Source organism: Lagenorhynchus albirostris, chromosome 2, assembly GCF_949774975.1.
Source record: "Lagenorhynchus albirostris chromosome 2, mLagAlb1.1, whole genome shotgun sequence".
Lineage (NCBI taxonomy): Eukaryota > Metazoa > Chordata > Mammalia > Artiodactyla > Delphinidae > Lagenorhynchus > Lagenorhynchus albirostris.
The window spans coordinates 22589483-22716263 of NC_083096.1; the positions used below are offsets into that span (position 1 = coordinate 22589483).

The 126781-nt window shown below is 50.0% G+C and overlaps 4 protein-coding genes, 1 long non-coding RNA gene and 1 pseudogene across 19 annotated transcripts in view; 2 read left to right on the forward strand and 4 right to left on the reverse strand.

Annotated features, from left to right (window-relative positions):
* The window catches only part of SRP9 (signal recognition particle 9), a 15566-nt gene extending 12303 nt beyond the window's left edge, over positions 1 to 3263 (forward strand). Inside the window, exon 3 of the mRNA XM_060142054.1 lies at positions 2048 to 3263. Coding sequence (XP_059998037.1) covers positions 2048 to 2167 — 120 coding nt within the window. The 3' untranslated portion in view covers positions 2168 to 3263. The remainder of the gene's footprint in view (positions 1 to 2047) is intronic.
* Positions 3264 to 21425: 18162 nt separating this feature from the next.
* On the reverse strand, positions 21426 to 24096 carry LOC132508089 (uncharacterized). Its single transcript, XR_009536426.1, has 3 exons — positions 23433 to 24096; positions 22879 to 22977; positions 21426 to 22330 (listed from the first exon to the last, which is right to left on the reverse strand). It is a non-coding gene; the product is annotated as an uncharacterized LOC132508089 (long non-coding RNA).
* EPHX1 (epoxide hydrolase 1) lies at positions 23295 to 63799 on the forward strand. 3 transcript variants are annotated; one of them, XM_060127947.1, is made up of 10 exons: positions 40679 to 40793; positions 41364 to 41471; positions 43750 to 43937; positions 46618 to 46798; positions 54458 to 54685; positions 55265 to 55394; positions 55909 to 56114; positions 58445 to 58553; positions 62570 to 62686; positions 63299 to 63799. In XM_060127947.1, exons 3-10 carry the CDS (start codon positions 43755 to 43757, stop codon positions 63498 to 63500), a joined length of 1356 nt encoding a protein of 451 aa, XP_059983930.1. In that variant the 5' UTR covers positions 40679 to 40793; positions 41364 to 41471; positions 43750 to 43754; the 3' UTR covers positions 63501 to 63799. The 3 variants fall into 3 exon arrangements, with proteins under 3 accessions (XP_059983920.1, XP_059983938.1, XP_059983930.1); XM_060127937.1 differs by lacking the exons at positions 40679 to 40793; positions 41364 to 41471 and adding an exon at positions 23295 to 23470; XM_060127955.1 differs by lacking the exon at positions 41364 to 41471 and having other exon boundaries at positions 40650 to 40793.
* On the reverse strand, positions 31248 to 31738 carry LOC132515370 (small ribosomal subunit protein eS19-like; annotated as a pseudogene).
* Positions 60794 to 97352, reverse strand: TMEM63A (transmembrane protein 63A). 12 transcript variants are annotated; one of them, XR_009536409.1, is made up of 25 exons: positions 97204 to 97351; positions 91870 to 92069; positions 88846 to 88925; positions 86856 to 86919; positions 85871 to 85908; positions 82279 to 82421; positions 81499 to 81550; positions 80972 to 81080; positions 80123 to 80193; positions 78055 to 78135; positions 77745 to 77868; positions 77519 to 77652; positions 76102 to 76239; positions 74545 to 74698; positions 72294 to 72400; positions 72065 to 72151; positions 71544 to 71606; positions 70427 to 70589; positions 69374 to 69479; positions 67776 to 67943; positions 66939 to 67054; positions 66526 to 66588; positions 64890 to 65288; positions 62533 to 62647; positions 60794 to 61886 (listed from the first exon to the last, which is right to left on the reverse strand). XR_009536409.1 is itself a non-coding variant. In XM_060127865.1 (24 exons), the coding sequence occupies exons 3-24, from the start codon at positions 92053 to 92055 to the stop codon at positions 65115 to 65117; spliced, it is 2421 nt and encodes an 806-aa protein (XP_059983848.1). In that variant the 5' UTR covers positions 92056 to 92069; positions 93889 to 94065; positions 97204 to 97285; the 3' UTR covers positions 64324 to 65114. The 12 variants fall into 12 exon arrangements, 9 of the variants coding, with proteins under 9 accessions (XP_059983848.1, XP_059983853.1, XP_059983841.1 ...); XR_009536408.1 differs by having other exon boundaries at positions 60794 to 62647; XM_060127865.1 differs by lacking the exons at positions 60794 to 61886; positions 62533 to 62647 and adding an exon at positions 93889 to 94065 and having other exon boundaries at positions 64324 to 65288; positions 97204 to 97285.
* Positions 97353 to 99756: 2404 nt separating this feature from the next.
* Positions 99757 to 103152, reverse strand: LOC132508093 (left-right determination factor 2-like). Of its 2 annotated transcripts, XM_060127983.1 has the most exons (5): positions 102903 to 103152; positions 101577 to 101605; positions 101359 to 101474; positions 100876 to 101118; positions 99757 to 100545 (listed from the first exon to the last, which is right to left on the reverse strand). In XM_060127983.1, exons 1-5 carry the CDS (start codon positions 103150 to 103152, stop codon positions 100182 to 100184), a joined length of 1002 nt encoding a protein of 333 aa, XP_059983966.1. In that variant the 3' UTR covers positions 99757 to 100181. The 2 variants fall into 2 exon arrangements, with proteins under 2 accessions (XP_059983966.1, XP_059983960.1); XM_060127977.1 differs by having other exon boundaries at positions 101359 to 101605.
* Positions 103153 to 126781: the final 23629 nt, after the last annotated feature.

The following is a 126781-nucleotide window of genomic DNA, read 5'->3' on the forward strand; positions in this document are numbered from 1 at the left end:
ACACTTTTTTTTAATGGATTAATTCTTTAAAAAATTTAATAGTGACTTTAAAAATGACTTTTTGGTCATATATTTTACTATATTTTTGTTCAGGTTTCCATTGTGAGGTTGTATGAAGTCAGATCTTTTAATGATTACCATGTCTTCCAAGAACCAATTGAGTTTGGTGAAGTAACTGTGAAAATGTGGAAAAGGAAGAATAAATTGAGCTCTATTGTGCTAAACCTAGATTCAAGAGATCTGAATCCTAAGCTTAGCCATCTACCAGCATTTCATCCTGGGGAAAGTTCAGGCCAAAAGTTTTGGCTTTGGGGGCCATAATTTTCTTGTCTACGAAGTACCACAGTGATAGTCTGCTTACGCAGTTGGGTTGTTGTGGAGTGTAAATGAAATATGTGGAAGTGCCTAGCACTAGTGCCTGCACTTAGTAGATTCAGTAAATGTATACTTGAATCTTGAGCATTCACACTGAGAAAAATTTTACTTACGATTGTCGCAGAGTGAATAGATGTATCTACTGAAGAGAAATTGGTATATCCTGCTTTAAAAATAGAGGAAAATGCAGAATTGAATTCAATACAAGAGGCTTTATCTCCAGATGATGACTTTTTGCCTCTGGTAATGATTAAATATAGTTAAAGGATTCATGGTAAGCAGTATTGGAAAGAACTTTATTTAAAGTTGATGATTCCTGTGACAAGATCTAAATATGAAAAATACTTTTTGTCCCCTTTCTTAAAACTACTGTGAACTAGTCCATGTCTAGGAGGGACCAAAGATACAATCAAACCCATCCTCCTAAACAGTAAATATATGAATCAACTCCAACATAAAAATTTGTTTTCTAATGATTCTTAAAGAAAAGTTTGTATACTTCAGTAATTCATTTTAATGGCTAATAATTCCTTCACAAAACTCATCTTAGACTTCATTATTATCGTCATGGAGCTTTGACTTTTTTATAGTCCCATTTATGCATCATTTTTTTCCAGTGCCATGACTGATTTATAATATTGTCTTCTGTGGACCTAAAATCTTTCTGTGTATTTTAATGAGAAGGTGTTTGTTCTTCTCACTAAACTGTAGTGAGAAGGTATTTTTTCTTCTACAGAACATATACTAAAATTGGAACGGTGGAGATGATTATGGCCGCTTTACAAAATTGTTAGACAAATTTGTACAATGCGTGGATAAAATTTTTTAAGCAAGTGATTTAAAGGCTGTATGAATTCAGATCAGTTGGGCATGATGGGGTTGAACTCCAAAGTACTTAAGTTGATGAATATTACTGTAGGATCATGAAGTTCCCATTGTTTAAAACTCACGTGAATCTAAGATGGGCTAAAGAAAAATGAATCAGTGTTACAAGATGAAAAAAAGACTGCCAGCTTAAATTGGATAATTTTGAAGATTCTAGAACAAATGGTTTTATGGCCAACGATAAACAGATCTTAAGTATCTAATGAAGAATTGAATTTATAGCAAGGAAGAATTTGGTTTGGTTTAAAAATTATAAGTAATGTCAGAAAATCAAGGTTGAATAGATTTATCTCGTTTGATTTAGGTAGCAACCAGCAGTAAGCAAGGGATTCCAGATTTTTTTTAAATTATCATTAACCCTCCCCCCCTCCCATTTCACAAATAGAGAAAGGGATCCTAAGATTTATATGCTTTTCCCACTGTAACTCAATCATTTATGACCAGATCCCAGGGAGAAAATATCTAATTCCAATCTTGAAGTCTTCTCATCAGACCATGGCAGAATTTGAATATGTTATTCAACTGGTCATTTTTGAGAAGCTTCTAATAGAGTTGTTTGTTTTTTAACCACAGCAGTGGCATTTGAAATATTATAAATACTAAACTTAAGGAATGTAATTGTTGGGGACTTGGAAACTTGAATGTAATTTCTTTAGTATGACCTCCAGAGGAAGTAGAGCAAAACAGTGGTAGGAAAAGACTCAAAATTTTATCCAAGCATACGTTTGCTACGTCATTGATAATCTAGTTTTACATAGTTAATGTGTGCTTTTAAAATTTCTGACAGTGTCTGGTGTATAGAACAGACCAAGCTCAAGATGTAAAGAAGATTGAGAAATTCCACAGTCAACTAATGCGACTTATGGTGGCCAAGGAATCCCGCAGTGTTGCCATGGAAACAGACTGAATGGTTTGAAATGAAAACTATCATGTTCCTAGGAAGTAAATATCTTTTGAATTTGAGAAAGTGTTGGGACAGAAAATACTTCATGTAACTAAGTGGGCTATTCAGAAGCCAAGAGATCATTTTTTGTACTTTATTTTTTAATGTTTACTTTAGAGAGCTAGGACTGTAAATGCTTTCAGTTAGAAAACTTTTATTTATTTTTGGAAATGGAACAAGGAATGGCTCTATCTTGGAAACTTTTTGCAGATTGTTTGATGTTAGGCAAAATAAATAATTACTCTCTGGTAAGTTTGTATCAGTAATTTGGAAATGAGATATCAAGAAAAGCCAGTTCTTCCTTAAATTTAGTTAGTCTGTCTTTAAAAGAAAAATTAAATGGAACCATTTTGCTGGATTGATGTATTTCTTTTGGAGCATAAATTTTGTGCTGTTGATGACCAGCAAATATAAAATACGGTAACTGGAATTAACTGTGCACAGCAGTATAGCTGATTATATATGGTAGTGTAGTCTCAATTATATCTAAAGATAACTATGAAAACAAGTATGCTTTACCTTAAACTTTACAAATTTAAACTATATTTTTAAATATAAGGGATTCATAGTATCATTAACTTGTTGAGCAAAGACTAACTTTGAATCTAATTTTCATGCCCAGAAACATCTGCTGTTACTTTAAATGCATGAACAGAATGCTCACTAATGGATCAAAACCACCATATTACAGGAATATTTACCACATATTTGCCATCTATATTTTCTCAGAAGGGCTAAGGATTATTTGAACTCTTAAATTTTTGCATACCTCTCTGACACCCCAACCCATTTCTCTCATTACTTAACCAAGGTGTTAAGCATGACTCTCACAACTGTTCTCCATTAAATCAGAAGTATGATATTATTTGATATTTATCTTATATTTGTAACCTGAGTTTTACCACCTGAATATAATGTTCACATGTTGATTCTTACATTAAAATATTTTTTGTTAGGGATTTGTTGTGTTGACCAGCGTTTTAACATGGAAAGTTCCATTAGCCATATGAATTTTGGCATGTTTCAGAGAGATCAGTAAATAAAATATTACATGAAGATATATTGTTTCTCTTTAAGTTTTTAACTTCTCAAGAATTACTTATTTCTTGACTGGGATATTCTATATTTATTTAGACTAAAGTGAGCCTAATGATGCTATATATACATTTTTATTTATTTTGTTTCTTGGTACTTTTATTATATGACTTTCTCTGAGCTGTATGCTATGGCATTTTGTTTTCTTGATTAAGAAAAGTAACATTAGGGCTTCCCTGGTGGTGCAGTCGTTGAGAGTCCGCCTGCCGATGCAGGGGACGTGGGTTCGTGCCCCGGTCCGGGAAGATCCCGCATGCCGTGGAGCAGCTAGGCCCGTGAGGCATGGCCGCTGAGCCTGCGTGTCCGGAGCCTGTGCTCCGCAACGGGAGAGGCCACAACAGTGAGAGGCCTGTGTACCGCAAAAAAAAAAAAAAAAAAAAAAAGAAAAGTAACATCAAATATTACAGGGTTTTTTGGGTTTTGGTGTTTTCCCCCCATAGTAGGATAACCAGAGGTTTTTTTGGCCTTTTTCATTTACATCTTTCACTTTTTAACACTATTTTATGAAGATAACTGGGAATGGGGGGGACTTCTGTTTGAGTTCTTTGAGTCCTTGTAGCTTGCAGCAGTGATTAAGAGCAGGGGTTCCAAGGCAGACTGCCTGCGTTGTAGTCTTGGCTCCACTGTTCCCCAATTCTGTGGCTTTTGAGACAGTACTTCTCTAAGCCTCCATTTTCTTCTCTGGAAATTGGGCTGACAGTAGTATTCATAGGGCTTTGAGGATTAAATGGCATAATCCCCTTTAAGCCCTTAGCACAGTACCTGGAACACAGTAAAGCTCAATAAACGGTAGCTATTATTACTATTATTGTTATGATTGTTATTTTTCAGGGGACTGGGTATAAGTAGCCAGCTCTTAAGTTTTCTCATAATTGTAATTGAATAGTTACTTATAAGTAACGTTTGCCTTTTCTACCGAGCTATGTCTATTATCAAATGCCATTTTTGGCAGGTGAGGTAAAACAAGATTGTCCCCATGGAGAGTGTTCTTATGTGGTGGGGGAAACTGAAATCCTTAAATCTAAAACATGTTTATTTGTATCTACACAAAATAAAATTATTAAGAGAACTAATTGGTGGTGAAAGTAGTGAATCTCTTAAAGACCATATAAATAATAAAACACCAAATTATGTATTCTGAAAATCGCAATGCTGTATACTCTGATTTTTTTTCTTTTATTAGGAAGTATTTCTGGATACTATAATCACACTTTGATGGACTTTTTTTGGTGGGGGGGCTGCATGTCTGGCTTAGCGAGATCTTAGTGCCCCAACGAGGGATTGAGCCCCGGGCCCCAGCAGTGAGAGCCCCAAGTCCTAACCGCTGGACCGCCACGGAATTCCCCATGAACTAATTTTTAGCAAACTGTTTTGTGATGTATTTGATCAAATGCTGCTTATTCTAAGGTAATCCAAATGAAGTCATCATAGTAATTAAGATTCTAGGTACAGCTAGCGGTTTTGTTCTTCTCTTGGAAAGACCCACTCTCCTTGGAGCACAGAGCCCCTTAAGCGTTGTTGGCTACATATGTTCTCTGTTGAAAGGGCTGGCTTCTCCTTTCTCCCTAGCTTGCCAACTTTCTGTCTTAAAAATATAAAATCTCTTAGTCACAGCTCTAAGTCAGTGATTAGAGGCAGTGTTGGCAGCATTTTATAGTTGATATCTTCTGTTAGCCTTAGAAAAATCTAACACAACAATATGATGGTAATCGTCTTGAAAGTACAGTTGACCCTTGAACAACATGGGTTTGAACTGCACAGATCCACTTATATGCCAGTTTTTTTCAAAAATGCATAATACAGTAATACACAATCTGCAGTTGGTTGGAATTACAGTTATGGAGGGCTGGCTATAAAGTTAAATGTGGATTTTCTACTGCATAGAGCGTCAGCACTCCTAACCCCTGCGTTGTTCAAGGGTCAGCTGTATGTAAAACTAATTCAAAATGAGTGAAATGTGAAATTAATTGCCCAAGGACAGTAAGAGGTACTCCTTTCTGCCTACTAAAAATGAAACAAAACCAAATCCCTAGTTAATATTTATTGTTCCCCTTTTAGTAAAAAATACCTTGTTGTGGTAATGGCAATATCATAGTATTTAGTATTATTTCTGGTTTTTTTTTTTTGTTTTTTTTTTGCGGTACGCGGGCCTCTCACTGTTGTGGCCTCTCCTGCTGCGGAGCACAGGCTCCGGACGCGCAGGCTCAGCGGCCATGGCTCACGGGCCCAGCCTCTCCGTGGCATGTGGGATCTTCCCGGACTGGGGCACGAACCCGTGTCCCCTGCATCGGCAGGCAGACTCTCAACCACTGCGCCACCAGGGAAGCCCAGTATTATTTTTTTTTAAAACAGAAAATATTCCTCTAGTTCTACAGTTAAAATTTATGATAGCATGAGAAGAAAGTCAAAATATTTCATTCTTCTTTCTTACATTAAAAGTAGTGATTGGGCTGGTTCCAGATAAAGATGAAGAAGCATGCTCCACCATGGCTCTTCCACTGAGTACAGCTATGAATGCACAGAGCAGCTGTTTGAGGACTCTGAAAAGAAAATAGCAGGTGGGTTGGGCAAGAAGACTAGAATTTGAAGTACCACTGAACCAGTGATGAATGAGTCTTATCATTTTCCTCCCTCTCGTATCCCCCAGCCTGAATTCAACACATTGGAAACCTAGAAGTGAGTACTGGGGTGCAGACCAGGAGTGCCAGAAGCCTTCGGGTCTGACCCAAGAAGTAGAAGGGTAACTTCTAATATTTGGAGAGAGTGCAGAAATCCTTTTTCTTTCCCCCGCCTTTTCTGTGTTCTCTTACAGCCCACCCCCAAGCAATCCCATGGTGGTGACAGTGTCAGCTACTGGCAATGGGAGCCTGCAGGAGCCAAAACTCAGGGAGATAGCCCTACCTTTCCAGTATGGCTGTGTTTCCAAGAGGGTGGAACCAGCCTTCATTCTTTTCTCTCTGTTCTCTATCTGCTTGGCCCTGGATGCAAAAGATGGTGGCAGAAGTACACAGGGTAACTAAAGCCAGATTTCTTTTGGCCCGAGAACCAATAGAAGGAATCAGAAAGTACCAGCGAGATCATAGAAAGGAAGGAACTCAAAAAAGTGACCGTATAAAGCTGTTTGTGTAGTTCTGAGTCTGCCCCCAATCTGCTAATGTGTGTGGATCTGATTCTTTTCAGCATGGTAAAGACTTAGAAACTTAATAGGTAGACCACCACCCAAATCCCAGACCAGCAGTTGGGAGGCATTCACAGTAGGTCCAAAAGCACTGCAAAAGCACTGCAAAAATTTTGAAAGCTGCACCTGTCTTCTGTAGGCTATGATTCCAATGTCAGTTCACCTTTCAAAAACTGACTGGTGTTGAACACCTGAAAGTAACCAAAAGAAACAAAAACAAAAAGCCTTTGCCTGCAACCTTACCAGGTTGACTACCTCCTGAAACAAACAAAAGCTCTGAATTCTCCATAGGATTTAAACAAGGCCCAGAGTTGGTAACAATATTCAAAATGTCAAGGATACAATCAGAAATTTTCTGGCATAGAAAACTCCAAATTTGGTGAAAAACTTAAAACCTATAGATTCAAGAAGGCCAGAGAAATCCATATCATAATGGAAATCCAATCACAAACATAATGAAACTGGACAATGATCTGGAAAGCAGCCGGTGAAAAGCATTATCTATAGGGAAACAATTATTTGAATGACTGGATTTCTCATCAGAAATCATGGAGGCCAGCAGGAAGTGGCACAATATTTCTAAATTGCTGAAAGGAAAGAATTGTCAACTAGAATTCTATATACACAGAAAATATCCTTCAGGAACAAAAGTGATATAAAGCCATTCTTGGATGAAGGAAAAGGAAGAGAATCCATTGCCAGCAGACTTGGTGTAAAAAAGAATTACTAAAGGAAGTTCTTCAGTTAGAAGGGAAATGATACCATAAGGGAAACTGAAACATTTCAGGAGTGAAGGAAGAGCAATAGAAATGGTAATTATCGAGGTTAAAAGAATATTCTGTTGAGTTCTTAAAATACGTTTGATAGTAGAAATAAAATATAACATATATGGTGTTCTCACTGTGTGTAGATGTAATACATAAGATATCAGTAGCATAAAGGAGGAGCATAAAGAGACCCATATGATAGTAAACTTTCTACATTCCACTCAAAGTGAAAAAATATTTATTCTAAGTAGACTGAAAAGTATGGATATCCTCATCCCTCAAGCAATCACTGAAAGAACTATGCAAAGAAATATAATAACACAGTAGATAAAATGAAATACTAAAAAACATTTTTAAAAAGTGGGGGGCAAGAAAAGGGCATCAGGAGCAAAATATGGGAAACAAACACAAACCAAATAACAAAGTGGTAGGCCTAAATGCAGCATATTGGCACTTACATCAAATGCAAATAGTTAAAGCACACAGAGATTGTCAGAATCAAAACACAAAATACTAGAACCAGTTGTACTCTCTGCAAGAAGCTTACTTCAAATATAATGGTATTTGAAGGTAACAAGTAGGTTACAAGTAAGAGGATGGAAAAAACATGCAATGCAAACACTAATCAAAAGAAAGCTACCTGGACTGTGTTAATATTAAAAAGTAGACTTCAAAGGGGAAAGGTGGGGGGGTAGGGATAAATTGAGAGTTTGGGATTGACATAAACACACTACTATATTAAAACATAACCACCAAGGACCTACCATATAGCACAGGGAACTCTGCTCAGTGTTCTGTAACAACCAAAATGGGAAACGAATTTGAAAAAGAATAGATACATGTATATGTATAACTGAATCACTTTGTTGCACACCTGAAATTAACACAACATTAATCAACTATACTCCAATATAAAATAAAATTTTTTTAAAATTAGATTTCAGAGCAAAGAATATTTCCAAGCATAAAGAGGGACAATATATTGATAAAAGGGTCAATTCACCAAGACATAATAATCCTAAATGTGATTTCACATAAACAGCTTCAAAATGCATGAAGCAAAACCTGAACTGAACTGAAAGAAGAAACAAAAATCCACAATTATATTTGAAACCTACAATGCAACTCTGACATCATATATCCAGAGTTAGCACAGACTTCACTGGTTAAAAGCGAAGTCCTCCATGAGACTCCCTCACTTCAAACACAAGCTGCAAGCTCTGGGGTTCCCAGGCCACCTGCACTTCTGACCAACTGGCTACAAATTCAGGGGTACCCTCTATCCCCTCCGGTTTCATAATTTGCTAGAGTGACTCACAGAATTGCACAAAGCACTATACTTAGCAGTTTTATTATAAAAGGTATGTCAGGACCAGTCAAATGAAGAGACATAGGGTAAGAACTGAGAGGGTACCAAATGCAAAGCTGCCATGTTCTTAGGGCAAATTACTCTCCCAGCACATACATATATGATTACCAATCAGGGAAGCTCACCTGAGCTTTGGCTGTCCATTATGTTTCATCATGTAGGAATGATTGAATCATTGGCCACGTACTAGAACTCAATCTCCAACCTCACTGCATCTCCCCAAAGGATGGGCCAGACATCTGGCCTAAGATCACCAACCCTCTAATCATATGACTGGCCCTTCTGGCATGGCCAGGCCCCATCGCAAGTTATCTCATTAGTATAAACTCAAGACATGGTCCTAGGGCCCACCATGAATAACAAAGACTCTTCTATCACTCAGGAAATTCCTAAGATTTAGAGGTTAATTCCCAGGAACCAGGGACAAAGACTAAATAAATTCTTTATTATACAACAATTTACTCTAATAAAACTTGTAAGTAGAAAATTAGCAAGGATGTAGAAGAACACCACCACCATCAACCAGCTGGATCTAATTGACACACAGAACACTCAGTTCAACAGCAGAATACCTCTAGTGCACGTGAGACATTCATTAATGTCATACTGGAAACTAGCCAGTGCAATAAGGCAAGAAAAATAAAGGCATCCAAATTGGAAAGGAAGAAGTAACTATCCGTATTTATAGATAACATGACGGGACACATAGAGAATTCTATGGAATCTACAAAAAGGCTACTGAAACTAGTAAGTGAGTTTATCAAGGTTGCAGGTTACAAGATCAACATATATAATTTTATTTCTGTATACTGTATGCAATAAACAGGTATGGAAATTTAAAAGACAAATACATTTTTAATATCACAAAGCTCAATATCAAAAAAATAACTCAATCAAAAAATGAGCAGAAGATCTAAATAGACATTTCTCCAGAGAAGACATACAGATGGCCAACAGGCTCATGAAAAGATGCCCAATATTGCTAATTATTAGAGAAATATGAATTGAAACTACTATGAGGTATCACCTCACACCAGTCAGAATGGCCATCATCAAAAAGTCTACAAATAATAAATGCTGGAGACAGTGTGGAGAAAAGGGAACCCTCCTACACTGTTGGTAGTAATGTAAATTGGTACAGCCACTATGGAGAACAGTATGGAGGTTCCTTAAAAAACTAAAATCAGAGCTACCATATGATCCTGCAATCCCACTCGTAGGCATATATACAGAGAAAACCATAATTTGAAAAGATACATGCACCCTGATGTTCATAGCAGCACTATTTACAATAGCCAAGACATGAATGGATAGAGAAGATGTGGTATATATATATGTAAAACTACTCAGCCATAAAAAAGAATGAAATAGTGCCATTTGCAGCAACATGGATGGACCTAGAGATTATCATACTAAGTAAAGTCAGAGAAAGACAAATATATGATATCACTTATATGTGGAATCTAAAAAAAAAAACGATACAAATGAACTTATTTACAAAACAGAAACAGACTAACAGACATAGAAAATAAACATGGTTACCAAAGGGGAAAGGTAGGGGGAAGGGATAAACTAGGAATTTGGGAATAACATATACACACTACTATATATAAAATAGATAAATAATAAGAACCTACTTAAAAAAAAATTTAAATCATCACAAGATGTGTACTGGAAACTACGAAAGATTGCTGAGAGAAATTAAGAACAGTTAAAAAATAAGTAATATATCTTATTCATGGGTCAGAAGAATTGGTATTATTAAGATCTCATTTTTCCCTAAGTTGATTTATAGATTCAATGCAAAGTCAATTAAAATACCAGCAGGCTTTTTTTTTTTTTTGTAGAAATTGGTATGCTGATTCTAAAAATTTATATGGAAAGCAAAGGACCTAAAATAGCTTAAACAATTTTGCAAAAGAAGAATTAAAGTGAAAAGCTAGGTACTTCCCTGGTGGTGCAGTGGTTAGGAATCTGCCTGCCAATGCAGGGGACACGGGTTTGAGCCCCAGTCTGGGAAGATCCCACATGCTGCAGAGCAACTAAGCCTGTGCCCCACAACTACTGAACGTGTTGAACCATAAAACTTCCAGGAGAAAATCTTTTGGGTCCTTGGCTAGGCAGATACAATTTATAAAAGAAAAAAAAATGGACTTCAAAATTGAAATCTTATGTTCTTCCAAAGACTTAAGAGAACGAGAAGACAAGCCACATATCAGAAAAACATTATTTGCAAGCATATATCTGATAAATGACTTGTATCCATAATATATAAAGAACTACCAAAGCTCAGTAAAACTGGGCTTCCCTGGTGGCACAGCGGTTAAGAATCCGCCTGCTGATACAGGGCACACGGGTTCGAGCCCTGGTCCAGGAAGATCCCACATGCTGCAGAGCAGCTAAGCCCATGCACCACAACTACTGAACCTGCGCTCTAGAGCCCGTGAGCCACAACTACTGAGCCCACATACCACAACTACTGAAGCCCGTGTGCCTAGAGCCCCTGCTCCGCAACAAGAGAAGCCACTGCAATGAGAAGCCCGTGCACCACAATGAAGAGTAGCCCCTGTTCACCGCAACTAGAGAAAGCCTGCGCGCAGCAACAAAGACCTAACACAGCCAAAAATAAATAAAATTTTAAAAACCAAAACAAACAAAAAAACGAGTAAAACTGTCAAAACTCCCCTTGCCCCGCAACAAAAGTACACAAAAGATTTGAACAGACACTTAGCTGAAAAAGTTGGAAAGATGGCAAATAAGCACAAGATGTTCAACATCTTCAGTTTTTAAGGAAATGAAAATTAAAATCACAAAATACCACTACAGATCTATTACGATGGCTAAAATTAAAAAGACTGACCATACCAAGTGCTGACAAGGATGTGGGACAACCAAATCTCTCATACTGCTGGTAGGAATGTGAACTGTTACAACTATTTGGAAAACAGGCAGTTTCTTTAAAAGTTATACATACGTCTAATCATCCATTCAAAGACTTGTACCTGAATGTTCATAGCAGCTTTATTTATTAATAGCCAAAACACTATCAATAGACACAACTGAAAAGTCCATCAACAGGTTTTTGGATAGACAAATTGTGACACATCCATACATAGCAATACTATTCAGCAATAAAAAGGAATGAACTGTTTATACACACAACAAGGGAGATGAATCTCAAAATAATTATGCTGAGTCAAAGAAGCCAGACATGAAAGAGTACATACTAAATGACTTAACTTACATGAAATTCTAAAAAGTGCAAACTAGTGTATAGTGACTGCAGATCAGTGGTCTCCTTGGGGAAGAGGGGAGATGTGGATGGAAGGGATTATAATGAGACATGAGGAACCTTTGGAGGTGATGGATATATTCACTATGTTAATTATAGTGACAGTTTCATGGGTGTACACATATACAAAAATTTGCGAAATTGTATATTCTGAATATTGGCAGTTTATTGTATACCAGTTATACCTCAATATGGTGTTTTGAAGAAAAGAAGAGAACCTCCTGAAAAAAACTGCAGTTAGCTGGCAGCCTCCAATTGCCACATCTGTGAGATTTGCTGCAGGTTCACACTGATATGTCACTCTTCCTGGGCTGTTCCCAGCCAGTAACTGACCATGGCAGGGATACTAGCACTGGGCCAGTCCTGCCCCGTATAGCCTGGCCAAGACCGAGAGCTGCACTGCAGGCTGAGACTCTTCCTACCCAATCTTCCTTCCTCCCTGCTCTCCCTTCACAGGTGTCAGACCTGCACTGTGGTCTGAGGCTCTTTCCCTCTCCTGCTTCCTCTTCTGTTCACAGGCATTTCTGCCAATAGACCTTTACACTTATTCCATCTTGGTATATGCTTTCCAGAGGACTTGAGTTGATAACGGTATCTTCAAATGTGTTTTTGCTAATGTTCTGTTGGGTTGTTATTTCTTTAAGGGCTCTTGGAATGTTGGACAGGTTCTTTAACCTCTGTGCCTCAGTTTCCTCGGATGGCAGATAATAAGAACCTCATAGAGTTATTATGAAGATTAAGTGAATTAGCATTTGTAAAGCACTTAGGGCCTGGGACATAGTAATTTCTATGTGTTTATTAAATTAAAAAAACAGGAATCCTCTATGTTTTCAGAATGTCTTTTGTTAAATATGTCCCAAGCATTTTGCCCATTCTGTCATTCATATTTTATCTTTGTGTATGGATACTGTTTCGATCCCTTGGAAACTAATTTGTTTGTTATTGCTGCCATAACAGATTATCATAAATTTAGTGGCTTAAAAAACCCACACATTTATTCTCTTACAGGAACAGAAGTCTGAAGTGACTGAAAAAGGGCTAAAAGCAATCAGGATTCATTCCATCTGAGGGCTCCAGTGGAGAACCCGTTTTTTGCCTTTCCCAGGCTCCCAAGGCTGTTCTCATGGAGCTCATGGCTCCATACTGCATCTCCTTTCCTACCTGTACTCTGTCACCACATCTCCTTCTTCCTTTGACCTTCTTGACTCCCTCTTATAAGGACCCTGGTGATTACATTTAGTTCCCACCCAAATAACCCAGGATAATCTTCACATTTTAATGACATCTTCAAAGTCCCTTTTGCCATCTAAGGTAACTGTCACAGGTTCTGGGGGTTAGCTCAGGGATGTCTTTGGGGGAACCACTGTTCAGCCTACCACAGATACCTTTTGCCACGCAAAAGTTTCAGATTTTGATATAGTCACTTACTCTCCGAGTCCGTTCCTTTATGGTTTCAGTCTGACACTACTTTTCTTGGCATTCATGTACATGCAACCCAGAAATGCAGGGAATTCTAAGCCTGTGAGGTTCACCCTTGACCAGTGAGGGATGGCACTAATACTCCTACTTTTTGCTCCCTGTGTGGACAGTTCTGAGAATCATTTTATAAATCTTCTCAGAAGGTCCGATAGAATCAAGCACCAGTTACCCAGGGCAGTGGTGTAGTTGAAAACATCCTCGTATTGTCTTTTCCTCCTTTACATTTTCACCTCCCAGCCCTCACTCCTATCCCTGGAATGACTTCCCAAATAAGCTACTATAAGTAAGCCTTTGTCTCAGGCTCTGCTTTCAGGGGAACCTAGATTAAATGAACAGAAAAGACTCCTGGAAATTAAAAACATGACAGCTGAAGTGAAAAAGTAGAAGTGGGAAAAGAAAAAATTGCAGAAATACCTCAGAAAATGGAGCCAAAAAGACAGAAAAAAAGGCAAGAGTAGATAGGAAAAACAGTTCAAGATTTGGATATAGGAATTTCCTAAAAAAGAACATGGAGTGGAAGAAATCATCAACAAGATTATTTAAGAAATTTTTGCAAAATTAAAGGACATGAATTTCCAGACTGAAAGGGCCTGCCTAGTGCCTTGCATGAGGGTGAAAGTAGACCAAATATCAGGACCTGTGATCTCAGAATTTCAGTATAATGGTGATAAAGAGAAGCTCCTATAAGCTTCCAGAGGAAAAAGGTGGAGAGGTCTTTATTTTTAATTAATTAATTTATGTATTTTTTACTGCTACTCTTCATTGCTGTGTGTGGGCTTCTCAGTGCGGTGGCTTCTGTTGTGGAACAGAGGCTCTAGGCGCACGGGCTTCAGTAGTTGTGGCTCGTGGGCTCGGTAGTTGTGGCTCGCGGGCTCTAGAGCGCAGGCTTAGTAGTTGTGGCGCACGGGCTTAGTTGCTCCGCGGCATGTGGGATCTTCCCGGACCAGGGATCGAACCCGTGTCCCCTGCATTGGCAGGTGGATTTTTAACCAGTGCACCACCAGGGAAGTCCCGGGGGTGGGGGGTGGTTCTTTAAAAGGATCAGCACTTTTAAAAGGATCAGATGCCTTTAAAAGGCATCAGAGTGGCTTTGGACTTCTCATGGGCAATACTAGAAACTAGAATATGGTGGAGCAATGCCTTCAAAATTTGAAGGAAAACTGTTTCCATCCTGTTTAACTGTATTCATCCAAACAGTTAAAGGGAAATATTGAATAAAGACATTTCCCAGACACAATTAGATTGGGTTTTACTGAGGTGGCCCTCCAATCTCAGTATCTTGAAAAAAGTTTATTTTTTGCTCAAATTACAGACAGTTGTGGCTCCTCAGCAAATCGCCGGGGGCAGTAATCTACTCCACAGTGTCTCAGAAATTTACCTCCCACACAACCTTTTTCAGGAAGTCACTCAAGGAGGTGTTCCTCTAAAATGGAATGAATCAAGAAAGACGAAGACATGGGATATAGGAAGTGGATACCTAACATAGGAGACAGCAGGAAGGAATCCCCAGGATGGTGGTGAAGGGGGAACTCAGATGACAGCTGTGCCGCAGGGATGGAGCCACCAGACCAGATCAGAGGTAGGTCAGAGGGCTCCTGAGGCACTTCTTTAAGAAAAGGAAAAAAATCTGATGTGAATGAATTTGCTATGAAGGCATGTATTTAATTGATAGAGAGGTCGGTGGTGAAGTAGTGATCGGTACACAGAAAACCAAGCAAATTTTAAAAATATTAAGTCTAGGGAAAACATCATGCTACACAGGAAAAGAAAATCATAGTGATAATAGCTTGGCCCTGAGTTGCCTTCAAATAATGAAAACACTGAATATTAAAATATAACTAAAATTGGGGGGAAGGAATACGGGGCGGATAGAAGTTCCCTAGGGAAGTCAGTTGAAGAGCTAATTTCCTTATCTGTTGAAGTCTTCAACAGGTAGTGCCTAAGATGAGGTTAAAAAAGAAAAACACTTAAGTATACAAATGTAAAAAGAATCAGTTAAAAGGGTTAAACCTGGTTTTTGCTCTTCAAGGAGAACAGGGGATGGAGGTGGGGGAAAAGGGCTGAAACTGCTGTTGTCTTAAAACCGTGTAGAGCCACCTGAGGCTTCAAATGATTGACTCTGATTAAAATACTGAGTTTAAATAACAATCTCCCCATCCTGGGCAAAACAAGAACGAAATGATTCTCATACTCAGATAGGGCATCGTCATAATGCAGTGTCCAATGCAGGCCCATAGAGGGCTCAAGAGGGCCTTGACTTCCTTTGAACTTTGTGTATAAACTATGTTTACAACTGGCTTCTTTACTAAATTCTTCTGTTGACTTTTGATCTTCATGAGATAATATTGTTGACCTTGAAGTCCTGGGAATATAGTATAGTCAGTGATCTCAAGAAACGTGGGAGAAAGTGGTCAGTGTGAAGTAATTTAAAGGAAGGATTGTTGAGTAAGAATGTATCCTTCCGCCTTTCTGTGGACATAGGAAAAGTGCTTTAAAAAATCCAACATTTTGCATCTTTCCTCTTCGTTTGCATCTTTTTGTAAAACTATGAAATCTATTTAAAACTAAAATTTGGGCTCCCCTGGTGGCGCAGTGGTTGAGAGTCCGCCTGCCGATGCAGGGGACGCGGGTTCGTGTCCCGGTCCGGGAAGATCCCACATGCCGCGGCGCGGCTGGGCTCGTGAGCCATGGCCGCTGAGCCTGCGCGTCCAGAGCCTGTGCTCCGCAACGGGACAGGCCACGACAGTGAGAGACCCGTGTACCGCCAAAAAAAAAAAAACCCCAAAATTATTTTCTATTTGTGGTGACTCAGGACATATTACTTTATTTTGTCATTCTTGATACTCTCCCAAAAGATATCTTTGTAAATTATCTTGTCTATTGTACACAGGCAAGTTTCTAGAAACTGGGGGTTCCATTTGTGTTTCTTTATTGGTTGGTTGGTTGTGTTGACGGAAAAAATCAATAAACCAATCTACAATAGGAGTAGAAAAGAGTTTTATTTGAGCCAAACTGAAGATTACAGCCCAGGAGACACAGATTCAAGTAGCGCTTGAATTGTGTTCTGCCAGACTACAAAATGGAGGAGGCTTATGGAGGCAAAGACTGCAAAATTACAGGAGCTGTTTGTCAAGAATTATCATTGGAGCTGGCAAGAAGCAAGGTTGCCTGCCAAGGAAGGATTGGTTGTTGTCCCAAATGGTTGCATAGTTACAAGGGGAGACCTTGAGACCGTGAGGTTGCAGCTGGCAGCTATCAGATATTGTTTTGAGAACGGATGGTTGTGTCCTTGAGTCTGATACATTTCAGAAAATTTAATTCTTAGTAATCCAGGAACGTGTCGGAAACAGTGTCCAAAATGGCCACTCAGCTCCATTTTGAAGGCTTGAACCACAGTTACTCCATTTTGATTTTTTAAAATGCATTCTTTGTGTTAATGGTTAAAGCAGATGTACAATGCATGTTTAATAGGCCACAAACAAGCTGTCCTTGTTAGCCTAAAGTTCAAGTTAAATCATGTATAAGCCAGAATAAGTTCTTATACCTCACTATGTGAAAATCTCTTCCATTAGTTGGGGTAGCACCGTATGCTAACAGATGACTGTTAAATATACTTGATTATAAAAATGATGAGAAATACAGATATGAAATAATTCTGTGTAATTGATTTTCTTACAAAATGCTCTCTCTTTAGGGCATTTTGTAAAATAGCCATTTGGTATCCTCACCGCCACTCTAAAGTCCCAGGGGATCTGTAATCTGTTCATTTTGAGGTAGATAACACTTTTGTGACGAGTAGCAGGTGATATGAGAATCTAACTCTAATAAAATACATACAGGGTCTGATGCAATCAATAATCTTTCAATTGGCATCTGAAAAGGAACTTACTGGTAAGCATCCAGAGAGCAGAGAGTGCAAGGCAGGAGCCCCATGGTGAATAAATGCTAAGGAAAAGTTTGAGTGGAAGCAGAAGTAAACAGCAGTTTATTGGCACTGATATGAGCCTGGAATTGGGAAGAGTGCAAGTCATGCTTTAGAAATCTAGGGAGAAATGCAACGAATCTGGAGTGTCCGATGGCCTTAGAAAATAATATTTTTAAATGAATTTCTATTTTTATCTGTACATGGTTATTGAGAAATCAAATAATCAAGGCTTAGAATAAAATATAACAATCCCCTTCCCTCACTTTTCTCATTCTACTTTCAAGTCTTTTGGCATTTACCTCTGAATATCTAAATAATATGCCTATAATGCGTATTTCTTGGTTTGTCAATTTTAGACATGACCTATTGATTTTTTCTTATAATAAAGACTTAAGTATTATACACCTGCCTCTACTGCTCCCACTGCATCCTCCCAAGATAGTAACAATAACTTTGTGTTAAATCATTAGTGGTTACCTAATGATGACTATGTAAATATGCCCACTACCCAGCCAAGCAGTGTACCATGATTAGATTTGCTTTCTTGAACAACTTTCTGTTTTTCCTGTTGTTAATCATTTTCCTCCTTCACTTATTTTTCTATCTTCCTATCCTTAGTTTTTTTCCCCCTAAATAAGCCATCAGATCTGACAAATATCTGTTCATGTTATTTCCCAAAAAGTTAACTCAGTTAGTATATAATTTCATTTCTTCCCTGGAGACCTGCCTCCCAGCCATTTGTCTTCCTCTTTCAATCTGGACAGGTTGCTTTCTAAGCCTGCTGCACAGTTGTCAGCCCAGGACTCCTATTGCTGCTCCTTTATTAGATGCCCTGTTTCCCAAATACCATGTCTTCCCCTTTCATATTTGACCCCCTAGTTTTGCTGGAGCACATCCTCTAGTAATATCCCTAGAAATGGGTGCATGAGAAGTAAAAATATATTTAGTCCTTATATGTATGAGAATGTCCTTAATTTGCCCTCACACTTTATTATATAATTCTTCTTTGGAAATAATTTTCCCACAACTTTTGAAGGCCTGGCTTCACTATTTTATGGCATCCAGTGTTATTGCTAAGAAGTCTGAGGATATTCTGATTATTGAGTCTTCGTGTTGACTATTTTTGTTTTTTTGGGTCCCCCCCAACCAAAGCTTTTAGGATCTTCTCTTTTTCTTTAGTATTCTGAAATTTCACAATGACTTGCATTGGTGTGTTCTTCTGGCTTTTTATTGTGTCTTTTTAATCTGGAGACTCCTGTGCTTTGGTTTGGGAAATATTCTTGGATTATTTCTTTAATAATTTCCTTCTGTCTATATTCTCTTTTCTCTCTTATGGAGCTCTTATTAGTCTGGTGACTTCCTGGATCGATCTTCTGATTTTTCTTTTACTTTTTTTTTTTTTTCTTCCACTGTCTATCTCTTTGATTTGTGTTCTATTTTTCTGGGAGAATTCCTCAACTCTATCTTCTGACCTTTCTCTTAAATTTTTAATTTCAAAAAGTGCATTCTAATTCTCTGCATGCTTCTTTTTTAATTGTGTCCTGTTCCTGCTTCAATTCATTTTTTATCTCTTTGAGGATATTATAGTTTCTTCTGTTACCTGTGAGCACTTTCTCTCTCTAGTTTGGACTCTGCCTTTTATGTGGGAGACTTTTGCCAGTGTCTGGTGATCTTTTAACGTTTAGGAGTGAGGCACTAAAACACCATTTGGAAGTTCTGTGTGCGTGGGGGGCAGTAGCCTGATTGACCTCAATGGAGGGTGGTCAGATGGGGAGCCAGCTGTTTTGTTATGAGGCCCCCAGATGTCACTATCTGTGGCTCTTTCTATCTGCGGCTATTTTCTCCAGGACGGCTCATTTAGTTCAAAGGCAGATCCTCTGCTTCCTGCCTTGGGATTATTACTTGGAGACAGTGTTCTGTGAACTCGAGTGGGAAGGGGCTGAGGAGGGACTCACAGGTTAATGGGAAGACTTTCACTTGGTTCTACTGTTTTCAGTCGGTGCCTCATCCCTGTTCTACTTGGGCCTAGTGCCCCTGGGGTGGAAGCCTTTCAGTTCAGTTTCCAGAAAATAAACCCCTGGTCAGCCACAATGAGGGAGGACTGGTCGCTGGCTTAGACTATGAACAAGGGACAGGAGATATAAATTCTCCTTATACAAACTTTAAATTAATCCTCCTAGGGTTTTTTTTCCCCCCAATATGTGTGTGTGTGTGTGTGTGTGGTAAAATACACATAATATAAAATTTATCATCTTAACCATTTTTAAGTGTACAGTTAAGTAGCATTAAGGACATTCATTTATATTGTCATGCAACCATCACCACTACCCATTTCCAGAACTCTTTTCATCTTGCAGAACTGAACTTCTATACCCATTAAACAGCAATGCTCCACTATTGAGTCTTTGCCTTGCGTTCTTGGCACACCCAGCAGGAACATGCAGGGACACTCAAGGTCTATGGCAGATGACCATTTCCCACACCATCACACCCCTGCCTTCAGAGACTCCCCATACCTCTAGCTCCTAAGACTTTGCAGGGCTCTAAGGCAGGGATTGGCAAATGTTTTCTGTATAAGGGTCAGATAATAAATATTTTAGGCTTTACAGGTAACTACTCAACTCAGCTATTGTATGAAATCAGCCATAGACAGTATGCAAACAAATGAGTATGACTGTACTCCAATAAAACTTTATTTACAAAAACAATTTACAAAAATAAGTTGTGGGTCCTATGTGGCCCATGGGCTATAGCTGAATGATCTCTGCAAGACTAGGGCAGGAATCTGCTTGCTTCTGGTTGTAAAAAGCTTTTTAGCTTTATCTGTTCTGCTAAGTCAATCATCTGACTTTTCATCTTACAAAAATCTGTTGCCATTTCTCCTCTGCTGTTATCTTTTCTCCCAATCACTTTCTCCTGGTGGAATTTATAGCTTTTCTACCCCTCTGTAGTTATTTTCACGGCGTTTTCAGTAGGGAACTGAGATAAATGTATATGTTTATTTAACCCACATTTTTTAAAACTTTTAATTTCAAAATAATTTCAAACTTACAGCAAAGTTGTTGCAAGAATAGTATAAGGAATTCCCATATATGCTTTACCCAGAGTTACTAGTTGTTAACATTTTGTTGCATTTGCTTTGTAACTCTCTCTCTCCATATATATATATATATATATATATATATATATATATGTATGTAGAGTATCTATAGTGTATGAAATGAAAGGACATTTCAGCCATGACTCCTTAAATAATTCAGTGTGTATTTTCTGAGATCAAGGATATTCACTTAGAAAGAATTCATTCTCAAAATCAAGATATTTAACATTAATATAATACTATTATTTAATTTATAGATTTTCTTCAAGTGTCCCCAGTAGTCCCAATAATATTCTTCATAGAAATGGTGTCTGGTCCAGGATCCAGTCTAGGATAGAGCGTTGTGATTTGTTTTTATGACTCTTTAGTCTCCTTTCATCATGAACGTTTTTATCTGCCTTTCCTTTCCTTTCATGACATTGACTTTTCTGACATTGACATCTTTGAAAAGTACAGGCCAGTTATTTTGTAGAATGTTACTTAATCTGGTGTGGTTTTTTTTCCCGATGTTTCCTCATGATTAGATTTATATTATGCATTTTTGGCATAAAAGATGTTTCCTTCCAGTGAATCAGGAATTGATCTACAATTTTTAGCCAAGATTGTTCCCCCCAACACGTTATTCTTCATTCTCCCTGATGTACCTGGAAACTCTCCAGAAGTTTGTACAGAAGAACAGCCTTTGTTCTGACTTTTAAAAATACATAATTTATTCTAGAGATCACTTTATACCCATTCTTTCACTCCATAAACCTTTCAACAGCTTTTGACCAAAAGCTGAAATCTGATTGCCTAGATTTTGCCCTGCTGAGTTGGACTCAGTGCCTTATTTATTTACTGACTGTGTATATATAGACTGTACTTTGAAATATCTTGCACTGTCCTGGATTCCATATTCTAATACTGGAGGAATATCTAACCAAGGAGGAGGATATTAAGATACAGGAGTGAGGAGTGAGGTTACAACCTCAGTGCAGTTTTTTTATATAAAAACAACAGTTTTCTTGAGATATAATTCACATACCATAAAATTCATCCTTTTAAAGTGAACAGTTCAGGGCTTCCCCGGTGGCGCTGTGCTTAAGAATCTGCCTGCCAATGAAGGGGACACGGGTTCGAGCTCGGGAAGATCCCACATGCCACGGAGCAACTAAGCCCATGAGCCTGCGAGCCACAACTACTGAAGTCTGCCCACCTTGAGCCGGTGCTCCGCAACAAGAGAAGCCACCGCAATGAGAAGCCCGCGCCCCGCAAGGAAGAGTAGCCCCCGCCTTCCGCAACTAGAGAAAGCCCGTGCGCAGCAACAAAGACCCAACGCAGCCAAAAATAAATTTTTAAATTTATATAAAAAACTAAAGTGTACAATTCAGTAGTTTTTAGTATATTACCAGAGTTATGGTGATACACCATCACCAATATCTAATTTTAGAATGTTTTCATCAGCACTGCAGTTTGAAGAGTAACAAATTTGAGTCCCTTGGTAAAATGGCCAGAGGCAGAGCAGCTTCTGTCTGAAAGATGTGGGGGAGGGATGGAGGGATCTCACAGGCTGCACGTTTTCAAGGAGCACAGAGATGCCAGACACTGCAGGGATGAGAGAAGGCTTTTGTAGGAGGGTGTGGAATTAAAGAACAGTAGAATTTCATGTTTGGATGCAGGAGAGCATCCTTTCCAGGCATGCTGCACGAGCAAAGGTTGGAGATGTGATTGAATTGAGTGTGTTTGTTAGCCAGGAACAGCCTCTCTTCACTGAAATGGAGAGTTCTTGGGCCAGGGTGAGCAGTAAGTTTGGAGGCCAAGGGGGTGAACTTTATCCTGAAGTTGTATACAGGGTGACAGTAAGAAGTTTAATATCCCTGTAACAGGCCCTGGTTCTGGTCTGCTGGCTGTGATCTTGAGGACGCCGGGTGTTGAAACTGCATCTGTGAGCACATAAAAACAGTGTCGGAGGAGTTGTGAGGCGGTGACGAGGAGCGATGACAGAGGTGACAGGGTAGGTTTTCTAAGGATGAAGGTCTGGGGATTAACGCTTGTTGCAGAAGTCAAGAGCCAAGCATCCACTGGCCTGAGCGCCCAGCTTCTGCTGAACGGAAGTGGATTGATTAAGCGCTACTGTCCAGGGGTTGAACTACCCGTTGTAGACCTAATCCTCACCACGAAGACCTCTTTGGGTTTTGTTTGTTTGTTTGTTTTTGGTTTTGTTTTTACATCTTTATTGGAGTATAATGGCTTTACAATGTTGTGTTAGTTTCTGCTGCACAACAAAGTGAATCAGCTATATGTATACATGTATCCCCATATCCCCTCCCTCTTGAACCTCCCTCCCACCCTCCCTATCCCACCCCTCTAGGTGCTCACAAAGCACCGAGCTGATCTCCCTGTGCTATAAGGCTGCTTCCCACTAGCCATCCATTTTACATTTGGTAGTGTATATATGCCCATGTTACTCTCTCACTTCGTCCCAGCTTACCCTTCGCCCCATCCGTGCCCTCACGTCCGTTCTCTACGAGTGCGATGAAGACCACTTTGAATGGGTCGTACTTTCACCCAGACTAATGCTTCTCAGACTCTGTGTGTTGAAAGACAAATTTGTTTGTTTTTAAATTTCCCAATCTGTCCTGGACCAATACATGTGTAAAATATAATAGCAATGAACGGCTAGAAATATGAAACAAGTCATACAACGTGCATCCTTCGGGTTTGTTTTTTGATTCAGTGGACAAAGTTACTGCCTGAGTTACTAAACACTTCGGCTTCGTTTCTGTCCTCGGGTCCGCGGGCAGCGCTTTGAGAGCCCTCTTCCAAAGCAGAGGCGGAGCTTAGGCAGGTGCAGAGATTCGCCCGGGTCGCTCAGGTTACAGGGGCGGAGCGCGACTGAACCCGGGTAGCCTCGCCGCCCTGGGCCCGGCCCCGGCCCGCCCCTCTGGGAGGCCGAGCCGGGGCGGGGTCAGCGTGGGGTTGGCAGGGGACGCGCGGATAGGGAGCCGGGGAACCCGGGGAGCCAGAGCCGGAGGGACCGCGTACCTGCTGCCGCCGAGCCCGGGAGCCAGGAGCAGACGACCGTAAGCGCCCGGGGGCGTCGTGCGCAGTTTCCGGGGCCGGGCGGCCGTGACCGCGCTCCCGGGGTGCAGGGGCGGATCGCGATCCCGCGGGCTTGGGGACGCTGTCGGCCGGCGCCGTCCGGCCAGGGCTCCAGGGAGACTTCCAGACAGGCCTCCGCTCCCGCCCGCTTCCCCGCAGCCCGCAGCTCCGTCGAGACCTAGGCTCCGAGCGCGCCGCTCGGCCCCCGCCCCCTCTGGCCCGCAAGCGCTCCGGGCTCCGGGAGAGGCCCGCGTGAGCCCTGCGAGCGGGCTCGGGCCAGCGGGGGAGAGCAGCGGGGCCCCGTTGCTTGGCTTTCCTGGAGAGTACTGCTTCCACGTTGCGTCTGGGTCACGCAGTGCAACTGCACTTGTTTGTCACCGGAGTCCTAAAACCGATCTCAGGTCTCTTAGCTGAGACGTGCTCTCTCGCCATCTCCGTGCGCCGCTCCAGTGTTTCTCTCCCTCCCCTTGCTCTTCTTTCGGGAGAGAAGGCCAACCTGCTCAGCTCAGCGCACGGGAGAGGAAACCTGGGCCCCGGGTTAAGAGTTCACCATGTAGCAGGAGCCCAGGGATGTGATCAGTGTAAGCGCAGCAGAGACCCGAGACTCCTTTAGCCTCCCTCCCCGCAGGAAGCTGGGGAATTTAAGTCTCCGGCCCCTCACTTGCCCGGCCCTTCTGACGCCTAAGGGGTGGAGGCGCGGTCAGACTCTAACAATGTTGTGATCCTAGTTTTGACTTATTTTGAAGCTTCGTCCCCCACCCTCTTCACTCTCCTCCACTATGTAAACTTCAGGCTCCACAAAGCCTGGGTGGGCCCCTGGCGCCCGGATGCGCAGACAGCCTTCTCTCTGCCCTGCCCCACCTCCCCGCGCTGTAGCTCCGTGCCGGCTCCGCCGTGGAGTAGGGGGGGACTTCTGCATTCGGCACCTCAGCACCCAGTACATCGGATTTACGAGCTGTTGCGGGAAATTGCTGAGAGCATTGGGATTTATGCCTGTCTCAGTGCCGCTCCGCAGACTCCTCTGAATTCAGCGTTAAAAATAAACTTCGGGGGCTTCCCTGGTGGCGCAGTGGTTGAGAGTCCGCCTGCTGATGCAGGGGACGCGGGTTCGTGCCCTGGTCCGGGAGGATCCCACATGCCGCGGAGCGGCTGGGCCCGTGAGCCATGGCCACTGAGCCTGCGCGTCCGGAGCCTGTGCTCCGCAACGGGAGAGGCCACAACAGTGAGAGGCCCGTGTACCACAAAAAAATAAAAAATAAAAAATAAACTTCGGCAAGAAGCGGCACCGCTCCGGGAAGTAGCATTGTCTTCTGGCATGGTGGTTGCTTCCTTCAGGGAGTGGGGGCTTGGGGACGTTGTAGGAGCCTTTCACTAGCCCCAGCAGGTCTGATTTAGCAAAAAGCAGTTTTTCCTTCCCACATGGCCACACCTAGGCGTGGGCAGTGCGAGCGTGCTGACCACTGTGTGTAGGCTCTGCCCCTGCACCGGGGCTCAGCAGGGAGCATGCCTTCACGGAGTCTACCGTTCTGCTGGGGGAAAGATGGACGATACGCACAATAAATTTGTAAAATATAAACTATGTTAGAAAGCGATGTGGGAGCAAAATACAGCACTGAAAAGAGAAGTGGGGGGGCGGGTAAAAGAAGGCCCCCCTGAGAGGGGATATTTGAATAATACTGAGGAGTAAGGGGGTGGCAGACTGCTATCTGGAGTGATGGTGCACAGGTCAAGCAAGTGCAAAGGCCCCATGGCAGGCATGTGGCTGGCATGGATGAACTTTATATCTGTGTTTGCTGAGTGTGGGCCAAGCTGCCACCAGGGTCCTTTGGTGTGAGTGGGCTACTGGATAAACTTAACTGGCTCAGCCTGAGAACAAGAGACTCCCCCCACCTCCAGTTCCAGGAAAGGAAAGTCTTGCATGGGAAATAACTGCTCAGCAAGGCCGCCAGGGTGAACTTCAACACCACCTGCTCCAACCACATGCTCCCTGTGTAATCCCACCTGCCTCCCGGCTATCCCTTAAGTGCATGGGCTGGTACAGACTTATGGGAGTGGGATGTCCATGGTAAGAGACTGAATGGGGCCTCTTTGGGCAGAGGGACCTTTAGAGAAAGGGCATCGGATCACTGGAGGAAGTGGAGTGCCTCCCCCAGCCCCCTCCTGTAGTGTCCTCGTTCATGTCTGAGGTCTAAATCCAGCACCAGCTGGAGGGCACAGGGGGCCCCCATGTTATCAATACACGGTGACCCTCCCATCGACGTAACCTAACATGCCCAGGCTTAGTGATTGCTGACTTGCACCTTGACTTTCCTTCCAGCATCCTGGCCTAGCCCAGACATGGGAAGGCAGGGGCTGCCCAGATTCCAGTTCTCCATCCTTGAGCTGAGTTACTCAAAGACATGGAACCCAGCTGGGCTTACAAAATAAGGCAGGGCTCAGTGTGAACTGCTCACTACTGCCGAAGAAGGAGCCCAGAGCATACCCACTCAGGCTGGAGTGGACACAGACAGAACAGGCCTGTGGTGACTTGAGGGGTCTCTAGGATCCCATGCTCAAAACCCACCTCTGATAGGACCCTACATCCCATCATAGTGATTCATTCCTTTGAGAGGTGATACAGTGATGTGGAAAGAGAATTGGCATAGGAAGACTATCTGGCTGGTGTCCCAGCTCTGCCAGTAAGTTCCCCTCTGGGGACCTCATCCATGAAATGAGGTTGGGCTATATAATCTGCAAGGCTTCTTACAGATCTAATATGTGATGATTCTGTGGTTAAGAATCCAAAGGGATCTTCAGAAAAGGAAAGAGGTTACTGGGAAGCTGTCAGTTTTGATGGGGCCTAGGTGGTCCTGCAGCCTACGCCGGGTTCGCTGCGGGTCGCATCAAATAAGAGTGAAGGGCCTGGCCAGGGTGTGGGAGGCAAGACCCCAGGCAGAGGTCGAGGGCCCAGGGTGGAGGCAGAAGAGTCACTACCCAGGCCAGCTGGCCCCACGGGTCACCTGTGGGCTGCTGGTGGGTGGTTCTTGGCCCGAGCCTAGTGGTTTAGGAGCAGAGGCTCCAGGGGCCATACGGTCAGGTGGGGAGGTTGCAGCAGGGAGATGGCACCCCAGCATTTCCCCCAAGAGGGAACCAAAGCTTTGCCAAGGATCCAGCCCCCACCCCCACCCCCTTCCCTGAGGAGGGAGTGCTGGACACTCTCTTATCAAGGAGAGAACGGCACGATCCTGCCCTTGGTTGCCTAAGTGAACACGCCATTGTGCAAACCAGGTTCAAACCGAAACTGCCTCTTCTGCCATCAGGGTTATAGTTGGCCCTCCGTATGCCTAGGCTTTAAGGCCGTGGATGTGGAACCCAGCCGTACGGAGGGCAGACTGCACTCTGCCATTTTATATAAGGGACCCGAGCATCCACCGATTTTGGTATCCGGAGGGTGCTGGGACCAATCCCCCACGGATACTGAGGAATGACTCTATGTTTACTTCCTGAGGGAGGTCATCGTTCATCCTTTGTCACCAGAGAGCAGCTATTTTCACTGTCTGAAGTCTAGCCTGTGAACATTCCTTTAGACAGGGCCAAGGACCTGGAGTGGAGTCTTCCTGTCCACTGGACCCCATGGTCTGTCTTGGCTTTGCTGTCAGGCAGCGGGTACCGTTCTCATGAGGAGCCATTTGAATGCACAGTCCAACTACTGCTAAGCCACACCTGTTAGGCTCAACTGAAAGTGCTTGCAGTAGGAAAAAAAAATGCTCTTCTACTTGGGGATTTCAAGGACTTTCTGGAGGAATCTATAGCTAACCCACAAATGGGAACCATGGGTCTTGTCCCGAGTCAAGAGCAGGAGTTTTTACTACCTTTAGCGTTTGGGAAGATTGATAAACAGACTGAATCAAAATATCTTCTTGGCCCTTGCAAGCTGGGTTAACTTGGGCAAACTGTTTAGCCTCGTGGAGCTTCATTTTTCAATCTCTTTAAAACAGAAAACAATTACGCCTTACTTCTTAGGGTTATCGTAGCACGGGAGATGCTGTGCTTATGGAGTCTTCCCACCACCATGTCCAAGTCCAGGGCTTCTTTGGGCTTCCTCAGAGGAGGTGGTGCTGCCCAGACGCGTCCTCATGTTCTGGAAGGGTTCTGAGCGTCCCCGCCGTGGGCCTATCGGGCTGGCTGTAGCCAGGCTGTGGCCTGCGCTGTGAGCCGTGAGGGCTGCAGGAGGCCAGTGACCAGCAGCGGGAGGCCAGGTGCCTCTGAGTCAGAGACGCGTGTGGTGCTTCTCAGTGGCTGGGCGTGGGCCTTCCCCGAGGACCACCATCTCAGGGTGTCCCCCGGCGGCTCAGCCTGCGACTTGGCTTTCCAGGTGGCATGAGTGGCCTTTGCGATACTGGGTGCGACTTTCTGATTGTACTACCCTTCTTGTTAGAACTGGAGAGACTTGGACCTTTTGGAAAGTAAGAGAAACACTGATTCCAGCACCAAGCTCCATGATTAACCCCTGAGTGCCAAGGGCTCAGGGAAATCTGACGCTCTTACCAACTCTTTAGGAGAAAATGGATGTATTTTCCTGCTTTCCGGGTTTTCTGCCTGTGAACCAAGTTGTCGCTGTGAGGACGCAGGAGCCGGCAGGCTGGCCACCAGGTGGGGGAAGGCGGCCCCCTGCCCTCGGCCGGGTCTGTGCCCCCTTCCCACAGGTGGGTCTCAGGGTCACAGTGATACTGTCAAGATGGAACACCTTAATTTCAGAGTTGCCCCCTGGACCTTTGGTTGAACTTCAGAAGTACTTTTAGCCTTTTTTGACTTTTTATTTCTTTTTGCAACCTAGACATTTCCACAAGCAAACTGACCTCACCAAGACACCAGCAACCCAGAATATTCCTCTGAGCTCAGACTCTAGTCCTTAGGGCTGCAGTACGTGAGGCACAGGGACCCTTTCAGTGCGTTTCAGACAATAAAGCCAGCTCAAATGACTGTGCTGTGGCCCAGCTCGCAGTGCTATCCTGTTACACACTATTGAGGAAGCTTCCAGACCGGGAGCACGTCGCTGACGAAAAGCAGACTTGGGGAGGGGAGGGAGGAGAGAGAGTGTGGTTAGTGGTGGAAAGGAAATCAAATCGGTGTATTATACACCTATATAATAGGCCCACGCCTATTATCTCCTGAAATGGGAGTCTTTCTCTCCTCAAATAGAGAATGTCACGTATTGAAATTCCAGGAAGGTAATGTTTTTTCCTCATAGGCAGTGAACTGTGTTCCACTTGGGTTTTTTCTCTGGTAATTTAAACCAGTGGACAACTTGACAGAATGCGAGATGGAAAGGATTCAAATGAAACTCCCAGAGCATGAGTGTGTGAACCCTGCAGGGTGGAGAGAGTCTGCTCCCCACTTGTGTTGTTTAACTAAAAGTCTGCATGGCAGCTTGTGTAAATGAGTTTGTGGTGGCCCCTGCTCCCCCAGCTCAGGGGCGTTTAAAATCTGTGGAGGTCAGCATCCCCTCTCTGAAGGTGCTCTGGGCCAGGCAGCCCACCCATATGATTCCCCCCCTTCACCCATCCAGACCCTCCTGGCAGGTGCTGAGGCTGCCTTCACTCAGGCCCCAGAGCCGAGAGCCCCCTCCTTATCCTAGGCCGTGCTTCCCTCACTTTCTGCCTTCCAGCCACACTGGCCTTCAGGCAGCCTATCCGCCCTGGAACCCTCTGCCTTTCTGTCTTTCAAGGATCTCTCCTAACTTCCCTTCTTGGTTCAGATAACACTTCCTCAGGGAAGGTTCCCTCAGCTTCAGGGTAGACCTCTCTCCCCGACCTTTAGTGTCCTCAGGATTTAAAAACAAAAAGCGAATGCCTGTGACAGCTGTTCCCTGTGCGGCCACTTTCCCTGAGTTCATTCAGTAAGGGATGTACTTTATTCCACCCATTTTGCAGGTGTGGAGACTGAGGCTCGGAAAAATGAAGACACTGGCCTAAGTTTACCTAGGCTATGGCTGGTAAGGGATAGGGCCAGGATTCAAAGCAGGCCCTGAGTGCCTGACCACCAGCCAAGCTGGCTCCTGAGTCCATAAAGATTTTCATCAGATCAGATCAGCAGTCAGTAATTGTATTCTTTCTGTCTGTCTATACAGGTGTGTGTGTGTGTGTGTGTGTGTGTGTGTGTGTGTGTGTGTGTGTGTGTGTGTGTGTGTGTGTGTGTGTGTGTGTATGTATATATTATCGTTGGGGGCATGGGGATGGGGGCAGGGGGCGGGGGTGACCCTCCAGGGCATACAGTGATGTGCCTTCACTCAGGCCCCAGAACAGGGTTCCCCATAATAAGGCTGCCCCCCACACTGTTTTTACTTTTTTACTTCCCCTTGTTTTTGCCTACAAACGACGTGTTTCTTTTCCTGCCAGGCTGCTCTCCCGGGGCTTGGTTCCAGATCTTTCAGGGAGATAAACATGGCCCTTGTCCCAAGTGCGGAGCATTCTAATCTGTCCAGCCCAGCTGACCTTGCCCATGGGCCTGGCCCACCCCAGCACCGCTGGCCACTGGGGTTCCGAGAAGAGCCTGTGGGTGGAGAGGCTGGTCACGTGCTGGGCTGTGCAGAGTTGGGGAGGCCCTTCACCCAGGGTATTCCCCCATCTATCCTGGGCCAGAGCGGTCTCCGCTACAGTGAGCTTGCCTGGGAGTTTCGGGAATCGCTGTTGGGGAGCTCCTGGGAGCCCCAGGCTTTGGCCAGCCTTCGGTGCACGTTGCTTGGAGGGACGTTCCTGGTCTGGGTGGCCTTCCTTGACATGCCCACCTGGAGCGGAAGGGAAGCCATCTGTTTTCCCCTTTCTGCTGGATATGCCTCTCCCCAGGGAGGAGCAGCAAGGCTGGGTAGGGCGGCGAGGGGCCGAGGCCGAGGAAGCACACAGACCCCCAGCCCCGCCTTTCTCTGGCCTGGAGTCTGGGGGCACACAGTGTACCCCTCTGCCCCGCGCTTGTGGACCACTGGCCGACTACTTCCCCAGAAGGAACACAAGGTTATTACGCTCCTGAGTCTGAATCCCTGTCAGGAAGACATCAGACAACAGGCTGGAGGGAGGAATCCCCCGTGCAGGCCACAGCTGGGCCTTCTCCTGGGGCTCAGGTCTGTGTCCACCCTCTCGGCCTCTTCTCTCTCTCTTTTTTTTTTTGCTGTATGCGGGCCTCTCACTGTTGTGGCCTCTCCCGTTGCGGAGCACAGGCTCCGGACGCGCAGGCTCAGCGGCCATGGCTCACGGGCCCAGCCGCCCCGCAGCATGTGGTATCTTCCCGGACCGGGGCACGAACCCGCGTCCCCTGCATCGGCAGGCGGACTCTCAACCACTGCGCCACCAGGGAAGCCCTCGGCCTCTTCTCTTGAAGGACATTTGGGCATCCAGCCCAAGGCCAGGTACATGGTAAGAGTTGGAGTTAGCTAGTAGCTTTCTATGACTTGGGGAGCATTTTCAGATTGTGAGTTTCTCACCACCTGCCTGGGTCCGAGGGAGAAGACTCTCCGAGGGCAGGCTGGCTGGCCCACCCCTCCCCGCATTGTGGTCAGCAGGATCCTGAGGCTGAGCCTCATCTTTCTAGATCCCAAACCCTGACATTTACAGTGCGCCTGGGATACCGGCCCATCTCTACAAACTAGGCTCAGAAGTAGGTCGTCTATAATTCCTCAGGAGAATTCAGCCACTTTTTGCTCAAAAGGTCTGATCATTTTCAACGCTGTCATTCAAAGAACTTTTAAATTCATTCATTCAACAAATTTTTTTTTATCACAAATTGTCAACAGCACTTCATTTTGTTCGAATGCTTCTTGTTGGCAGCTGCCACCCGTCCAGCGATTCTGTCCAGATCTCTCTGTCCCTGAGATGTCAGTTTGTAGCCCCCATCTTGGTCCTTTCCCACCTTTTTCAGCCCCTCCAGGGCTTGGAGAACCCGACAGACCACGCTCTTGGAGCCTCTGCCGAAGTGGCTGGGCATGACACCGTTTCCCTGACACCCACCATAGATCTGGGTCACGGAGCCCCCGCCCCAGCCCCGGGGCTGCCCCAGAGATACAGGTGCCTTGCTGTGGAAGCAACTCGTGTGTAGAGCCCGTTCTTATCGTAGGGAGTGAGCTCTTTATGCTTGGCTGGCTTGACAGTGTCCACCCATTCAGGGGCTTTCAACTTCCTGGACTTTCGGAGGAAGGCTGCCAGCGCTCTGACGAACTCCCGCTGGTTCACGTCTTTTACAGTAACTCCAGGCATCGTGCAGCCTCCGAGCTGCCAGCCAGGGGAAAAGGCCATTCAACAAATATTTACCGAGCATCCAGTAAGTGCCAGGCACTGGGGACACAGGGGAGCCAAAGCAGCCCTAGTCTCTACCCTCAAAGAGCTTCCTTCCATTGGGGAGACCCCTACCAGTCACATAACGTCATGGACAAACGTGACAGTGACGAGGGGTAGGAAGGAGAGGTGCGTGGTGCTGAAATAGGCTTGGAGGAGGGACACGATCTGAAATCGGAAGGATGAACGCAAGTTAAGGAGCTGAGAAGGGACGGGAAGAGCATTGCAGACAGAGGGAACCAGCATTTCCGCGAAGCCCTGCAGCCTGAGGGAGCAGGTGAGCACACACGCCTGAAAGGACATGGGGGTCAGGGCTGGAGCCTGGGAGGGGTGTGGGCAGGTCAGACCACATAGGCCTTGAAGGTCACCTTAACCAGCGTTGCTTTGTCCCCAAAGTAGCAGGAAGCTATTTAAGAATTTTAGCAGGGGGTGCGACAGAGTCAGATTTGCATTGCCAAAAGATCGCTCTGGCTACAGAGTGTATTGCGGGCGGCAGAGCAGGGGTGAGTGGACCGGCTGTAGTCCAGGGAGAGACGGGCACCTGGGCACCTGGGCGGGGTGGTGGTGGTGGAGAAGGATTGGGGATATAAGTTGGGAGGTAGAGCTGCCGGAACTTGCCGAGAGATTGGATGTGGATGAAATGGAGGAGGGGGCTTTCAAGGACATCGCCTGGGTTTTTGGCTTGGCAGATGGAAGGTGGCTACGGCCAGCTACAGTGAGAGGGAACCCCAGAGGAAGACAAAGTTTAGGGAGACAAGTGCAACTTCAGATGCACTGGAGGAGGTTTTGAGACATTGAGGAACTATCAACTTGGCAGGTGGGTGCCTGGGTCTGGAGCTCAGAGGGGGTCTGGGTTAGAGATGCTCACGTCTGTCATCTGTCCAGAGGTGGCAGTGGGAGCCATGTGCACAGAAAGGACAGCCCCGTTTGGACACCAGTTCTTCGGCAGCCAGTGTTTCTCCCACAGCCCAGCCAGCTTTCTTTACCCAGTTTCACATGTTCGCCAGGCCCCCGGCCCTCAGATGCCCATGGGTTTCTGAGTTTCCGGATTCACCTTTGTCTCCAGGGCTTCTTGGCCACTGGGAAGTCACACCTCAGCTGCTGAGTGCGTTTGCGCAGTTCTGGTGCTACGAGGTGTCTGACTCACTGTTGGAGCTGGATTACAGGGAAGACTCACTCTTGTGGTTGTCCATATTTTTTAAATGTATAATTATTTTGTTTTGGGGTAGATAGTACATGCATTTGGTAAAAAGAATTTTTTTTTTCAACATGCAAAAGCATATTCAGTGAAAGTTTGTTTCCTCTTTGCTGTCTTTTGAGAACATACCTTTATGTGATTGGGGCAGCAGGAAAATGTTTATTTATCATATAAATGTTCCAGAGATGGAACAGTAATAGAGCACTGAAAATTTTGAAGACTGGGCATTTGTTCTTAAGAGTGTGCGCCCTGGGGGAACTTGATATATTTTCTTTCCGCCCTGACTTTCTCAATTAGTTGGGATTATGTTAGGCTTTATATAATAGAAAACTCAAAATAACAATGGATTAAACAATATAGAAGTTTATTTTCCTGTCATACAAAGGAAGTTTGGGAGTAAGCAGTCCAGGCCTGGGCTGGTGGCTCCATGGTGAATGCAAGATCCTTCCATCATCTCTGATTTCCATCCTCAAGATCACTTCATGGTCCAAAATGGCTACCAGAGTCCAGCCATCATGTCTGAGTCCCAGGAGGCATGAAAAGAAAGGGGAAGGGCAAAAGGGTGTGCTTCCCAGCTGAGTCAGGGCTCTCTACATAGTCTTCCACACACATGCAGGACCCATGTACTCTTGTGTAGGTTGTTCACTGGACAAGGATGCCATTCATATCATCAACATCATGGATTTATATTTTATTTACAAGTGCTTTCTAGCATATGGCAAAGCAGTATATTAGGTTCATCTTGTGATGGTATTTTGAGGAATGGATGCCTTTTCCTAATTCACACAAAGGTACTGTCTGGATCACAGATGGCTCTGCCTCAAATACACTTCCAGCTCTTTGTCAGCACCTAATCACCCTGTCATACTGAGCTGCAAAGAGGGCCAAGAAATGTAGTGTTTAGCTGCGCTTCTCCAACTAAAATAAAAATTCCAGTGCTGAGAACGAAGAGGAAAACATAGCTGGCAGTCTGCCACACTATCAGTCTCAGGGCATATTTGCTGAAGCAGCCCAATCACTAAGGGCAGCTGGGGTGGAATGTTGGTTTTGAGTAATCTCTTGCCCTGGCCACCTTTTTCTCATGCAACCATGAAATACCTCCCAAGTATATTTCCTTTCCTCACTCCCCTTGGCATCTAATTTACAGAAGGGTCATCTGAATTGCAAACACAATTTCTAAGTTAAACTCCTGAGTCAGCTTCAACATGATGAAGTAACAATTCATAAAAGAGATAAAGTAGGGACTCCTTTCAGCTAATATAGAAATTAAATGACTGCACTCCAAAGTTTGTAATCGTCAGCTCTACACTGAACATGGATGTAGATTCTTGTGGTTCTTTGCTTACACCATGCACTTTCTTACTTCCATGCCTTTACACATGCTCTCTTTTCTCCCTAGATTTATCCCCATTCCACCATTATTTTCTGCCTGGTAAACTCCTATTCATCCTTAAAAACCCTACTCAGTGACCCCCTCCTCTGTGAAACCTTTGTGGCAGACTTACCACTCTAACTTTGCACACTTTTCTTCCATCTGTGCAGATATATTGTATCTATCATTAGAAAGGTGTTATTTGTTCATCTGTTTGTCTGTCCTACTAGAGCATGCACTTCAGCAGGTACAGGACTGTGTCTTGTTCCTTGTGCCTGCAAAGACCCCAGCTCATAGTCATAGGTAGCATCTACTAAACCGCCCTTTGATCCAAAAGCAAGTTTATACTTCCTTTTCCAGCACCAATACAAATCTCTTATTTACTTTAAAAGAACAAAATGACTTCTTGATACTTTATATATTCAAATTACAAGAAAAGAGTTTTCACTTCAACTTTCAGTATCAATCTAAAAGTGAATTGTGGGCTTCCCTGGTGGCGCAGTGGTTAAGAATCCGCCTGCCAATGCAGGGGACACAGGTTCGAGCCCTGGTCCGGGAAGATCCCACATGCCACAGAACAGCTAAGCCCATGCGCCACAACTACTGATCCTCCACTCTAGAGCCCACGTGCCACAGCTGTTGAGCCCGTGCGCCTAGAGCCCATGCTCCGCAACAAGAGTAGCCCCTGCTCGTCGCAATTAGAGAAAGCCTGTGCACAGCAACAAAGACCCAACACAGCCAAAAATAAATAAGATAAAGGAATCGTATGTTTCTCTTTTTAATTCCATCGGTATTTTTATTTATTTATTATTTTTGGCTGTGTTGGGTCTTCGTTGCTGCAGGCGGGCTTTCTCTAGTTGCGGCAAGCGGGGGCTACTCTTCGTTTTGGTGTGCGGGCTTCTCACTGCAGTGGCTTCTCTTGTTGTGGAGCATGGGCTCTAGGTGTGTGGGCTTCAGTAGTCGTGGCATGTGAGCTCAGTAGTTGTGGCTCGTGGGCTCTGGAGCACAGGCTCAGTAGTTGTGGTGCACGGGCTTGGACCAGGGCTCGAACCCATGTTCCCTGCATTGGCAGGTGGATTCTTAACCACTGTGCCACCAGGGAAGTCCCAATCGTATGCTTTAAAACTTGTGTTTTTGCCCCAAGCATAACAGAAATACTATACATTCAGTGAAATTATTAGACTGGGTTTCCTTTTAGCAATCCTAGAGAACTAAGCACCCTTTTTACTTGATCTCCTGTAGTTAAAATTGTCCTTTTCGAGTAAGACCCAGAAAGACAAAAGAAAAGTAAAATAATAAATTGCTCTATTTGCCTCTTTTAAGGGTAAAGGTCACCATATTGCACAACTGACTTCTTCAACTTGAACTAATTCCTAATTGTTTCCCAAGTTTCAGAAGCGCATGCTCAAAGCTTCAGTATAGAATGTGGGGACTTAAACTTCATATAATCCCATTTCTTATGAGTAGTCAACTGCTGCTCAGATTTACTTTTCAGCTCAACATTTTAGAACTAAATGACCACTGTCCTCCAGTTACTGTGTCTTTAAAAAAATTAGGCTAGTTTACAACAAAAGCTGCATTTTCCTTACTAGACAAACTAATCATTTTTTAAGGAAGGGCACTGTGGCTCCAAGAAAAAAATTGCTTTCATTCTGAAAGGCTACCACCCGCTCTCCCATTCTCTCAGCAAAGCATTTTGCCAGTATTCTGGAAAAGTGCATTACAAACAAAACAAAACAACAACTTAATCAGATAAAAGATATTTTCTGAACTTCTGGAGTAGATGAATTACCTTCCAGTTTCGGGTGCTAGCATAATAAAGCAGGCACTCTCGTTTTGCATTGTATTACTTCTGAATTTTTCATGGTGTCTCCTAAATATTGATGTTTTGAAGTAGATAGAATATTTTCTACACCAGCAGGAGCTGACCACACAGAAGAGATAAATATAGCTTTCCTTGGAAACGGGGAGGCTTAGTAAACAGAATTCTGCTCCCTTACACTGAGAATGTAACTTCTCAGAAGAGTGGGGACTACCCAGGTGCACGGACTGCAAAACACTGGTAGCCAAGATGTACGTGACCTTGTGCTTTCCTTATCCTTCAAGTCCGTCCTTGGTGAGGGCACATGGGGAGGCCAGCAGATGCCCACGCCATGCACTTTCCTGCTCCCAGCCTGCTTATCCCTAAGTCATCTCATAGGGATAGGGGTCCTCTGGGGTCTCTTCCTGCATGAAGATTCGGCACAGTAATAAGGGCTTTGGGGGAAGGGGAAGGAACACACATCGGTAGAGTACCTGTTTTGAGCCTATGAGATCGGCGTTATCCCCATTTTAGAGAGGAGGCCACAGATGCTCAGAGCAGTTTGGTAACTTGTCCAAAGCCCCTCAGCTGGTAAAATGGCAGAGCTGGGCTTTGAACTACTCAAACAGGGAAGCAAGCTAGAAGATCCTTTACTGTAAACTCCAGAATGTTCCCGGTTCTTAAAGTCAAAGGTAGTCCGAGTTGCTGTTGGTGGGGCGATGTCTCATGGAACAGGGGTTCTACCAGGAAAGCCAGGCTGGCTCTTCAAATGGGAACACCCAAGTGGGCCACCAGGCTTCCCCAAACTCACAGGGTGTTCACATTTCCTCGATGTATGGCAGGACGGGGTGACACCTTGTTCCCAGGGACCCAGTGACTAGGTCTGCCCTCTAATGTCCCACCCTCCTCCAGGAATCAGGCTTACCCGCGGCTGACTTCTGAGTCCGTAGTTCTCACTGAGTAGAGAATCAGAGCCCGGGTGGGGTGCCACAGTGGAGGGGCAGCACACAGGCTTATAGGGAGGCCTGCGACCGTGGTCACCCCACACTCGTGACTGCTCAGCGCACCCCTGCATTGTTAAGTCACACGCCCCAGTCTCGCTCTTGAGGCCTCTCTTTTCTGGGCTGCATGCGGACCTGTCCCCTGTCTGCACACTGTATTCACTGGGGAGTTGACAACATAGCGCTTGGGCTCCAGCCCCCATACCAAAGGAAAGCGCTGTCCTCAAGTCTCTTACTACAGATTCGGTTTGCTTGTCTATGTCCTTTCTATAAGTGGAGTCATGCGGTGTGTGCTCTTTTGTGTCTGGCATCTTTGGCCCAGCACTGTTTGTGGGATTGATCCCTGTCACTGTGTGTAGTTACAGATCGTCTGTTCTCATTGTATGGTGTTCCCTTGTGTCAAGAGACCATCATCTGTGGTGGAAGGACATCTGGATTGTTTCTAGTTTTTGGCTTCTACAGATCGGATCGGATCGTGCTGTTACGGACATTTCTCATTTGTGACTTTTGGTAAACACGTGGACACATCTCGGTTCGATCTATACCTAGGAATGAATTGCTGAGTCATAGCGTTTGTGTCTGCCCAGTTTTAGGAGATTCTGTCAAACAGTCTTCCAGAGGGATTTTACGAAAGTCTCCTGTTACATTTTGATTCATCCTAGTTTCTCTCTAGCACTGTTACCTCAATTCCAGTTTTGAGGGGACCCTCCACAGACCCTTCCATCTTAAAGGTCAGCGTCTTACCTGAGTCCAGTGGTAGGACTGAGGCCCACCAGCCAGAGGTGGGCCTGAAACCCCAGCCCTGCAGCTTCAAGTGTGCGCCTGCACTGACACTGAGCACCTCCGTGGGCAGAGCCCCGTGCTTGGAGCCACGGGGAAGACAGAAGAAACAGAAGATCGCAGTCTAGCTGGAGGGGGCGGAGGGGTTGGGGCAAGATAGGAAAGACGCCTGCAAGGAAGGTGACTTGGACGGCGTCTCCCCAGCTTCCTTCCAAGCTCTCAGCAGTCCCCCTGCCCCAAGCAGGCCTGAGCTAGCTCATAACCCCTGGTGACCTTGAGCAGAGCCATGTGGTCTCCCTGAGCCTCCGCCAGCTCTCTCTGTCACGACGGGCTTGGCTATTACAGTATTCAGTTCTGTAATATTACAGTATTCAGTTCGGCCACCTGTTACAAACAAGGCATGGTGGGTGGGGATTTGGGGCTGAAAAGGACAGAAGCCTTTGAGAAGCACACAGTTTCATCGTACAGAAAAATCCTCCCCAAGTAACAAAGCATAAGGAATAGAGGTGGTCTGGGGAAGGGGGGGTTGTGGGTCTGGCTGTCATTATTAGAATCCTGCCACATTTCCTCTCCAACCCCACCCCCTTCACTGGCTGTGATCTCAGACGAGTTACACAACCTTGGTTTTCTCATCTGTAAAGCGGGACTGTTGTGAGGATTAATGGGTCCAATGATACAAAGTGCTCACAGCAGTGTCCGAGGAAGCCCTCCCTAAGATGCCTGTTACCCTCAGGCCTTGAGCCCACTGGGGTGAGAGTTCAGGGGCGAACATAAATACACACTGCCATGGGGTCAAGGGCGGCTCACGGACAAGAGATTTTGCGGGCTCCTGAGGGAGGAAGAGCAGGGTTCTGATGGGGGAAATGGAGGGTTGTCCCAGGATTTGGAGGTCTGTTTGTGGGGGACAGAGAAACTGCCTTGTATGGCTTCAGGCTCCAGAGTCGGGGTGCCTCCTGGGGCTGGCTAGGAGTTTAGCCTGTAGCTTGCAGGCTGTGAGAAGGACAGATTATGGAATTTCTCCTCCCTAGGAAAAGAGGGTTGGTAAAATGTGATAGTTAGGCTGCTGAGACTTTCACAGGCCTGGCTGTGGGGGCAGCAGGCCCCCCTGGAACTGTAGCATTTTCTTCAAATTTCTAACTGGGATCTTGGACACCATGGATGTGGAGTCATGGGTCCACCCTTCCCCCTGAGAGTTACAACCAGGAGGGCAGCTTGGGGAATCCAGCTTTCTGCACGGGACCAACTTACCAGTCTGTGTGCAGAGAGAGGCTCTGGGATTGTCTGCTCACCTTGGAGATAGCATTTTCTCTTTGCTTCTTGATCCTATAGAAGGGCCACAGTCCCTCCCACCTCGGTCAGGCCCAAGTGTTTATTCAACAACTGTTGGTGAGATTCCTGCATCTGCCAGAACTGGGCTCGGTGCTCACTGGGATACCTTGGGGAGCAAGACAGATAGCCAGCCTTCTTAGAGTTTATAATTCAGTCTAGAGCAAAGGTTCTCAGAGTGTGGTCCCCGGACCACCAGCAGCAGCATTACCTGGGAACTAGTTAGAAATGCAGATTCTCCGGCCATACCCCAGATCCCTTGAATCGTTTAACAGCTTCTCAGGTGATTCTAACACATCCTGAAGTTGGAACCGCTGATCTGCAGCATGGGTTCTGCACTGAGGGCAATTTCCCTCCCAGGGAACATTCGGCCATATCTGGAGATATGTTTGGTTGTCACACGGGGCGTGGTGGGGTGGGGGTGGGGGTAGGGGAGGAGGTGGAGCTGGTATTACTGGGTAGAGGCCAGGGATGCTGTTAAACACCCTACAATGCACAGGACAGGCCTCATAACAAAGAACTATCTGGTCCAAAATGTCAGTTGTGCTGAGGTTGAGAAGCCCTGCCCTAGAGCAGTTACAGTAGAGGGCAGCGAGGGCAGTGGTCCTTTTCTCCCTTTGTTCCAGATGTGTTGCTCCCTGGCCACATGACCTGGGGTGAGTCACGGCCACCCCTGGCCTCAGTTTCCCCAGCTATGAAGTGAGGGGGGTGAACTCACGTTGCTGAGTTCCTCTTTAGCTTGGAGGTTCAGTGGTTCCAACCTAGCAACTGGCCGACCCAGGGAGGTTGGGCTGATGCAGCCCTACTCTTCGTCTCAGGTGCCAACTGGCCTAGAGAGGCCTTGGGGGAGGGGAGGCAGGTAAGGGCTCTGTCATCTGCCTAGTGCTACCGCCTTCGCAACCCAGGCTGCGGCAGCCAGAGTCCAGCTGGCCTTGGGTTTCCCGGTGAACGGTGCTTCTCCCCACTGGGGGAGATGGGGAGTCCAACCCCAAGGAGCCCGCCCTGGGGAGGAGAGTCACCAGCTGGCTCCACGCCCTGGCCTGCACTGTGCAGGGAGCTGGGCAGGCAGATCGGCGCCTTCCCTCCTGAGCCTCAAACTTCCACTTTCCTCATACTCTAAGTAAACCAGCAGTCCTGGCCAAGGAGGGCCGGAGGCCTAAGGGCAGCCGCGGCACCCGGGTAGCCGTCCCGCCGGCGCCCGGCACGCCCAGACTCTTCACGCCCCGGGGGTGGGCGTCTCGGCTCTCCCTCCCTACCAGGGAGCGTGGGGGCGGAGTTAAACCTGAGGACGCAGGGGGCCCCTGAACTCTGATTGGTCGGACTCTGAGGCCCCGCCTCTTCTCGGAGCTCGCTGACCTCCTTCCTCATGGACCCCCAGCTCCTGTGCACCAGCAAGGGGAAGGTCTTGTTTATTATTTAATTTTTCGGAAAAAAAATGTGCAGGCCTGAGAGACCCACTCGGGTAGACGGCCGCGGCCCGCGTGCAGTCGTGGCTCCTGTGCTCTGAGGGTCCCAAAGAGCAGGTATGAAGGCTTGAGGCTGAAAACATGCTGAAGGGAGACAAGATGGGATGGGGGCGGGGTTGGCAGGAGCAACATGCCCAATGACAGACAGGGAATGAATGCTTTGACTACAAATTCTAATCCTCACAAGTGCGATGCGATTTGGGGCAAGTCCCTTGCCTGCTCTGACTCTTACCTTAAGTGAAAAGGAAAGTCAAGTTCAATGAATTTTGACTCCTTAGTGGGTGGATTTGTATGGGCCATGGTTTATCACATCCCTGGAAAACCCACCTGCAGACAGTCAATACCTGTTACACCTGGCTAACCTAGAGCGCCTTACTTCGTGTGCGTTAGTACCCACCATTAAATAAAGGGCGGTTAATAGGTGGCAGATTAACACACTGCAGTAAAGCTCGCTTTGTAATCCGAGATCAGTGGCTCTAAAGCGCCCTCCTTGAACCAAGGACTAATATTCTTATTATCTTAATTAGGATGCAAGAGAAAGGGCTTTAAACTTTCTCCTTGAATCTGTTATGTTGCCCTGGGCTGTGGCCCATCATGGTGACCCTTGTCCTGGTTCCCTGAATTTAGATGCAGTGCTTGAACACTGATCATTTCAACATTCTCTCTCGTGGTTCTGTTTGCTGTCGAAGTCCGGGGACATAACTACGCTGCACACACATCAGATCTGCTAAGTTGGTAGGACCCAGTAATTGTTAAAAGGCAGTGGGGGGGCTTCCCTGGTGGTGCAGTGGTTAAGAATCTGCCTGCCAATGCAGGGAACATGGGTTCGATCCCTGGTCCGGGAAGATCCCACATGCCGCAGAGCAACTAAGCCCGTGTGCCACAACTACTGAGCCTGTGCTCTAGAGCCCGCGAGCCACAACTACTGAGCCCACATGCCACAACTACTGAAGCCCGCATGCCTAGAGCCCGTGCTCCGCATCAAGAGAAGCCACCTCAATGAGAAGCCCACGCACCGCAACAAAGTGTAGCCCCCGCTCACTGCAACTAGATAAAACCCACGCGCAGCAACGAAGATCCAATGCAGCCAAAAAAAAACCTAAAAAACAAATAAATTAAAAATTAAAAAAAGGCAGTGGGGAGTGAGGGTGGCGCCTGCAGCCGCCCCACCTCTCCTGCAGGCCCCTAACTCCACAGCTCTGCTTCCCTGGCTGCTTCCCAAGTAGCTGATCAAAGGGTGAGAACTCAGAGCTCATGTGGACAAGTGAAAGCACTGGGATAATTCTATGCAGAAAAGGGAAAGTTGGGCATTTATATCCCAGCAGCAAGTGACAACTGTGCTCTTGGCCTCTCTGTGCTTGACAACATCCTGCAAAATTTATCTTATTTGCTTTTACCGTGTATGCTGATTTCACAGATATTGGCAAAGTGCCTTTCTGGGCAGGCATTATGCTGGGCACTGGGGTCAGGGCAGGGACCAGGATAGACACAGTCCTTGCCTTCCCAGCTCCAGACTATTGTGTCGTGACCCTCCCACTGCGTGAACTGTGTCCATCTGCTCCTGCTGCTGGGGGCAGCTGTGCTCTCTGCCTTCTGCCTTTTCCCACATGCTCCTCAGTGCCCCACAATCCCTAAGCCTAGTCCTGCCTTCGAATACCACAGAGACTAGCAGCTGGCTTTTCTCCCTGTTCTCAAAGGGTAGGATTTCCTGGGAGGGACAGAGCGTCTCTCTGTGGGAGGCGGGAGAAGCCTGTGCATGTTTTCTTTTCTTGGCAGGAGCAAACCTCAGAGCCTCAGCAAGCCCCCAGCAGAGTCCTGTGGCAGATAGAGGTCACCCTAGGGTGGGTTTGCTAGCAGCGTCCTCCTCCTGCCCCAGTTTTCCAAGGGAGAGTCCGGATGGGCCTGGGAAGTGGATCTGCTGAGGCCTCACCTGAGATCCATGCTTTCTCCTCCGGTGGGGTCCTGACTGCCCTGCATCCAGCAGACCCTCTGCTGGCTCAGGCCCGAGGACGGTGCCCGTATTCACGCACATTTCTCTGAATGTGAACCTTCGGGGGGTTACTTACCCTGGGAATGTGCAAGATGAGGAGCTAGATAATAATGCTGGGCCAATGTCAGCCTGGTATTGGTTTGCAGGAACTAAGTTCTTTCTTCCCCTTCTGAGAAAAAAGCAGGGGAATCAGACTAATGAGGGTTAAAAGAGCTGAGTTGATATGAAATGTAATAGGCAAGTCTGTAGAGGCAGAAGGTAGATTAGTGGTTGCTTGGGGCCTTGGGTGGTATGAGGGGCAAAGAAGGGTGATAGCTAAAGGGTACAGGGTTCCCCTTTGTGGTGGTGAAAATGTTCTAAAATTGTGGTCATGGTTGCACATATCTGTGAATATACTAAAAACCACCGGGTTGTACACCTTAAACAAGTGAATTACATGGTATATGAATTATATCTCAATAAAGCTGTTGACAACCAACTGAGATATGTAGCCATGTTTGGGCCACTGAACACTCCCCCACCCCGAATGAACTTAACTTCCCAGCTCTTCACACCTCCCCTCTTACTCCTATGGGTACCCTGAGGACAGACCCCCCCTCAGAGAGAGATAGCAAGGGGCAAGCATGGCTCTATCTCCTCTCCTGAGCCCACCACTCAGAGAAGTCCCTGCGCCTCCCGTTGGGGAGGGTGTCACGAGGGTGGAGAGAAGCTTCTCTGAAGCGTCTGGAGCCAGAGGCCCCTCAGAGAACCATGAGGCCTCAGAAGTGCAGGCCCACCACCCAGGGCTGTGCGGAAGCCAACACAGCTTCACCTTTTCCAAATTTGACTCATGAATTTCATAGCTCAGTAGGATTATGGGTGATTTTTGTGTCTTTTTCTGTTGTTTTCCAATTTTTCCATACTATGCTTATAATATTATTTTTTTCAGGTCAAAAGTACCTAAAGTCGAAGGTTGGGTGGGAAAGAAGTCAGGGATCTGGCGTTTCCGGCCAGAGGTCAAGGTGGATTCTATCCCCCTTGCAGGAGTCATGTGGCTGGAAATACTCCTCGCCTCAGTGCTGGGCTTTGTCATCTACTGGTTCGTCTCCAAGGACAAGGAGGAAACTTTGCCACTTGAAGATGGATGGTGGGGACCCGGGGTGAGGCCCACAGCTGGGGAGGACGAGAGCATCCGCCCATTCAAGGTGGAAACGTCAGATGAGGAGATCAATGTAAGGCACCTCTTTCCAGATGAGGGAGCAGTGGGGAGGGCGGGGAGGTCCCTTCTGGGGCTTCGCCTCAGGCTGGGGCTGGGATGGGGAGGGGCTTGGGAAGTGCTCCTCTGGGGGGGGGTGTTTTTTCACCTACTCTTCTCCCACTGGGCTCTCCCGCTCTGCTCACCCATCCCTTCTGCTCCTTCCCTCCCCGTTTCCGCCTTCCCCTTCCCAAGGCCCCAGCAGTACCCAGGCCGGCAAGTGGGTGCCAGCCGGACCCAAGGGTCACAGCAAGCAGCTGGTTTTGCCTCCTTGGTGCCCCACCTGAAACCCTGGGAGTGAGCTTGTCGGCTCAGGGCCTGGGTGGAGATCGTGAGTGAAAAGCAAGGCCGTGGTGACATTAATGCTGCTGCACAGAGAACCTGGCACAGGGCCAGCCGTGGCCAGGCACCTACTGTGTGTCAGCCCCCTTGTAGTCACATGCAGTCCCTGCGGTCATGCAGAAAGTGAAGCTCAGAGAGGCAAAGCAACTGACCCAAGGCGACCGAGATAATAAGCAGAGGGTTTAAACTCAGATCTGTCTAACTCCAAAGCCTAGGCCCGTCCTCTGCACGGGGCTGGAATCAGGATGGATGGACATGATCGTGGGGTGGGCTGATCTGAGAGCGAGGCTTGAGCAGGGCCAGGAGGGTGGGTGGGACCTGCGATGTCCCTACTCATCCTTTTTTCATTTTGTGGGTGTGGGAGCACCTACTGTGTGCAGGCCCTGTGCTGGGTGCTTAGAAGAAGAGGGAGAGCCTTCCCTCAAAGAGCTCCTAGTCCAGCAGTTGAGAAATGTGGACAGAGAAACGTTAATGATTAATAGAGATAAATGCGGTAAGAGGTGCCGATAAAACGTCATGGGAGCGCTCAGGAGGATGGGATTAAAGAGCGGAGACAGCTGTACCCAAGAGAAGCCAGACTGAGGCTCCCTTGGTAGCACTTGACGAGGTGTTGCTATTGAGGACAGAGGCTGAGCCCTGTCGATACCTCCTTTAGTGGGTTCCTAGGCTCAGCGTCTGACATTCCTAAAATCTGTGTGGAGGTTACTGCAGTGCTTGGGAGGACACTCTGGGAAGGGTAACACTTGAGAGGCTCCGTGGACCAACTTGAACTTCCCCAGCTGGAGCTGCTCTTTCAGCTTGATGCACGCCTGCCCGTGAGACTTGTACCTTCTCTCCGGGTCTGTCATTTTTATCCTAACTGAGTTAGGATGTACTGTATCGTTCAGTGCTGCGTATCAGAGTCAGCAAATCCATCCTGCCACATTTTTTTTAATTAATTAGTTAATTTATTTATTTATGGCTGTGTTGGGTCTTCGTTTCCGTGCGAGGGCTTTCTCTAGTTGTGGCAAGCGGGGGCCACTCTTCATCGCGGTGCGCGGGCCTCTTACTATCGCGGCCTCTGTTGTTGCAGAGCACAGGCTCCAGATGCGCAGGCTCAGTAGCTGTGGCTCACGGGCCCAGTTGCTCCGTGGCATGTGGGATCCTCCCAGACCAGGGCTCGAACCCGTGTCCCCTGCATTAGCAGGCAGATTCTCAACCACTGTGCCACCAGGGAAGCCCCACCTGTTTTTTTTTTTTAATTTAATTTTTATTTTATATCGGAGTATAGTTGATTTACAAGGTTGTGTTAGTTTCAGGTGTACAGCAAAGTGATTCAGTTATACAGACATATATCCTTTTTTTTTTCAGATTTTTTTCCCATATAGGTTATTGCTGAATATTGAGTAGAGTTCCCTGTGCTATACAGTAGATCCTTGTTGATTATCTGTTTTATATGTAGTCTGCCACCTGCTTTTGTACAGCTCCCATGCTAAGAATAGTTTTTGCATCTTTAAATGGTTGGAAAAAAATCAAAAGAAGAATAATACTTTGCGACATGTGGAAATTACGTGACATCGAATTTCAGTGTCCATAAATAAAGTTTTTTTGGAACACAGCCACGCCCATTTGTCCGTGTACCATCCACGGCTGTCTCCACACTACAAGGGCAGAGTGGAGTAGCTGCAGCTCAAAAAGCCTAAGATATTTATGATCTGGCCCTTTACAGAAAAGTTTGCCAACCCTTGCTGTATATAAGCCTCGGTAAATTAAAGATCTGTATTGTTCATACATTTAAAAACTGAAAGATGAGAAGTCAACCTGAAGTCGAAAGTGAAGAACATATGTTTGGGAACAGCCACCGCTGTGGGAAGCCAGGAGGTTTCTTCTGGGATAAACCTAACAACCCAGAGCACAAGTGTGCAGACCAGGAGTATCCTCACCTTGTCTGGTGAAACCTTGCTTTGCCTCTGCTATACATATTATATATAATATATATTAATATAATTATATATAATACATATTATATATCATATATTATCATATATATTAACTATATTAATATATAATTAATATATTATATATTATATATAATATCTAGGATATAATAATATAAAATATATATAATATAAAATAAATATAAATAAATTATAAATATATAAATAAAATATAATAATATAAAATATATATTATACATTTTATGTAATATAATAATGTTATAAAATATATAATATTGGGGTCTTGTGGCTGCAGGGTTTGGAACTGTCTTCTGGAAACAAACTTTCTCTTGTGCTCTGCCTCATTCACCTTCTCTACTTGCTCTCATTTTGCTCCAGGATTTACACCAGAGGATTGACAAGGTCCGTTTAACCCCACCTTTGGAGGACAGCCGCTTCCACTACGGTTTCAACTCCAACTATCTGAAGAAAGTCATCTCCTACTGGCGGAATGAATTTGACTGGAGGAAGCAGGTGGAGAGTCTTAACAGATATCCTCACTTCAAGACTAAGATTGAAGGTATGTTTCCAGAACACCAGCTGGAGGGGGATGTATATCACAGGAACGGCCTTCTTAGGTACTGGGACTTCCCTGGTGATCCAGTGGTTAAGACTCTTAGGGACTTCCCTGGTGACTTCCCTGGTGATCCAGTGGTTAGGGACTTCCCTGGTGATCCAGTGGTTAAGACGCTGCACTTCCACCGCAGGGGCATGGGTTCCATCCGTAGTCAGGGAACTAAGATCCCGCATGCCTCCCAGTGCGGCAGAAGAAGAAAGAACCACCTTCCTTAGATACTGGACATGACTTAGATAAAGCCCAGAGACCCAGAATTCAATTATTGGTCACTGAGATGTATTTGGAAGGTATAACGCCACGAGGATGCAAAAATAATGCAGAACCCCTACAAATCCAATGGTCTTTAGAGCTAAACAGGAAAACATATAAATAAATTAAAAACCAAAGAAATGCACAGTCCACTTCAGTGATAGAACAATCTCTGAGAGGATGGAGATAAGATTTAGATCTGGGCGTGGCCTCGGTCAGTCAGCCCCTCCTTGAAGCTTTGGAGTCCATGATGCTGTGACTGTTCAAGGGTGCTCAGCCTGTCAGTCAAGGTCCGAATAAAAACTGTCCTGTCTCTGCAGCTCTAGATCTCCCGTCCCAACAGTATCACAGGTTGTCACCCAACTTCATCTGGAAGGGAAGGTATCTCTCAAAATGTTCTTGGGAAAGTAACCTAAGATCATTTGGGATGAGATAATAGTTTCCTAAGTGGAAAAACATTTTTTTAGCCCCAGAAAGATTTAGAATCAAATATAGAAATGCTTAAGAAAATCAAACTCATGCTGTTAATTTTTACAAATTTATGTGTTTTTAATTATAGTAAAATACACATAACATAAAGTTGACCATTTAAACCATTAAGGGTACATTGTTATGTGTAACGCCACAGTGGAGTAAGTACTTTTATATTGTTATCCAGCCAGCACAGCCATCTATCTTCAGAACTTTTTTTATTTTGCAAAACTGAAACTCTGGGGACTTCCCTAGTGGCACAGTGGTTAAGAATCCGCCTGCCAGTGCAGGGGACTCGGGTTTGAGCCCTGGCACGGGAAGATCCCACATGCCGCGGAGCAACTAAGCCCGGGTGCCACAACTACTGAGCCTGCGCTCTAGAGCCCGGGAGCCACAACTACTGAGCCTGCGTGCCACAACTACTGAAGTCCGCGTGCCTAGAGCCTGTGCTCCGCAACAAGAGAAGCCTCTGCAGTGAGAAGCCTGTGCACCGCAACGAAGAGTAGCCCTCGTTCGCCGCAACTAGAGAAAGCCCGAGCACAGCAATGAAGGCCCAACGCAGCCAAAAGTAAATAAATAAATAATAAATAAATAAATAAACTGAAACTCTGTACTCATTAAGCAATAATTCCTCATTCCCTCCCTCTCCCTAGCCTCTGGAAACCACCATTCTGCTTTCTGTCTCTATGAATTTAAATATGATTCTGAATCTAAGTATCTCATATGAATGAAATCATACAGTATTTGTCCTTTTGACTTGCTTATTGCACTTAGCATAATGTCCTCAAGGTTCATCCATGTTGTAACGTGTCAGAATTTCCTTTCTAAGGCTGAATAATACCCCATGGTATAGATATGGCACATTTTGCTTATCCATTCATCCGTCAGTGGACACTTGGGTTGCTTCTGCCTTTAGCTATTGTGAAAAATATTGCTATGATTATCAGTGTACAAATATCTGTTTATGTTTCTGCTTTCTGTTCTTTGGATATATACCCAGAAGTGAAATTGCTGAGTCAAATAGTAATTCTATGCTGATTTTTGGGGGGAACTTTAATACTGTTTTTCCTAGCAGTTGCACCATTTTAAATTCATCTTCTTAAAAAATGTTCAGAGAGGTTGTATTTACCTTCCCAAGGCTGAAAAGTGTGGGAATTGCCCAGTTTCCTAATTTTCCACCAGAGGAATATGTAAGTAGAAAAGTCCTAACTGCTTACATATATTGTGTGTGAGTATGTATAAAACTGCGTGTGAAAGAGCTGCATACTGATTTTCATATGAGAATGTTTTGTACTGTAAATGTAATAAATACTACATTATAGGCAAGGACCTCCCTGCATTTGAAGAGTAGGTTTTCATTTATATATATTTGGGGATGAAAAAATAATAAAATGAGTAAATATTTTTTGACGTGTACAAGGTTCCCAGTTTCTCCACATTCTTGCCAATACTTGTTATTTTCTGTTTTTGTTTTTGCAACAGCCATCCTAACAGGTGTGAAGTGGTAGTATCTCATTGTGGGTTTGATTTACATTTCTCTAATGATTAGTGACGTTGAGCACGTTTTCATGTGCTTGTTGGCCATTTGTTTTTCTTCTTTGGAGAAATGTCTACTCAAGTCCTTTGTTCATTTTTGAATCGAGTTCTTTGTTTTTTGTTGTTGTTGTTGAGTTTTAGGAGTTCTCTATATAGTCTGGATATTAATCCCCTATGAGATAATGTGATTTGAAAATATTTTCTCCCATTCTGTGGGTCGCTCTACCAATAATTTTTCATGTTGAAGAAATTGCGCGTGTTTGGAATTTTAGATATTTGTAATGTTTAAGAGAATTTGGCCTTTGCAAGTAACAGATACGACTTTTCAGTACTAATTTAAAGTGGGTAATTGAGTCATGGATTTAGACCTGTGATTTTATATGAAAATCTTCCTGAGTTTATATGCAATATTGGAAGATTTAAGCCTCACCATATTTATAAATTTAATTTATTAAAATTCTGAGAGTTAAAAAAAAAATTCTGAGAGTTACTTAAAGTTTGTGGAAGATATACTGGTTAGTCAAATCAAGTAAAGTTCTTATAAAGGAAATTGAAATTATACAGTGTTTAAGGGAGTGTCATAAAGCAAGTATAGACATGCAGCCCCATTAATCAAAGGTTCCTGGAGAATGATTGTCAACATTTGCTAGATTAAGAAATATATAGAATAATATCTGTAAGTTGAACTCACATGCTTAATGAAGAGCTTTAAATTTGAAATTTGTAACTTCAGAAAGTTGAAGAATAATTTTTAAATCTGTAACTTCAATAAGTAGGAGAATAATTCTAAATATAAACCAGTTGTTGCTGTGCACTTTAGAGGACTTTGATACCTTCTGTCATGAGCCTAACAAGAGGCTCTAAACCATTTTATCTAAGCCAAAGTACCTACAGGTCCTTGTATGTAATTTACGATGGTTGCCTTTTGTTTTTTGTGGGGTTTTTTGCGGTACGCGGGTCTCTCACTGTTGTGGCCTCTCCCGTTGCGGAGCACAGGCTCCGGACACGCAGGCTCAGCGGCCATGGCTCACGGGCCCAGCCGCTCTGCGGCATGTGGGATCTTCCCGGACCGGGGCACGAACCCGTGTCCCCTGCATCGGCAGGCGGACTCTCAACCACTGCGCCACCAGGGAAGCCCCGAAGGTTGCCTTTTGGATCCCTGGTGCCAGAGGCCTGGCTCCCTTGGGTTTGACTCAGCTCCTTCTGTTACCCCAGCTCTTCCATGTCCATCCGGCAGCTATTGACAGGGCACCTCCTGTACCGAAGCATTCTGCTTGTGACACACAGAGAAGACAAGGTCCCTGCCTTCCCAGCTCACAGGCTCTCGGGGGTGATTATAGCATGTCGTAAGGGGTGCTATGAGGGGAGAGGCTCCGGGAACTTTGTGAGCCCCACATGCCACCTGGGAGTGTAAGGGAAGGCTTCCTGGAAGAGGAGGCATCTAGGCTGAAACTTAAAGGATGGATGGGAGTTTGCCAGGTGTGTGGGGAAGGTTGTCCAGAGGAGGGAACAGCATGTTTCAAAACCCAGAGGCAAGAGGCATTAAAGGGCTGTTTCTTTCCTGGAGGCTTGCAAGCTTGAGAAAGCCTTACCCCACTGGACCGTCTCAGGGCTCCTCACGACATCACAGGATATCAAGTGTTTATAGCACAAAACCTTCTCAGGGTACAAGTGCTCCAAAGGGGGTAGTTTCTTGCGTGGAGTTTATCACGGAAGCAGCCCACTGTGACTGAACCCGTGTGCAGTTCAGTCACTTCCCTAGGCCTGCAGCTTGGCCTTGGCCCTGGGCCCTGCAGTGTGGGTCCTCCTGCTGGACCCGGCTTCACGTGCCATCTGCCCCTGCCCCCCCTGCCACAGTGCTGAGCTGGCCACCTCCCAGCCCTGGGCCCAGCACGCCTTCAACGTGCCTCTTTTCCTGGCTCCCCAGCCCAAGGAAAAGCCTTCTTGGCCCAAGAAGGCTCCCTCGTCACTCTCTCTGCTGCTATCCTCCTCCCTCACTTTTGGACCTTTTCGGGGTCCTTTCTGTCTCTGCACTGACCCCTGTGCTCCAGGCTGCTCAAGGCTCAACCTCTGACCCCTCCCCGATGTTCTGTCCTCATCTCCACTAGCCTCCTTATTCGGCCTCCCTGTTCCTGCCACTTCCTTGTTCTGTGATGAGCTTCTGGCTCCAGCCCCTGTCCTGGGCCTCCTGCCACAGACCAGTCTCTGTTCTCAGAGAGTCTGAGACATTCAGGGGCTTCAGAGGCCTCCGGGGAATGCAGCCCATCACCTCCAGACGGGAGGGGGGAATCGCCCGAGTCGCAGGGAAGTGGAGGTTCAGGGCCAGAACCCAGCTCTCCAGCCTCCCAGCCTGTCTGTTCTTCCTTCACCTGTGGCCACGGTTTCAGCTCGGGCCCTAGGCTGTGACCACCGCCTCCCCTCACCCCCTGGCCAGGCCCAGTGCTACCCTCTGAGCCCAGTTTGGCTTCTCGATTCTGACCCAGCAGCTTGGGCACAGAGAACCTACCGGTACCACGTAAGGCAACCGAGAGAGTGTTTCCTCCCCAAAGGGAAGGGGGGCCCATAGGGCATATTTTAACATTTTTTTTAATTTTAAAAATTTACGTATTTAAAATTCAAAAAGTACAGAAGGAGACAGAGCTAAAAGGAGGTCTCCCTCTTGTCCCTCCCCAGGGACAGTGTCTGCTTCCGTTAAACATATGCTTCCAGGGGTTTCCCTGGTGGCGCAGTGGTTAAGCATCTGCCTGCCACTGCAGGGGACACAGGTTCGAGCCCTGGTCAGGGAAGATCCCACGTGCCGCGGAGCAACTAAGCCCGTGCACCACAACTACCGAGCCTGTGCTCTAGAGCCCGCGAGCCACAACTACTGAGCCCACGTGCCACAACTACTGAATCCTGCACGCCTAGAGCCCATGCTCCGCTACAAGAGAAGCCACTGCAATGAAAGCCCGTGCACCGCAATGAAGAGTAGCCCCCGCTCACCGTGACTAGAGAAGCCTGTGTGCAGCAACGAAGACCCAACACAGCCAAAAATAAATAAATAAATAATGAATAAATAAATAAATAAATTTATTCAACAAAAACATACGCTTCCAGGGATAGCCCATGCATACACAAGAATGGATGTATGTGTGTGTTTTTTCTAACTTTAAACTCAAATGATAATGTGATTGATAGAATTCGAATCAAAAATAATCTCACATCATGCTCTGTGTTCCAAAGGAGATAAAATTACCTACTAAAATAAACTTTAGGAGTAAATTTAGCAGCATAGAAGGACACCCAGGATATATTGTTAAGTGAAAAAAATGAGGTTCCAAAATAGAATGTATGTAGGGTTCTATTTTTGTTAAAAGAAAGTTATGTTCTCTCTTTTTAAAAAAGTCTGAACTGTCTGAACGGCCAAAGAGGAGCCTAAGGAGACATGACAGATAAATGTAATGTGTCCTGGATGGGATCCTGGAACAGAAAAAGGACATTGGGTAAAAACTAAGGAAATCTGAGTAATATTCCATTGTTTGTATGTACCGATATTATTCAGCCTTTAAAAAGAAGGAAATCCTGCAATATGTGACAACATGGATGAACTTTGAGAACATTATGCTCAGTGTTATAAGCCAATCACCGAAGGCTTATATTCCACTCATATGAGGTATCTAAAATTGTCAAAGAGAGTAGAATGGTGGTTGCCAGGGGCTGGGAGGTGGGCGAACTGGAGAGCTGCTAATTACTGGGTACAAAGTTTCAGTTACAGGAGGTAAGTTCTAAGGATCCGCTGAAGGACATTGCGCCTGTAGATAATGATAGCGTACTATATATACACTTAAAACTTTGTGAAGACAGTAGGTCTCATGTTAGATGTTCTTACCACCATAAAATTAAAAAAATTAAAACTTAAAAATAAATAAGGACATCTGCATACTTAAAGTATGGACTTCAGTTATTAATGTATCAGTACTGGTTCATGCATTGTAACAAATGTACCACCCTAACATGAGATATTAATAGCAGGGGAAATTGAGTAGTGGTATATGGGAACTTCCTGTACTAGCTTCACTATTTTTCTATAAATATAAAATTGTTCCCCAAAAAAATTTGTTGCAAAAAGTTGGACAGGCAACACAATGTTCTCTTCAGCTCATGGGGTTACAATGTGATTTTCCCCCCTTTTGATTTACTTTGTTTCCTGTTTTCTATAGAAAACATGTATTGTTTGTATAATGAATAAACAACAGACCTTGCTATCGGTGCCAGCCCTCATGGTGGAGGGCTCCAGGTGTGCCAGCAGCCCTGGCTGTGTTTGCCTTGGACACCCAGGCGCAATCCAGGCCACTTGCCTGGGAAGGGGCTGCTATCAAAGGGACTCTAGTGGGGCCTGGGATCCATTCACCTGCCCTTGGCCAGGTTGGTGTTCCAGTGCCCAGCACTCTACCTTAGGAAAATTTTCTCCACTTAAAAAAAAAATAGTTATGCATATGTCCATTGTAGAAACATTTAGAAGTTCACATAACACAACAATTTACTTGAAATTCTATTGCTCAGAGAGGACTACTTCTTATATTCTTGTAGTTTATCTCTTCAGACTTTAAAATTCCTATGCACACGGTGCAAACATGCATACATGTGACTGTTTATGAAAATCGGTCATACGATGGATATGGCTTGGTAGTTTGCTTTTACCACTTAGCAGTGTATACGGAGCTGATTTCCATATTCAGTACACGTCGACACTGTCATTTTATTTTATTTATTTACTTTTTGGCTGCACCGCCCGGCATGTGGAATCTTAGTTCCCCGACCAGGGATTGAACTTGTGCCCCCTGCAGTGGAAGTGCGGAGTCCTAAGCACTGGACCGCCCGGGGAGTCCTGACCGCCAGGAAGTCATTTTAGATGACTGTGTTATATTACAGTATACTGTTAAACTATAATCTATTTCATTCTCTACTGCTGGATATATAGGGCTTTTCCCCCTCGCAATTTGTAAATTATTAAACAAGTATTCATTGAGTGCTGCCACGAGCCAGGACCTATTCTGGCCTCTGGGAATCCAGCCGTGCGTGAGCAGCCTGGCCTCGGCCTTACAGACAGAGCTCACGTTCTCACGTGAGAGGGGCACGCTGCAGGTGGCCGTGAGGCCGAGCGAGCTACCCGGGTATCTGGAGCTCCGTGTAAGCACTCAGCCAGCACTAGCGGTGGCGACTGTAGTCAATACCATGGGGGCGCCGAGGGTGGCAGCCCTGCTGTGGCGGTGCAGAGCCTGATTGGCTACCCTGAGAGCTGGGACTGTGGCGTCCACAGCCTCAGGGCCCTCTCCTCCTGATCCTGACTGTGCTCTGTCTCCCTAGGCCTGGACATCCACTTCATCCACGTGAAGCCCCCCCAGCTGCCCTCTGGCCAGACCCCAAAGCCCTTGCTGATGGTGCATGGCTGGCCTGGCTCCTTCTACGAGTTTTATAAGATCATCCCGTTGCTGACTGACCCCAAGAACCATGGCCTGAGCGATGAGCATGTTTTTGAAGTCATCTGTCCATCCATTCCTGGCTACGGCTTCTCAGAGGCGTCTTCCAAGAAGGGTACGGGCTGCTGCAGGCTGTGTCACTGCCCCAGGGTGGGGAGTCGGCTGGGACAGCTTCCTTCAGAGCCTAAGAAGGCTGAGGAAGGAGGGGTCTGAGACCAGAGGGAAGAGAAGCAATCGGGGCGATTTTATTGCCAGAGGGCCAGTGCATCTTCTCAGGATGTGAGGGGCGTGGCAGGCGGGGGACCAGGCCGAGTCACGACTGTCCAGAGCTGGCTCAGGGCCTGGACTCTCGTGTCCTCAGGAGCTGCCCACTCAGGGCAGGTCCACGTGTGGGCCCTGCACTTTACGGGCCAGCGAGACCGACTAAGCCCCGCACGCAGCATGGGCCCACGGACGCTCAGCCGGACCGGCCTGAGCCCATCACACGCGCTCACTGTCTCCTGCACCAAGGCCAGCACCAGGGGCACTGCCTTCTGGGCACTGGGCACCCCACCCTTGGGCTCCAGGATTCCTTCTCACCCCCTGTGAGCTGCTCTCCCCTCAGCCTGGGGCGGGGGCGCTGAGGAATCTCAGAGGGCCTGGGAGGACCCAAGGCGTGACCCCCACACGGTTCTTCTTTCCCCTTTACAACCAGGCTTCGACTCAGTGGCCACTGCCAGGATCTTTTATAAGCTGATGCTGCGGCTGGGCTTCCAGCAATTCTATATTCAAGGCGGAGACTGGGGAGCCCTGATCTGCACCAACATGGCCCAGCTGGTGCCCAGGTGAGGGTGGCTGTCAGGCGTGTGTGTACGTGTGCAGGTGTGTGTGCACAGCCCATGTGCGGTGGATGTGCAGGGAGGCGGGTTATGCACGCCAGGCCCTGCCTGGGAGTAGTGTCTGAGCCTTGGAGCAGGGCCCACACAGGCAGGAAATGTGTGGGCCCAGGGGAGACAAGGGAGGGTCCCCGTCATTCAGCTCTGCCTGGGGCACTTCGACGTGGATCTTCCCTCCACTTGATGTCACACAGGATTGGTGACTCTGGGCCAGGTTCCCAGGCAGAGAGGGCCAGTTAGAGGAGGGGAAAGTCGGGGAGTAGACCTTTCTGATGGACCAAGTCCCGGGAGAGGCCTGACCGGGACCTGCCCTTCCACCATGTGGTCACCCCAGGGGGCAGAGGCCGAAGAAGGCTGGCCCTGTGCTCTTCAGCCCTGTGGCCTCTTTCTCCTCCATCTCTGCCCCTGTCGCTTCCCCATCCTTGATGCCACCCAGCCTCCCCTGGCCCTTCTCTGCCCTCAGCCACGTGAAAGGCCTGCACTTGAACATGGCATTCATTTTAAGAAATTTCTACACCCTGACCCTTCTCCTGGGACGGCGTTTTGGGAGGCTTTTTGGCTACACCAAGAGGGATATGGAGCTGATGTACTCCTTAAAGAAGATCTTCTTCAACTTATTGAGGGAGAGCGGCTACCTGCACATCCAGAGTACCAAGCCGGACACCGTAGGTGAGTGGGCAGGCGGAGGGAAGCCTGGCTCAGTGGTTCGGGTCGGGTGGGCTTACATCCATTCCATTCAGCAAGGCTCCCAACCGGGGGGAAGCCTCACCCACCCCAGGAACACGGTTCACGGGGTGAAAACCTCTTGTGAGAGACTCAGAGCTCCTTCCAGCCTTACACGGCATTTCTCCACAGACACGAGTGATGCGTGGTCATAAAATTCCCAAACAACTCCATTGAGCGGCATCAGTGTTCCTGTTGGCTTTGACCCCTGGTCCCTCCACCCCTGAGCCCAAGTCCTACAGTGAGAAGCAGAGGGATGGACAGGGATGGGGGGAGGACGAAGCCTAGGGCTCTTTAGGCCTGGGGCTTTGGGGGCAGGAGGGTGCCCCAGGGCCTCGGGGGAGTGTCCCCAAGACACTGAGGAGGGCCCAGCAACCGTTTCTGCCATCAGGGCCCTGTTAAGGAATAATATTTTTTTTTTTTTGCGGTACGCGGGCCTCTCACTGTTGTGGCCTCTCCCGTTGCGGAGCACAGGCTCCGGACGCGCAGGCTCAGCGGCCATGGCTCACGGGCCCAGCCGCTCCGCGGCATGTGGGATCTTCCCGGACCGGGGCACAAACCCGTGTCCCCTGCATCGGCAGGTGGACTCTCAACCATTGCGCCACCAGGGAAGCCCAGGAATAATATTTTTTTTAAGATATTAATCACACAGCTATACTTTGTGTGTGTGGGGGGTGTACTATATATTTTGTCAATAAAGTAATTTACAAATGTACATTAAAACCCCCCAAATATTTAAAAAGATAAAATCATACAAATAAAAAATGAACACGTGTCAAAGATTTTATCTAACTCTTTAATTAATAAAGGAACTAGTAAAATGTAAAACAGAACAGTTCGAAGGCAACTGGGAACACTAAAGTAAATTTGCTAATAGATGCAAAACTTGTCAAAATCCACAGGGTAAAACTCAAGTAAATCTCCACGGGACAAATTTATTTTTCTTTTAGTTTTTTTGAGATATAACTGACATACAGCACTGTATACATGTAAGGTGTACAGCATAATGACTTGACTTACATCTGTTGCAAAATGATTAGCACGATAAGTTTAGTTAACATCCAACATCTCATAGATACAAAAAAAAGAGAAAAAAATGTTGTTTACTATGTGATGAGAACCTTTAGGATCTACTTTGCTTCTCTGTGAACAAGAATCATTTGCATTCCTATCAGTTTTCAACAATTTACAGAGCTGTAAAAATAGCTCTAAGACAAGGGAAGAGGGATCCCCTTGACAATCACATGACCCCAGAAGGGTCCACTAGAAACTCTTCGAATTCCACTCAGAGGATACCCAGAAATTGTTTTGCCCATTTCCAAGTCTTTTAGAGTTTCCATGACAGTCTCCTGCTCACACACGTTAGGCAGCTCATGATAATAATAACAGTGTTTTATAAAACCAGTTTTTTTCCTCTGATTATAAAAGTAATCCATGTTCATTGTCAAAAAATTGAAAGATGCAGAAAAGCACAAAATAGAAAAGACAGTCGCCTGAAACCTCTCGTCCTTCCCTACCTCTCCTCTCCCAGACCTGCAGAAGAACTTGCTAACATTTTGGTTGATGAATTTTCGCAAATGGGACCTGTCCATATAACCAGCACGCACTCAAGAAACAAAGCATGACCCACCAGCCCAGAAGCCACCTGTACCCTCTTCTGGACACTACCCATCACGCCCAGGGCAGCCAGCCTCCTGACCTCTGACAGATAGATTGCTTTTGTCTGTTTTTATACTTTATATGCACTGGAATCCTCAGATAGGTGCTCTTTTGAGTCTGGCTTCTTTTGCTGAATATTTTGTTTGTGAGATCCATCCATGCCATTTTTAATGCTTGCTCAGTCTTTGAGCTTATGAGTGGATCAATATTATCTGTAACTGGTTCCCTATTTTGGACTTTTAGGTTGTTTCTAATTTTTCACTAATCATAGAATAGAAACCAAAAAAAGCCCACTTTTTAAAAACAGCATTCCTATGTATTTCTCATTGGGATCCCACAAAACCTGGAGTCGTAGACTCTTCAGTTTGAAGAAAGTTGCCCGTGTAGCGTATGGATCCCTAAGAGGTAGTGGCAGAGGTGTTACCCCTTTTGCCATGAAGGATTCCAAGGCCAAGGGTCAAGGAAGTGAGGTGCTCCTAGAGTTAGGGCAGGGCTGTGCTCGGACGCGGGCTTCCTGCCCACGGTGCCGCTCTGGGGGACTGGCACCGCACCTCTGTCCTGCTGGCCAGCTCCCTGGCCCCAGGCCTGAGCCGCTCGCTTGCTTCTTCCCGTGTCAGGCTGTGCTCTGAATGACTCTCCCGTGGGACTGGCTGCCTATATTCTAGAGAAGTTTTCTACCTGGACCAATCCAGAGTTCCGAGACCTGGAGGATGGAGGCCTGGAGAGGTGAGACCCCGTCCACCCCTGCTGCTGACACCGCCTTCCTTACCCACTCCCTTCTCGCCATCTTCATCCCTGCCTGCTTTATCTGGGTGGGATGGTCAGCAAGTTCCATCTGTTGCTGGATGTCCCACAAATCCTCACCCTGTGGCCAGCCTAACCCTGATTTTTGGATGAGGAAGCTGAGGCCCAGAAAGGTCTAGCCTCACAGTGGAGGGGTCAAGAATAGGATGCAGGGCTCAAGACTGTTCTGGTTGCTAAGCAGCCTCCTCCTGGGACCGGGGCGTCCAGAGGGCAGCAAGAGCCTCTTATTGGCCAAGACGTGGGAGCAGCCCACGGCCCCTGCCCCCGAACCCCGGAAGAGCCAGGCCTCATGGCCGTAGGAATGCATGCTCTGTGGAAGCTGGTCCTGCAGGGTGGCTGCAGAAAGAGTGGGGAGGCCGTCCTGTCTCCCGAAGCCTTGGAGGCTGCAGCCTCGACAGCGCAAGATTCCTGGGTCCCTGGTCTGACCTAAGCTTCATCAAGGTTGGTCTTGACCCACCTTCTCCAGGGCCCATCCCTTTTGTTATTGCTTCAGAGACACAGAGAGTGCCCAATACAGTGCTAAGATGTGGAAAAGAGTGAATGGATCTGGCCCTGGAAGTAGGGACTTTGTCTAAGCCATGCCCTAGCCCCAGCACCTGGAACAGCACTGGGCATATAGTTGGTGCTCAATAAATACTTGTCTAATGAAATGAGCTCTAAAGATACATGCCAAGAACTGTGGGGCATAGAGAAAGGAGGATTCACTCTGTTTAAGGGACAGGGAGGGGTAATGACTGGGAGAATCTATTTGATCTGGGCCTTAAAGGATGAGTAGGAGTTTGCCAGGTGGAAAGGGCGAAGAAGGGAATTTAGGCAAAGAGAAGAGCAGAAGCAAAGGTTGGAGTGATTAAAATGCATGGTGTACTTGGAAGGGGTAACTTGTCCAGAGGCTGGAGCAGGTACAGTGGAGCCAGACCACAAACTCATTCCTACAGGCGGGTCCTCCAAGAGCCTCACCCTGGGATCTGTCTCCCCCACCCCACACTGGGCAGCACCCAAAGGTCAATGGAGTGCCACCGGGAGCACCTTGGCGAGGGGTCCGGCCCTGCTTCTTGCACACAAGTACCTGGAGCCAGATGTGAGGCCGGCCCGACCGCCCGCGGGCTTCCCCCTTCAGCTTCTGCTTGGCTGCATACCAGAGCACCAAAGCTTTGAGCAGGGGACAGACGTGATCAGATCTGTGTTCTATAAGGGACACAGATCTTTTTGCAGGAGGGTGGAAATGGTTGCTGTGGTGGTTTTCAAGCTGTGGTCAGAGCTGTAGGGGTGATGGAAGCACTTGGCCAACTTGCCAAAAGCCAGTTCACCAGTTTATTTATTTTTTAAAATTTATATATTTATTTTTGGCTGTGCTGGGTCTTCGTTGCTGCGTGCGGGCTTTCTCTAGTTGTGGAGAGCGGGGGCTACTCTTTATTGCGGTGCACAGGCTTCTCATTGCGGTGGCTTCTCTTGTTGTGGAGCATGGGCTCTAGGCACGCAGGCTGCAGTAGTTGTGGCGTACGGGCTCAGTAGTTGTGGCACGCGGGCTCTAGAGCGCAGGCTCAGTAGCTGTGGCGCACAGGCTTAGTTGTTCTGCGGCATGTGGGATCCTCCTGGACCAGGGCTCGAACCCATGTCCCCTGCATTGGCAGGTGGATTCTTAACCACTGCGCCACCAGGGAAGTCCCAGTTCACAAGTTTAAATGCTTCTTTTAACTGTTCAGTTTCCATTGACTGGTTTTCATTTTGTTATCAAAATTGCATTTAAAAAGATGTTCAGGACTTCCCTGGTGGCGCAAAATGTGGTTCTAAGGATAAAAATGTAATTGACCAACTGCATCTAAATAGCTGAAGCAAACAAGTAAATTAAGCAAACTGACCATTTTGGGCCAATTGGCTTCTGATGAATCAACGAAGCTAACTGCATACAGCTGAGGAGCCTGGCAGGCGGAGCAGCAAATGTTCTTTTTTATTTTATTTTATTTATTTATTTATTTTGCGGTACACGGGCCTCTCACTGTTGTGGCCTCTCCTGTTGCGGAGCACAGGCTCCGGATGCTCAGGCTCAGTGGCCATGGCTCACGGGCCCAGCCGCTCCGCGGCATGTGGGATCTTCCTGGACCGGGGCACGAACCCGTGTCCCCTGCATCGGCAGGCGGACTCTCAACCACTGCGCCACCAGGGAAGCCCGCAAATGTTCTTTAATCCTGGCAGCAAGGATGGGGTGGGAATGCAGGAGTGAGGGCAGCAGGGCTTGGCGGGGACACAGACAGGCTGAGCTCATTTTCGTCACAGACATGCCGAGGGGGAGATGCTGGCAGGATGCCCGGGCGCAGGTGTCCACTTGGTAACTGGGCTCACAGATCTGGAGCTCAGGGGAGGGGTCGAATTGGAAGGAGGTATTTCCACTGCCCTCTTGGTGAGTTCGTAGATGGAGCCACAGGGTAGATCTCCTCAGACAGAGCGCAGCAGGGCGGCATCCAGGGATGCTGGGAGGAGCCTTATTGGCTGCTGCAGGACCAGAAGTGAGAGAGTCTGGGAGGACAGACCTGGTGAGAGGGCCCTACCTGCGAGGCCTGGGCAGCAGGGACAGTTCCAGTGTGCAGGGTCAGGAGGCATGGGAGAGATGGCAGGGGCGGGAGAGAGGGGACAGGGGTATGGAGCGAGGGGAAGGCCTGAGGGCATCCGGGGTTGGGGGGGCGGGTGACGGACGTTTGGGCCTGAAGAGGCAGATGGAGGCATTTAGGGCCCAGGACAAGGGGCGACAGCTCTCCTAAGCCCCAAATCTGGACTCAAGCAGGGAAGGGTATGGGGGGTGGGAGCTGCTGCCCCATGAACTTGGATTTCCTCAGAGGCAGGCAGGGCAGGCGGGAGGCTGTGGGTGAGCACACGGCCGTCAGGACCTGCTGAGGAGGTGGCAGCTGAGGTTGGAGAGCGTGGCGTCAGTAGTGCTGGAGTCCCCTCACGTCTGTGGACTGTCAGGTGGGCTCAGGGTGGCAGAAGGCCCCCAGGGTGAGGGTACTGAAGGGGTGAGTGATGGCAGGGGAGCGAGAGGGCAGGGGAGGCCATATGGAGGGCTCCGGGGGCTCTGGACGCAGGCCGGGCTGAGGGAGCCCAGCAGCAGGAGAGAGAGAGGGCCGGGTGGGCCCAGGAGGAAGTGGGGCTTCCAGAGTCTACAGGCCACGTGCTCCAACATTAGGTACCAAATGATTATTTCCTTCCAGAGTGTGGGGCTCTGCAGTCTGGGTGGGGTTCACCTGCTCAGCAGTTCCCAGGCTGGAGAAGAAAAGGGGTGTCCCCTGCTGAGTTGGTGTGGCGGGTCTCTGCAGGAGCCCATGGCTCCCTCCTGGGGTGACACAGGTTTGGCGGGAGGCAAGCTGGGGGCTAGTGAATAAAAATGCCCCAGGAGCTGCTGACCCTGCCCTGCTTCTCCTGGTGTCCGGTCAGGGCAGGATCGGGGCTTCTGAAGCCTGCCTGGAGATCAGGTTTGGCTCAGGGCCTGGCAGGGTGGGCCCCCCTGAGGATGGTCTGAAGGTGGCCTGCACTGAGGTCCCAGGAGTGGGCACCACCTCTGAGCAGGGTTTGCAGCATCCTACCCACCGACCTCCTGGCTACCCAGCGGTGACCAGCCAAAGCCTCTGGGTTCAGTTGACCTCACCTGCTTCACCCCTTCTGGCCTGAGCCGTTAGGCAGGTCAGGGAGGGGGCTGGCTGACACCACCCAAGATGACAGCCTGCCTTGTACATGGCCATCACTCTGCATTACCTATCGTCACGGTTATGGTGACGCTGGGCCAGGCCTGCCTGTGGCACGGGGATAAGATCGCCAAGCTGGCAGTGAGGCCTGAGGAGGGAAGCCAGGAGGGCATAGCGCCTGGCGTACAGCTTGAAAGTGGCGGCCCTTGTTTGTCATACAACTGCACCTGGCACTGAGAGGGGCCTTCCGGTCTGCTTTCCCAGGAAGTTCTCCCTGGACGATCTGCTGACGGGCGTGATGCTCTACTGGACGACAGGCACCATCACCTCCTCCCAGCGCTTCTACAAAGAGAACATGAGGCTGGACAATAGGCACGAGGGGTAAGTCCGGCTGAGCCCGGAGCGGGGCTTCTGAGGAGGGTGGCTCCGAGGCAGGGAGCAGGGGAATGGCCTGGCCTTGGACCCGAGGGAGGACGTTTGATGCGGTAAAGTACAGCCTAGCCTTAGGTGCGCACCGGGAGTGTAAGATGAGAACACAATTTAAAGGCCAGGGGCATTCGGAGAGATTCCTGTCATTAGAAGTAGCTCATGGAGGGAACACCAGGCCTGGCCCCCAGACATCCCGAGGGGCTCCCGCAGGGCCGGGAGGCTGTCCTAGGGTGGCGGTGATGGCTCTGGGACTTCCCCGGAACCCTTTCCTGATCTCACAGGGAGACTCTCAGGCAGCAGCAGAGGGAAGGGGGGGGACAAAGGTGGGAGTTAGAGGCTGTCCCACCCCACCTCGGTGACGCTGTCCAGCTGGGGCAGCCCTTCCAGAAAAGAGGGCCCCAGAGAGGGGCTGGAATTGAGGTGGGCGGTTAAAACCCTGGGTCTGTCCTTCTATGGCTCCACGTGGGCGAGCGAACTGAACCCCCAGCCCCCTGAAGCCCTGCCTTGGGGGAGAGGGGGACCAGGACACAGCTTCCCCCTCAGTGGGATCTCTGTCTCTTCCAGGATAAAGGTCCACGTGCCCATGGGCTTTGCTGCCTTCCCTTGTGAGGTAATACACGTCCCAGAAAAGTGGGTGAAGTCCAAATACCCGAAACTCATCTCTTATTCCTACATGCCCCGTGGGGGCCACTTTGCTGCCTTTGAGGAGCCAGAGCTGCTCGCCCAGGACATCCACAAGTTCGTGGGGCTGCTGGAGCGGCAGTGACCCCGGCGGGGACCGGCTGTCACCTCGCAGGCAGCCCCTGCCCTGGCATGGCAGGCTTCCTCCCGACACCCGCCGTTTTCCCCGGAAGCCCCCGGTCTCCCAGCCCAGCTCCCAGTAGAAGTGAGGCTGGCAGGGAGGCCCCCTCCCAGTCCTCTGTTGGTGGAGTTGCCCCTTTCCCCAGGAATGTGCTTGCTTCCATCCCCTGCCCGTGCTGGGACCCCGTGCTCACCCCTCCACACACACTCCCCACACACTTTGTTAAGCAACATGGCTTTGATGATAAATGATTTTCCTTCTAAGAGCGGCTGGAACAAGTGACATGTCGAGCCCCTACCCCACGTGGGGTGCCCCTTCCAGCAGAGCTACCAGGTCTGCACTGGGGCCCTTGCTCCAGCCTGGCCAGGAGAGGCAGGACGGGCCGCTGGGGCCGGCGGGAGGCCACTCTGTCTTCCCAGGTGCCGCCCGAGGCAGCTCTGAGCAGAGGCAGTGAGGCCGAGTGACTGCCGGGGACCTGCCCGCCTCGCCTGAGCGGGGATGGAAGCGGCCTCCCAGCTCTGCCCACCGGCACCCATCACACCAGCTTTTGCCTCTGGCAGTAGGGAGGCAGCTTCTCTGGCAAGTGCCCAAAGGTGCGTCCCAAGCCGTGGGATCCCGTGGGGCGAGAAAAAGCAAGAGGCGGCGCCCCTCCTTCTGTGGCCATAGATCTCCCTTGGCTTCAAGGAGGCCCTGAGCACTGCTCCCTTTGGAGGGAACAGACAGATGGAATCAAGGGCTGGAGGCTGAGCCCCACGCACTGGGCCCCGAAGAGGCGGCATCTCACCAGTCTGGCTGAATGGGCATTTTATTAGTGGTCCTCATTGTCTCTGCCAGCTGCAGGGGACCCTGACCCAGCCACAGTGTCACTGGCAACGTGACAGAAAAACACAGAACCATGGCAGGGACGTAGAGGAGACTGGGGCAGCCCAGCACCGGCCTGCTCCCGTCCTGCGCCCTGCGGCTCGCTCCTGGGGGCCGGGGGCAGGGGTGTGACGGGCCTGATAGCCAGAAGGGGAAGCTGGGATGGACCTGGACCATCATCTGGCACCCATCTCAGGCCTGTGGTTGCTGCAGACTCTTTGGTTATCAGCTGCGTGTGTGCCCGGGGGAGGGGGGCAGTGTCTGAATGCTCAGAGGGAGAAGGTCTTCCACATGGTACCTCCCCCTCTTGCTTGATACAGTCACCACACTAATGGGTTGGAGGAACACAGTGCCAACACACGATCCTGCTGAAAACCATCAGGGGCACCATCCCGGCCACAGAGCTGAGCACTTATGCAGAAGGGGGACTCGGAAATAAACAGAGCCTCGGGCAAGCAAGGGAGAGTCCAGAGCTGCACATCCTGCCCTTACCACTGCTAGGACTGGAAAAGACCACCACCTGATGGCAGTCCCGCACTTCCGCCTCAGCCAGGGGCCAGAGCCCCTTTCTGCTCCCATCTTGTTAGAGCTGTTGTGCTTAAAACAGGTGGAAAGAAGTCCTGACTTGGTTGAGGTTGGAGTCAAGCCACTTCTCCACCTGTGTCTCTTCCCCTCCCCACTCCCCGGGTCTGGACCAGCCCGGCAGCTCCCCGGCCCTCAGGCCTCCTGGCGGGCGGCCGCCACGCTGTCCGCAGGGCTCTGATCCAGGCACTGCCGTGGGACGGTCCCACTGATGTTGTGGATGGCGATGGCACCGTAGGTCTGCTGCTGCTGCGGGGACAGGGCTGTTTTCTCCGAGGACAAGCTGTTCAGAATCCGGGGCACGTAGGACTGCCAACAAATGGGGGTGTTAGTGCTTGGGTGGGGTGGGCACGAGAGTCCCTATCCCGTTCCTCCCCTACCGCCCCGCCTCCCTCCAGCCGGAAGACACACAGAATGCTCGTGAAGGACACATAAAGAAATAACATCAACCTAGGACATCAGGACCTAAACTATGCCAACTGCAGATTTTCCTAACAGCCAGAGCAAATCAGAACACACAGTCACAGTTCTCCTGGTCATAGAGAAGAAAGCGCACACACCAATTTCTCAGAGGAAACAAAACTCTTCCTGGCACTGGATTCTAGAAGAACTTCTCACTCTATGTAGGAAACAGCTCTGTCTACACAGGGCAGGCTTAGGATGCTGTCAGCGGGACTTCTGAGCAGCTGACCGACTCTGTGCAGGTTCTGTTTCCCCTCAATCCCAGACTCCAGCCGACCTGAACCAGGATGGGAACGAGGGATCTGCATCGTCCCCCTGCCCTGTCTGGCAGGCACAGTCACAGGTGTGCCTCTGGGTAATGAAGCTTCCTGAAACCTCCTCTGGGGCTGGTCCAGAGACAGACACTGACACCCGAGAGGGGGCCACTGGAAAGAATGCCGCTGCTGATCTAGATCGGCGCTGTCCCAGCCCTGTCTGTCAGGCTGGGCGGTCACAGCTCCGGGAGCCTGTGGCTCCACCCTCCTTTCCCAACCCCACCCTAGGAGCGGGACCCTGGAGGCCGGAAGCAGGGAGAACCAGGAAGGAAAGGAGTCCTGGTGTCTCTCTAACACTGTGCCTCCCCTCCATAGCAGGTAAAATGTTCATTTGTTGAATTCAGAGGGGAGTTAGTGTGACACCCTCTAGGTGCCTAGCAAAGGACCTCACACAGGCAGGTGCTGGCGAAATGCTCTGATAAAGCTTCATCAAACCGCAGGGCCTTGCCATATGGCTTCGCTAAAGGCCCAAGCTCACCAAGCATTAAATATGCAGAGAAGGAAAGTGAGCAGGCAACTGAAACCGAGGGAGATGGGTATACATCAAGGCAAAACTAATTATCTTCTGGTGATGGGTGTGGCTTCACACATGCAAGAGAAAACATCCGGAGGGACCAGGGATCCCTTCTCAAATGACGTTAATTCAGAAACCCGCCTGGCACGTGATCAAGGGACTTCTGTCTTAACAGGAGAGGATCAGAGCAGGTCTGCAGGGCCCATCTGGTCGGGGCCGGTGCAGATGCTCACGCTTGGCTAAGAACCGCACTTACTGTGAACGGTGATGGCACGTGGGCCCCTGCCTCACTTCCTTTGTCACTTGCCGATTCTTCCGTCTGCAGACAACAGCAAAAACTTGCGATGATAAACAAAACCGATCTTCCTGAACTAACACCCTCTAAACAAACAGACTATTAACACCCAGAATAATAGTACCAGCTGGCACAAAGCTCCCCGCGGCAGCCCAAGAGAGGATGGTGTGGGCAGTGCAGGGAGCAGGGAAGGGGGCAGGGAGGGAAGCTACACATCACACCCAGCTACCCACGCCTTGCCCGTGGATAAATAAAATCTGGAGAGGGCCGTTGACCTGTTGATCTGGGAAAAGGTGGAGACGGGATGGAGAATGAAGCCACCATCTTCTCCTCCCAGACCCTGGCTGGGCAGCAGGGGGGGAGGGGCCCTTTACCTTGTAGTTCAGAGGGCTGAGGTGCTTGAAGCATCCAAAGCAGGTGTAGGCCAGGCAGACCAGGATGGTAAGCAGAAGCACCAGGAAGGTGAACACGGTGAGGGGAGCCTTCAGACCTGCGGACAGAGAGATGCCAGCCTTGGCGGGGGGGGGAGGTCACACCTGGTGCAGGAACCGTGTGTGGCTTCTCCCTCAGGCCGAAGACGAAGAGAAGGCATCAGCCACCCCCTTCCCACCATCTCCAGCAGCTGGGATGGCATCTTCACAGGCAGGGGCACAAAGGGTGACCCACTGAACAGCTGGCGTTATCCCTGGTCGGATTTCAGGTACTGGGGCACCGGGTCAAAGGCAAGTTGCCAGCTTCCTTGCCGGGTCAGTTCCCTCCAGTCTCCAGTGCCCTCGGCAGAGTCACACATCTCTTCTGCCTCTTCCTTTTTCTCAAGAGTGGCAGTTCTCCCTCCTGCGTGTCCCCACTGCCTCCACACCGTGAAGTGTGAGGACCTGGGCCCATCCACACCCGCAAAGAGCATCGCGGACGAGCTTCCCCCTCTCTGGTTCAGCCCCTTCATAGCTGGTAAAGGGACCATCTTCTCTGTCAGGCTGTCTGGGGCAATCGCCCTGGCCTTCACCAGGTTACACCTGACCTCAGGATAGCTTGGAACTGGGCTGTCGGCGCTGTACCCAACCAGCCCTCACCCTTGGGGTACCACCTTCTGATTGGACACCGAGTTGATGCTCTTAAAACAGGAAGGGATTTGAGTGGCTGGTGTGGATGCGGGAATAGGAGGCTGGGTGTTGCCTCCTGCCCTCCACCCCCGCCCTAGTCAGGCCACTCACCCAGGCGCAGGAAGGAAAAGAAGTAGAGCCAGAAGAGGCACAGGATGGGAGCGGCCAAGGCCTGGTTCACAGCTGCGAAGTGGATTCTCTTCTCCAGCTTTGCCGGGAGGTAGGCAAAGTAGAGGTTGTGCCGGTCGACCATGTGCTTGAGCAGGATGTAGATGAGGCCTGCAGGGCCAGGGCTGTGAGCTGGACGGTGGCTGGGCCACAGGGGCCACTCGACGCCCTTCCTCCTGGAGGTGGCTACTTGTGCCGGGAGCTGGGCTGGGGCTGCGGCTGGGCTACGTGCACACGTGCACGTCCTGGCTCCTACTGCTTTTTCTCCTTCTCTTTCTCTCCCCGCCCCGCCCCGCCCTGTCCACCTCTCCCCCTCTCTCCTTTCCCCACCTCCCCTCCCTCCCTCCCAGCCTCTTTCTGACCCAGGGAGTAGAGGTGTCTGTGCTGCTGTCCCCACGGAACATTGAAATTCTAGGACCATTTTGGGGAAAGAAGCGATTTTACACCCAGAGGCCTGGCCTCAACTTCCTCCCACGCTGAGCCCCCCTCCTCTTATCCCTCAGTGCTCCCATGCTCCTTTCCTTCTCCCACCCAAGCTGACCCCCTGTACCGTCACTGCCAACAGATGCCCAAGCGTCTAAACCCAGGGATGGCACAGGAGGTGGGTGGGTGCTGCCTTTTCTATCATGTCAGGTTCTTTAAAAACATTTTTTGTTGTTGTTTTGAAGGAGTAATACTATCGTAGATCTTTAAAAATAGTACGAGGGCTTCCCTGGTGGCGCAGTGGTTGAGAGTCCGCCTGCCGATGGCAGGGGACGCGGGTTCGTGCCCCGGTCCGGGAGGATCCCACATGCTGCAGAGCGGCTGGGCCCGTGAGCCATGGCCGCTGAGCCTGCGCGCCCGGAGCCTGTGCTCCGCAACAGGAGAGGCCACAGCAGTGAGAGGCCCGCGTACCGCAAAAAAAAAAAAAAAGTACAAGAGTATACAGGGAAAACTAAAACTTCCTCCTTTCCCTAAACCACAGCTATCACTGCCAACAGTCTCCAGGGTGTTCTGTTTCCCTCCAGACGCTTCCATTTGTCTGCCAGCTCCTGATGGTGTATTTTAATTGCAAGACCTTGACCTTGTAAGTCAAACAGTCCTAAGTTCATATCTGGGCTCTACTCCTCACTAACAAAGCGTTAAGTGCTTCATCTGTGAAAAGGGGACAGAAACAAGACCTGCCTTGAAGGATCGTGAGAGAATTAAGTGTGACAGTCCACGTGGAGAGTGACAGTGGCTGCTAGAGCCAGGACACAACACGAGAGCCTCCACCAGTGCTGCTGGCACTGTGCTAGCCGCTGCCGGAGGGTCAGCCAGGAACGAAGTGGTCAGCCGGCAGAGGCGCTCAGACCAGGAGGGGTACTAAGAGAGCGCGCGGTTTGGAAGGCCCGCGGAAGGAATCCACGGGAAGTGAAATTAAATGTGGCGTCCCCTGTGGCTCCCTGGCAGCTTCTGGTTCCTGTGGCCACAAGAGGCCCTCTGTTTGTGGGGCTCCAGGACGCCCTGCTGATGGCTGTCAGCCATCCGCCTACCCGGGGACCGGCCCCAGGGCCACTCACCGAACGGCACGATGATGGGGCAGGTGATGCTGTAGGCCATGATGACGGTGAAGACGCAGAGCATCCACGCGTACATGGCTCCAAACTCGTACTCGAAGGCCTGGTTCTGGGAGGGGGAGGTGGTGAGGGGCTTAGGGGCTTGGTCCACACCAACCCGCCTCTGTGCACTCCAAGTGGGCGGGGAGAACACAGTGCGGGAGGACTTTGGAAGTGGGAGGCTCACCGCGCCCCTCACCTCTCAAGGCCCCTTCTGTCCCTCCACAAGCCTCCTCCAGCTTCACCTGGCTCACGCCCAGACCTCGAAAGGCACAATGACTCGTGTTTTCGTACTGTTTCTCTTGTTCTAATCCTGTCTACACAACAGGCCTGTGAGCCCCCAAAGGGCAGAGGGGCTACATCTGACTGTAGAATGATACTCCACAGACTCTGTCAGACCCAACATCACTCCGCCCCTTCTAGCCGTGTGTCCCGGGCCAAGCACTTGACCTCCAGGTGGCTTAGTCTGTGCGTCCGCAAAGCAAACTCCAGTAGCGCCCATCTCACGGCGGGCTCTGAGGATTAAATGACAGGATGCAGGGCTTCTCCTCTTATGGTTCCCACAGTGGCAAAGGAGAATAAAAGAGAACCCCACACACCCAATTTAGAGAGTCCTGGAACAAATGCCACCAGCCCAAAATGCCTTGACCTCTGTAGTAATCTAAGAATTTATGCAAATGAAGGTCCATGGGAAAGATGTGTGTGTGTGTGTGTGTGTGTGTGTGTGTGTGTGTGTGTGTGTGTGTGTGTGTGTGTGTGTGTGTGTGTGTGTGTGTGTGTGTGTGTGATCAGCCCGGTTAAAATGCAAAAATCCCCACTCTCTCCTCCAGCCCGAGTCAGTATGGAGGATGACCTAGCCAGGCCCTCACCCAGGCTCCTTACACCTCCTCTCCTCACAGCCCTTGGCCCAGTTGAGAGGCCCTGAGCAGAGTGCCCGGCACTTAGCAGGCGGCTGGGTGAACGCGGGCGGCGGGGAGGCTCTGGGACGAAGGCGGCGCCCACCCCCAGCCTCTGTACCTGCTTGATGTTCCTGCGGTCGGCTGCAGTCTTGGCCATGACCATGCGGAAGGTGTAGAGGATGAGGCCGGGCAGCCGCAGCAGCTCCATGCCGTTGCCAATGAAGGCCGAGGCGATGACATAGTTCACAAAGAAGGCGCCCTGGTCGGGCAGGAAGACGCACCTGGGGAACCACCGGGTGTGCGAGCTGAGCGCCCCGAGAGGGAGAGGGGCCCGTGACTGAGCAGAGACGGGACTCAGAACTGACCACGGATTTGGCCATCTGGAAGTCACTGTCAACCTAGACCCGAGCTGGTTGGGTATGGGTGTGTCTGTCTGTGGCTGCCAGCTCCCAAGTCCTCAGTTTACCCAGCGAGAACCCATTTAAGAAAATTCACTCTATCCTTTCAGATAGGCACGGCCAGGCTTCCCTGTGAGCAGTCCTTTGGAAAAGTCTATCTTGGACATTCGGGCCTACATTAGGACTTAAAGTATAGTACAGTAGGGGCTGGGGATGAATCCCAGCTCTGTCTCTTAACTAGCTGGGTAGCCTTTTTTTCTTCAGCATGTCTGGGCCTCAGTCTCATCTGTAAAATGGAAATAGTCAAATTTCTGACTCATAGCTTGTTTAAAGATTAAATGAAAGAAAGAATCAAGCATTTAGCATAGCATCTTCTTAAATAACAGCTATTACTATTAAGTGGGTTCGGTACAAGTTGAAAATACTAATGAGGACACACATTAGAAATAAGTTCAACTCCTCTCTCCTAGCAAAAATAATCCTGGACCAGACAGTCATTCTGGTTGCAGTGTTAATTATTATTCTCCTTCCCCCTTCCCTGGCACCACTGAGACCCAGCAGTTCCTTCTCCCCAGGCGGTTCTGTTCTCAGTAAGTAAGTTTCAAAGAATGAATGAGAACGCCACTAATTGAGTTTCAACCTAAAAGATTAACCACATTTCTGCACTTGTAGCACAAAGTGGGTCAGTTCCCCCGGTGCAGCCCCGCCAGGAACCTGTAGTGGTGCGGGGAGTCCACAGGCCCTGAAGGACAGACAACCCTCCCCCCACTGCAGCCCCAGCCCCAGCCCCAGCCCCTGGGGGACGTGGCTCCAAAACTCAGCGTGGCCGATACTTACTCCAACCTGACAGAGGCCTCCGAGGAAGTTTTATCAAAGAGCCACCGGAAGAAAAAATCCAAACTGAAAGAAAAATGAATCCCGTGAGAACTTATTTCCAACAGTCCATGTGATCACTGCATATGTTTTCATTTTCCTCTGCTTTTTTTTTTTTTAAAAAAAAGGCCAAATCTCAAGATCTACCCTGGTTCTCTAAGATGCTACTTATACCATAACTCATCAGGGCCTGCTTTGACAGAAACTTCCTTCCTCAAAATAACCAAAGCCATGATGAGACCCTCTCCCTAAGTGGAAGGTCCATGGTAAGTTTCATTTTCAAGCTTTTTTTTTTTTTTAAGGCAGAAAGATCATATCTCTGGAAGAATCAGTGGGCCGGCACAATTGCATGCCAAGTGAGTGTGACAGGTTCAAATGTCCTCAGGAATTTGCAACCACTCCCAAAGCATCTGCATTTTCTTGAGGACAGTGTTCTCTGTTGTGACCCTGGTTCTGAATTTAGAGCAGGAGGTGGTAATATGTACCTGGTGAGGCCCAGGGAGGGCAGAATCAGCACCATGAAGATCAAGAATATGTAGACCTTGGTCATCATGATTCGGTTCTCCCCTGACCTGCAGGAAGTCAGAGGTGAGCCGTCACAGTCCCTCAGGTGCACCGGGCGTCCCCAGTAAGGCCCCGGCTGTATGCCCATCGCGCTGGCGGGGAGGGGGCATCAGAGACACCCACCTCAGGGGCGAGCCCCAGGGAACTCACTTGGTCCAGTGAGACTCCAGCACCGTAGAGTAGTAAACGACGGTGGGCAGCAGGGCTGAGAAGGACCACAGGAGGAGGGTTGGGAAGAACTGGCTGATGATGGGGTCCTAGAAAACAGTCCACAGCAGAGAGAGCTGTGAGCCCTGGGGGCTTTGGGCCATGACCTGTTGGCATGGTGACTCAGTGACCTCTGGGATTTTGGTCACTTTTGTCCCCCAGAAGCAACATTGTACCTGGTACAGGGTAGATAATGTTGGCTGAACAGACAATAACAGCACCTGACATTGTACAGTGCTTTCTTTTTCTTTTTCTTTTTTTTTTTTTTGCGGTACACGGGCCTCTCACTGCTGTGGCCTCTCCCGTTGAGGAGCACAGGCTCCGGACACGCAGGCCCAGAGGCCATGGCTCATGGGCCCAGCCGCTCCGCGGCATGTGGGATCTTCCCGGACCGGGGCACGAACCCGCGTCCCCTGCATCGGCAGGCGGACTCTCAACCACTGCGCCACCAGGGAAGCCCCAGTGCTTTATTTTTCTTATTTTTATTTAAAGAAGATTTTTGGCCATGCTATGTGACATTTGGGATTTTAGTTCCCCCACCAGGGATCGAACCTGTACCCCCTGCAGTGGAAGCACAGAGTCTTAACCACTGAACCTCCAGGGAAGTCCCTTTATAGCTCTTTAGAGTGAAGAATGCAACTTCACATACAACTGAACTCCACTTGTCTTACTGACCAGAGAGAGAACCTCCTCCATTCCCTATAGAAAGCCAATGACGGACGCCAAAGGAAGACAGAGCACTGACGGCCAGGGCCCTTCCCCAGCCACCTGGCCCAGTCGTAGCTTCCCAGAACTGCTTCGTGATTGTTCCCAATCTCATCTATGCCTGTTGTACTTGTTATTGCAATTACATGGTTCGATTAACTTATTACCTTCTCTGATAAAATGAGCATAGCAATAGAGAGATTTCTTTGAAAACTAAGTTGGGTACATTGGAAAGACTTGATAAAGGCCAATTTCTCAAAAACGCTGCTGAATTAGATGAGAGTGAATTAACTGTAAAAGACCAAGGGAAATGAAATCTAGGAGGGTTCTATACTTTGAACGGCTTTGCAAGTATATCTTTAAGTTCTTGCTTGACTGTGACAAAGCAAAACTAGAATCACAAACAATGAAATAAGCGTGTGTTTTATATAAAATACACAAAGGGGAAATCCAGTCAGCAGATCCTTCCTCAAAAGAACAGGCCTTGACCATACATCAAAAGACTGGCAAAGGAATAAACATGTAGATGCTTTAAATCTAAACAAAACTTACATATTTTTTATTATCTATTGAGTCATTCGATCATCACAACGGCCCCATGGGTGTAACGTAGCAGAGTGTTATAGAGGACAAAGCCAGTTTTTAGAGGAAAAACCAAGGCTCAGAATTCCTCAGCTAGGGAATGGCAGAGCGAGGACCAGGCCCTCAGGCCCCCCAGCCCACTGTGCTCTCCCAGAGTGTGATTAACCAAATGCCAAGTGGAACTGAAGAAAAAAGAAAGGATATGGAGTGATATTTCAGCAAAGCCAATTGTGGGAAACCAAGTAGATGCCATTTTAGGGAGTGTTCAGCGGTTATCAATTCATCTAAGGTCCTTAAAAATCATCCATTACCTATCTAGAATAAGGACCTTTACAACAGGATTATCAGAAACTGAAATATAAAAAGAAAACTTGATTCATGGCCCTGCCACCCCAACCAGAGAAGCGCTTTGCATCCTTTGCTACCCACTCCCCGTAGCAGCCATCCTGCACACACATCACTGGCACGCCACTCTAACCACTGCTAAGAGATAACTTCATATTCTGCTTTTATCATAAAACCCCATGTCTGCCACAAAGTCTATACAATTTTTTAATGGATGCTTAACAGTCTGTCAGACTGAATATACCTCATTCAACTCCTAATTTTACCCCTACTGGTGAACATTTAGATTGATTCCACTGTATCTATGTCTCTATAGTTAACACATATACACACACATATACATACACTTACATGTATACGTAAAGTATATACACACATGTATATCTACATAACGTTACTATAAAGACATTGTAATAAATGTGGCCATGCCTGCTCAGGGGCTTCAAAGCACATGAGCCGAGTGACACGGCCTCTGGCTTCAGTGGCCCCCACGGCTCTTGGTCTCATTCCTCCCGCACCCGCCGTGCCCTCTTGGCACAGGCCCTGCGGAGTGGTCACTCACATTTAGCGCATGGATGGGTTTGGTGACGTTGAACTTGTCCATGGTGGACAGGATGATGGAGGGCGTGGTCAGGAAAAACAGCCCCAAGAAGAGAGTGAAGTTGATGCCCAGCCATTGGAACCACCAGCGGAGGCCCTGGATAGAGAGGTTCTTCCTGCAGAGGGGAGGACACAGGCCTTGGAGGTTTATCTCTCAGGCTCTGGCCACCTATGACACCTACAGTGCCCACGGCTTGGGTGAGTCAGAAGGTCAAATTTAGGCAAGGCAAGAGACTAGACTGAGGGCTCTGGCTGAGGGCCCATCTTGACCTTGGGAGCACAGGCAAGTGTCCTGCACTGACCTTCAGCTATAGGAAGGTCGAATTTGGGGTCCCTATGAGCTCAGAGGGAAAACAGGTTATCTGCAGCTAGAGTCTGGGAGCCAGAACCTACTCGAAGAGATGCCATGAGCCCCCCAGCAGACCAAACAAGGCTGCAACGTGGCATTTTTCAGACACACTAAAGACACGTGACTCCCCACGGGGCCGTGAGCTGCGGTGTGAGCTGGAGGGGGGCGGGGGACGAAAGCAAAAGGCGCAGCTGGAACCCGCCCTGGCTTCTCACCCCACCAGGAGCAGACCGACAAACCAGTCCCAAGTTTAGAAAGCTCAGTGAACCAAAGAGCAGAACTGCCAGGGGCTGAAGTACAGCCCGGTGGAGATGAGCGCCCAAACCCTGCTCTGGACCAGGAACTGAGGCCAGGCCGGAGGGCGAGCCATGCTGGGGCCTCTGCGGGGCTGTCCTCACCCTCGGCATCGTGCTTAAGGCTCCTGTGGACACAGCTCGGCTCACCAGCTTGTGGCCCGGGCTAGAGAGGCGGCTGGCACCTAACCCAGGGCTGCACTGTCTGTTACAGCAGCCTCGAGCCACAGCAGGCTACTGCGTGTTGAAATGTGGCTGGTCCAAACAGAGATGGGCCAGAAGTGGCACATACACGCTGGATCTCAAAGACGCTACGTGTGAAAAGGAGACTGCAAAACATCTCAATTAAAAAAAACTGATTACATATTAAAATGATAATATTTTAGATACAGAGGGAGAACTCTTATTAAAGTTAATTTTAACAGTTTCTTTTTTTTTAAGACCTGTTTTTTTGTTGTGGTTTTTTTGGTGTTTTTTGGCCTCACCGTGCACCTTGCAGGATCTCAGTTCCCTGACCGGGGACTGAACCTGGGCCATGGCCGTGAAAGCCTGAAATCCTAACCACCAGGCAACCAGGGAACTCCCCAGTTTCTTTTACTTTTCTTAATGTGGCTAAAAGGAAACTTAAAATTACATACATTGCTCCCATTATAATCCTACCAGACACTGCTGATACCGGGGAGAAACAATGGAGTGAAGTCCTGGCTGTGGACACACCACCCACCCCCATCACACCTCCCACCCCCTGCCCAGAGGGGTGCAGGAGAGTCTGAGTGTCTCTCTGAGTGCCAGGTCACACCTGTGCTTCCAGGTGACTTGGGCAGCCCTGCAGGGCTCCCAGGCCCCATTCCCACCCCTTGCCGGCCTGGGGGCTCACCAGCAGATGTCTTCGGGGTAAGCGGCGAAGCTGACCGTCCACTTGGAGATGCAGAGCTCTCTGCTGTGGGGGGATGGCTGCGGGTCACTTTTGCACTGAAGGCCCTGACACTTGCAGGCGTTGAAGTCCTTCAGGATGCTGCCAGGAAATGTAGAAATGGCCAGGGTCCAGACCCCTCGGGGTACCATGTACCCACACAGCAAACAGGACCGTGTGAGAGTGGGAGCCCCATGGCACAGGACCTTTGCTTTATTATTAGTTTATTATACTTATGCTATAATTAGTGCTATGAAAGAGATGCCATTCTTAGCACATTATGTGCAGAATTTTGCTGAATCCTCAGGACAACCCTCTAAGCCGGGGATTACCATTCATTCCTATTTTACAGATGAGGAAACTGAGGCTCTCAGAGTTAGGTTTTGCACCCTGTCTGTCTGACCCCAGCTCCCACGCTGTTGGCATTGCCCCAACATAGGGTTCCTCCTTGCGGCCTCCCTCTGCCCTGCCCATGAAGCTGGACATCCCGCTGCCAGGCCCGGGGCCTCACTTTTCCACTCCCTCACCTCTTCCCAGGCCCCATAGCAGCATTAGACTGCAACACCTACGACCCCAAGATGCCCCTCCCTAGGACTCCCACCCCCACCCTCTCCACTCCTTCCCTCTTTAGTCTCCCACAAAGAACCCACCAGCACCCCTACTCCTGTCTCAGAACACTCTTCCTCTTTCCACTGGCCTCGTCCCCACCCCAGCCTCACTTGAGAGTCTGCAAGGCACAGCCAGGAGTCTGTTCCCAGGGTTCACGATGCACAAAGCAGGGAAGGCAGGGGAAGGAGCATTTGCTGGGCCAACTCCTTTCCGTCTCCCTCTACCGACCCCATCCCCTGCTGCCCCCGAGGCGAGACGACATGGAGATCCCAGGCATGAGAGCGTTTTAGGAGCTAGAGCTCATGCCAAGGTGCACTAGGAAAACCCACTCCCTTGGGCCAGGCTCTCAGCAGCAGTGAGCATCCTGGAGTGCCCAGAGGTATTCCCCCACAGCAGTGCATCTGTAGGGAGATGGGAAGGCCACGCACAGAAGGAAGATCTGTGGTTCCAGAGTGGGTACATGAAAGAGGGTGGCATCCACCCCACCTGGTGAAATGCTGGCTCATAGAGGCAATGGGATCCCTGGGGCAGCTGGTGAGAGCCCGGCAGTGGGTAAGGCCATATCAACCCAAGAGGGGCTCAGCTGGAATCACAAACATCGGCCAGGCTCCCCAAGGGAGTGGGTGTGGATGGCTGCCCCCAATCCCAGCCACACCGGCAGAAGGAGATGGAAATGCTACAAATCCCAGCGGTGGCGGTCCAGCAGTACCGTCTCTATCCAAGAGGGACAGCAATTTAGCTGGAGGCAGACAAGGAACGTGCCCACACTCACTAGGTGGCCATGGACTTTTCCTGGAAGGTGACGAAGGCCATTCCCAGGGGCTGGTCCTGGACCCTGCATTCCTCTTCTGTGATCCTCTCCGTCAGCCTGTCCTTCATGCGCGTGTAGTAGGCGATGGCGTCCTCCTACCAGAGGACACATCCCCTTGTGATGACACGGCCCTGTGCAGGTCTCGGGGGACCCAGCGCCCACGTTCCCGGGGGGTGTGGGCCCTCACCCACTCACACCCCTTCACTTCACAGCAGCAGAACTGGCCGCAGGGCTTGGGGTTGATGAGGGTCTGCTGGCCTGTCTTCATCTGCAGGTTTGTGTAATAGGTCAGGCTCTTCTCTGTCTTTTTTCTGCAGTGGGAGGGACAAACTTCAGACTCGCGATCCTGTGGTGTGACTCACAGAGCCACTCCCCTCCTTTCCTCCCTAGCGGATCCGAGGCCAGCAAGGAAGGAGGATGGCATCTCAGAGGGAAGGAGTCAGAAAGGTGCAGGCCAGCTCGGCCCATGCCCGCCCACCCTGCCAGCCCTCCCTTACCTCTCCCTGCACAGGTAAATCAGCTTGGCCACGTTGTAGCACAGCTGGACCTCCACCACTTCACACGTGGGATACGCGTCCCTGTGCCCAGGGCAGATCAGAAGCAAAAGATAGCCATTGGAAAAGAGAACCCCCCAGGCAGGAGAGACCCCCAAGACTCCAGGGGTGGCAGAGCAATTACACTGCTCATTTCTGTGCCAGGGGAGACCTCTTTCCTCTTTGTCTTTTACCAAAGGGGGAAATTTTGAAATGTAATACAAAGAGGTCCTTTTAAATAGCGTGAAAGTAACTGCCTGAAACTGACAAGTTTATACCCACTTGGCTTTAAATCAGTCAGTACTTCTCCTGAAGAAAAAAAATAACACTATTCATTACCTCCTCTACCCATGCAAAGGAGTAAATTTATTGTTTGCTCTAGGTCATTTCTACTCTGGACCTTCACTGAAATCCTATTCCGTTTGTGACCCTTTTGAAGATCACAGACCTTTTTGGTCTCATGAAAGCAAAGGACCCTCAGCCCAGTAAATGCATTAACTTATTTGATCCTCGCCATAACCTGTGAGGTTTGTGTCCCCATTTTACAGATGAGGACGATATGTGTCGGAGAGGTAAAACGACTTGTGCCCAAGATCACACAGCTAGTGAGTGTCTGAGCCAGGAAGTGAATCCAGGTGGCCCAGCTCCAGGGCCCATGCCTGTACCCAGCGTACGATGCTCCCTCACCATATACGCAAAATCCTATGTGCAACTCCTGGGCATTCCTGAACCGTGTACATCCCCACCTACTACTTGCTAGGCACTGGGATGGAGCCTGGATAAGTTTACATTTTAGTGAGAGAGAGAGACACAGCCCATAGACATGTCAGGCAGACAATTTCAGGTCCCATTACGAGCTTTGCGGAAGAGAACAATGGCGTAAGCATCCCTTCTACAAGGCAAGTTCACACATCAATCCCCATGGATTGCAGCAGTGTTCACTAAAAGGGCTGCCTGAAATAGGAGAAGGTGTGATTCAGTGTTTGTAATGGGAATGAGAGGACTTTTTTTTCTCTTTAAGGTAATATATTAAGTGGAGCTACTGTTTCCAAATGTTGCCTAACAGGAAACTTTGGGGAGCTGTTTCAAGGAATAGAGAAAAATGATTCCAGTACCCAATGTTTATATATAGAAAAATATTTCTAAAATACTTAGAGTTTCTAAAAGAGAGGTTCGTCAATACATTTTAAACATTCATTTTGCAATTCTGTTTATACTAATAATTTGCTTAGCAAGTGTTCTTCATAAATAGTGCCAAGCCACGCCAACCCCTAATCCATACTACAAATTAATGACTGCTGATGAGGAATGAATACAGACTGAAACCCCAGCTCCCTAGCCCAGGTGCAAGTCCTCCAGCCCAGGGTCCTGGGAGCCTTCCCGGCCTGCTCTCCCCCGACCATCCCCTTTCCTGAAGCTCCATGAGGTGCCCTGCATTCATCGCACCGTACACACAATTTCCTTCTCACAGGAAGGCCCTTCCTCTAGGCTCCACCTGCAGGTATCCCCGGTGCAGGTGCTCAGAGGAGGCTGCTGGAAAGGAGGTTCTGCTGGGAGAGCTGTGAGAGAGCTCTGTGAGGACAGGGCTCCGGACCCGGAGTGCTCACTCAAGAGACACGTGCTGAGCAGAAGACGGAACCACGAAATGCAGAGCGGGGCCCAGGTCCCTCCCCGCCTCCGAGACTGCTGTCTCTCCGGCATCTCTTACTCTGCAAAGCTGACGCTGAGAAGCCCAGGGTGAATCCTTTTCTTTTTTTTGTTTGCGGGGAATGTGTGGGCGTGTTGTTTCTATGAATCTTTTTCTCTGCCCCTGAGCTCTCAAGATGTTTATCTGCCCCACACCCTGGCCTGTATTCTGGCTACTGCGTTCACGTGGGCAGCCGTGGCTGCCGGCAGAGGACGTGCCGCCCCAGCCCAGGCCCTCACAGCCCCAGGAGAGCCTGCCCAGAGCCGCATCCGCGGCTCTGTGGCTGGGCCAAGTCCTCCTAGGGCGTCTCTCCCCTTCCCTCCCAGTGGAAGCGGCCCTGCTCACCGGAAGTGGCTCTCCACAGTCTCCTTCTTCGCGTCTCTGGAGAGTCCTGTGATGAACAGGGTCCGTCTCACCTGCGGGAGAAACACACCAGGGAGAAAAGTCACCAGGGCAAGCCAGTCTGCCAGGGGGACACACCCTGTTCAAGCCTCCTCAAGGAAGACGATGGGGACTCAGAGGCTCAGGTGCTTGCCTTCCTGCTTGCCTCTTCTTTACATAGCCTCTTCTTCTAGGCAGTCAAGAATAAATTTCCAGGGAATTCCCTGGTGGTCCAGTGGTTAGAGCTCTGCGCTTCCACTGCACGGGGCACGGGTTCGATCCCTGGTCAGGGAACTAAGATCCCGCATGCCACGCAGTGTGGCCAAAAAAAAAAAAAAAAAAAAATTTCCAAAGCAATTTCGATGAGCCTCCTTTGCATGACAAGAGACTGAGAAAGAACCCAGAAAGGGGAAGTGACTCAAATGAGGTCACACAGCAGATCAGAGGAGGACCCAGGCCTGGAACCAAGTAATAGAAACTCCCTCTCCCCCCATCAAGTTATGGGCTGCAACGAGAGAGGGAGCTGCTCTCAATTCAAACTTCTTGGAAGTTACTTAGAATCCGTAACTACACGCCCAAACCCCACAAACCTAAAGGCTAGTTGGCAAAATGGGGGGAAATAGCCAAATCCTAAAACAATCTACCAGAAAAAAATTGTAATGCCGATTCTGAGCACACATTTGCAAGCCTGAGGCCCCTCCTTACCCTCACTGCCATCGTGGTGCTGGGGAATGAGCCTGGTGCCACGCCTCCCCAGCTCCCACCTGAGACCCTCCCCAGCACGTGTCCAGCCCCCCACCGCCCCTCACTCACCAGGTTCTCCTCTTTGTACTTGATGGACCGGGTATGGTGCCGCATGAAGCCCACAGTGAGGATGAGGTAAAGGATAGCGAAGACGGTGTGCAGCCAAAGGAGGTCATTGCTGCGGGGGAGGGGAGGGACACCACCTGCCCTCAGGGCTGGGCTCCCAGGCAGGGAGTGAGGGTGCAGGGCTGGGCTTGGCTACCCTCATGGCACTGAGCTGAGGGCCAAAGGCTTCATCACAACAGATTCCTCCAAAAGAGGTTGAGCGGCCAGTGCCCTTTATAGAGAGGGCACTGTCCTGACTAATGAAGCCCAGCTCCACGGGGCCCTCTGTGTTTCCTAAAACCCGCTGCAAAACAACGGCGGCCTGGGGCGTGTCCATGCCCATAGCCCAGCAGCGGGCACCAACGGCAAAGAGGCTTTCAGACATTCACTCGCTCACTTTGGACGACCTCTGGCCTATCCCGGGCTCCAGAATCCGCCCTCTCCTTGGTCTCACCCATCAGCACCCTCACGCCCCCCAACTTCGAACTCACTCCGTCTGTAGGTTTGCGATGGTCGTCCTCCCAAAGCTGTAAGGGTCTTTGTCTGCAGAGAAGCACAGATACTCAGTGGCAGGGTCACACTAGGGAAGTGGGAGGGGGGCAGCACAGCCTTGGTCTGTGGAGCTCTGAGAAGCAGCAGCATAAGATGTCCGAGAAGTCAGAGGACTGTATCCGGTCTTTTCAGAGCTACACCAACCAAGGCCTCTGCTTTACTCCAAGATGCTTCTGGCAACTTCTCAACCTACCAGGTGGGTAAAGTCAAAATCTGAATTCATCTTGCTTTGAGAGTCTTGTGGCATTCCTTGAGAAATCTAGAAACACCCTAAGCTGTTCCCAAAGCCAAGGCTGGGAATCACTGGGCGTAAGAAGTGGATTCGTGATGGGGACGCCGGATTCCTGTGGGCGTTTGGAAATAGAACGCCACGCTCTGATTTTCACTTTGAGCAACACAGACATCTTCTGGATCCACGACTTGTGGCCTCCTGATTTGGGTGGGGGCAGGAAACTACAAAACACACTCTGAAAGCCCCTGATCAGTCTTGGGGTCTTCCTCCTACTTAGATATTAGGGGCCCCAGCTCTTGGCCCAGGTTTGGGGTGGCTTCTTCTCCAGATCTTTAAGCAGATGGAAGAGTTCAGAAAGTCACCCTGAGACCTTCTCACATCTGAATTTGAGCATGAATCCTGGGGTTCTGATCCACCACAATGAGGCCCTTTCCCCAGGGCTGCTGCTCTGCCTGGGCCCAACTCAGGCAAGATGAGGAGTCCTTACCCAGCAAGCTCCCCGAGAGGTTGACGGGCAGGATGACACACAGAGACAAGAAGCTGACCACCACCAGCAGGAAGATGATGTGTCTCTGGAACGACAGGTAGTGGATGGCGTCCTCCCCACACCACTCCAGGATCTGGTCATCTCTGGCCAAGACACACATGGAATCCTAGTGAGTAGTGGTAACAGGCTGGGATGATCTCATTTAACCCTCATGACCGTCCGTGAGGTAGGTCCCAATTTGAGCTCCACTTTTTTAAATATGAGGAAACAGGTACAGAAACAGCACGTTAACTTTTACAAACATCCAGCCTGTAACAGCAGAGCTATGACGTGAACTCCAGAGCCTGGAGCTCTCAGCCCTCGCCCCACACTCCTGGACGAAGGAACCTGCCACTGCTCCACTTTGGGTCTCTAGAAACAGCTGTGCCCACGTTTGTGTGTAAATACAATTATCCCTCATCCCTTTCCTGCACCCGTGGACAAGCAAAGCCACTGATAAGAGGGCTGCTGAGAATCTCCTGAGCAAAGCTGTGTGTGTCCAGGCTCACGGCTCCCACCCTTCCTCCCGTCTCCTCCTCAGGGAAACTGGGAGACAGAGGTGGAGCCACTGCCTTATTTTACTTATCTTTGAATATTTATCTATTTATTTGGCTGTGCCGGTCTTCGTTGAGGCGTGCGGGATCTTCGTGACCGCGTGCGGACCTTCATTGCGGCACGCGGGATCTCTAGTTGCCGCGTGTGGGATCTTTTAGTTGTGGCACGCGGGATCTAGTTCCCTGACCAGGGATTGAACCCGGGCCCCCTGCATTGGGAGCGCAGAGTTTTAACCACTGGGCCACCAGGGAAGTCCCTGGAGCTACTGCTTTAAACATTGTAAGGCTCAGTCCATCCCGCTGGCCCTGCCTCTTCCCTGTGTCCCTGCTGTGGCCCAGAGGCGGGGGGGCGACCTGCTCCACCCTTTCCCACCCTCAGTGCTGTATTTGGAGGCTCCAGGTCATTTGGGGACCCAGAAGATTCTGGGTTCTGACAGCCAGACTTCCATGCTACAGAGGGAGAAGGGGAGGGGGGTGTCTCCTGTTTTCCTATTCTCCTGACAGGGAGCTACCCTGAGGATCCTGCTTCCAGAAGACAGGGAAAGCCCTGCACTGGGAAGAAAGAGCTCAGGGAAGCAAGGGCCACAGCATAAAAAGGCAGGTGTGAAAGGTGTGGCGCGAGGGCTCTGCAGCCAGCCAGCCAGACCACGGTGGACTCCAGCTCAGCTGCCTCCAGAGAGGGTCACAGCACCCACCTGAGGCTGGGACCTAAAGCAGGGAGGCTACGACCCGCTAGCTAGCTGGTCACTCAGCAGGTGCACAGGAGGCAGTGAGGATCCAGGCCCAACGCCGTGCCTGGTGCCGGGTGGACGCTCGCAGTACGCTTGCTAATGTTACCCCTTTTTACTGCTTACCTGGAGGACAAAGTTCTGCCACTGACTACACTGTTTTCACTTCTAAATACACTACCAAAATGCATATACTTTGCCACAATACGTGCTTACTAAACAAACATTGGTGAAGATTAAAACCCATAAGTGGGACTTCCCTGGTGGGCCAGTGGGTAAGACTCCACGTTCCCAATGCAGGGGGCCGGGGTTCGATCCCCGGTCGGGGAACTAGATCCCACGTGCACGCCGCAACTAAAAAGATCCCGCATGCCGCAACTAAGAAATAAATAAATATTTTTAAAAAATAAAAGCAATAAGTGAGTAATTTTCATCAACAATTTTTTCTTGAGATACACCTCGAATTTCCCTATCTTGCTGGGAAAGGCAATCTGGAAGGAAACTGAGAGGCCTCTTTAAATGTCAGTTGTAACGCTGGGCGTGAGCAGCTGTTAAAATTTAATTGCAGGGCTTCGCTGGTGGCGCAGTGGTTGAGAGTCCGCCTGCCGAGGCAGGGGACACGGGTTCGTGCCCCGGTCCTGGAAGATCCCACATGCCGCGGAGCGGCTGGGCCCGTGAGCCATGGCCGCTGAGCCTGCGCGTCCGGAGCCTGTGCTACGCAACGGGAGAGGCCACAACAGTGAGAGGCCCGCGTACCGCGAAATAAAAAAAAAAAAAATTTAATTGCAGCCTTAAAAACAGTCAAAGGGTAGTCCTTTCTGTGGCAGGAACAGAAGAGAAAAAACCGTGGGAGTTGAAATGGAAAAATATGTCTGATACAGCATTAAAATGACAAAGCAGAATACGCAACTGTACGGGTATGGCCTCACTCAATGAGAAGTGAGGTCCTCGCAGAGAGGGCTGGAAGGGGACATGGAGTGATAGAAACAGTGGGTATGCACTGCGGTGCAAACCGTCAGCAGCCTTTGCTAGTTAACGTGAAGATGATGAGTCCAAGTTTCTGGCTTTGCCCCACCCGATCGAGGCAGAGAGTGGGGGGCACAGCCCAGGGTAGGGGAATGGCCTAAGTCCCAACCAGCGGTGCCATGGGCAGTGGCCGAGCAGAGGGAAACATGCCGAGGGCATCTTTCAGAGGTAGGGGTAGGGGTGACTTAAAATTTCTTCCTATGAATTCTGTTCTGTACGTGATGGATTTTCGCACAGAATATGCATGACTTCCGACACCCGGAGGAAACGCTGACATGACTTTGGAGTGGGCAGGGAAGGGCGAGGCTGGCAAACCTACCTCTCCCACCTCTGTCCCCTCCTCCCTCCCAGAAACCTCCCCTCCTACTCCAGACCAGAGTTCACTGGTTTCTTCTGCACAACATGCCTTCTGCCAGTTCCCCTGGGAACACTCTCACCAGCCTGGACTCTTCACAACACGCTCGCGCGTGTGAATGCATTTGAACTAGACAGAGCAGGTGTTATTCTCAGCCTGCTTTTATAGTTGGGGAAACTGAAGCCCAGAGAGAGGGACTTACCCAATGTCCTAGAACTGTCACATTTCATCACTTCTAAGATGGCATTTCCATATTTCAACACCTCTGAAATGGGGGGCACCCTGGGATCATAGCCAATCACAGCACAATAGGAAGCATTTTCTCATTCTCGGTGCTGTGCGTCTTACAACGGCGGTTTCTCAGATAGGATGCAATACGGCCGCAGGCAGCGGAGCTGAGACTCGCAGCTTGGCTCTCCCACCACATGCAAGGGGACTAACTGGCTTATAATCACCAAGCGCCTCTTTCAGGATTTCTCTCCAAGGGGCCCAAGTTTTAAGAAAAAAAAGAAAACTTCTAACCACATGAGCTGAATATATTAAGCAATCATTATTTCTCCACTTTTCACTAATTCAAAGACATGACACTGCCTAGGAGAGCTTCCATCCAAATATATCCGTGTTAAATAGTATGCAGATATAATTCCTGCCTAAAGCAAAAAATTAGCTTTAATTAGCTTGCACAGGGGCTCCCTGGGCCACCTTTATTCTCAGCCCCCAAGTATAGCTTTGGGTCTGAACTGAAAAGTATCTGAGGGACTCCAGCTCAGGATCAGGCAGCTTGGCTCTCTCCTGCTTGGCTCTCTCCTGGCTCTCTCCTGCTGACGGGCCGAACACCCAAACAAACCCACCCAGACAAAGACACCTCCAGCCACGCGCGCTGTACTCACTGCAGGCGGAAGACCGCAGTCAGCCAGGGGCAGCATCCCTGGAAACGGAGAACAGGGGTTAGCTTCCAACAATCTCTGTTTTTCGGAGGCAGACATAATAATCATCTTTGACTTTAAACAACCACCTAACCTCCCGTTTTATAAAAAGCAGTGCTTTTGTCCCAAATTCAGCAAAGCAACCCTCTTGTCCAAAGGCGACAGAGTCGGTGTGTTCCCAGTCCTCTGTCACATGCATCCTGTGCCTGGAGATCTAGTGAACGTCTCTCAAGTTTCGACAATTTGAGGAATTATACAGGCTCCTGCGTCAAATGGTGCAACTTGAATGGAGAGCTGATGAAAGTTCAGGCCGCTCTGGAGAAGCTGACGGGGGCTTCTGTTTGTTTCAAGATGACTGAATGAGATGCAAGACAAAAGCAAGGAACCAAGCCCACTCAACTGGACAGTTCCCTGGGGCGGGGTTTAGAGAGGGAAAGGGTTTCATGGGTTTTAGTGTCCGTCGTATCTCTTCAACTTGATACCCCTGAAAGCTGGCCTACCAGCTGGGAAAAACAAATATTTGCTCGTCATTCATTTGACAGTCACTTAGCACCTACTGGGTGTCAGGAGGTGGGGAACAGGGCTGGATAAGATTCGGTTCCTGCCCACAGCTGGCTCATAAGCTAGCAAGCAAGTCAATAATTAACTGTCACACAAAGCCGTTAAGTATGATAACACAGACAAGAGCTGTAGCCAGGTGCCCGAGAATTAATCAAAGTCTCCGATCCTGGATCACCCAGCTGCCACCTTTGCTGTGGTATTTCCCAAGTTCAGGTGTCTTTGTCAAAGCAGAGAAGAGCTCTCACCAGCATGTGCCACTCAAGGTCAAGGGTATAGAGTTAGCGGCTCAGCAGGAGTACAACTGCCCTCTCCCTGCCAATTCTTTACTGCCCATCCTTGCAAGCCCCCAACCCGCAGCCACAACCATACCTGCCCCTTAAATACCAACCAGCTCGCTTTCAAAGTCCTGCTGCCCTGAGGAGGAAGATGACAGTCTCTGGAACCTGGACTCACTAGAAACACAAAAGGGAAAAATGGCAGATAATCCTTTTAAAAGGTCTCAAAACTTATGTCTAGTATCCCGCTGCCTCTTAGAGCTCAGGACCAAAGCTACTGGTGCTCGGTGGCTGGAACAAAACATAACTCACCCTGTGAAAAATACAGGCAAGGGCATCGACCATTCCAAGGTTTGGTGAGACGTCAAACTCTATGTTACGTGGGATGAATAACAGGGGGTCAGGGTATCAGTGGACCATCCTGTGCTCCACACCCTTGAACCTCAGCCCTGTGACTGGTCTACGTAGAGTGACTTCAAAGTGTTGCCTGTTTACGATATATTTCCCAATAGAGCAAATAAAACTTGGAATAAATACTGTATTTTATCAAATCTAAGACACCACTGGTTGTAAAGGGCACAATTATTTTTTGAACCACTAAGGAGTAAAGGATGCTGTCAATTAACCAGGATCACCATCGATAATAAGTTGCACCCAATTTCATAGACGAGAAAATGCCAAAGATGAGCATTTTAGACTTGATGAACTGGGGCATTTCACATTGCTAATTTGGGCAGATCCTTTCTTCTGAGTAACCCATAAAAACACCCCGTGCGCTGTGAATTTGAGGTGTTTGCAATATGCTACGTTTTGCTTTTCTCTCTGTTTTCCTACTCCTGGCTTCACCATCCCACTTCTCATGGCATAAGGCCTGGTGAAGCTCAACTTTCAAAGCCTTTCCAGAGAACTGCCTCAGTTGACCTTCATGGTAACCCTACGGGCAAGAAGAGGCAAGAGGAAACAACCCAACGAGCTCAGCGTCCTGACCGAGATGACACAGCCACGGAAGTGTGGAGGCCCCTGATTTCCAGGTGCTCTAGCCTCTTGTAGTACTCAGCCCTCCTAGGAGTGAATGTGCCAAAAATGCACCAGGTGTTTCAAACGTTTCCCCCCAAACAGTCCAAGGCTGGCGCACAGCTGAAGCAGAGGCCCCAGCACCTTACCCCAAGGTTAATACCCTTGGGCTTCCGCAAACACCAGGGTGGAGACCGTGGGGAAAGGAGGTGCATTTACAGACACCCCCATCGCCCTCCTGCACAGACCGCCTGCCAACACGGGAACCCCTTGAGGAACAAGGGTGGGGGTCTGCCTGCGGAGCCCCCGGGGAGGCTTGGGCGGGGCAGCGCGGGCCAGTCTCTGTTTCCCCAGTCGCCTCCTGTTGCTGCATCTGGCCCAGGATCCTGGGGTGTGGGGCAGCTAGCTGGAGCTGGAAATTCCAGTTGTGCAGACCTGGAACTCATTCTCCCCCTTCAGGTGACATGCGCAGAGAGCCCAGGGTGGAGGTGGAAGGACGTGAGTCCCGGCCAAGGCAGTCTGTGCTGTGTGACAGGGCGTCCGAAGCGGGCGGATTAGGGCCACTGGCTGACCCTGACCCAGAGGAGAGGAGCAGCTCACCTACGGCCCTGCTGCCCTTCTCAATCCAGCTCGCCTCATCCCCAGCCCCGAACTAATTAATCTCAAAGGAGATACACTTGAAAATGTCCAAGGCGAGAAAGCAAGCTGGCGTCCTCCTCAGCTGATGATGAAAGCCTTAAGTATCTAAGGCAACTAGATTTCTTCCATAGCCCGAAGCAGCTGGTTCACAGTGGGCCAGCTCCAAGCCCCGGGGGAAAGCTGGGTATGTGGGCAATGGTTTTCTTACCGCCACCAAGAAGGTACCAAGGCTAATCTCACAGGTCTGTGGTGAAGAGCAGAGAGAACAGTTTCTGGTACAGGCCTGGCAGACACACTAATGAACACAGTCTAATACGAGCATCATGTGTGGGCTGTGCCTGGTGGGCCTCACAAGCCCCCAGCCCCATCCCAGCCTCTGTCTCTGTCTCTGTCTCTCTCTCTCTCTCTCACACACACACACAGACGCTTGACATCATGAGTCTTTTTTACCTGTTTGCTTCTGACACCAGGGCAATGCGGCCATAATCCCAGAAGTTTCTTCTTATGATGGAAAATACCAATACTAAAAACTAAAAGTAGAAAAGAAATCAGGTCTTGTAAAAGCATATTGGATGGCTTCTAATTAGGGGCAATTGTCTTAGGGGCAAAGCCCACCCCTCCCCCAACACCCCCGCCCCCCGGACTCAGGAGGGCTAAAAGGGCCAGAGAAGGCACGGAGCTGCCCAAGGCCACACAGCTCAAGGGCTCAATGCTGTGCTCACCCCCTTCACCAGCTCCTGTCCCCTGTGCCCAAGCCACAGAGGCTGTCAACGCTGACACGGAGCTTGCCCCAGCAGCCCCCTAGTCAAGCACTCAGGTCCTGCTCTTTTAGTCTCAAGGCAGCCCTGACAGCCACGGCCTTCCTCAGCCCTGGTTTGCCTGCAGGGTCTCCTGAGCAGGAAGGCCCTCACAGCAGCACTGGGGACCAGCTCCCTCCTTCACTTTACATAGAGCTGCATTTTTCATTACAGAACAGAGGTAGCAGAGCTCCTGGAAGCTGAGCCAGAAGTGGTCAGATCTTTATCTTGAGTTTGGTTCTCCTGGAGGCAAGCCGTGGGGACGCCTGGCGCAGAGCACGCGGGGCCCTCGGCAGGCCTGTGCGCCCAACAGCAACGCCAGGCGCTGGACTCAATTCTAACCCCCTTTCCACTCTAAGTCTGTCGATTCTAGACTGTCTCCTCGCTCCCTCCGTGTCCACCTTTGCAGGTCCTCTGTCTTGCTCCTGCCTGTCTCCCCTCCCTGGACAGGCTCCCTCCCTTCAGGGCTCAGCGTTTTAATCAGTATATCCCTGCCTGCCCTAGTCAGGAACTGTGGTTTTAAATGTGGGTTTTGCGTAAAATAGCTAGTGGGAAGCAGCCGCATAGCACAGGGAGATCAGCTCAGTGGTTTGTGACCACCTAGGGGGTGGGATGGGGGGGTGGGATAGGGAGGGTGGGAGGGAGGGAGACGCAAGAGGGAGGAGATATGGGAACATATGTGTATGTATAACTGATTCACTTTGTTATACAGCAGAAACTAACACACCATTGTAAAGCTATTATACTCCAATAAAGATGTTAAAAAAATTAATGAATGAATTGGCTAAATGGAATTTATAATAAAGAACATTGTATATTTAAAAAAAAAGAAAGAAAGAAAAAGAAAGAAAGGTTGTTGAAGTTAATGAGCACCCAAAGCTGTAGTGAATCAGGGTCTCCTAAACTGAGTTGCACATGCAGAAAGGAAACATGGAAACTGGCATTTTCTCCGTCCTATTTGTCCGTGTTGGACATTCCCTTTATTCACGTCATGATACTCTTTCTGGTATTCCTTCATGTTTAAGCACAAATAAAATTGCTCTGTTTCTCAAGATATAAAAAAAAAAAAAAAATGTGGGTTTTGGACCCCAGAGGGGCTGAGTTCCAGCAGAATTTTCTCAAGGTGAATCTGGAAGTTGGTGATGTATTTTCAAAGGCAGGTGAGTCCTGCTGTCGGATAAACATGAAGGCGGCTTGGCAAGCGCCTGCCCTCTGCCCTGGCTGCTGCTCCCTTGGCTCGAGCGGTGTGGACATTTCCCACGCATCTCTCTCCTCCAGGCCCCTCTGGCTCTTTGGTGGGTCCCTTCCTCCACCCCACCCCCAATCCCCGTAACTTCCTGCAATACAAATCCACCCCCACCAGCACACTCCACCGGAGAGCTACTCTCTCTTCTCAACCAAGACATACCCACCCCAGCCTCCCTCTCTGGACTTCTCTCCTTGGCCCAGACCCTCCCCTCCCTGGAGACGCTGGATGGATCACAGCTCTAGGGCCACCCTCCTCCATGAATCCCACCCACCCGCAAATCCATCACCACTCTCCTGCCTACTCCCTCCTCCCAACCAAGGCTGGTAGATATGACTGTTCTCAACCTACAAATGGGTTTTGGCTCCAAGACGTGGGTTATTCGGCACTTAAAGAACCCTTTTTCGTAAAAGCAACATGAGTAGCACACGGGTTCCCACATCTGCCCTTAGAGGACCAACAAATGTAGCAAAAGTCTAAGGCAACAATTTAGACTTTAACCCTAGGGAGGAAAATGCAAAGAGGAGTTAGGACTCCCTTTCCCTCTTCCTATGAACATTTTCCCCCCAAGCAAACTTGGGTTGGATACCCGCCTCCTTCAGGGACGGGGGCCCTCGGGCTACCCTGAACCCCCTCCCCCAGGCCCCCACCTAACCTCTGGCCCAAAGCAGTCCAAGGGGTCTACTCCCTCCGTCCCCTCTTACCCTGTTTAATCAGATGGCCTCCACTACATGGGAGGAGAAGGTGACAAGAGGGACCAACCATCCCATGGGCACTTGTCAAAAGAAGGTGCCCCTGAGCCCCAGTAAATCTCACCTAGCATGTCTGAGCCAGTCTGGGGGAGAATACGGCATATTTCAGATTGGGTTGGGGGGGCGGTCTTTGGGAACAAGGAGGTCTGAACTAAAGAAAGGCCACCTGTGAGGGTCGGCACTGATCTCGCCTTTCCCCAGTTTTCTCCTTTTCTCGTCTGATCCTCTAAAGGCCCAGGGACCCCAGTGGGGAACAGGGGGGTGACATTTATAAATTGGGAATTGCAGCTGCTCTAATGTTCATTCACATCTCTCATCCCTGTGGACTGACCCTTCCCAGGGGCCTTAGACACGTGACGGGCTGATAACTCGGTAACAATGGTAATAATCAAAAGAATCGTAATGTGTATTCTTTACATATATTGCCTTATTTAATCTTGTCCCAGAATCTTCGAGGTAAAAATTATTACCTCCATTTACAGAGCAAAAACCTGAGGCCTAAACAAGCTACGTAACACGCCCAAGGTTACAGAGCTGCGAAGTAGCGGAGCTAGGACTTCAACCCAGGGATGTCTGCTGGCTCCTCACCTGAGTTTCCCAGAAAGCCCTGGGGTGGCAGGGAGTTGGGGGATGGAGGTTAAACAAACAAATAACTGACACGATTCCCAAGGAGTCTCACCAGGAAGCAGCTGACGTCTATGAACAGGACAGTGGGGATGCCACCGAAGGTGACCCCCTGGAGCACGGTGCTGTTTTTGGCCGAGTTGTAGCAGTAGGAGTCATTGGGCTGGTCCCCGATGCCCAGCCGCTGGCGGATGGCCACCGCCCTGGATTGCCACAGCTCCAGGAATGGGGAGTCAGTCATCGTGCTGGTCCTCCCTGGAGAATGGGACCCGGCGGAGGGTCAGGGCTCCAACTCTCCCGTGGTTTCCCCAGCCGGCGCTGGCAGAGCCAAGGGCGGGTGTCTCCTCCAGGGGCTGGTGGGGCACAGGGATCGGGGAGAGGCAGACACTGGCCCCGAGCGCCCAGCAGAGGCTACAGAGAATAGCTCCATTGTGGGAACAGCCCGGAGGGTCAGATGGACCGGGCGGATGGCTCACCCAGGACACAGCTGGCTGCCTCCCCAGCGGGGGTGAACAGGAGGACAGGGGAGGACAGGAGCTGCTGTGGTGCCTGCCTAAGGGATGCCAAGTTCCTCCAGCCTCAGGGATGACTGCCGGGAAGTCATTCCTGCAGCGGGACCCTGGGCGGTCCGGAGGGCAGGCAGGGGAGACCAGGCAGGGCACAGGAATCAACAGAGGAGGAGGAAGAGTGTCCAAGTGCAACAACTCTTTTTTTTTTTGTTTTTTTTTGATTTTGCGGTACACGGGCCTCTCACTGTTGTGGCCTCTCCCGTTGCGGAGCACAGGCTCCGGACACGCAGGCTCAGCGGCCATGGCTCACAGGCCCAGCCGCTCCGCGGCATGTGGGATCCTCCCGGACCGGGGCACGAACCCGTGTCCCCTGCATCGGCAGGCGGACTCTCAGCCACTGCGCCACCAGGGAAGCCCAACAACTCTTGAACATCTGAGCCACAGACAAGAGTTCATAGGATGTCAGGCCGGGGCCTCAGAGACAGGCCCACTCAATACACTTGGAAACTGAGGCTCAGAGATTAAGATTAAGGAGCTGGTCGGGGCAGAACTGGGTCTCAGACCCAGCCTCCTGGGTCCCAGACACCAGCTCTCTTTCCACTACACCACACTCCCTCTGCAGCCGGCTACACACATGGGTTAGTTTAGTGAGAGATTAAAAGCCAGGAAAGGGGTAGCGGAGAGGAGACAGAGAAGGCAAAAGGGGGTGGTCTAGGGTGAGGAGGATGGGATCCCAGGCCTCCTCAGGGACCCCTGAGTCGCCCACCGTGCACCGCTGGAGCACTCCCCAGGCTCTGCCCTCTCATTCCTACACCCCTAGCCTTACTGGAAGGTCCAGCATTTCCAAAGCAAATATTGCTCCAGGCTGGGTGTTGACTTTTCCTTCGAGGGGTCTGGTAACCCAGGTGAAACTAATGGAAATCTCCAAACACCAAAGGCCCCAGAGTTAGTAGCCAGGTTCTGGCCTGCTTTTCACACTGTCTGCGGCTGAAGAGCCTGGAGAAATGCTCAGCAACACCTTCCTCTCAAGGTCCCACCTCCTTAAATCTGGTTAACCTAGATTCCCAGGGGACTTCGGCTAAGTCTGGTCTCTCTACCTGTTAGAGGAACAAAATCTTGGGGACAAGAAGAGGAGGTACAGAGAACAGACAGATATTTGGACTACCCGGTAATACTGGCAGGATGTGTGTTGGGGGAAGGTGATTCCCAATTCTGGCCCCTGGGACGGCTGGGTTGGGGACAGTCTCTCTCACACATACACACACACACACACACACACACACACACACACACACACACGACAGGAAGTGCAGGGTGGGTGGGGGGAGGTGGCAGGTCAAGGGCATGGGAGGACTCCTCAGAAGGCCAAGTCACTCTCTCATCCCTATAAGAGACTGGGCAGTGGCCGGAGGACGTGATGGCAGAGCCACAAAAGCTGCCTCGGGCAGACAGATGGTCTTAGCTTCCCTCCTTTAAACCCCACCCCCTGGCACCACCCCAGCGGAACGCCCAGCCTGACACTGATTGGCAAAGGCCTGCCCCTCCTTCCTGTCCCCCGCACTTACCAGATGCCAGGGGAAGGAAGTGTGGATGAACTCCTTGGAGAGGACCTCAGTTGATGCAGGCTCTAGCAAAGGCAGTGGCAGCCCTGGCCACCCTCCCAAGCTGCCTCAGGTCCGCCACTCATTTCCTGCAGGGCTTTCCTGACTGGGGTCATGGGCCACCAGCCTTTACAGACTTCCCTGAAGGAACACAGACCGTCAGAGGCACGTGGGAGCTGCCCTCTTCCAGTTCAGGGCTTCTGGTCTGAAACCCTGCAGCACACTTCCCCTGCACTCACACGTGCCCCAACGTGTCGGAACTCAAACGCTCGTGCGGAGCCTGTGGTTCTTTCCAATGCACTCCCTCCTGCCCTGGCTCTCTCCCCAGACTCCTAGCACTACGGAGGGTCCACGCTCCTCTGTGCTGCCCTGCTCCTCTCTCCTCTCTCTTCCCCAGCATGACCTGAGGGTCCAGCCTGCCCCCTCTTGTCCAACAGCTCAAGGCCCTGCTGAAGCCAGGGCAGTGGACCTCCCCCCACAGAAGTACTGGCAGCTGTAGGCTCCAGGAAGACTGAGTCCAGGCCCCAAGAGGTTCCCCAGGGCCCCCAAAGGCTAGAATCAGGAAAAAGGAATGCAGCAGAACAAACAAGGAAGGCTTGAAAAGTGAAGTGGGAAGAAAAAAACCACCCCCATAAAATGGTCACAGAGGGAGCATTGTCCCTGGAAAGGGGCAGCTACTGCAGTGGTGCTGGGGCAGGATGAGCCTCACCAATGCTGCTTTGTGTTGAGCTTTGGGAGAGCAGAGGCCCCGCGGGAAGCAGGTACCTAGGCTCCTCTCCCCCCTTCAGCCCCAGTCACGCCTCTAAGTCAAACAGGCTCCCCTGGGTGGTTTGACAAGGTTTGATAAGAAGGACTCAGTGAGATCAGCCATCAGGTCCCAGCAGCCTGGGATGGAACCTCAGGGCTCCCCAGAGGTGGCCTGTCTTGCCTTCCCCCTCCAGGTGAGGGCACGGCTTTGGGGGCCCGCGTTCTCTCTCAGAACTTCCTACTTCGTCGTAGTCTGTTACCCATGGAAAGTCCAGATTCTGCTGAACCATGACGGTCCCTCCAGGGCCAGCCCCCTGCATCCTCCCAAACGGGCACGCTCTGAGACGGCAGCTGGAAACACACGCACCACAGGGTGGCCCCGCCAGGCTCAGAAGGAACGGGACGAGGAGAGAAGGGAACTCAGCTGGTGGTGACCGGGAGAGAGCTAGCTCAGTGGGCAAAAGACTGGTAGTGCTGGGCAGGGGCCAAACCACCAAGTAGGCCCTGTGGCCAAAGGCGCCCTGCCTGGCAATGTTCACTCATCCCATATTTGTCAGATATGCATGTGTGAATGCCTAGTCTTATCCATGCCTTTCAGAGAGCTCTCTGCTCATCACCTCATTCAGGAAAGGCAAGATATACTGCTGAGGCCCAGGCGCCAGGTGAGCAGCAGGTGACTCAGGCCCCAACGCAAAGTTCAGCCCACATACACTGTACAGTCTGGTTGTGGCCAGTGAGACTGAGAGCTCAATGCCATGGCTGGTCCTGAAATTGCCAAAGAAGCCAGCCGCCAATGCTAACCCCCTGCCCACCTGAGCTGGTAGCTGCTGGCCCCTGTAGCACACCTGAAGATCTCTACGCCTCCGCTGCCAGGAGTGGCAACGCAACGCTGCAGGAAGCGTGCGAGCATCGTCAGCTCTTGCAAATTCAGGGTATTTTTATCATCACCAAATTTTCCGACCTTGTTAGGATGACAAGCAGCTCCAGGCCTTCTGCCACAGGAGGTGACTCTGATGTTCTAGACGGCTGGTTGCAAACCTCTCCTTAAAGCCCCACCAAACAGGGCCCAGGAACCTGGACAACCCTTTACCTCCACAGACACGAGCCCTGGAGCACCAAGGAAACGGCACAGGGTCTGGCTGCAGTGGGAGGCGGGGCAGCCAGTAGTCACCTGAGCAGGCTCTGGAGTTAGGGTCTCAGCACCACGTGCCTTTAGACAAGTGGCTTAAGCGCTCTGCGATCTGGCTTCCTTCTGCATAAAACGGGCACAATGACGTCTCTCCTGCAGGGCTGGTGAGAGGCAATGTCCATAAAGCACTGAGCCTTCGTGGGCACTCAAAACCTCCTCTCATTTTGTCACCTCTCCAGACAGTGCGAAAGACAACATGAGGGATAGCAGGACCCCATCTGATAATTTTCCTGTTACAGCCCAGTGAACAGCCAAGGGAGACCTTTGCCCCCAAACTAAACAAACAAGAGGTGAATGAAGGCAAAAGGAGGCCTCTGCTTCTGTACACATCCACCTCAATGCAGAAGCAGACTCAGGACTACCTGACAGCTGTCAGAGGAGGGGAGAAGGTAGAAAGACAATGGGCGTGCAGAAGGGAGAAGGGAAATATGGGTCATTTCTCCAATAAGCGACGACCTGGAGTCTTTCCTTCTCCCCAGTGACTGTCCACAGCCCTGCAGGAGCCAGGGCCTGAGAAAGACCCCAGGAGGCCGCCTTGTACGCACTGGGCCTGGACTGGTGAGCACAGTCCACTGGCTTAACCTCAAACCCTGCACGCTGTGGGGCTGGGACACAGCCACACAACTTCAGCGTGGAAGGAAGCTGGCGGGTCATTCTGTGTACCGCTGTGGCCTGCTGCCCTTCAGGACACCGCCTGAGCTGAAAGACAGAGGCCACGCCAGAGTCTCAGGTGGCCGGGCTTATCAGGTACTGGCACCTCTGCGTTTTGGGTTTCCTGGCAGAGCTCTCCTCGCCCTCCCCACCCCTCCCCAAACCCCCAGCTTCCCTCCTCAGGACTCCACCAGGGCTGCAGGGAGCGGTCACCGGGGAGCAGCCCCAAGGCGCTTTCTACCTTCCCAGCAGCAGGTGACTCAGATGCCTGGCCCCCTCCCAGGCCCACCTCGCAGAGTTGGAGAAGGAAGGGCCCCCAGCCTGCGCTCCGGGTTAGGCTGGGAGGTCGACACCAGCTGAGAAAACCCCAAAGAGAGGGGTGGGAAGGGAAAGGGATCAGCCATAAAAGCGAAAAGTTGGAGCCTTGGAGGGGGAAATCCCGAAAAGTCGTTAGGAAAGCGGAGAGGCGCGGCGCTGGAAGAGGGGCGCGCGGTCTGCGGGGCCCAGGGACGGATCTTCTCCTCCCACCCACCCGGTCACCCCCTGCTCCGGAGTCGGGGCTGCGGAGGCCGGAGGGCCGCACCCCGGAACCGGACACTAGACATGGCACCCTGACGTAGACCCCAGGTCCTGCACGTCCCGGGAAAGGCGGAGGGCAACATTCCCCCCTCCCAACGCTTCTTCCCCTTTACCTGCGGCGGCGGCGCTGCGGCCCGGCGCGGCCCGGGGAGGTTGTCTGGCTCCACCTGGCCGGGCGGGGCGGCGTCCAGACTACTTACAAGTTACAAAGTGAAACTCCGGCACTCGTGCACATGCGCAGACCCGCGCCCACTGCTTGCTCAATTTGCAGCTTCGGCGGGACAGGCGTCTGCGCTGCCGCCGGCTCCCGCGCCCCGGACCGTGCGCCCCTCGGCGATCCTCCGCCCTGGCTTGGCCCCGGGGCGGCTGCTCAGCCCGCGTAGCTCCTCCTAATGTTCTGCAGACCCCGGCCGGGCCGGCTCGCATCCTGGGACCGAGGAGGGCGCCGCCACGGCTAATTCCTCTCCCCAGTCCCCGGCGCGTCCCCCTTGCCCCGGCACCTCGGGGAACCCCGGGCCTAGCACAGGGGGAGGCGCGGGGAGAGCATCAGCAAATGTTCTTGGTTGTCCTGTATTGCACTGAATTTCCGCGACCGGCTCCTCGGCCCGCCAGGGGGAGTGGGAGGATGGGAAGCTCGGCTGGGCTCAGCCCGCACCTCGGCTCCACGCAGTCCGCGGTCACCCGGCTCCCAGTGTGAAAGGCCGCGGCTCCCCCACCGCTCTGGGCAGCCGGACAGGGAACGCCCTGTGGAGGGTGGGTGGGTCCTACGTTTGGCCCCAAACGGAGGTCGCAGTATTTTCAGCGGTCCCCTGGAGCCAAAGCGGGTACTGGCAGGACCAGGCCGCCGGATGCCACCCATCTAGCCCAGCTGTTTCCTATGAGCCAGCGGCCTCCGCAACTGGACTGTAAGCTCCCCGGGGGCGCCGGGGTGTGCGCTGGGCCACACGCAGGACGGGGTTCAGTGAGGACTCCGCACCCTGTGAAGCCGAAGACCACCGCCTGCCTGCGGCACCAAACTGCCCTCTTCTGCAGGCCTCGGTTTCCTCGTCTGCAACACGAGGGGGTGGGACCGAAGCTTCCCCTCAGGTCCCTTCCTGCACTAGAAATCAGTAAATCCTGAACAGGCCTTCACTCCGCACGCACGTGTGCGGCTTTGCAGGGCCTCTGACCTGTCTTCCATTTCTGGGCCTTCCTCTTTCCTGGAAATGGTCAAAGAGTTCTCCTTCCCTCCCTGCCCACACCTCCAACACCAGCCTGGGGCTCTCTGGAGTGGGGTGGGGTAGGGGATGTCTCCTGCTTCTCTAACAGCTCCTTTTGTCCCATCTGGCTTCCTCCCTCTCCTCCACCCCCAGCCGCTAGTTATTTCCCACAGTTTGCCCTTGGCCCCTGCGCTCAGCCCAGCCCTTGTCCTTCTGCGCAGGTGCCTGACTATCTCATCTCTCCTGCTCTCACCTCCAGCTGCCAAGGGCCTATGCCTGACCTCCAGCAGGTTCCTGGGTGTGGCCGCCGGACTTGCCCCTGGCTTCTCAGACTGCCTCTGTCCACTCTCTGCCCCCCCCGTACGCCCCACCTGCGTGTCCCTATTCCGTCCCTGCCTCAGTTAATGGAGCCCCCCCTGCCTGGTCTGTGACCTGGGGCCCAGGGAAGTGCAAAGTTCTAACCCCTAACCTGGTGGAGCCACTGACAAAGAGAAAAGTTAGGATCCTTGATTTCAGAGAGGGAAGGGATTTCTAAATTTGACTTTCCGTTGGTTATTTCAAAATCAAGAGAAGGCCAAGATAGATCAGAATGTGAGTTGAGATAACCATAGCCCCCATTACGTGTCAGGCAGTATGTAGAGTGCTTATAAAAATACTATTTCTGGGACTTCCCTGGCAGCGCAGTGGTTAAGACTCTGTGCTCCCAATGTAGGAGGCCCAGGTTTGATCCCTGGTCAGGGAACTAGATCCCACAAGCATGCCACAACGAAGGAGCCCACCTGCTGCAACTAAGACCTGGCACAACCAAATAAATATTAAACAAACAAACAAAACAAAACACTATTTCCTTAAATCTCCAGTAAAAGTACAGGAGTCAGGGACTGTCTCTATCTGATAGACAAGAAAATGAAAATTTAGAGGATATAGAAGTTATAGCTAATAAGAGCTGTGCAGCCTGGCTGGCAAGGAATCCAAGACATCCACGCCCCAGGCCCAGATCCTACATCAAACTCAGTTTAAAAGCCAGTGTAATCTTGGCATTCAAAAATCTTATATTCACCATTTTAATCATTTGCTCCCTTTATCTGCCCCCAAATCTAAAGGAGTGACCCACATTCTTGTAATATTGATGATGATTTTGATCACAGATTTTTAAAAATTTTGTATCAAGTAGAATTGAAATAAAGCCCACTCCCTGTGCCCAGAAAAGTAAAAATGTCAACAACAATGACCAAAATAAATTCTGCCTTAATCCTAAGAGGACAGGCACCTTAGAATCAATGTGTTTTGATCCTAGTACCCTGTATCGCTTAACTGAGACCTCGAACAAGTCTTTTTAAGCTTTTCTCTTAGTTTTCTAATCTGGTTGACCTAATCCCTATAGAACTTTCTGTTCCCTCACAATTTGCAGGATTCTGGGTAAAACACAGCAATACCGAATAAAATCTGTTTTATTTGTTTCTTGCAGAATACTCTTCTTATCTGAGTTGGGAACGCACAACCCATACTTGACCCTAGGTTTTAAGCCCAGAGTGGGAGCTGCATCTCCCACCCATACCACAGAGCTCAGCCCAGATCCAGTGACAGGACAAGGAGACAATGACAAATTGTGGTTTCTCCTCTTAGGTTACAAAATCTACACAGATAAGTGCTTAGGATACAGTGCAGTGAATAATGTCAAGAAAAGGTAGACTGGGCAGGGGTTACCCAGTGGCCAGGGAGACTTGTTCCGGGGAAAGAAAAATCAGAAGGTGAGCTGACTGGTCAGAAGAACTCAGGAGAGAGCACAGAACATGTGCCATCCACGGTTCAGTAACCCCCATCTCTCCCGGTGCCCTGGAACACTTCTGACACACACACAAGCCAAGTCCCTCCATGGCTGCACCCCACACCTACGGCTCCAGCTTCCTCGGTACAGGCGCCCCATCCGAGGCACAGCTGCACTTCTGCACCCTCAGGTTGGGCAAGCTGACCACCTGGGGCCTGGGCTTGCCTCCCTCCGGGATGCTGACAATCATGGGCAGCGAGGTCGTCTCTGAGGCGATGCACTGTCTCGGCCCCAGAAATGGCCACTTGAAGGTCAGGGGCTCTGGGGGCTGCTGGCAGGTGCCCACACACTCGTAGGCCAGGAAGCCCGGGGGCTCCAGGACCCAGTTCTCAGCCCACTTCATCCCCTGCAGGTCAATGTACACCTCCCGGCGGCAGCAGCGGGTGCCCTCGGTCGCTGGTGCCTTAGGATCACAGTTTCCCTGAGCTCTGTGGGGGGCAAGGAGAGGCAGAGTCAGAGGTCAGCTGGGAGGGCAGAGGTCAGGGAGCCCAGGGCGGGGCTTCGTGGGGCATCTGGAGGGAGATTTATGGTCCATCTCTTGTTATGTTCAAAATGCTGGATATTTGTGTAAGGATGGATAACTAGAAATAACCCCCAAATAAATAATTCGATCTGATATTACTCCTAAGACTGTTAGGAGAAATTTTATATATTCATCCATTCCCATAGCACCCTGTAAAGTTGCCCATTTCAAAATAAGTTTAATTACGCCATTTGCCTCATTATTCGGGTTCACCCATCTGACCCACAGCACCTACCCGTAATCCCTGAGGTCCAGGGTGTGCAGCTCCAGCTGGGGCTCCCGCTGCCCGGCGCCCGACGGCCCCTGCGAGGCGAAGCGGACCAGCGTGTGGGCGCTGGAGGCCAGCGGGCCCAGGTGCTCCCGCTGCACCGACACCTGCAGCAGCAGCGGCTGCCGGGGCCGGCGCAGCTGCTGCCAGAAGTTCACGGCATCCGTCACGTCCAAGGCCTTCCAGCCGCTCTCGTGGATGGACACCAGCCTGCGATACCACACGGAGACACGGGCCCGCGCTGAGGGGTGGGGACTGGGACGGCTGGGGTGGCCCCGGGGGGGGGGCCCTCTCCCTCCCCTCCCCTCCCCTCCCCCTCCCCTCCCCGCGCAAGGGGCCCGGCCAGCCCGGACCGCGCCGCCCCTCCTCCCCCAGGGCACCCCTCCTCCCGCGCCGGGCCCAGTCCCCCTCCTCATCCCCCGCCCCACACCCCAGCCGCCACCTCCCCACCTGGAGTCGATGAGGGAGGTGCGGTTGGAACCGTCGTCGCGGACGTGCAGCCACTGGACGGTGACTCGGGCGCGGTCGCTGCGCGGGAAGAGCCGCTCGTGGCTGCGGAGCGCGGCCTTGGGAACCGGCTCCTGGAAGAGGCGCAGCACGGCCTGCACCAGCTCGCTGTGGGGCGGCAGCCGCTGCTCCATGTCGAACACCAGCAGGTGCGAGGAGACCTCGGACACCAGGAACCTGCCGGCCACCTCTGGGGACACGAGCAGGGTCAGCGGGGCCCCTCCGGGCACCAGGGGAGCTCTGAGGGTGGCAGGGCCCCCAGGTCCAGTGAACAGGGTTTCCCCAGTAATCCCTAGGGAGAGTTTGGGGGCTGGGAAACTGATGGGCCAGGCCAGAAAGAGAGCACCTCCACTCCTAGAAAAACTGTTAGGGCCAAGCAGGCTCTCCCCCATCATCTGAGGCTGGGGCTTGTTTACTAGTGGCGTCTGCCCTCACCTGGTAGGGGCAGCTTTGAGACCCCTGCAAAGACTGGTGCTTCCAGTGAGGACTACAAACCCACAGCCTTCTTTAGGCAAAGGGGCAGGAGGGGGAATGGAGCGCGGGAGGCAGAAGACCTAGCTGGTGAAAATCTATGGTCACCGGCTGAGACTGGCTTTTCCTAAGAGCCAGAGGAAGAGCCCAGAATTTACTCTCATTTCCCTGCTTATGCCCAGTGGAATGTCCCCCAAAGGAGGAAGAGTAGCCGGGGGCCTGTAAACAACTTTTGTGGGACTGCTGAGCCCTGAGGGAAATGGTGAGGATGGGTACAACAGCCTCCTCAGAGGCACCAGCAACAGGTCCCCAACACCTGAGGCTCCGGGTGGGCAGCATGACCACCTGACCAGCCAGCCCTGTGACCACAAGCAGTCACCCCCCCCCCGCCCCAGGGGTCCAGGTCTCCTCATCTCCCCAGACACCTGGCCGGGTCTATCTCTGGGCACTGAGGGGGTGAGCCCCAGCCCCAGGGAGGTGACAGGCTGCAACAGGATTCAGACCTGGTACCTCCCATCTCATAGAACACCCACAACTCTGGGAAGTAGTCAGAGCTGCTTTAATCTCACTTCCAGAAACGCAAATAGGCTAGAGTTGTTCGGTGACTTGTACAAAGTAAAACAAATATCACAACTGAGAACTGAACTCAGAGGTCCTTTCTCTCTGAGGCAACAGTCTCTGCTGAGGCCAGCCTTTTTGTCCACCAGCACAAAGTCCCCTTGACAGTCTGTCTTCTCTTCTCTATTCTCTCCTCTTTCCACTTTGCTTCCCTACCCCATGATATCTGGTCTTGCCTTGGCCTTGGCAGTGGGTCCAGCCTGGCCCAGCTCCTGCTGGCCCCGAGGGGGTGGCCCTCAGTGCAGACAGAGACCAGGGGCCCGGGCCCAGCCTCCCTCACAGTCCATGGTCCCTCCTCATCGCCCTGTGGAGCCTGCGCCCCCAGACAGCCTCCCCAGAGCAGCCCCCCCCACCCCCACCCCGCGAGGACCAGGCTGCAGCAGGGAGGAGGGCCTCACCTCGGAAGTGCTGGCTGAACCTCTTCCCCCGGGAGCGGGCCCCGTGGCTGCGCTGCAGCAGGGCCACGTACTGGGCCCTCACGTGGGCAGGGATGACCAGCCTCTCCACATCGGCCCCGTCCAGGACGGGAGCCTCGCTGAGGCGCAGCTGCCGCAGCAAGCTGCCCAGGACCCGCTCCTCGGTCAGGGCCGCCCCGGGGCCGGCCAGGGGCAGCGCCCAGAGCGCCCAGCAGAGCCAGAGGGGCCGCATGGTGCTGCTCGGGAGACGCAGGGGCAGAGCGGACGTGTCCCCGGACGAGGCTCCGGGAGGGTCCCAGCTGGGTGTGCTGAGGGCCAGGCTGGGCCAGCTTTATAGCCAGGCCTGGGCTGGGCCTGGGTGGTGGGAGGGAGGGAGCCCGCGAGGGAGGGAGGTCACACCCCTCGGACCTCCTGGGAGTTCAGCGGCCAGACAGGTCCCTGAGCCCCGAGGAGGGGGCTGTCTGGACTGTGGACAGATGGCTATTGTTGTGGGTCAGAAGCCTCTACCTTGGCTTGGGGTCCCTCACCAGTTAAATGTAAAAGCTTGTTTCCTGAAGCAGAGGCAGGGATCTCATTCTGTGCTAGATCCCCTGTCCCGCAAGTCAAAGAGCAAACTCCCGTCCCTGGAGTGTGGACGTAGAGGCCTGTTCCTTGCTGCAGCTGAACCGCCAATTCAACACCGGGACTCTCTGCCTAAGGACCGATCCTGCCTGCGGGATGAGCGTCTGAGCCTGGCGTTCAAAGGGCTCCCGGGAGCTGTTGAGCTCCTGGGCTGTCCGCGGTTGGAAAACCCATTACTTTCCCCGGTGTTCTGAGGGGTCTTCCTAGGCAAGGGAGCCTGGGATAATTTAGTTCCAATGGGGTTTTGTCCAATAAGGAAGCCCATCCTCTCCTTCTTCCTGGCTGTTCATGGATTCCGAGGTCAGAGTCAAAAAGACCATCCAGTCCATCCCGTCCTCCAGTTTTTGAGCCAAGAAAACCAAGGCTCAGAGAGGCAAATCATCCCCAGGCTCACAGCTGTTCTTGATGGACACCTGCGTAAAGTCAGGTCTGCTGATTCCCAGCACAGAGTTCTTTCCACAGCCTCAGCTATTTCCAGCCTGAGTCCTGCTCAACCCCCTGAAGCTAGCCAAGTGGACTCAATCCAGGTGATCAGGGCTAGGCAGGGGCAGGGGACATGTCCCCCAGTTTCCTGAGACTTCCCCACGTGAACGTGGATTTGCCTGGTTGAAGAGTTTCACTGGGGAAATAAAACAGTTGGGCAATCAGCCAGGGATCGGGCTGCCAGATGAAATACCCAACACAATTTGGGATGTACTTTAACAAATGATTTGTTGTTTATCGGAAATTGAAATTTCACCTTTCACCGGGAGTCCTATATTTTTAGTTGCTAAATCTGGCAACCCTAGCCAGAGGCCAAAAGAAGAAATCGAATGTGGATTGGGAGACTTTTGACAATGGGCTGATTAGCGGTCGGGCGGGAGGGCAGCCCCCATCCTTTGTCATGCAGAAGAAGGAGCCAGGCCTCCCCCACTTCCACCCCAACCTGTGTCTGGCCTAATGCCCTGCCAGGTCAGGACGGCTGGAGATGGTTAAGTGGCCCCTTAGCCAGATCTTGAAGGGAGGAGAGGGGCCAAGGGAACAGGGCATCACTACCCCTGATTACGGGCCAATCTGGACCTGGCCCACAGCCGAGGGTACCCCGGAGGGCAGTGGGCCGGCCGTCTTGGAGTGTGGGCAGCAGAGCTGGCCCCCAGAGGGTCCAGGAGAGATGGATGATAGGGACTGAGGCAGGAGGGCAGGTGAGGAGCGGGGCCAGGTGCCCACTACCACCCTCTTGCGCCTAATAGGGTGGGATTTGACCCCAGCCCGAGTCCAGACTGCCAGCTGAGGGCCGTGAGAAAATGTGAGGTCAGAGGTCATCCTGCAGACTCTGCGGATGGAGACAAACTGGACCAGAGCCTGGGCTTGGAACTAAAGTGAGCTGTGAGGTTGATGAAGACTGGAGGTCGGGAGCAAGTTCACCTGTGGATTAGAGCATCTGGGGGTCTTTGGGGGAATAGGGACTCCTGTCCCCTTCCTGAGCAGGGCAGGAGGCACTGCTGTGGTGCTTCTGAAATTCCCCGAGGGTCAGCCCCAGGTGCCCTGGGCTGCCTCAGCCCTGCACCCATTATCCTCCCCGACCCCAGACCTGGGGGCCCCTGTGGCTCCTTGGGGTCTCCAGACACGCCTCTGGGTGGGCAGTGGGCCTTCCCTGTCCTCCCAGAGCAACTTGGCCTCCGCGTTAGCAGGGCCAACCCTTCCCTGGGGCTCCCTGGGCTGAGAAGGGTGGGGAACAGGAGAGGACTAAGGACCCATGTTTCCGTTTATCCACACCTTTCCGGCAAGGGCGAGCCCTGGGTTCAGTCCTTGCTGTGCCACTAATCAGCTGTGTGGCCTTAGATGGGTTTTCTATCCCCTTCAATGTAAGTCTCCTCCTACAAAATAGGGATAATGTACTTTTTTTTTTTTTGCAAAGAACCTGTCAGTATTAGTGGAGATGTCAGCAAAGTGCCTCTCACAAACTCCCCCCCACACACACACACACACAATAGGTGCTCAATAAATGGTAGGGGTCTTTCAACTGATACTAACTTACCATGTTTAACTTTTTAAATTTTTAAGTTAACAATGTTTCTTAATTATTTTCTAGTTAATACACATAGTACAAAAGTCAAAAGGTGCAAAAGATGTTCATGAAAAATATCAGCCTCAGGAGTTCCCTGGTGGTCCAGTGGGTAAGATTCCACGCTCCCAATGCAGAGGGCCCGTGTTTGAGCCCCGGCCCGGGAACTAGATCCCGCATGCATGCCACGACTAAGAAGTCCACATGCTGCAACTAAAAGATCCCACATGCTACAACTAAGACCCAGTGCAGCCTAAATAAATATATATATATATATTTTTTAAAGTCAGCCTCCCTGCGTTTGCTACTCATCTCCCACTTCTCCTCCCCAGAGACAGTCTGCTTACAAAGAAACTCAGATATTTTTCCCACCGTATGAATCTTACTAATCTATCATCGTGATCCATACCCCCTTTTCAAAATTATAATTTTATTCTGTAAATGGTACAGTAAAAAGTCTCTCCCATCCCTGGCCCCAGTCTCTCTATCAACACCCCCCCCACCCCAGAGGCACCAGTGTTGTTAGTTCAATTGATTCAATTTATTGTTGTCTCTGACACGCTGCCTCTTTGAAATCAGAATTTGTCTCATAATCACTGACAGACAGGTGGCAGTTAGGACACTCTTGTGCAACCACCTTCTGATGACATTTGGTGTCTCAGGCTGCTCTGGCAGCCATAACAAAATGTTAGTGGGGAGAGGGGAGGGGGCGGTCTTAAACAGCAGAAATTTATTTCCTCACAGTGTGGAGGCTGGAAGTCCAAGATCAAGATGCCAGCAAATTTGGTTTCTTCTAAGGCCTCTCTCCTTGGCTTGCAGATGGCCACCTTCTTGCTGTGTCCTCACATGGTCTTTCCTCTGTGCACACACATCCCTGGTGTCTCTCCATGTGTCTAAATTTCCTCTTCTTAGGACACCAGTCAGATTGGTTCAGAGCCCACCCTAAGGGCCTCATTTAATTTAATCACCCCTAAAAGCCCCCTGCACCACCATCTCCAGCTACAGTCACGCTCTGAGGTACTGGGAGTTAGGACTTCAACATATGAATTTGTGACACAGTTCAGCCCTGGTCAGATGAAGGAAGGTCCAGCATCAAAAGCTCTTAGGTTTGAGGAAATACCATAATTTCTTAGGTATCCTTCAGAGATGTTCTATGCAAATATATGCAGATACATTTTTTCTTTCCTTTTTTAACTCAAAGATTAGCATACTACACATATTTCCTACAGTTTTCTTCTTTCACTTAACAATATCCCTTGTAGAATCTTCTATATAGTACTGCCACATTCTTTTATTTTATTTTACGGTTACATAAATTTTTATATAGATGTACCATAATTTATATAACCAGAATCTTTTGAGTGAATATTCAAATTCCATTTCAATCCTTTGCTATTACAAATAATGTTGCAATAAATCACCTAGTATAAATGACACTTTATACATATAAGAATGTATCTTTTGGATAAATGTCTACAAGTTGATACACTGGGTTACAGTGTATGTATAGTTTTCATTTTGATAGATAGTTAAATCAGTTACTGATAGTTTATATTTTTTATGGTAGTTTATAGTAGTAGTTTATATTTTTTTGTTTTTGAAAATGGGATCTTTTATTCCACAGCACTGCCAATTATTGTTTGTATCATTGAAGAATGTTGATTTCTATGTACCAATTTTGAACCCAGCCTCCATACTGAATAGTCTTATCATTTGTAGTAGTTCTTAATTGATTCTCTTGCATTGTCTAGGTACAAAATCTTTTTTTTTAATTAATTTTTATTGAAGCATAGTTGCTGTACAATATTGTGTTAGTTTCTGCTGTGCAGCAAAGCGAATCAGTTATATATATATATATATATATATATATATATATATATATATCTCCACTCTTTTTTAGATTTCCTTCCCATTTAGGTCACCACAGAGCATTGAGTGGAATTCCCTGTGCTATACAGTAGGTTCTCATTAGTTATCTATTTTATACATAGTAGTGTATACATGTCAATCCCAATTTCCCAATTCATCCCACCCCACCCCCCTTGGTAACCATAAGTTTGTTCTCTGCATCTGTGACTCTATTTCTGCTTTGCAAATAAGTTCATCTGTACCATTTTTCTAGATTCCACACATAAGCAGTATTATTTGATATTTGTCTTCCTCTTTCTGACTTACTTCACTCTGTGATCCTCTCTAGGTCCATCCACGTTTCTGCAAATGGCACTATTTCATTCCTTTTTATGGGTGAGTAATATTCCATTGTATATATGTTCTAGTACAATTTTTTTTTTTTTGTCCATGCCGCCCACAGCATGGAGCTTAGTTCCCCAACCAGGGATCGAACCCATACTCCCTGCATTGGAAGCTCAGAGTCTTAACCACTGGACCGCCAGGGAAGTCCCTAGGTACAAAATCTCAATGTTTGTTAATAATGATAATTAAATTCTTCTTTTTTAAAAATGTATTCCTCTGAGAAATGCAAATCAAAACTACAATGAGGTATCACCTCACACCAGTCAGAATGGCCATCATCAAAAAAATCTACAAATAATAGATGCTGGAGAGGGTGTGGAGGAAAGGGAACCCTCTTGCACTGTTGGTGGGAATGCAAATTGATACAGCCACTATGGAGAACAGCATGGAGGTTCCTTAAAAAACTAAAAATAGAACTACCATATGACCCACCAATCCCACTACTGGGCATATACCCTGAGAAAACCGTAATTCAGAAAGAGTCATGTACCACAATGTTCACTGCAGCTCTATTTACAATAGCCAGGACATGGAAGCAACCTAAGTGTCCATCGACAGATGAATGGATAAAGAAGATGTGGCACATATATACAATGGAATATTACTCAGCCATAAAAAGAAATGAAACTGAGTTATTTGCAGTGAGGTGGATGGACCTAGAGTCTGTCATACAGAGTGAAGTAAGTCAGAAAGAAAAACAAATACTGTATGCTAACACATATATATGGAATCTAAAAAAAAAAAAAGGTTCTGATGAACGTAGGGACAGTACAGGAATAAAGACGCAGACGTAGAGAATGGACTTGAGGACACGGGGAGGGGGAAGGGTAAGCTGGGACGAAGTGAGAGAGTGACATGGACATATATACACTACCAAATGTAAAATAGATAGCTAGTGGGAAGCAGCTGCATGGCACAGGGAGATCAGCTCGGTGCTTTGCGACCACCTAGAGGGGTGGGATAAGGAGGGTGGGAGGGAGACGCAAGAGGGAGGGGATATGGGGATATAAGTATGCATATAGCTGAGTCACTTTGTTATCTGGCAGAAACTAACACAACACTCTAAAGCAATTATACTCCAATAAAGATGTTAAAAAAATGTATTCCTCTGGTTTCTTTTTATTGTCTTATTTCATTAGCTAGTATCTTCAGAACAATGCTAAATAAAATTGATGATAATAAACATCATTGTCTTGTCCCTTGTTTTTACAGGACTACTTTACTCTTTCCCCATTAAGTATGAGCTTTACAGTTGAGATAAACACATTTTGTCATATTAAGGAAGTATCCAAAGTGGGAGTTTTTAAAAATCAAGAATGGATCTTGCGGAAGACTGGTGAAGATCTAGAGAAGAAAGAACTCTCCTATGTTGCTAGTGAGAGTGTAAAGTTCTACAACCACACTGGAGAATTCTTTCCCAGTATTTACTACAGTTCAAGACACCAAAAAAAAAAAAAAAAATCACATTACCCAAAGACCTAGAAATTCCACTCAGTTGGACAGAAATGCACGTGTATGGATGACTATAACAGCATTGCTTGTAAGAGCCCGAACTGAAGCAACCCACCAAAAACATCCATCAACAGTGTCATGGATAATAGAGTGTAGTATAGTCCTGTGATGGAATATACTGCAGCAAAGAAAATGAACCAAACTATAGACAATATCGGTGCTGATCACAAACAGAAAACTGAGCAGAAGACGCCAGACCCGAAAGACATATGATACCATTTATTTAAATTCAAACCAGGCAATACCGTAGTGTTTAGAGATGTATTCCTTTGCTTTCTTAGGAAAGAGAAAAAGAGTTATTTGCTAAGAATGATAATTTTGCTCCTTGTTTCTAATATTTACCTCTGATTTCTCTCTACAGTCGCTCACTTGAGTATTTGCAGTCATTGTGTACAAACTTTTTAGGAAATACCTTCAGGCTAGCAGTGATTTTTGACTTATCAATTTCCTTCTTCATACTTTATACTATAATTCTATGATACACATACTGTACCACTGTTCTCTTACCCTCTACCCACCAGTGGCCTGGAGAGAAGAGGGGAGTCAGCCCTATGAAAGCCCTGAACCCCATACCCATCTTCTGTCCATGGTCTACTAAGAACCAAGCTGTTAGCAGTTGTGGTGGGGCCCCATTCCTCGTATATCACTGTCCTCTTGAGGCCCAGCTGAGGGCAGGCCTGGCTCCTGGACGGTGAGTAACACTGGTCCTGCCCTGGTGGAGAGCCTTTATCCTAAGCTCTCCCTCTGAGCCCCCAGACACAGAGGGTTTTACCCTGGCACTTGGCAAGAGGGGTGGTGAGCGCCCTTCACATGGCACCCAAGACCTTCTACTGAAAACCCCAGGCCGCCCTCCCTCTCTGCTCCACTTCTCCAATATGCTCCCACAATTCCCCATGGAAAGCAAGCTCTTGAAGAAACAACCTTGAATTGTTCACTGATAGATCCCCAGGACCTAGCATGGTGGCAGGCAGCAGTAGGGGCTCCATCAATATGGAGTGAAAACATGTCCTGCCCTCTCCTGCCTCCAAACATATGCTACCACTCTCTGTGAGTCATGCTACCATGGACTGTGTGAGTCATATGGGCCTGCAATTTAAAAACTGTACATCTTCCAACTGAAATCCCACTGTCCTGCATGGAGCAGGACATGCTTCTACCAGGGGACACATCAATGGTTCCACTGAATCCTCAGATGTGACATCTACTTGGCCATTTTAGGCTCCTTATCACTGAACCACCAGGTCAAAAAAGGAGTTACTCCCCTGGCTGGTATGACTGATCCGACTACCAAGGGGAATAGGGGACTGTCACACAGTGATGGCAAAGAAGACTATGTCTGAGGGCTTCCCTGGTGGCGCAGTGGTTAAGAATCTGCCTGTCAATGCAGGGGACACGGGTTCGAGGCCTGGTCTGGGAAGATCCCACATGCCGCGGAGCAACTAAGCCCGTGCGCCACAACAACTGAGCCTGCGCGCTACAACTACTGAAGCCCGTGCGCCTAGAGCCCGTGCTCCGCAACAAGAGCAGCCACTGCAATGAGAAGCCTGTGCACTGCAACAAAGAGTAGCCCCCGCTTGTTGCAACTAGAGAAAGCCCACGTGCAGCAACAAAGACCCAATGCAGCCAAAAATAAATAAATAAAATTTAAAAAAAAAGAAATATGACATTAAAAAAAAAAAGACTATCTGAGATCCAGGGAATTCTCTGGGGACCCACTTGGTACTTGCTTCCCAACAGTAGAGGTGAGTTGAAAACTACAGCAACCCCAAAAAGGCAGGATAACTGAGGACTCAGACCTTTGGGGAATGAAGGTTTGGGTCACTCCAGAACCCAAAGCAGCTGAAGTTCTGGCTGAGGGCTAGGGAAACACGGCATGAGTCGGTGAAGACAGAAACCATAGATACCGACTATGACCTGGTGACTGTTCCAGGAATGAGCATGGTGGTAGCTTTGTCTCTCTATGCTTGTTTCATGCATGTACTGATCTGTAAAAAGTAATCATTCTCCTCTCTCCTTCATCCCTTTTCAAAAAATTGTATACATGTGTTATTGAAGGTCAATTTTGCAATTTAGTAGGAAACAGAATATTTAGTGAGACCATCACCAAATTGGAGGAGGAACTAATAGAGCCCGTGATGGATACAATAACTATTGGGATGGTGGGTCTTCTCATTTTGGAGCTGAGAGAGAATTGCTTCACGGGTAGGAAAGACAGGTGGATCCTGTTAGGGAGAAACATACAGTCGTGTTCTTGTTGTCAGGCGGTTCCCATGTGTAGAAGGGGCACATGGAGGCTGAGTTACAAGGGGTGGATTGTGTAGTCATCAGTTTATCGCCTCAGCTCTGGGTGCAATCTTCAACAGATACTCTGTGATGAACTAAGGAATTTCATTAAGCATTTCCTTGAAAGCGAGCATGATATTCAGCTCATTGAGAGAGGGCGCTGGAGGGACCCTGCAGGAAGAGGCTCTCCTGCAGTTTCCAGTGCAGGCCGAGGTCAGCGGTGTGGGAGTCCACTCGGTAGAACACTGCCCCAGCCACAGGCCCAGAACAAAGCCCCTCTGTGACCTTGTAGCCTTGGCCTGGCGACCACCTTTCCGCAGCCCTCTCACCAGAAGGCAGCCATGGAGGCCTGGAGGGAGAGCATCCAGGCCACAGGACCCAGGCCCTCGCTGAGTGAGATGCTGTGCCCTGACCTTGGGAGTCTCAACGACTACAGGGGCAGTGGGTGGAAGCTCACTCCAGCCGGAAGGCGGGACCCACATCAGACTAAGCGAGTCAGGGGCACCGTGGAGACGCGGTTGTGTGGTCATCTGGGCACCCATTTTCCAGGGCCAGGTCCTCCAGTAGGGCTGGGCAGGCTGGGCAGCTGGGGGGGGCGGGTGACTGTGTCACAGGGAGATGTCCAGACCCAGATTAAAGCAATGGCATCTCCTTCACTGCCGGCTGCTTCTCCCACGTGCAGGGAGCAGTTGTGTTGTTTTTCCCCAGCACGAAACGTGTCTCTCAAGAGTTCATCTTTTCCTTTCTTTCTTGGGAGCCTTACTGGGAGAGCTCTCACGCCTCTGCAGTTTTTAAAGCCAAGACATTCCCGGATTCAGAAAATCACAATTGTGATTGTAACACAGGTTGTTTCCTTCCTTCCCCTCTCCCTCTCTTTTCTTTTCTTTTCTCCCCCGCCCCAACCTCCACCAACCTACCCTGAGGGAGTCGTTAGCAGTATTAGTCTCTGATTTGCCCCCCAAATAAAAAACAGCCAGGGCTTCCCTGGTGGCGCAGTTGTTGGGAGTCCGCCTGCCGATGCAGGGGACACGGGTTCGTGCCCCAGTCCGGGAGGATCCCACATGCCGCGGAGCGGCTGGGCCCGTGAGCCATGGCCGCTGGGTCTGAGTGTCCGGAGCCTGTACTCCACAGTGGGAGAGGCTACAACAGTGAGAGGCCCCGTACCGCAAAAAAAAAAAAAAAAAAAAAAAAAAAAATGCGAAAAGAAAAACACCCACATAGACCATCCTCAAATCTTGCCCTGAGGAAGGACCTTCTAGAAGCCCTACGTCTCCAATGCTCCTCTTCCTGCCTCTCTTTCTCTTCAATTAATTAAGAAAATGTATATTGATGATTTTGCCTCTTCTCTGTAACCTGGGGACAGCTGAGAAGACAAAGGGGCAGCTGATACAAGAGGAAGCTTGAGTTCAGTGGGGCTGGAGGCCGTGGGCCAAGGGCACCCTAAATGCCATGCTTTGGGTGGTTCCACAGCCTCACCCCTGCCCCGGTTGGGCTCTCCCTTTGCCTCCCTCACCTCCCATTTCTCCCTCCCTCCCCCTCTCACCCTTGGGACGAAGACATTGTTGACATTTCAGGAAGGAGGCTCAGAGCAGTTAAGACCCTGGTCCAAGGTCATAGATCCTTAATGAGAGCACGGAGGGGGGCCAATCCTGGCCGATGACCTTGGACAAGTTCATCACCTTGCCTGCGCCTTGGTTTCCTTATCTGTGAGGTGGGAACACTAATAATATGTATTCCATGAGCTCACGGTGAGAGTTCAATGAGGTACAGGCCCAGAGTAAACACCCCATCCAGATCAGCTACTGTTACCTGGCTGCAAAGGTGTCCTTCCTGGCCCTCTTTCCAGAAGACAGGCCTCTCCTTGCCTCACCCAACTGACCAGCAGACAGCTGTCAGAGGGCTCAATGATCCTCCTGAGGCCACACAGCCGCCCAGCAAGGACTGAACCCAGGACCCAGCCTCGCTGGGAAGGTGTGGATGAACGGAAACGCGGGCCTCCCCCACACCCTCTTCAGCCCAGGGAGCCCCGGGGAAGGGCCGGTCCTGCTGATGCTGAGACCAAGCCGCTCTGGGAGGGCAGGGAGGGCCCACCTGTGGGCAGGGGTGTATCTGGAGACCCCAAAAAGCCACATGGGCCCCCATGTCTGGGGTCGGGGAGGCCGAAGGGTACAGGGTTGTGGCAGCACAGGGCACCTGGGGCTGGGCCTCGGGGTGTCTCTGGGGTTCCCAGAGTGGTGTCTGCCCCCGGCTGGAAAGGGAACAGGACCCCCCTGGAGGTCCCAGATGCTGGGCTCTAATCTAGAAGGGACCCTGCTCCTGGGCTCCAGCCTTCACTGACCTGAGTCCTCTTTGGTTCTGAGCCCAGGCCCAGGTCCAGCTCATCCCCACCGATGGAGCCCATGGGATGACCTCTGACCCTCATCTTTTCTCATGAGGCCTCAGCTGGCAGCCGGGACTCTAGTTGGAGTTGAATCCTGGCCTCTAGGGGCAGGAGGGTGGTCAGGGCTCCCACCATCCATCTCCCCACAGCGTTCTCAACCTCAGGCCCACGGCCAGGCCCGCAGTCAGGGGTGTTGAGCTTTCCCCCTTCCTCCCCACTCCCTCCCACCTCCTGTCCTCTGGGAGGACAGCAGATCTGGCTTTGGGATGAGTTCACCACCTCTGGGCCTTTTAGGACAAAGCCAGTCTGCAGAGGGCCAGACCCTCCCCCAGACCCACAGCCCACAGCCGGAAGCCAGGCTCCTTCCTCCGCATGACAAAGATTACCCCAGAGGGCTAATCAGTCCATTGTAAGAAGCGTCCCAATCCACACTGACCTTCTTCTGGCTGATCGCCCAATTATTTTACTTCCCCAGCAAAACTCTTGAACCCATGTGAAATCCACATTCAGGAAAGGGGCCTGTGTTTGCAGAGGGATAATAGGTCTGGGGGATTTGCTCATTGTCTGGTTCTACTGATCCGCTTCCCGGGTCTGCACTCAATCAGTTCCCTGTATTAATGGCGTCTCACCATCTCTCTGACCTCAGGCCAGAAGGGCCCTGGGGCTGACCTGCTATTACAAAGAGCCTGAGGTCATGGAAAAAACCTGCTGCTCTTTCTTCCGAAGTGATGCGGTCCAGTCTCCTGGCTTCCGTCGCCATCCAATCGCTGATGGCTCTAGGCTCACACCTTCAGCCTGCCCACTTCACTGGGTACCAGAACCACACACCCAGCTGCCCTTCCACCCTGACCTGTTCCCATCTCAGTAAATGGCTCCACCCTACACCCAGCTAGACCTCCAGACCTAAGGGGGATTCTTGATTCCTATCCCACATCCTTCAGAGTCAATTCCCAGGAAGCCCCGTTGGTCTCACCTGCAAAATAAATCTTGTATTTGTTCGTGACCTTCCATCACTTACCTGAGCGACTGTCACTGCCATCTCCCTGCTCCCATTCCCCAGTCCCTAGTCAATAGTAATCTTAGGCAAACTTTAATCAGATGAACTCTATCCATTAAAATCCTCCAAAAATTAACTCAAAATGCACCATAGGCCTAAATATAAAGCCCTAAACTGTAAAGCTCCCAGAAGATAACATAAAAGAAAATCTAGATGAACTTGGGTTCGGCAATGATGTTTTGGACACAACACCAAAGGCGAGATCCATAAAAGAAAGAATTGATAAGCTGGACTTCAATAAAATTAAAAACTTTGGCTCTGCAAAATACACTGTCGAGAGAACAGTAACATGGGACTTCCCTGGTGGTCCTGTGGGTGAGACTCCATGCTCCCAATGCAGGGGGCCCGGGATCGATCCCTGGCCAGGGAACTAGATCTGGCATGCTTGCCGCAAGTAAGAGTCCGCATGCTGCAAGACCCGGTGCAGCCAAAATAAATAAATAAATATTTTTTATAAAAAAAGAGAGAGAGAACAGCAGCACAAGCCACAGACTAGGAGAAAACATTTGCAAAGACACATCTAATTAAAGACTATTATTCAGGGACTTCCCTGGTGGCGCAGTGGTTAAGAATCCACCTGCCAGTACAGGGGACACAGGTTCAAGCCCTGGTCTGGGAAGGTCCCACAAGTCGCAGAGCAGCTAAGCCTGTGAGCCACAACTACTAAGCCCGTGAGCCTAGAGCCCATGCTCCGCAACAAGAGAAGCCACCACAGCGAGAAGCCCGAGCACCGCCACGAAGAGTAGCCCCCGCTCGCTGCAACTAGAGAAAGCTGGGCGCAGCAACAAAGACCCAACGCAGCCCAAGATAAATAAATAATTTTTTTAAACTATTATTCAAACTATACAAAAATCCCTTAAAACTCAATAAGAAAATGCACAACTTAATTAAAAAATAGGCAGAAGGTCCAAACAGACGTCTCACCAAAGAAGATATACAGAAGGCAAATAAGTATACGAAAAGATGCTCAACATAGTATGTCAACAGGGAAATGTAAATCAAACCACAATGAAGTACCACCACTCACCTAGTAGAAGGGCCAAAATCTTGAGCACCAAATGCTGGCGAGGATGTGGAACAATAGGAACTCTCCTTCATTGCTGGTGGGAATGCAAAACGGTCCAGCCACTTTGGAAGACCCTTTGTCAGTTTCTTTCAAAACTAAACATACTCCCTTGCCGCCTGATCCAGCAATGGTGTTCCTTGGTATTTACCCGAAGGAGGTGAAAACTTACGTCCACACAGAACTTGCACATGGATGTTTACAGCAGCCTTATTCATAATCACCAAAATTTGGAAGCAACCAAGATGTCCTTCAATAGGTGAATGAATAAATAAACTGTGGTGCATCCAGACAATGGAATATTATTCAGCGCTCAGAAGAAATGAGCTATCAAGTCATTAAAGACATGAAGGAAACGTAAATGCATATTTTACCAAATGAAAGAAGCCAATCTGAAAAGGCTACGTGCTGTATGATTCCACTATATGACATTCTGGAAAAGGCAAAACTATGGGAATAATATAAAGATCAGAGGTTGCCAGGGGTTGGTGGGGGAATGAATGGGGGAGCACAGAGGATTTCTAGGGCAGTGAAACTACTTTGTATGATATTGTAATGGTGGATACATGTCATTCCTCATTTGTCTAAACCCACTGAATATACAACACCAAGAGCGAACCCTAATGCAAACCATGGGCTTTAGGTGATTATGATGTATCAGTGTAGGTTCATCAGTTGTGACAAATGTACCACTCTGGTGGGGGATGTTGATAAAGGGGGAAGCTGTGCATGTTGGGGCAGAGGGAGGGGATTATAAGGGAATTCTATTGTGTTTTCCACTCAGTTTTGCTCTAAAATAAAGTCTATTTCAAAAACCAAAAGCCAAGTAAGCAAACAAAAAACCTCCAATGAGTTCTTACTACCCTTTGAATAAAATTCAAATTTCTTGCCATGTCACCAAAGTCCAGGCTGACCTGGGCCGGGTTCATCTTCCCACCTCAGGTCCCACCACTCCTCACGTGCTCCCCAAGAGCCAACCACACCGGCCTTCTTACTGTCCCCAAACATGCCATGCTGGTCCCACCTCAGGGCCTTTGCACTAGCTGTTCCCTCTGCCTGCAAGGCTCTGCACGCAGACCTTTGCAGGGTTAGCTAGCTCTTATCATTCAGGACTTAGAGCAAATGTCACCTCCTCGGAAGGCCCTCTCTTGCCCATTCACGGATACCTGTGCAACCCTTCCTGTCTCTTCTAGTCACTATCTCTCCTTTCACCCTGGTTTATTTTTTTCATGGAACTTAGTACTATCTAAAGTTACTTTCTTCATCCATTTGTTTAACTGTTTGTTGACTGCTTCCACTTTAGAATGTAGATTCCAGGAGCTCAGTGACTTGGTCTACTTGTTTACTGCTGTGTCCCTGTGCCGAGAACAATGTCCAGCCCTTGTGGTGGGTACTCTGATACTTGTTGGATGAATGAGTTAATTAAAAAGTGGGAGTTTTAGCTGTGCAAGCTTTGTTTTTTGTTTGTCGTTTTTTAATAAATTTATTTATTTATTTTATTTTTGACTACATTGGGCCTTCTTTGCTGTGCGCAGCCTTTCTCTAGTTGCAGCAAGCGGGGGCTACTCTTCGTTGTGGTGTGCAGGCTTCTCATTGCGGTGGCTTCTCTTGTTGCGGAGCGTGGGCTCTAGGTGCTCGGGCTTCAGTAGTTGTGGCTTGGAAGCTCAGTAGTTGTGGCGCGCGGGCTCTAGAGCGCAGGCTCAGTAGTTGTGGCACACGGGCTTAGTTGCTTCACGGCATGTGGGATCTTCTTGGACCAGGGCTGGAACCCGTGTCCCCTGCATCGGCAGGCAGATTCTTAACCACTGTGCCACCAAGGAAGTCCCTGTGCAAGTTTTGTGAATGTCTCTGGATCTTAATTTCTTTGTAAAATGAGGGAGATAAACTAGATTTTCCTTCCAGCTCTAAAGCACTGGAAGAGAGAAGAAGGGTGGATTGGGCATCTTCCTGGACAAACAGCCACCAGTGTAAGATGCTGCCAGACTCCTGCCAAGGCTGGTCTCCCCAGGACCAGGAAGGGCTGACCATGTCCCAGCTGTGGGCTTCCTGCCCGGCAGCCCTCTGAGTGTCAGGCCCGTGCCCGCGGGCAGGACTCTTCCTTGAGCAGCGAGCCCCGCTGCTGACGGGGAAGTTTCTGCACCTGCCCAGGGCTCAGCTCCAGCAAGGAATGGAACTCAGCTACACACAGTGGCCCCAGTTGGCTCTGTGCTGTAAAGCTGACCCGGAGCCTGCAGGATGTTTCTGGTGAGGAGGTGGGCTCAACTTCATCTCCTCAGGAAAATAAGCTCTTCATTTAAGTGGTTGGTCTCCCTGGGTCCAGGAAGGACTCTGGCCACCCGGGACCTCCCAGAGTCACCCTCCACCAAGGCATCTCCTGACAGGAGGGCACCCTGTGCTATTTGTGGAGGCCTCGCTTGGCGAGGGAGACAGCATCAGGGGCCTGGCCCCCCTCAGCCCCAGGGTGGCAGGTCCTGCTGAAATCCGTCTGTGCTACAGCCACAGAGAGCTCCCTGGGCCTGAGGTGGTGAGGGGCTGGGGACAGGGCATGACATGGCATGCAGAGCAGCCCTGGACACCCCAGGGGCAGGAGTCTGGAGACCTGGCTTTGACCTGACTCTTCACCAGCTCATAATGAAGACACTTCTGCGCTCTGGGCCTGAGGGACAGACATCCTGGAATTTCAAAAATAAGTATCTGTTCCCATCTTTTGGAGCAAGAAAGCTGCACTGGGCACAGAGAAAGGAGGAAGGTCAAGCGCCCGTGGGGAGGGCGGAGAGGAGGGGCCTTCCCACCCTGCGGCAAGGCCCATCCTCCTGCACTCCCTGGGCCCTAGGGCACAGACAAGGCAGGGGGGGCTCCATTAACTGAGGCAGGGACGGAATAGGGACACGCAGGTGGGGCGTACGGGGGGGTGGGGGGGCAGAGAGTGGACAGAGGCAGTCTGAGAAGCCAGGGGCAAGTCCGGCGGCCACACCCAGGAACCTGCTGGAGGTCAGGCGTGGGCCCTTGGCAGCCGGAGGTGAGAGCAGGAGAGATGGTCAGGCACCTGCGCAGAAGGACAAGGGCTGGGCTGAGCGCAGGGGCCAAGGGCAAACTGTGGGAAATAACTAGCGGCTGGGGGTGGAGGAGAGGGAGGAAGCCAGATGGGACAAAAGGAGCTGTTAGAGAAGCAGGAGACATCCCCTACCCCACCCCACTCCAGAGAGCCCCAGGCTGGTGTTGGAGGTGTGGGCAGGGAGGGAGGGAGAACACTTTGACCATTTCCAGGAAAGAGGAAGGCCCAGAAATGGAAGACAGGTCAGAGGCCCTGCAAAGCCGCACACGTGCAGAGTGAAGGCCTGTTCAGGATTCAGAGTTTTAGTGCAGGAAGAGACCTGAGGGGAAGCTTTGACCCAATGCCTTACTTCACAGATGGGGAGACCGAGGCCTGCGGAGCAAGGCTGGAGTCCAACGTCTAGGTCACAGAATCCCCTGCATCTCCAAGCTGCAGGCTGCACTGAGCCCCTCACTCCGTGTTCCATGCAGTGGACCCGCAAGGCTTTCCATCAGGAGAACAAAAGTCAAATTAGAAAGCTTACTATTTCTGGCTCAGCCTCGGAGGCTTTGCTGCCTGGCTCTGTAATTAAAAATGAAAGAACAGGGCTTCCCCGGTGGCACAGTGGTTGGGAGTCCTCCTGCCGATGCAGGGGACACGGGTTCGTGCCCCGGTCCGGGAAGATCCCACACGCCGCAGAGTGGCTGGGCCCGTGAGCCGTGGCCGCTGAGCCTGCGCGTCCGGAGCCTGTGCTCCGCAACGGGGGAGGCCACAACAGTGAGAGGCCCGCGTACCGGAAAAAAAAAAAAAAAGAAAGAACATGCGAAGTGAGGAGGGAGCCGGTCCCCAGGGCCGCCGGGGGACCAGCTTCTCATTTCCTGCAGGGGAAACTCCCTCCCGGGGCCTCAGGGCCTCCCGAAAGAGGATGGAGGCTGTGTGGGAGGCTGCAGTCCCCACCTCGAATCAAAGAACCAGGCGGGAGCACCCCAGCATCTGTTTGTGGGTCAGCGTTGACAAAGGTAGACTTGGGGCTGGCCTTCGTGGCTTGAACTCAAACCAAGAGGGCCTGAAAGAGGGAGTGGACGCAGGACAAGCCTTCCAGCTGTGTGATCTCGGGCAGACCAGGACCCTCTCTGGACCAAGAGGCATTTGACCTACATAATCTTCACATCCCTCCAGACACTGGCTCTTGACCATGGCGGTGTCCTCTAGTCAGGAATCATCCAAGATGTGTCTGTTTTATTTCCACTCCAGTTTTACTGTTGCTGTTTTTCATAAGAAGATCCTGAGATGTGTTAGTTCGGCGTCAGCAGCAATTGGGGAAAAGAGAAGCATCCTCTGGGTGTGTACGTGTGTGTGTGTGTGTGTGAGTGTGAGAGAGTGTGAGTGTGTGTGTGAGAGTGTGTGTGTGTGCATGGGTGTGCAAACCCCTCCCTGACTACAAGCTGACCAAGGGCAGGACCTTGCGCTCTGTAACTGCACGATGACCACAGAGGAGCTCATGGTGGTCCCAGGAAATGTTTTGTTTGTGTTTCAGTGGGAAGGCCGGTTGCTCCTGGCAGGTACCCCTGAGGCCCCCAGAATGCATCTAATAACAAGGCCAGGGTCCCCTGGTCTCCACATGGGAGCGGCTATAGGTAGATTCTAGACATGGGCAGGATGCGGAAGGAAAAGGAACCAAACTGGCCCCTTCGGAAATGGTGAACACACCTGGGTTGGGCTGGCGTTCTGGGTCCTGTAGTCAGTAGCTCAGTGGCTCAGTGATGCTTGGACCACCTTTGTCCCAGGCTTGGGCTGTGCTTGAAGCAGACTGCGCGCTGATGGGCGTGGACACACCTGGAGAGAGCCTGCTTCCCTGTGGCCTGGCTTTGCAGCTGGCCACGCCAGCAGGGGTGTGGTCAGTGCAGCAGGCGCCCCTGGCCCCCAGCTCTGGGGAGTGGTCTTCATCCCCACTGATGAAGATACCACAGTCCGCAATGGCAATTGACCAGAGGTGCCTCCACAACTGTGTTGACCTTTGTCTGAAGCAGGTCTGACTGATGCTTTAGCTGGAGGTGTGGCCACTCCAGCCACTTCCTCCTCCTCCCGAGGAGCCTCCCATTTCTCAAAGTTCTGGGTTCAGGAACACAGCCCCGGTCACCCTGGTCCCCTCGCCCTGGATCACCCGGGGCCTCCGTCATTTGCCAGCCTCAGGGCTTCTGTTCCACCCCTCCCTACGAGCTGCCACTACACTCCCAGGATGTCCTCTCCCGCCTCCCAGGCTGTCTCTGGTCTTTCTCCCCTCAGCCTTTGAACCTTCATGATCCCCAGACTGTGCTTGCTATGGGCTGAATTGTACCCCCAAATTCACATGTTGAAGCCCTAACCCCCAGTGCCTCAGAATGTGACTGTGTCTGGAGACAGGGCTTTTATTTATTTATTATTATTATTATTTAAATATTTCTTTATTTATTTGGCCGCACCGGGTCTTAGTTGCAGCACGCGGGATCTTCGCTGCCGCACGTGGGATCTTTAGTTGCCGCGTGTGGGATCTTTCAGTTGCAGCATGCGGGATCTCGTTCCCTGACCAGGGATCGAACCCAGGCCCCCTGCATTGGGGGCGCGGAGTCTTAACCGCTGGGCCACCAGGGAAGTCCCAAGACAGGGTCTTTAAACAGGGAGTTAAGGTAAAATGGGGCCATTAGCGTGAGCCCTAATCCAATCTGACTGGTGTCCTTATAATAAGGGAAAGTAGAACACAGACACAGGGAAGACCCTGTGAGGACACAGTGAGAAGGCAGCCGTCTACCAGCCTAGGAAGAAACCCACCCCGCAGACACCTGGATCTGGGGCATCCGGCCTCCAAAATTAGGGGACAATAAATGTCTGTTTCTAAGCAAATCCACACCGGGCTCTAAAAGCTTCTTCTGAGGCTGCACCTCAGGGGTCTCCACCTAACCCTCACTTCACCCCAAGTGGAACCCCTGACAGCAGAGTGGGGTGAGCGCAGGCTCTGGCCTCCACCGCTGCCTGCCACAGCCCCAGGGCAAAGGGGTGAGCCTCAATTTCCTCTTTGTAAAAGTGGGGATCGAAACACCCACTCAGCAGGGTTGCTTGCAAGGATTTGGGAAGATTGTGCAAAGGCCCAGGCCTGGGTCTGACCCTTACTTGGGACTCAACGAATGGCATCTGTTATTTTTATTATTTCTCTCAAACCTGACCCAGTATTTCCCAGGTCAGCTCCTGGAGCCACCAAGCTGGGAGCCTCGAGGGACCTCCACACCTGCAGCCCCCTGCCTGCCCCCGCCTCCTGGATCTGACCTGTGTTTGCTTCAGTAACTCAACAGTCCTCATCCAGCACCTACTCAACAACAGCCATTGTGCTCTGCTGAGCGCCGGGGCCTGAATGAAGCCTGTGGGCAGGGAGGAGCTTCAGCTTATCTGCACATTCATAAACAAATTGAGTTTTAAACCATCGATTACTATGGACGGGGGTATGCTGGGGGAAGAGGGGGAGGGGTCCTTAAGCCAGTGAATCACCTTCTTTGGCTGGCTTGTCTTTTACCCAGATGGCTGCAAGACTCAAGTTACTGTTCCCAAAGGCTTCCAGAATTTCCTTTCTTAAGCAAAAATAGACCCGATCCTTCCCTGCTTAAAATCTTCCCTGGCTGCCCCTGCCTTCAGTGGGCCCTCCTCTACATGGTGCAGCCTCACCTGTCTTCCCGCCTATCTCCTCCAGCACATCCTTCACTCTTTTTTCTTTTTTAAAATTATTTATTTATTTATTTGGTTGCACTGGGTCTTAGTTGCAGCTCATGGGCTCCTTAGTTGTGGCTCGCCAGCTCCTTAGTTGTGGCATGCAAACTCTTAGTTGTGGCATGGATGTGGGATCTAGTTCCCTGGCCACGGAGGGAACCCGGGCCCCCTGCACTGGGAGCATGGAGTCCTAACCACTGTACCACCAGGGAAGTCCCACATCCTTCACTCTTGCCAGATGAGAGACACTGGCCTCTGTCCACCTCCAGACCTGGGCACAGGCAGTGCCCATCACCTGGGTGTCATTCCTTAGCGCACCTTTGCTCTTAGCTACCTCTTTCTATCTGAAAAACTCCCCTTATCTTTCAAGAACCAGCTCCAACATCACTTCCTTCACCAGATCTTCCCAAACACCTCCTCTCGGCTCCCAAGGCTTTACTGTGTCCATCACAGCATTTATCACCTTGTAGTGTGGAGTTTGCAGCGATTTCTTTCATATCTGTTTTCTCCACTAGATCAGGAACCCCATCAGGGGAGGAAGAGATCAGGTCTGGTTACATTTGCTGCTCCAGTGCTCGCCACACAGGGGCGCTCCACATGTGCAGAGTGAATAAATGACTGACAAAGGCGGGCGAGTCAGACTGAGCCAGATGCTCCTTACACCTCCTCCCATTTAATCCCCACACAGCTGAGGAAGTACAAGGTTACAGGAGAGCCAGCTTCCCTCTCTGCCCTGAATGGCTCAAGATACTGACACCAAACCATGGAGAGTCCTGGTACCTGAATGATTTGCATTTCATGTGCCCATAATAAGCTCTAAGTGATACGTGTTGACTGGTGATCATGCAGCTATTCTTCTCTGGTCGTCGTCTTTTTTTCTGGTCTATCTCCATGGATACCCGGGAACGTTGGCTGTGGCCACAATCAGCTCAATTCAACAACCATTTGTCAAGTGCTGGGCTGTGGCTCCCACACTGGCTGAGGCTTGGAATCTCTGATTCTGAGGTTTTAGTGGGAGATGAGGATCTGCCACATTTAGAGAAGAGAAAAGAGAGGGAGAAGGCATTTCCAGTGCAGGAAAGGGGATGAGCAAAAGCAGTGGAGGGCATATGGGTAAGGGTAAGTCTGGGCTCCAGATTTTGGAGAGTCAAGAGTAATAAAATTAGAAATGGAAATTAGAAAATGCTAGTTTCCTCTACATTTCCCTTAGTTAAAAAGGCAGGTGGGGCTTCCCTGGTGGCGCAGTGGTTGAGAGTCCGCCTGCCGATGCAGGGGACACGGGTTCGTGCCCCGGTCCGGGAAGATCCCACGTGCCGCGGGGTGGCTGGGCCTGTGAGCCATGGCCGCTGAGCCTGCACGTCCGGAGCCTGTGCTCCGCAATGGGAGAGGCCACAACAGTGAGAGGCCCGCGTACCGGGAAAAAAAAAAAAAAAGGGCAGGTGACCAACTGGTTTGAGAACCAGGTCTGGAGTCAGTGGTGCCAGGGAACAGGGGCCATGCGCACACCCAGACCTGAGCCTGACTCTGGCTCCGCCAGGCCCTGGCTCTTGGGCCTGTTCTCACGCTTAACTTCTCTGAGCTTCAGGTTCCTGAACAATTATAGTAAAAACAACAGCACCTCCAGTCATTAGCACTCACCTCCTGCCAGACACCAAGCCCAGCCCTTTATCTCATTTAATCCTCATCTCAACCCTTCAAGGTGGGGACTGTTATCATCCTTATGCAGCAGATAAGTGCCTGGAGGGTAAGTAACTTGCCCAGGGTCACAGGACCGCTAAATGATCTGACTCTCAAGGCCGCTTGTTTTTCTCCCCAGTTTTATTGAGATATAATTGGCAGATAGCACTGTGGAAGTTGAAGGTGTACAGTGTAATGATTTGACTTACATACATCATGAAATGATTACTACAATAGGCTTAGTGAACATCCATCACCTCATATAAATATTAAATATATTAAAGAAATAGGAAAAAAATTCTTCCGTGTGACGATAACTCTTAGGTCTCTCTTAACTTTCATTTATAACGTACAGCAGTGTTACCTATATCACGTTGTACATTATATCCCTAGTACTTATTTATTTAAGGCTTCTTCTTGAGCAAGGCTGGTGTGTATTGACTGAGATGACCTATGAGGAGCCTGGACACAGGGGCCCTCGAGAAGGCTCCTCTCCCTCAGCCCAGGATGCCCAGGGGAGGGACCCCGGTGTGGGCAGTCAGGTGTCCCGCTTTTCCCACCAGGGAGGATGATGCTGAGGGGAAGAGGGCAAAGGCTGCTCAGAGGAAGATGATTCAAGTGCTTCCCTCTGTAACCAACACTAAGCTGCTTTGTTATGTGAATACATGAAATCACCTGCTGCAGCTGGCACGCGGGGCACCGAGCTGGATCCGTGTTTCTGACCGAGTTTCTCCCCAGGGCACAGGCGTTCCGCGTTTTGCAACTGGAATCAGGCGGCCTGGGTGCTCAGCGGCTGGCGCCTGGCGCCCTCTAGTGGCGCGAGGGAGCCTTTCCTCTGCAGCTGGGCCGTGGGGGCCCCGGGCAGCCAGGACAAGCTTTCCTCAGGACCTACTGTGTAAAGGGTATTTTTAGGAGCCACCCACTGTCCCTGAGAACCCATCTGTGAAATGAGTGGGGGAAACCGGAAAGAGGACTTGGAATCCGAAAGCTGGGACCTAAGACCCCCGGTTGCTTTAGCTCTTCCTGTGTGAGATGGGGATGCTCATACCCTCCCCACCTGCTTCTCAAGATCTTGTGAGAATCCTACGGGATGTGATGGGTGACAGCAAATTACTGCGTTCATAACAAAATTACCAACAGAGTGAGGTCCAGGATGCTAAGGACCAGTGAAGGGCTGGGGCAGAGGGCTGAGGAGAGGGGAGGCAGTCGAGGGATGGAGTGAGCAAGACGGTGGGGGGCACGGGGTTCAGCAGAGACAGGCCCATGTGTGCAGGGCAAGGGGAGACTTTGGGGGGAGATGTGGGCAATGGCGTTGGAAAAGGAGATGCGTAAATACTCATTTCTCATTCCTTTCTCTTCATTCAAAATGATGGTTATATTTGCTTCCATACTAAAACGAAAAAATTAAAATATCTACTTCTCTGAGTGGCTTTCCCGTGGCTTGGTACCCTCAAAAAAAGGTCCCTACCCCCGCTGAAGGCTGTAATGAGGCCAGTCCTGACCCCGCCTGTGTTCCAGGTCTCCTTCCCGGGCACCCGCCAGGGACCCCTGCACATTATCCCCCGTTTGCATCCCCCCTCAGCCTAGTTTTCCGGTCGTTCCTTGTGTTCCGGCAGGAGGGCCCCTCAGTTAGAGCAATGAGGAGGGCAGCCATGCCCGCCTGAGGCAGGACATTCAGTGCTTCAGAAAAAGAGTCTTGGTTTCTAGCACCCAGGCTTTTCCCTTCATTGGCTTTGTTCCTAACATCTCCAAACCTCAGTATTCCCATCAGTAAAATGGGGAAATAATAACTACATCATAATTACTCAATTAAGATTCAATGAGATCATGTATATTGCATATATAATATTGTGCCTGGCACTTAGGAAGAAAATACATGTCAGTTTATTAAGGAAGTTTCTATGTTTTAGGTTATAAATGAGAAGGTGCTTGACAAGGAATGTCAGCCAGGCTTCCCATCTCAGGAAAGAGGAAACCTTGTGGTGTGGGATTGCAGAAAGTGTTGGGGGTGGGGGTGGGGTGATGGGAGGGAGACAGGAGGGAGGGGAGGGGGGAGGGGTGGGAGACACACCACTGTGTCCGGGCAACACTGTCATCTGCCGAGGTGCCACCAGGCTGCGCAGTGACTCAGCCTTCACTAAGGCTTAGCCCAAAGCAAAGACCACCCTGGGAGAAGCACATGCAACTATTATTATTTTTCCA

Bases quoted from the DNA above. Each gene is read 5' to 3' on its own strand.
- EPHX1 (XM_060127937.1), top strand. From the start codon at position 43,755: ATGTGGCTGGAAATACTCCTCGCCTCAGTGCTGGGCTTTGTCATCTAC. The intron at 46,799-54,457 runs GTATGTTTCCAG...CTGTCTCCCTAG, and splicing joins CTTCAAGACTAAGATTGAAG to GCCTGGACATCCACTTCATC. The intron at 58,554-62,569 runs GTGAGACCCCGT...CTGCTTTCCCAG, and splicing joins GAGGATGGAGGCCTGGAGAG to GAAGTTCTCCCTGGACGATC.
- TMEM63A (XM_060127858.1), bottom strand. From the start codon at position 92,055: ATGACTGACTCCCCATTCCTGGAGCTGTGGCAATCCAGGGCGGTGGCC. The intron at 81,081-81,498 runs GTGAGTTCGAAG...CCTCCCCCGCAG, and splicing joins ATCGCAAACCTACAGACGGA to CAATGACCTCCTTTGGCTGC. The intron at 67,944-69,373 runs GTGAGTGGCCCT...CTGGCCCTGCAG, and splicing joins CCCCATCATCGTGCCGTTCG to GCCTCATCTACATCCTGCTC.
- LOC132508093 (XM_060127977.1), bottom strand. From the start codon at position 103,152: ATGCGGCCCCTCTGGCTCTGCTGGGCGCTCTGGGCGCTGCCCCTGGCC. The intron at 101,119-101,358 runs GTGGGGAGGTGG...GTGGTATCGCAG, and splicing joins ACCTCCCTCATCGACTCCAG to GCTGGTGTCCATCCACGAGA. The intron at 100,546-100,875 runs GTAGGTGCTGTG...TGCCCCCCACAG, and splicing joins CTGGACCTCAGGGATTACGG to AGCTCAGGGAAACTGTGATC.